Source organism: Trachinotus anak, unplaced genomic scaffold (assembly GCF_046630095.1).
Source record: "Trachinotus anak isolate AG129_WGS33_773 ecotype Australia unplaced genomic scaffold, CSIRO_AGI_Tana_v1 ptg000013l, whole genome shotgun sequence".
In the NCBI taxonomy this organism is placed as follows: domain Eukaryota; kingdom Metazoa; phylum Chordata; class Actinopteri; order Carangiformes; family Carangidae; genus Trachinotus; species Trachinotus anak.
The window spans coordinates 5528178-5672356 of record NW_027273864.1 but is presented as its reverse complement, the minus strand read 5'-3'; the positions used below and the strand labels follow the sequence as shown (position 1 = coordinate 5672356).

Genomic DNA, 144179 nt, shown 5'->3' with positions numbered 1-144179 from the left:
CTAAAATCAGCTGCCATGTTCACAGACTGTACTCAAAAACTACTTGATATTTTGTGGGCACTGATATCTAAATCTTAATCAAACCAATTTAATACACACACACAATCACAGCTCAGAAACAGTTACCATCATATTTTAAATGCCAAACTGTTATATAGTTTAGTTGTATTACAAATACATATTCCTCTTTGCAGTGGGATTTTGTTTCATTTACAGTTTTGCTGTTTTATTCAAAAGTATTGACAAAATTAATAAATGTTATATGTAATCTTTGACAGGCTGTATATATGGTATAATATGTTGCCTTCATTTACATACATTACCATTACATACATGACAATCCTGACCTGTCTATAAGGATTTATTGTTTACATTTAATGCTGTTTTGTGTCCTCACTTGAAATCTTGCTCAATATGGGCGAGCCGCACAGAAAAACATACAATATTAAAAACACCTCCAAGCTATAATTAGCATAGTGGAGTTCCTAATCACAAGTTTAAATGGAATTAGGAAAGTCAGAAAATCAGCTTTTCAGGCATTTTTGGTTTTCACTAGGCAAGCCCCTTGCTGTGGTCCACCATGCTGGATATTGCATATTACACTTAAGACTTAAGTAGTTTCTACTCAACACCAGCAGAAGCACATTCAGTCCTATAAGTGCTTATAAAGGGCTGTAATGTTATTTTTATATCTTGCACTTAAGCCTATATACAGGCTTAAATTACATTAACTCTATCGCATCAAGTGCAACATGCCTGCAAGGGTGAGTTGTGCTGGCCAGGCCAGTGCATCTGCACAAATCCTTTGTCTTCCCGGCCAATCAGTAGCAAATTAAGCATCCTCATAATATTACAGACGCCAGACCAAAGCACTGCGTGGTCACCTGTGTAGCACCCAATGATACAGTCGATTCGACGCTGCGAGGGAAAGGTCATCTAGCCTTTATTAAGATGTGATCCAGGCTTTATCAGGATGGAGAACACTAAAGGCAGGCACGCTGAAAAGACTGAGTTGTTTGCTGGAGCTGGGTGAAAAACCGCACAATAGACACATTCAGTGAAAAGGATGTTGATGGTCAAGGCTGCAGAGGGTGAGAACACATTCCATTTGATGTCGGTAATAAAAATGATATGGTAATGAAGCCTTGATTATATCATAATACTCACTCATTTGTGCGGTCTTTGATTCACTCCACAGCCTCCAGATTATATAACATATAAAGTTTGTGCTGCCCATTAATTTTCTATGACTGAACACCCTGAACTATTGCATCACCGTACCTTTCTGTCTCGCTCAATCAAGGACAAGTCACCGTCTTGAGATGTGAAGTTTCTCTGCTGAAATGACTTTTCTGAAAAGGATGGCAGCTGTTATTATTCTCTGTAAACCTGAGATAGCACATAGGAAACAGGTGCCAGAGAAATTGTCATCTGTAACATGAAGCCACAATAGAGAAGAGAGGCAGAGCATTCTGCTCTGAAACTACTAAACGAAACAATAAAAGACCCTCATTGTTATAAAAACTTCACATGAGCACCATCTGAAAACACACTTCAATAACTTAAGTCGGCATGAAAGCTGAATTATGTTGTAGTGCTGAATGAATTCAAATGAGTGCAGAGCTTCAAGCCTCTCGCCCTACAGCAAGTGCTTATTGCTGCACCGTGGCTATCACTTCCTTTTTAGTGAGGAATGGCTCAAGCCCTTGAGGTGACCACAAACCCATATAAGCTTGTGGTTAAAATGAGTTAAGAGCTCTGGAGGCATACAGTTCACAGAATATGCCATTTAACTTTTTTAACTTTGGTTGTTTGTTGTTCAAGAAGGTTCTAAGAAAGGAAAAGGCACAGCGATCATACTCCCTTTTAATCCTTGACATTTCCTCAAGAAGAAAAAAAAATCTTGTTATATAAAGAACATTTTTCCCATCATAACAAGATACAGTACGTTCATGATATAATGACATATTTTTCTCTTTAAACAAAACAAAAAGTAACTTTTCTCATTAAAATGAAAGTAAACTTTCCTCAGCTTTTTGTCAAGATTACATAAATTGATATGTTGACGTGATATAAAGTTTTGAATATGAGTTAAACCCAAAAAAGGTGGACATCAGAGAAACTGACGGACAGGTTATTTACTTCTTATAATTTAATGATAAATAATAAATAATAAAGCCACCATTTGAAGACTTTGTAAATGTAAAGAATGACTAAAATAGATTGACACTGGAGACTGTCAACACTGACACAGTCTCTCGGTTTCATTTGAACATGGATAGTTTGAAATACTGTGATTTTTTTTAAATTTCTATTCATCTGAACAAATTATATTTCTGTGCTAACGAGTTTTTGTGAAATGTGGTGCTGAAGATATAATTGTAAAGGTGCATTTAGACTGAACACAAAATGAATGTTTGCCTCATGTTATGCAAACAAATTTGACAGCTGGATCATTTTTGAAGTCTGTCTTTCTTTTGCCAACCCTGTCTCCTAGAAACTATATTTATAGGGTGCTTATTTTTTTCATCATGTTGTGCTGACAAATGTAATTGCTGCCCAGACTATGTTCCTAGGCAACTTTTTTGAGGGAATGAGACACCACATTTAGAGCAGGTCAGACTGAGGTTTGCATCCAGAATCCCGTCTGCGTTTACGCTCTGTTTAAGGAGTAAAAATACTTTGATTAAGGTTATGACGAATCATGGTTTGGATGAAATGTTGTTATTGATTTGTTTATCTGTTGTTGCTGTTAATGACATTGTGTCCTGTAATTCAAGGCACTATGTAAAAAATACTCTTTGATTAAGATTTCGTTTAACATGATTTTCCCACAAAACTGAGGTTGGAAGCTCATCTATTCTTACTTCCTCATTGAGAAATCTGGATCAGGCCTTGTGCCTCGCCCACCTCTGTTGCTGCTCACGCTAGGCTGACAGGTGAAACAGCAGAGAGTAGATGGTTAGAGGAGGAAACGTCAGAGAGACTCAGCCACATGTTTGAGGCTCAGTCAGACCCAGACTCAGATCAGGTGTCTGTGGTAACCTGTGGTCTGAGGTATTGGCAACTACAAGACTTATCAGACTGGTTAACTTAGTTCTTTTTTTATGTTGTTTGTTAGCTTGTAACTGGCAGTGGCTGACACAGTGGTAGTAGTTGTGCTAATGCAAACTCTGGCTCTCTGTACTGTCAAGGTTTCAAGTTTATTTTGCCTGCACAAGTTGACAGGATTGGCTCCTTAGGTTATATGCAGTTCACGGTGGAAATACATAGTCATGGTATTGACTGCTTGTTTTGGTCATGATATGTCTTGTGTTATATAAAATATAAAACATAAGGACATGTTAACAAGGTTAAAAACTTGATTTTAATTGGAGGGGGTCCTTAAACACAAATGTAATGCTGTGTAATGCTTTAGTCACCATATGCAGATATTGTATTGTAAGATCATACATTTTGGCAGAAAAAAATGAAGTGAATGAACTGTATTTGAAATGAAAACAGTGGTATAAAAAGAAGTTTGGGAAGCTCTGTGCAAATTCAATATTTTGTTGATGTTTGAAGTGAAAAGAAATAAATACAACCCCTGCAGCAAACACAGCAAAAACCAGACTTTCTTAAAATGTTAATGCCCTTTTACTATTTATTTCATGAACTTAAAAAAATACCCTCAATAACGATGGGCTCCTCTAAGCCAGTTCTAAAAGTAGGGTCCCCCAGGGGTCCTAAAAAGGGGAATAATTTATTTTCACTATATTTCTACGCTAACTAACACAATGACAGAGTGCATTACTATTTTAGTCATGGATTTCAAACACTTTCTGTCATGAAAACATCTAAAAGTAAAAATATTATCAGATGGGGGACCATGGTCTAATATGAGTCACTTTAGGGGTCCTTGACGTGAAAAAGTTTGAAAATCACTGCTCTAAGTAAAATGAACTGGGAATCTGAAAATCCCTTCCAGCTTGAAATTTCTGTGCGAAATGTCATTATTATTTCAATCAGGGCAACTGTGGAGGTTGAGACAAGACCTGGAAGACCAGATAAAACTGCACGTCTGCTCGGCAGAAAACCTCCTGAATGACTGTACAGGAGTTTAGCTGACACAGGAATGCTGGTGTGCTGTTCTGCCAAGTGTGTTTGTTTGTTTATGTGACAGCTCAGCCTTGGACTAATCTTAAAACTTACTTGAAAGACCTTCAACTCGTGCACATTCATCTTCACCCAATTTCCTGCCAGCCAGAAGGCATCTGCTAGCCTCCACTCATATCTTCATATAGCAATCGTTAGCTTCGCGTTCCCACCGTGCACATTTATAAAACATATGTAACCACAACTAAAAATGTTTATTGTTTAATTTTATTTATTTATTTGTTAGATTAAAAACATGTTTTTGTTACACTGAGGAAAATATATTTTCCATAAGTAAAGATACGCTAATTGATGCAATTTTCTTGGTTGATTCCAAAGTCTCACCTACCGATCCCAATTTTCTCTCAAAGAACTATAACTGACAGCTGCACAAACATTTCTCTTAAATGGACAATTCAATTGTATGTTCAGAATGAAAGCAGCAGTATAGCTGGGGAAAGCCGTGGCGAGTTTTAGCCACTTTGCATTTTGCTGCCTCCTTGAAATTGGACCTGTTGTGTGCTGTGACAGTGTTTGAAGTGTGTGATTGAGTTCCTTGTTCCGAATATTTGTAATGTATGTAACACACTTCACACATCATAAACTGTATGGCTGATATGGATAGGGGGAGATCCTCTGTTTTTGTGAAACGTTCTACAATATATTACGTGGCACATTTCACATCTAAAATATGCAAGGTAGTACTCACAAGTGGGAAGTAATGCAGAGAGCTGAGACTTTCCTTTTTTTCAAAGTGTACTACTTATCCATAATCCAGTGTAATGCATATTACTAGGTGACAAGAAAGATAGAAGGGCACAGAGGCTTCATTCAGTGTATAAAACTTGTAACCCTAATTTAATGCGTAATTTGCATTAAATATGCAAGATCTAATTCCAAGTCATGAACCAAACGTCAAGTAGCAGCTGCTGTGCAAGAACAGTGAGGATGCAATTTTAGTGACGGTGTGTAGGATGTGCGTTGTGCAAGCCATGAATGAAAATAATGTGTTTAATAGTGTTTATGTATTTAAGCTCAGTTATGGGAGCTCCAAGCCTCCATGAGGTTTGTGTTCAAGCTCAAAACTCTTAAAGAGATGTGATCTGACCTCGTGGCTCAGGATTGATCCGCGGTAAAAGGATTTTTTAATAGTGATCTCAAATTTGACTGAGTCAGGCCTCGCCACAGTCTGTATCATATTTTCAAAATGACATTGCTGTATTTCTACACATTAATACATATTCTGTTGCTGTTTTATTTCATTATTATTTCAACATTATATTGACTGGCTGATATTTAATGCTTGTGAGTGGCTCAGCCATCGGCATATGCCAAGGAGGGACTCAATCACAGATTTCAGGGGGATATCAGGTTTGCCTTCAATCTTTGTCCTTCTCAGTTCACCAATAATGTCGTCAATCTGTCTGTCTCAAGATGTCCCCTTCTCTTCAGTTTCCATTTGATACTCATCTGACAAACAATGGAGTTAAATTTGCATGGATGATCTCTTAAATTTATTGAAATGTTCTTTCAGTCCTACCCAAGTTCATTCATTTCTAGTTTTGGTAAATCCAAAGCATGATTAAATATTCATATTGTAATGGGAAGCCCGTCATATCAGCAGAGCATGTATGTGGGCTGCTGCTGCTCCCTTGCATCACATTAAGGCAGGTCTTGGGAGTATTTTATAACCATGACAGGGGAACGTAGTGCTACAATAAATCAAATGTGTTGGCCAGTAATTATTGCCTCTGCTCTCTCTCAGGGACCCAGGGATTTCACTCATGAACTTCCTCTCATTGGGCTCTGGAGCACCAGCCCCTGTGTGTTTTGAAAGACAAGTGAGCGGAAAGCTGAATGTCAGTTTAATTGGTGTGTTTGCAGTTCCCGTTGCACGCTCCTCACCAGCTGCAAATTAGTTCTAGGGTGCAAGTCAAGGACAAAGGGCTTGACACATTGATATGTGCGCACAGCCATGATCAGTTACTGTGTGAAGAACATCTGAAAAACACAGAATGCTGCTGTGAAAGAGAACGGCTGCCTAGTGATGCACTGTTAGGATAATCTACTTTTAATGATCCTGAGGTGCATAGTTCTCCATTGCATTGTGGGTCCTGTAGTACAGTATGTACAGTCAGGTACATTATGGAGCCTCTGCTTTAGTAATAATAGACAGTAATTATGCTTCTAATGCTATTTGCATTAATAGTGAATGATGAGAGACAGGCCAAGGGCATCACAGGAAGATGACATTGCTCCAGAGCAGAATCCCTGCTTCGGTGTAACTTGTACAAGTCTCATACCTCAGTCTCTTTGTTCGCTGCAGTGCAATGCAGTGGTGTAGGTGAGCTTTCATGCCCCAGATTATGCCATTGAAAACCGTAGCTGGAAAACCTCATTCAAACATCGATGTGCAGTCTCCAGAAGTCCCCATCTTTGTATATTCTCTTTGTGTTTCCTGGACCTGTGAAACACAGCAAGGTGCAGGAGGCTGCCAATAGGACACGGATTGACTGTGAAACCAAGAGCACGCAAGCTCTGGTAATGTGGGAAAAATCCTGCCCGACTGTGTTGATCTGGATCTGATAATATCCATTGCTATTTTCACCACAGACAAACACTAAGGACCCTATCTTCCACCCGCCGCAAAGCAAAAAGCAAGTATCGCCGCTAGTTTCAGACCCACACGGTTGTTGTTGTTTAAATAGCAAATACACTTGTGCCCATCTGAGCTCCTATGGTTGTCTTGGTCTTAAAATGAGATGTGGACAGGTGCGTTGCTGGTGTATTGCTGTCTTGAGGCAAAGTGATTGTGTGACTGACCAACGAAAACCTGGTCTCAAGTCAGTGGTGCAGTATTTCACAGTGATGATCATCAAGACAGTAATATGCGCCTAGATGGCACAGACACTCCGCCTGTTATGCACAAGCAGAGCGTGCTGAAAATGCGCTTCAGATGTTTGGATAAGTCAGATTAGAACACAGCCTCAGAGGGTCAGAGTGTTGTTTGTGGCATATTTTGTGTTGGACATAAATGAGGCTGTGCAGTGAAATACACCACAGTGTTTCCCATTCATTATCTAGACTAACTTGCCCCTCGGGGTGCACAGATCTGCTGCATGTGTGTGCACTGGGCTCACTGGTCAGTCACAATATTCAATCAACTCGCCACAAATAGCCTCTAATTCTGTGTAAAACACTGCCCTAAATGCACTGGTGCTATGCACTTTGGACTGATAAAGTAGAGCCCAAAAAGTGAAAGAGGACATTTGCCTTAATTTTTAAGTTGTTTCCAAACCCTCTAATCTTCTTATGTGATCACCAGCTGCATAACATGTCCCATGAAGGGGAAATTCAACAGGGGTTCAAGTGTTGATTACTCACAAGGAAATGTGAGATGTGTGTGAATACAGAAAACGTGTGACTGATATGGTGATGGTGACGGTGCTGCAGCTAGCACAACAGAATCCAAGGTAAGGTCAGTTTGCCAATACACTGTGCAAATATTGGCCTTTTGATATTGGAGTGATATCTCTCTTTAATGGAGGCCCTTCACTCACCACACCCCAAACCTACAGTGAAATCCAATTTTCTTGGCACATTTTTGTTATTCACTTCCTTTGTTCATATTGACTGGAAATGTTTTCTGTATATGCATTCCCCATTTAAAGGGGCTATTAGTGAATTTTCTCTGCAGATGAACGTGGTTCCTTGACGGGAGTCGGTGGTGGTGGTTGTTGCTTGATACCGAAAGAACTTTAGCCATTATTGCCTTTATAGTACAAGAGGTAATATTACACCCTCTGAGCAGCAGGGCAGATTGGAGGCTACAGTGTGTCACTATGGGAAAAGTGACCAAACAGGCCAGGGCTAGCTGTTTAGCATGCTAACTTCAGTAGAAGAAAAGACATGATAGAAACAAGAGTTAACATTGGCATTGCTTTTGTTGAGCACAGGAATGAAGTTTAATGCTGAACTTGTAACGTTTCCTCAAGACTGGTATGTAAGTAAACAGCAGTTAATGCTAATGTTGGCTATGTAGGGATAGCACACCTTTCAAATAGCTTTAAAGGAATAAGGTGTCCATGTATAACATGGCAGGATCCTGATTCAGATGAAAATGAGGCTGTTCATGGCCGTGTTCATGGCATAACTGAACTAAAAATTTAAAAAAAAAAGAGCTAACTGCTCAGTAATGCAAAGGGGTTTTGTAAAGTTAAATGATACTTCTCTGTGTGTTTGTTCAATGACCCCTGTCATATTATACAGTCATTTCTTCCATTCTAAACATACCAAAATATTGAGTGGTGCAGCTTTAAGTTGATGTTGGCACAAATGTAACTAATTCAGCTTTGACCATGTTTGTAAGTATGATCAACTTCATTTATATGTGCTATTTTCTCCTGAAGCTGTTCCCTATTTTTTCAGTGTCTTTAACATCTTATTTATTTCATCAGTCATGTTTATTCTCTTATGGGCAACCAAATGAAATCATTCATTAAGTAACGAAGTAAGGAACGTCTCTACAAGGTTTGTATTTATGGTTAATACAGATTGTATTGTTGGATGTAACATGCTTGTTCGTGTTATTATACCAACTGGAGTTCATTGTTTTTATGCACCTCTACATCACAGTTAGGATGTGGTGCTGTTCATGCCTCGGTGAGGCGGCTGTACAGAGCAGTTTGCGGTAACGGCCTCACTGCCTTTTGCATGTCGCCTTGCTCTGATAATTGCGCCTTGCATCGCAATCACTTTGGCCCCACAACCCATCGGCGAGTGACACAGGTTGTTTTTCAAGCTGCTTCTTGGGACAGAGCAGGGCTGTAAATAGTGTAATGTTTCTCTCTCCGGGGAGCACTGAAGCATTGTTGTATTCACTCTTGCAATCTGGGAGCATCACAACACCATTTTTCACTTGGTGAAAAACAAAACAAACGCCTGGCTCTTGTTTTACAGTACTTTTGTCCTGCAACAGGTTAGTCATTTGTGATGTGTCTTCTCCCAAGTAAAGCTGCATTAATTTGTTCTGCTGCAGTTAAACTGAGAATATGAGGTTGGCATGGCTGATTCCAGCTCATTTTATTGAAGTCTGCGATAAATAAGTACCCAAGTGCCACTTTCACCAACCCGTCTGCTCCTCTGGATATACCTCGCTCCCATTGCAGCCATTTAGGGAGGGTAGAAATGTTATTGCTCTGTCAGTTTTATCTCACATTACCTGAGCTGCAGGATGTCAACAGTGGCGCAGAGTCTGGTGCCAGGCCAGTGTTGTGCAGTGCAGCTGCTCTTCTTTGTTCAGTCACACACATTTTTCTAAAAGGCTTGTCTCAATCTGCACTGCATCACTCGTGAAGATATGGTCATATGGTTATAATGTAAACACATTCTGACATGTATTAAATAAAATTCTGCAAGCCAAAACCAGGGGATGCCTTGGCAGGGAGATAGGAAGGGAAAATTCCCTCGATAGACAACGCTAACATTGCCTCAAAGCTGCAAAAAATATTCCGAGGAAGATTTTAAAACTAACATCGGAAATTAAAGACACCAGTATAGAGGAAGATCTCAATAGCTGGCTATGAGCTCCAGCCTGCAGGCTGTGGGAGGATAATTAATGTCAAAACAGTGCAGTGGTACAAACAGAATTCGGCTCTGCTCTCGGCCTGACATGGCTACAACGCACCAGCAGGCTTCAGAGCCCTTCCAGTGTTTCAGTGCAGACACATTCCAGCAGACTGCACTGCAACAAGCCGCCTCTGACTAGCCCTCTAATGAGGTTGGGGACTGTCAACAGCCTTCCTCCATGCTTCTCCAGCCAGCCGGGGTGCTTGCTCCCTACTCACTGCCCTGCACCCTCTGGGCCTGCCACACACTTTACACTGGCTGAACCGATTAATCAAATAAGACCTTCTGCTGCTCGCTTTTACATTTTTTTTTTTTTTTTTTTTAAGATTGTAGCCCTTGAGAAGTGGTGTTGACGGTAGTAATAATTGGGAAACTCTGCTGGGCTTGTTAGCAAGGCTAAAGTAGGGTGGCAAATGTGCTTCCATGCTGTAATTAAATATTTGCAGCAGCAGCAGCAGTAGAAGCAGCAGCAGTGTTTGTCTGTGTGCAGATTATGGACACGTGTTCTTGCATCAAGGCACTTTTTTTTCACAAGGCTGACTGAGCTGTCATTCATGACAGATCACATCCTGCAGCCTCCTAGTTGCCTGTATGCGTAGCATCCAGAGCCAGGCTACTGCATTTTTATTAAATTCCAGTGCATTTTTCTCAGGATGAAGAGAGGACAAAGAAGTTCTTCCTGCATGCTTCAGAAACAGATTTCTTTATAATGACCATTATTATGTAGCTTTTCAGTCCGTGAAGAGTCTTACATTACTTTTTTTAAACACCTGGTGATTTTCCGGGGAAGATTTCATTGGAACCATAAATAATACCTTTATGTATCCTGCAGTAGAAACAGCAGTTTGTGTGTATCAAGCACCACCAACAGCATCTCTAACTGCAGCAACAGAAAAAAAAATCAAGGAAAAAGACAATATGTGGGAATCCCAATTGATCTGTAATTGAAATGCAAAACAGCAGCATAAGAGCAGCTCACTAAATGTGCCACAAATTGTAATAACACAGTGTGTCATACAATAAATGGGGGTTTTGCAGTGTTGCCTTTTGAGTATGTATATTACACACCAAGACATTCATTTAGCCTACTCCCTGTTGGTCATAGGTAAGTCAGTATGGAAGATCGAAAGTGCCAAAATAGAAAAGATTTGGAAAAAATGATAATGCAACAGTTATGTAGCTTTTAGTCTCAAATAGCTGAATGTATTTTATTTTAATTGAGATATGAATTTTCCATGCTACATTAAAATCAAATCAGACTAGGTAATAACACTATAGGTAATAGGAGCTTTTGTCTTGTGTAAATGTTGCCGCAGTGTCTATGCCAAAGTGAAAAGCAATCAACTGTTCAATCACTGCCAAGGGGTGGAACCATGAGTGGGGCTAGAAGACCCCCATTTATTATGTGATACACTGTATTATTATAATTTGTGGCATATTCAGAGACCTGCTCTTCTACTGTTGCTGCTGACACAAGATGATTGTAGTCAGCGTTAAAGCAGTTTCCTGTGACACATTCAAACTGCTTGTTTTTTCCGAACAATAATAAATCTATTCCGTTTACTGCTGCAAGGATCTGTTGATCAACGAATCATCTCAATTCTAATTTTATATACTGTAGGGTAGTTTAATCAATCTCCATATTTTGTATGCAAAACCCCTAAATGCATCAAGAAACTATTGCTGTCAAATAGATGTAGTGGAGTTAAAAGTAGAATATTTCCCTGTAAATTGTAGTGCACAAAGCAGCATACAATGGCAACACACAAGTAAAATACAAGTACCTCAGATTTGTAGTCAAGTACCATACTTGGATAAACATACTTGACCCATGTTTTGTGCTAACACTCACATTTCCACTCTTATTATCCATCTGGTATAAAATAACAATATTACAGGGTCATTATTAGATAGTTTTACTTGAAATCTAATACAACACAACTGCATTATTTTGTCAAAAATGTGAAATATGAATATATGGAATATACACACCTTTTTATTAGTTTTCACTGTATTCTTCCACTGCTGGTTAGATTGTGAGTCACTAAGGAGCTAAGGATCATTTATAAGTGTTTATTGTCAAACATACGATTGGTTTAAACAATTTAATTCTTGCACATACACAATTAATGGCATACAAATAACCAAACTTGTACTTTCGGTTGGGTTAGAATGGCTATTTAAGCAAAATACAAAATACCAGCAAGTATATGCATTAACACTGACACTGAAAGTACAGCATCAATAACTCCTCGAGCAAGTGCTGGATCGTTCACGAACACAGTGTGAGAGTGAGAGGACAGCGCTGACTGCTGCACTGTTCAAACCACTTTGGCAACAAGGGGTGTAAAGAGCAACACGGTCTCTAGGGCTGATACTGGAGCTGGTGTTTTTTTTTATTTTATTTTGAAGAAGCACAACCACACATACAGAAAAAGAACAACAGATCTGCAAACACTGCTGATAGAAGCAAACATGACAAACAGTGTAGTTTCTATCATATACAGTCAGAATGAGCACACAGTGGGTTACACAGGCTACACCAGAATAACATGAAATCTCTTAACTCATCGATTCACGATAGAGCTTTGAATGTTATATTTTGGTACGTTTATTGTAAGAAGAGCTGTCTGTGGCTTGGTTGATAACCTGCATGCTTCAGTCAGCATCAGTCAAAGTGGTCAATATGTGCAGAGGCGTGAATTGCATGTTTGGTCTCTCCCCGCAGAGCGACGGGTGCCAAATTAGGGGGCTGGCAGCAGATGGTGTGGGGTGTGAGATTAGACTGGCACTGACACATGGCAGGAGGCTGTGCTGGTGTGAAGTTGCTCTGGGTGAGAGTGGAGTTCAGAGATCTCCTCCATGGGAATTAGCAGTAGCGTTGAGGAGGAGTAGATTTACATATGTGTCTGTATCACCAGCTCGGCTTCAGACAGTGTTTCTCCAGCACCTCGGGGGAAGAATGTTAAATGCAACATTTTTTTTTCTCTTAAAAGAATCCAAACAGTCAGCACACAGTACTGTATGCTTTTTACGCTTCATTTCTCCCTCTGGACTGAACTGTGTGCCAGAAGTTTATATATAACAGGATGAATTACTAAGTAATCACTGACCAGCCCTACTTTGCATACAGCTGCGCTGGGAAAAATAGACTTCTTTATGTTATTGCTACCATAAAGTAGAATGATACTGCTGCTTGAGTTCACTAATAACAATGCCAGCACATAACTCTTGAAGAAATATGATGTGCTTTATACATACAGGAGCACATTGGAACAACTGTATTTTTACTGGGGCAATTAAGGACAAGAACCTTGCTCAAGGGCATGAATACGAGTGGCTCTTTGGATTCATCTCCCTGGTGTTAAATCACTAGGCTATTGACCCTGTGTAATACCTCCTGCTGACACAGTAGAAAAAGGACTTTAATTATATATTCAAGCGAAAATGATGGGGGAAATAATGGGATACCCCAGTGGCAAGGGGAGCTCAAAGTCAAGAGCAGCTTGAAAAGAATATTAAATTAAAAAACATCACATTTTTTAATGATGAGAGTCCCCTCTAACCCTCTACGGGCAGGTGTTAATAAATTATGATGCTTGATCATTTTCAGGCATTTGACCAGACAGACACAAAGTGATACATCAGGACATCTGCTTGTTAAAAAAACAAACAAAAGACATTTCAACAGTCTGAGTGCACATGAAATGAAATCAGATGGGTTGTGAGGATGCTGGATTTGCAGAGAGACTTGTATCACATGTGTAGGGACAAATACAGCCTGAGGAGGGCGACTGAGACAGCAAAGACGGAAAGTAAAAGGGACGTTTTGTTTAGAAAATGTAATTCTTTATTGTACCAACAGAGGGAAGCACAGCACAACTTTTACAAGCAGACATATAGTTGGGGGTTAAAAGAGGCTGCATTCTGAAATCTGTTTCAATAGATTTGAGTCCATGTATCAGTTGGTGTCAGGGACTTACCACTGAAGAAACATCTGAGGTTATCTTTCCTCCACAATTCCCCTTCAAAATCACAGTATGTTTTAGGGATTAAGATGATGTTTGACAAAGTAGCCTGCTAAACATTAATCCCTTCGCACATCACTGATCTTTGCAGTGATGCAAGGTCACACTGTGACACAAATTATTAGCACAGGGCGAATGTAGATCTACTTATCAAAGCCTGACACTTGTTAGGGCAGCCTATAAACTATTCAACAGACCAGAGAACAACTCGAAGAAGAAAAGCACGGAAAAGATTTAACAAGAGCAAGGGAAAGTCATTTTTTCTGCTTTAAAAATGGAAACCTCCAAGTGTTCAATATTCAGTGAATAAAAACACTAGAAAATAAAGAATCATATGAATACATTCAAATATCAGTTTTATTTCATGTCATTTTTACTTGATTGTAAACACTGTTTTTATTTATACACTTCCTGAAACATCTGTCTTAATTTCACTATTATATTGATCTCAGTGACAGGTTCATGTATTCTATGTCACCTTTCACGACTGTGCTGTCGCTGCCCCCTCACCATCCAGTTCATTACTTCAAATTTAACCTGTTAGCTCCTCTTCGCTACAACAAGAACAACACCAAAGTGATTCCCAGTCAACCAGCTGAGGTTAGCTGCTGCTGTGAGTTCACAGTGCACAGCACGGATGTATGTAGCCTACATGTTGCTGTGCTGTACAACACTGGAAGCTAGAAACCTTTCTGGCTTAAGAAACTTTTCATTTAATTGATTTGGTGCCATCTTTGAGGTCCAGTATTCAGTTGTTATGATACATGGTACACAGGCACAATGACTAAAGCTCTCCCTTTATTTAGCTTAACAGGGCTGCATATACTGCTTATGTAGCTAGCTAACCAGCTAGGTTGGGGTTGTAAGCTCGGGTTATTACTCAGTATCCAAGTGAGGAGAGAACAGCAGCAGCTAACATGAGCTGATTTACCCAGAGTGACTCAATGTGTGAAAGACTCTATGACTCTGATTAGCACCTGAGTGGTGCTTCAAAAAAACAAAAAAAAACTCCTGTAAACCTATCTAGGCCTGTATACAGCAAAAAAAAAAAAAAAAAAAGAAATGTATTGAAACGCTTTAATACATTTGCAGAATGGGAAGACTTTTCATTTTCTGTCCAGACTCCTGCACGTTTTCCAGTTTTGCACATTGCGCACCTGCAAAGCTCAGCAGTGAAATGATCCTGACCAGGTGTTAAGATAGACGCTGAGCTGCTGCTGGGCAGTGCAGGCCAAGGCTGGGGGTCGCACAGCAAGGAGCTAAATAAATGTTTAACAGAGCAGATTAACAAACAGAAACGCTGTGACATGCAGACTGTGTAGAAAGAAGCACACTACTCGATTCCTCTTGCTCAGACCGACCAGATAGCACAGACATAAACTCACATCTCTCCAGAACTATACACAAAGCTTCAAACATGAAATGAATGAGAAAATAAATGAATACAGATAAAAAGAAATATAATTAGCTTAATTTGGAGAGCTTTAAGGGTCTTCTGCCACATTTTAAGTCTAAATATATTCCTCACAAACAAACGCAACCATGTGAGAGGACAAAAAGACAGACAGTGGTCGCCCTAACCAACAGGAGCTAAGACTGGCCCCTCACTTTGATACTGAACACTAAACATAGCTAGCAACAAATAAGTACAAGGAGATGTTAGTTTCTGTGCCTGTGTACTGTGTTACTTTGTAGCAGGTTTGATTAAGAGTTCATGGTTTTATTTACTTTCACATTGTTGTTGCCCTCGCTAGCAGGTGCTAGCTTGCTAAATCTGGTAGCAGTTGTTGAGCTTGCTATCTTAAGAGGCAGGGGGCTGGCTGAGAGGTGACAGAGTAGACTGAATGATGAAAATCATGGGTTATGTAATTTCTTACATTATTTCACAAATTGTTTTGTTCACATATTTTGCACAATTTATTTACATGATGATTTATTTCATTATTGTTCACAGAATCAAACACAGAATCTATTTATCATTCTGAAAATCAAACTCCTACTTTTTGGCCGAAAGAAACATGTAGGTCACAATAAAGCCTTAATTATTCAAAATGTATATGATTTCATTGGAAAAGCCTGCATTGCAATACAAGCATTCTAACTGCTAAGTTTTGCTATCAATATTCATGGTGTGTACTGAAGTGGAAAATAAGTAGACACAAACACAGGTAGGGCCTGGTATTCTATGTGGAGAAGGGCGGAAGAGCTTTTGTGAAGGGGGGACTTCATCAGAGCTTCATGTGAACACAAAGAGGCGAGACAGAAACTCGATTACTGGGAAATGGAAGTCTCCTGTCGTGTCACAGTGACAGTGTGTGTGGGGGCTGTGACTCCGAGATGATACCATCAAAGTCCTCCTTTATTTTGCTTGATGAGGAAGAGATGCCACATCCCCAGAGCTGCCGGAGGGCATGCTGATGTCATCTGCCTGTCAGACACAATGACGGGAAGCCTCGCTGCTGCCGCGAGCCGCCAGTAAATGAATGACTGAATTGAATCGGCTGGTGGATTCATCAGGTCCAACAACGAAACTGGTCAAGGCGCTGATAATGGACAGAGAATACATTTGCATTTTCCCAGATACTCAAGACCTGATGTGTGATACGGTATGATATATCCTGTGCTGATGATAAGCTCTGCGACGCCTTTGGTGAATGCATATTGCTTTTCATTAGTGCTGCTCTGAAGCTGTTTGGAATTCACATTGCAATATCAGGAGCTGCTCTTCTGTGCATCTGGGGTTTGGTTCAGTGGTGGTGTTGCTCACTGCTCGTGCTCCACCCTTGATCCTCGGAGACACAATAGAGCTGCAAGACGGAACAGCAAGCAACTTCTTCAGAGTATTTTTGGAGGCTCATGCAAATCATGCCGGGCTAAGTGTGTGTATGTGTGTGTGCGTGTGTGTCTTTTGAGGACTTTGTTGCACAGACAGATTTATCAGCAGGGCCTTTTGTGACCATCCCCAGCCTCCAGCACCTTTGGCTCCAACACAGGCAGTGGAGACAAACACATGTGGTCTCTCCAGATTATACCTCATTTGAGATCTACAATAGCTGCATTCGAGCTATTAAATGGAGCCCCTGAGTCATAAACCCTCACACTGCTGACAGGTCACAGATGCACGAATTGTTAACTGACCGCTGCTCATTGAAGCAAACCGCGGGATAAGACAACCATGAATGCTTATAACAGTAATTCTCCCTGATAAAAAAAATCCCAACCTCAACTGCTCACCGCTGCCAGACAACATTTTAATGAGATGCAGCCAGATTGCTAATTGACTTCCTGAATTCCATGTAGCCTACATCTCCATGGCAACTAAACCAGCCATCTCTTTTCAAACTCGTAGGAAAAGGAGAAAAGTTTTTTTTTTTTAAAGCCTCCATTCACTCCGCTCTCTTTTCTTCCCTGAATAAAACATTGATGATTACATTTCAACTCTGTACTCACTCCAAACTATTAACTGCTAATGGAATAATGAGGTTTAATCAATGCAACACGCGATTACACAGATTATATCAGTTAGGAGCAGTATTAATGACTGAGATGTACAAGGCAGGCCTGTGAAAGGGAGAGACTGTGAGGTAAGGCCATTAAAAGAGAGACTGTAGTTGGAAGGAGAGGGAGGAGGAGCAGGGCTCGTCTGAGCGTCTGGCTCCCCGCTGACACCAACATGGCCCTCTCTGTTCTCTGTCAAAGTGACATCAACCAGTCCTGAATCACTGCTGCCGGCCTCCTGGCGACGCCTCTGTGAATCCCTCTCCCTCACTGACACACTGACCCCCCGTACGTCAGATCATGTGTCCACATCAGACGGGTAACAAGACCCAGGATGTCTCGTCCTGCTGGAGCAACACAGGAAGTGAGCGTCGCAGGAACAGGCTGTAAATTGCACGAGAACAAGCTGCAGACACCAGCTCCTCCAAACAAACTCTTGATTTGGTCGTGGTTTTGCTGAGCTGGGCTGTTTATAACATGCACACCATTTCCTCTCCTCATGTTGGTTGTTGACTTCAGTGTTAACTTGTCTTTTAAAAATACATAATATATTGCATACAGATATTCTGTGGAGAGTTCCTCAGCCCTGGACACTATTCAATATCAAAAGATAAGCAACTGGGGTTGTGGGAGATTTCCAAGGCTCATATTTATGGTTTTTATATTAAAGGGGCTTTCTAGCAATGTAGTATTGCCTTTGGTGCAAGAGAAACAAACAAAATGAGAGTTGCAGAGGCCAAGATATCCTGTTTTTTTTGTCCTAATATGAGTCAAACTCCAAAAACACTGGGTCCCAAATTTCCCACAGTGCAACTAGTTAAATCTTTCTGTTAAATGCTCTCGTCTTTCAAACTTCAGCTCATAATGCAGGCTTTCTTTTTTGAATTTGTGGTCCCCAAACTACATCATCACCGTCATTAACCCTGATGACATCATCAGGGTTATTCTTATATACTTGACAAATCCCCTACAGAGCCACAGTAGACATTTGTGTTGTTTTTTACCTGTATACATTTCATTACTGGAGAAATGTGGGGAAAAAGTATTTGTCCATGTCCTTTTTTCACAGTGAAAATGGAACTAATCTACTGTAAGCTAAATAAAAAGTGATGCTTTAAAAATAAAAGCTATGCTAAAATTAAAACAAATGAAAGCTATAACAGCAGAATAGACAAATAAACAAATTAAGAGAGACAAGAGACTAAAAATAAATCAAAATCAGGTGTCAAAATTAAATCTCTTTTTACACACTGGGTACTCCTGCTCATTACTAGTAATGTGATTATTAAATACTGTGTAGCTGTGTAGCTCCCTCCATTATTCTGAAATTAAACACAAAAACATGTCTAGATTCACACGTGAACCCTTGATCTGCTGGTGTCGGGGTTCAGAAATGGCAGAGAGACACTGATATGATGTCCTCTAATTGCTAAAGTAATTTTGCCACTGCCTGAAAATGTCACTCGTCGCGCTTTAAAATGTCACGACAACACGGTGATCATTATGTCATATTGTGCAATATCTGATGCAAACGCCTGAATCTCAAGCAGACAGCTGCTTGTGATTACAGACAAAGGAGGAGGAAGTCCTTGAGCAAATATAGAGTGCATTAATGTGTATTTATGCCAGTACGTTTGATATTAACACTTTTTTTATTATCACAGCAGATAATGAGAGATTGCGTGACTTTTCAATCTGACTAATGCTCTAGATATTAACGGGAAAGACACTGAAGCAAATGTGGAGGATTATTTTTATCGATTTCAATTGTTTCTTTTTAATTAGCCCCAGGGCTTAAGTCTTGATTTGATGGAGTTCTGAATCTAAAGTTATTGATTAGTTGGTAGACTCCTTTAAAGCCACTCTGCTGGTTATTACCAATCCCTCCTGCTCCCCTGTGGGGAGCGTTTGCCCCACTACCATACATGTAGCCGCCCCCTCAAAGGGCTCCCAAAGACATTTAATTGAAACAGACAAAATAACACCCCTGTTATCCCGTGGGCCCAATTCTATTACCTGCTTATGCACCTCCCCTGAGAGCGGTGTGCAGCCGCAAACCAAGTGTAATGCCAGTGCATCATTCATACCTTCAGACCTCATCTTGGATTGATCATACAGCCTGCAGGGCCGGTCAGAGCAGCAGAGATGTTTTCCTGTTGCTGCATAACATCTTCCTTATCAGAAAGCCGATGATGTTGTTTGTCCACAGCGTCCATTCATGCAATAATGGATTAATACACAAACATCACAGTGATGTTCCTGGAGATCTGATATGGCCACGCCTGTCGAACTATCTGCCCGAGTACGAGTGGAAAGGCAATTATTTGCATGATCACACAGTCATTGTGTTGCATCCAACCACAGAGAAATTTAATTATCTAATGGAAAATTCTTTCACAGGAGAGGAGGGGTGACTCTGGCCCATGTGTCCTTGCTGCACTGCACAGCATGGTCAGTTGCATTTTCAAGTCTTGAGTATGACAACAAGGTGCTCCACCTGTGAAATTCAGGCTGGGAGACTCTTTGCTTTGCTTGGTGGTTAAATGGTGTTAATGTTTAGTCCACAGCTTTGAAGTGCTCTGCTTCTCCTCTGCTGATTTGTCTTTGATTTCAACTGAAAAGGATAATAGAACTGAGGGCAGATTAAGAGTATGGATGCTGCACTGCAGTTGAATCAATTGTCTCATCCCAGTGGTCAGAAAATGCAACACACAACCACTCACAACAACCGCACATACACACATCAAATGATAACACTCCATCCTTATCAAGGGGTTCAGCAGTGATATTAGTGTAGGAAGAGAGGGAAAGCTTATTCCCCGTTCCCTCTTTTGTTAAATGATTGACGGCTGTTTGGCACCAGTCTCCCATCCCAACTCAAATTTCATATCTGCAATATTTGGATTGCTATGGAAACAGCTTTCATAATGTGAGCCCCCCACACCCCGCCCCCCACACCCCCCCCCCCCCCCCCCCCACACACCCCACCCCTCCTGCTTTCATCCAGACACCACGGTATCTCCCAGCCTTTATTGGGTGAGAGGATGCTCCTTGTCGCTCTCATAAAGACTAAATGATTCCACGAAGGCATATGATGAAGCTCTACTGGCAGAGCGATGTGTTCTCTGGGGAGAGCGCCTACGCACAGAGCAATCTGCCACAGGAAAACGCCCTCTCCCAACCTGCTGCTGATATTAATTACGAATCGAAAAGCTATGGCTGTGCCTCCAGCTTTTCCTGTGTGATGCTGGGAGGGGCTACAAGGAGCCACAGGGAAGGTACAGATGTTGCTTCCACATTCTTATAGTAGAAAATGGGAGAGGCTCTCGCTTTATTCTGATCTCTTTGCTGCAGGTGTACTTGTAAAAGCCGAGCCACTGGAAGAGACTCTGAGCAGAGAGCCTTCATGCAATAAATCACAGCTGCCCTCAGTGATCATACAGCATGTGCTCAGCCAAGGATTCCTCTGTGTCGACTCCCATGATGTATCCCTGCAATATAGCCTACAACATGCTGTAAATAAAAAATGTTGCTCAGACCCTTCATCGAATGTATGACTGTTTCCTGTTGGAGGATCTCTATGTGTGTAACTGTACTATTTTATTCAACACTCGAATGCCTGAAAGGGCAGAAATTATACATTGATAAATTATATTTGCATCTGCATATATAAAAACTACACTGTCAGTATTCTGAAACATCTCCTATGAGGGGCTCAGAAGGATCATCAGATGATTGTGTCCACTATATACCAATAACTAAAGTACACATTTTTGTGTACATTTTTGAGCTAGACTGTATTTAGCCTAGCTTAGCATAAAGATTGGAAGCAGGGGGAAAACATCTACCTACACAAAGTTAAAAATATGCAGCCTCTCTGGCCGGTTTTCAACCAAGATGAGTTCAAATTTTAACACAATTTCCAGTAAAGTGGTGAAAGAAAATTATACAAATGAATGTGCATTTCCATCCACTGCAGTTATGTGAATATTAGGATTTGGGTGCATCGAGATAAACAACTAGTGGCACAAACTGCTTATTGCTCCAAAGACCTACTGTTTCTCCAGTGAAATTGAAGCTCCATTGGATGTTTAAGTCACATGCTTCATGCAGGTCATGATTTATTCAGTCTGTTTCCACTGCACTTCTGTCTTTATTGATTCACTAACCTTTCCACCTCAGCACAGAAATTATAAAATGTTATATTTTGAGCTTTTGTTTTTTTTTTTATTTTAATTTTATGCACCAGTTTCCAGTTAGGCCCTTTGGCAAACTAAAAATTCCACATAACATGTGTCTCTATGCTAAGCTAACATCACTGACAGACATTCTCATCTCATTCCCAGAAAGAAAGAAAATAAGTGTATTTCTCTACATGTTGAGCTTTTCCTTTAGCTGCTTGTGCTTGTTTTACCAAAAGGCTTTTTTCCCGTTTAGACATTTAGACTAGTCAAAGAAGGAAAAGCACAGGTTTTATTAAGAACATGAACCATGGCTCTGTTCTTTTCAAGTGTCAACATGCAGCGACATTAGGAGGACCCTGAAACTGAAGTAGCTAAGTGGTAATCAACTCTTGCTATTTATACTGTTTACACCTCTACTTTTTCTACTGTGACATGTCTTCTGTTAAAAAGGTGTAAAGTTGTGCTAAGCACACTGAGTCATGATGGTTTCAAGACACATTTTGTTTCTCAAAAAATACAGTTTTGCAGGAACCTATTGTCACGCTAACAAAACAGCCTGAAAATGAATAATCATTAGTACTTTTTACAGACTTACCAGAAACCTAAGTGAGATCACATCATCTAATTAACTTTTGGAAAATCTGATTTAGATGCATTTTTTCTTTGTATGCTGATGTGATTGATCAAATAATATGTGCTGCACGTTCATGTCAGTGCAGACGACACACAGTGTATTGGTGGGCCAGCAGCTGTGGGTGAACAACTTGCAGCCCAGAACACACACATTTGATAACACACTCTTTCAGGAGGAGATTTTCTCTCCAGAGGCTCCAGAGCTGACAAGCCACACTTTAATCCACCCTGACAACTTAGCGTTTGTTTACATCTGTGGTGTGCTAGTTTCAGCCTGAGCTGTGTTGTTCTGTTTTCATTTTTATGAAGAAAAGCAGAGAATTTATTTTGCGTATGGAGTTAGTCAGACTAACAGCGCTGCTCCTCTAATGTCATAACTCCTCGCCTTGATGATATTCATGAATATTTTAGATGTGGGGGTCTTGTGTAACATTTACTGTGCGTTTTCCTCTTCGCACAGGGAGAAACTGCTTAAGTGATGCCTTAAAGAGTGCCTGTGTGGCCTGTAATACATATAATGAAACCACCAACTGTGCTACAAGAGGATGGGGGGAGGAGCAAGGAGTTGGAGTTTCACATCAGTGGACCGCCACCGTTACACAAGGTTTAATACCCTTCCTTCCATTGTGATAAGAAACACATGTTAACTCTTTGTTTGTGTAAGTGCAAAATGTCACTGCAAATGCATTTCAGCACACCGGATCATCTCCATCGTCTTCACTTAAAATAAATAGGAGGATAAAAGCATATAAACAACACGTTCCAAATGGGAATGAATGCACATGTTAAATCCTTTGAAACTGCCTTTGAATTCTGCCTTAGATAAATAAAACACCGTGCAGCATTTTTATGGGCTTTTGGCAACACAATCCATCTTAATTTTTGATGAAAGCCTATGGGCTGACTGGTATAGGGTGGCAAACAGCACACAGCCTGCATATTTACTTCCAGCTCATTTATTCTCATTATGCAGCCCTGCAGACGTCAATGAGGGGATTTCTGCCCCACAGTGATATTCCATGATACAGAAGGAGAGAGAGAGAAATGGGGGGGAGAACATCAGGAAAAAACAAGACGGAAGCAAGGCAATTGGGGGGGGGGGGGGGGGGGGGGTGCATTCATTCATACTCTGCCCGTGAACTTTGACACCTTTGACAGAGGTACCCTCTGTTTTCAGACCCCACGTTGACGGCACCACCTCATTCTTCTCCCCCTCGCTCAGTCTCCGTTGGAAATTTCACATTCGCTGTCACATAATGAGGCCCTGCCCTGTCTAGCTGGTGAGTGCCATCATTTCATATCTTGGGTTTTCTCCCCTGCTGTAATTATGGCTTATATGGCCAACAGCATGTCACCTGAATAATGATGCAGTTTGAACATAAAATATTTCTAAAGGAGGGAAAATATCTGTGAGAACTGTCTGTACTGGGTATTCTAAAATATGCATTACAAAAGTGCAGGGCACCCAGCCAGAATATATACATGCATAACAATTGACTGGCATAATATAGATAATTAGGTTTTTTCCAACAATATGGTAAAAGTTCACTGAGTAGAATTCAGTAATTTGTATTTATTTTGCACTACAGCCCCTGAAACTTCATTTAAATCTTAATATTTCTCTGTAGCATTCACTTCCATTAACTGTATCATTACCGATCAAAGCTTAAAGGCACCCTCTTGAGTTTTGGAGTACTGGTGTCACTATGGTGCAGTGTTTTTTTTATGTGGCTCCCTGTGTTGTACCTTCTCCTGCACTTGCACAAGTATGAGCATGTGCAGGCTGGTGTGCAAAACACATTCATGCCAATGGTTTCCCTATTCCGCTGATCTATAGATGGTGCTGATGCCCCCAAAAATATAGAAGAAGGAAGAAGGAAATTAGCCTTTAGTCATTGCCTTTAGTCATTGGTCAGACCTCAAAGATATAGCCACTGAATGTAAACAGAAACTTAGTTTGTTTACAACAAAAACACCACATGGTACCTTTAAGTTTGGAAATAATTATCATAATTATCACTCCCAAAACTCAGCTAACCAGTTCATTTAGGGCAAAGACACAGAGGTTTGATCAGGTTAGATTAAACGTGACCAAACAAGCTAACAGTCATCAGGAATCAGACTCCAGATTCAACCGAACCGTATCCACTTCAAACTTGTGAGTGCAGTAAAAGATAAAAGACAAATATAGATATCTCTCAGATGAAATAACCAAAAGTAAGCAGGAAATTGTACGTTTGTGTGGGACCCTGCAGCTGATCAGAAGCTGATAGGGACCTTTAAGAAAAAAAATTCTAGTATGGTATTCAATATGTAAAAAACAAAGTGAATCAGTTTACATATGATTCCATCTTTTAACCTGGTCCTCTGCAATGTCAGCTGAGAACTGGGCTTTAAACTACTTCATCACATTTACCACGTATGGATAAGACAGTTCCTGCTGAAAAAAGGAAGCAGATGTCCCACTAAATCTAATTGTATTTGATAAGAGCACTCACTGTAACACGGAGCACCTCACAAAGGTATCTCGTTACATTTATTGCTCAGTCAAGCCATTGTATAATCCATTCAGTGTGATTATGATACCCTAAATCAGGTTATTTGGATTCAAGTCAATCTGTTCATTTCCCTTCCCGGTGTAACTGAGAGGTCTTAGTCTTGCTTCTCTGGTGCCATTTGGCTGAGGATGAATCCACTGTGGACAAGTCAGGAAGACAACCTGATTCATAATTTTGTATTCCGTGACTTTGTTACCTTTAGACCTATTGTGACCCCTCCCTGATTAGGTGATCTGCATATGGGAGCCACTTACCGACCTGAGAGAAGCTTCTCCCCTTGTTTTGGGCAGATATTTGCATATTTTTACTAATGTTTGTCTAGCAAACGTTTTAAATTTGACTACTACAATTACATTTTACAGACTTTCTTTCTGGTGGCAGTGGGAGGATTAGCACACTGGGTGGGATTCGTGATCTCAAAATTTCCAACAGCCTTGCATTGTGTGTACTAACATTAAGAACACTAGTGATGGCAAAGAACGCACCAATGAAAGAGTCAAATAAATTACAGTTACTAACGGTGGCCCTGAGAGCTCAACCACTGCAACTCAACAAAACACATGTGAACAGACAGAACACTAGGAAATTCAGCAAACATCTTCATCAATTTGACAACACATATATAAATATACACAGCACAACCGAATACAGACATGCACTGCAAGAACCACATAAGGCTGTGGAAGTGTTTCTTGGGGATTCAAAAAAGTGATGGGACAGACTTGTTGTTCAATACTTTGTGACTTTAGAAGTTAACACTTTTTTGTGTGCCCTGGAAACGCCTTTCTGTATTTGGCTGTGTTGTGAGCATTTGCAGTGCATGTGATTTCAAATTGATGAAGGTGTTTTCTGAATTTGCTTGTGTTTTGTCAATTTGCATGTGTCTTCTTAAGATGCAGCGGTTGAGCTCTCATGGCCGCCGTAGTTGTATACAGTTACCGAGTAGTTTATTTACTCCAACATAGCAGCTTTGGGAGAAAAAAACACGGGTGGACAGGTTTCAGGTCCATACTGAAACCCATCACAGACCACAGCACAAGTGACAGCTCCGACACTGACAGTCAGTCATATATATGAGAGGAGGAGACGGATGTGAGGCAGGAGCTGGACAATATGCTGTATGTGGAGGAGATGCTTTGTGTCCAGCATTTAAAAAAAAACATTTTTAATTTCCGAGTCATAACACCTGCATTCTCTCATTAAATAGAAAATCTTTTGATCTCTTTATCTTGAATCAAGTCACTTTTTATCTATGAAACAAACTGCTGTTCATTATGGTCTGCAGTGAAATTCAAAATGACCCAATGAGTCAGACATTACAGAAAGTGAGCGTCTGAAAATTACTGGCAGTGGTGAGAGGCTCTTTCCACCTCATCGTTTCCAGGTTGGAAATCCACTCCGTTTCTGTCTGTGGCTCTGACTTATTGGATGAATTGATTTCTAGCCGACCTTTACTGGCCGCTCCTCTGATGCAAAGAGTTCTTAATGATCCTGTGCTGTCAGAGGCGCTGGAATCACAGATCCCTACAGAGGCTATTAGTCTACAATACGCGAGCTGCCATTATGATGAAAGGAGGGGAAGCTGTTGATATATGGCAAGTTGACAGGACAATATGAACACCTGTTAATGTAATGCAATCCAATACAACAGCCATGCAGTTAACACAGCATTAGTGAAGCTTCAAATATTCACCTCAGAAGGGTGTGCATTAAACCTCGTGGTCATTTTTGAGGCTGTAATTTTCTATCATAACAATAATGTATGTGTATTACATTACGAGGCATTTTTATTCTTGTTCATTGTTTAAGTGTGTGTGTGTGTTTGCCAAGCTTTTTTCAACTGTTAAGTGTCTTGCTCAGTGGATATCTTTGTCATAACTCTTAAACAATAAATCAAGGGATCTTTATAAAAATATTTAAAGACATGACAGACATGTTTTAAGTTTAAAAGCACTGTGTGTTAAATAATTATGTATATGTGATTTGTTGTCCGTGTTTTGAAACAAAGACGTTCAGTGACATTTTGAAAAATTCTTGTCTAAGCTGCATACTCGTCCTAGATTTGCCTCCACACAAATTATGATGTCACAAAATCCTGCTCTTACAGATTTATTCATCAGCAGATGAATGTGAAAACGTCCTTGGTGTTAAACTCTGCACAGAAATGAACACCTGAGGCGATAGAAGCAAAACAGAGGAGGAGCACTTTAAGTTAAATCAACAAGTATCACTAGATATATAATTATCTGATGTTCTGTTTCATTCTCAAATGTCAGTAGCTATTGTTCTCAATATCCACTATGGTTCAGGTCATACTTACAGACTTTAATCAAAAGCTCTGCAGCACACAGTCATATTTGCATTTTTGTTGAGAACCATCTTTATAGCCTCATGAAATTATGGGCTTGGACAGGAGACTTGAGAAGTTAGGAATCATAATTTTTAAAAAAGTAAGTAATTAGAACCAAGATCAACAAATAAATGAAAAAATCACTACATGCTCCAGTTGGGACACTATACAGTGTCATGTAGCCTGATACACTATAGTCTAGAAGGTAATGAACTCAATCATCTAAAGGACCCAGAGTAAATCTAAATGTCATTTGCTCTCATCCATATTTGAGCAGCAGAGTTTAGTCCTCCCTTCCCCCCCGCCTCCCCCTCCCAGTTAAAGCCGCTCATTGCGGAGCTTGGGAATAATGTCGCTGTCACTGTTTAGGGGGCTGGGGGGCGCTTTAACCCGGTCACAACGTGGGGAAGTTGCGCACGGTTTTTCTACGTTGCCATGGGGTTTTTTGTAAAAACCTATTGACTGCGATAGGGTCCCTTCTTTTCTTTGAGTCTGTCTTTGTGGAGGAGGAGGAAAAAAACCGCTATTACTTTTTTCTTACAGAGGCGGGGAGGTGGAGGAGGGTGCGAGGGGATGGTAGCATCCAGGGGGGGAGGAGGAGGGGGGAGGAGGGGAGGCAGTCCGGTTCAGAGCCACTGCGAGGCGAAGCGGCGTGACAGCCAGAGCTCCCCCTGCCCCCTTCCTCTTCCAGCGGAGGAGAAAATTCAACTTTCTGAACGGCTGCCACGGCACGAGTTGCACCTAAAGGTGAGTTTACACATTTTTTTGTGTTTGAATAACGTGTGTTTAATTTGTTTTCAACACATTACACGTCACGTTTTCTCCCTGTTAAGTGTTGGCAGTTGTTGCACTTGTTGTAATTGTAGCTAGCTGTGATTTGAGCGGCACCTGTACGGACTGTACGCCGCCGCCGCCGCCGCTGCCGCCGCCGCTGCTGCTGCCGCTGCTGCTGCCGCTGCTGCTCACGGCAGGTGGCTGGAAATTAAAATAATGAAGAAAGGTGGGTGGTTGAAGGGGGTGGTGTGGTGATAGCTTCAGTTTTCAGCTTTTCATGAGGGGAATAATAACTAGACTTTCAGTTTAGTCACAAGCAGAGATGAGAGGAGAGGAACCGGTGGAGGGGCTAAGCTAGTTTAACCAGGTTTGCCCACCTGCAGAGGCAGGATATCCCCACTTTTTTATTGTTATTATTATTATTTTTTTTAGTAGAAAATATTACCATGAAGCTTTTAAATTAACTACATGGTGCAAAGATGCAGTGGTATTAGAGATGATAAGCATACACTCATGTCATTCTGAGATTAAAGTTAATTTTTACTTATTCATGTGAGTGCCTGTAATGCCTGATAACAATCACTGGCTGGAGATCACACTGTCACCCTTATTATTTAGCACTGCACTGCCCATCACACAGTAATGATCTCAGCCTGCTTATCACTGCCTCTCATACTGAATACAGAACCGCAGTACTGAATCATACCTTGTCATCCAGTGTGGCTGAGGAGCATTTTTTCATTCTGCATTGGCAGCAGACGCATGCAGTTTATTTTGTGTGGTGTGACAGGCAGAGGGATAGTTGTGTGTAGCAGGAAAAAAAAAAAAAAAGCACGAGCAGACGTCTGTGTAGAAGACCTGCTGATGGTTGAACATCATTTTCTGTGCAGATTTTAATGTTGAGGGACTGCATCTGCCATTTCAGCAGGTTTATTCTTGTACTGTGGAAAAAGGTAAGTGGTGTCATTTTGCACTAAATACAGCCTTGAAAGTCTTTAAAAGGTTGTTTTACACTAGTGAATAAAAAAAAGAGAATTTTTGATTCCCTTTTTCAGGACTGGTGCCTCTGACAAAGCTGGTGCCTCTGACAAAGCTCTAACTGTTCATTTTAGAGAGAGAATTTCTGTTTTGCAGACAAAATAACCTAGGTTTACTTTAATCCCCTTCCACACTTAATGTAATTGCTCTTCATTACATGCATTGCTGTTGCACAAGTGTGAAGCATGCATGGCACAAGATTAGAATGACTGATGAGACTTCAATGAGTGTGATTAAAATCACATTACACTGACATTTTGGGAGATTGGTATTGTGGTTGTTACCTATAGCTTTGTTAATTGATGGGGATTTGGATGGAGCAGTTGTTGCTTGCATGTTTGATGTGTTTGTTGCATTTATAGATCAGATGGCTCTCACGTGGTTAACATAGTGATTCCCTTAATATGAATATTTACAGTGTATGCAAATGTATCACACTCTGCGTGGAAGTGCTGCACATTCAAGTGTTGGTTTTCTCAGTTGTTGTTGTTGTGTGGTGTCTCATTACATATGATGCCTTTGAGGGAATCCCAGGAAACAGAGAAATGTTGCACAGTTTACCCATAATTTAATATTTGTATTCCTTTTGATGCTTTTCTTTCATTGTTCTGAACACTCAGCTTGCCCTATATTGTCTGTAACAAAGTTTGTGGCATATTTTCCAAAAATGAAGAAATGTGGTTCTATTGTAGTAAACACACTCCTTGCTACTAGTTCTGTCAGTGCTTAGTGGCGCTGCTAGTCCTGATACTGATCCTGCTGCTGCTTAATGTTAAACACAAGGACCCTCTGAAGGTCAGACTGCCATTAGTGCATATAATCATCTCAAGCTGCTCTTCAAGAGGAGTAGATCCCATTTATGTTGTCCCCTCCTCATCCCAGCAGGCCGTGCCAAAAGCACGCAGGTTCTCCAGTGATGCCAGAATTATCACAGGTAAGTTGCGTGAATTTAATTTCTAGGCCAAAGACAAGAGCCTGTAATGGCACTTGTCATCACACGTGGTCCCCAGCCTCTCTGTATTCAGGGCAGTGGTGCTTTGTGTCCAGAAGTAGGTCGATTGCTTCTCACCAAACAATTTGAGCCAGAGCCAGTAATTGGACAAGCAAAGTGTCGACCATCTCCCAGCCGGTCCATGTCAGCCAGCCCTCTCACCACTTAATATGCAGCTCCGACCTGACGCATTTCATGGACCTTTTTCATCCTTTTTAATCATTTAGATTGCAAAATGCAGGAAACAGAACATCCTTTGTAGCTGCAGACAGACTCATTCTTCATATGTTAGTGGCTGGCACACAACAAATGTCTCCTCATATGTTGAGAAACACCCAGTTATGGTAACTGTTTGGATCAAACCTCTTCCTGCACATCACAGTGTGGTACCTGGCTGTCTTTGCTGCACACAGATTGAAACTCAGACACACAGATGAGAGATAAAAAACACCTGAGCCTACATCTCGCTGTGTTGTTTTCCTCTTTTGCACGATCATCAAAAACTTGTTTGGAGCCAAGAAGTGCACAGAAGATGTGAAAGATAGTGGCAGGCTGTGATTTTGTCTTTACCTTTGCATACAGGTGTGTGTTTGCAGTGCTGCAGACCTGTTTGTGCTCTTGACACTTGGTGTGTTGCCCTGTTTGCATGAGAGAGGTAGGGGCTGAGAATGGAAAGGAGAAAGGGAGAGACACAGAGAGCCTTTTCATTACAGCAGAGCTGTTTACACCTGGCTTTTAACAGTGCAGACTGAAAGATGTATGCATCAAGATTCAGTGTAGCCTCAAACAAAACCCAAACCTGAATTTACCATATTAGATTTAGAGCGTTTAGTATCTAATATAAATTTTGTCCACTCTAAAATGTTATCTGTGCAGTCAGGAGTAGATGCATCTCTTATCAGCATCAGCAGTGTAATTTTGGCCTATAATTTAGCCTGTTGGATTGAATCAGTATCAGTATCAGATGGCTATTAGAGATTGGAGAAAGCAGCCTGACAACACTGAGCAGGAGTGAAATGCTGTATCAGACTCATCGTCCATTTAAGCTGCCCTATCTAGAATGTGTCGCTGGTGGTGATGCCAAAAAAACTAGTGATCTTTAGGAAGAGTCCGTGTGTATACTGAAGTGTAAACCTAAACTGTGATAGTGACAAACACCGCAGTGATACCTGGTGGTGTTGAGATGTTAAGAGTGTGTGTCCCTGAGTGTCTGGCGGTTGTGGCGGGAAGGTGTGGAGCCTAGCAAGTACCCAGGCCCTAATTGAGGTTCAGCTCAGGCTCCAGCTCTACAAGCAATTACAGCGACGATTCGTGCTCTCTGTGCTGCAGGCAGAGTCGAGAGTGCTGCACCGCCGTCGTACCTGAGCCCCCCTCTTTCATGTTTGTCACCGCTGACAGCCGGAAAAAGCACATTCTAGCCAGCATGCTCTGGAAATGTGTTTGGTTACATGAAATATTCATTTCCTTGCCTGCTCTCCTGGCAATGTGCATATTTATTCACCAGATTTTTTATGATACCTGTGACTGGTTGAGAGGAGAGACAGAGGAGCGTTGGTGATGATTCTTTCCTTGCAGCCTCTGATGGAGCTGGAGGAGGATGTGAAGATAAGAGGTGCTGATCATCAGAATCAAGGTTTATTTCTTATTTAACAGGCCACTGCATCATTGGAGTCACTGGGTGAACGTGATCAATGCATTCTCCCACTGCACGGACAATTAATCAGTAAAGTTAATACTAAAGGACAAACCTGCAGTGAGGTCAATGTTATCTCGTGTGTTCAGTGCTTCGTTTCCCAGCAGGAGGGAGTGAGAGGTCAGTAGCCAACACTGGCAATGTGCTATAGATACGTCCCTGCCTGAGGGTGGAGTTCAGCCCATTGTTGTGCTCATAAATACAACATGTAACCCAGACATATTGTTATTTGCTGCCAGCTGCAGGGATTGTGTGCTTTTGACGTCTTCCATAACGTTTTGTGTTTACATGTCATCATTCAGAAAAAAAAATAAGAATGTCTCCAAGCGACAGCATTTACACACATCTTCCACTTGTTGTGTTTTTATCCTTACCTCCGGGCTCTGTGTGAATGTGTCTTTCATGGGAATTTTCTGTCCTCTATTGGATCCAGCGCAAAGACAGTGATTTGTGCTCAGACTCATCCTCATATGGTTTTAGAATAGTTAATTTTTATGTTTAATTAATCAATTTAGATTATGCTGACATGAAAGCCATAACCAGTAAAGAGAACCAATAAGGGGATGTTTTATGAGAGCAATACTAACCCCACTGCACACTGCTGTCAGCTTCAAACTCATTTTCCAATTGTATTGTCCTGATTCTTGCCTGCGTGCCTGCTCAGATTTATAATGCCACTGTTGAATTACTGGGTACATATCCTCTAAATTCAATGTTTATGTTAAAAACCTTGGCGAAAAGGGCAGCACAACCATAAGATTCACCAAGGAACAACAAACGTGACAGCTTTGCCCCAAAGAGTAAGAAGTTATTGCCTTAAAGTCACAGGGACACAGGGATGATTTCCATTTCAATTGCGGGCTCAATTTGGGATAACTCATGCATACAGAGGTAAAACGAACAAAGAGCATAGGAATAAAAGTGACAAATGTAGAGAATGGAACAGAGGAACGTGGTGTCATTGGCTTTGTGTCCCATGAAGGGTATTGTGTATGGCTGCATGGATAAGGATACAAGGAGACCCTTGGGACATGGAAGTGAAGGGCACCGAGGATGAGGGGAGGACACATGTGACAGGCAGGGGACATAGAGGACATACCGAGAAAGAAGTGAAACATGCCTCATACGATAATGCTAGTAAGGCCGGTACCAATTACTCATCACAAATTCTCATACCTCAAAATGCTTGCTTTGTCCCACCAACAGACCAAAACCCCAAACCCCGTTCAGCCCTTAGCCAGTTACTCCAAGGTATTGAAGGTATGGTATCTCTTAGAGCTTTGGAGCTTTACAAAAGCTACTGGAGAAATTGCAACCTGCAAATATATTTTCTTAGGTGTTTAAGGTGCAGTGTTTCTTTGAGCTTTAGAGCTTTGCATCTTGACTTGATGAATGACTTAGATGTTAATCGATTCTAAAATTGTAGGTGATTAATCTTTTAGTCAGTTGATTAATTGACCAATTGTTAATCCCTATAACATAATTAGCAACTGGGAAGCTGCATGTGTATATAGTCTAGTTTAATTACCTGTAGAGAGAACGCTTCCTTTCTGTGTTCCCATGGCGTCATGGTCATGAAGCCATAATACTCTTCAGGTTTGGACTAAAATGTGTCCATGGCACAAACCTGAGGGAAAAAAAAAAGTATTGAAAGTTAGTATCAAATGCTTGGTCTGATTCTTTGATCAGATATTTCTTAATACAGCTCCATATTTTGCTAGTTTTAGACATTTTATCTTAAGCATACTTTGTCCTAAGACAAATTTGAACACATTTCTGTTTTGTTGACACCACAGATGTCTTTACAAGCTTCCATTAGGTAAACCATCCAAAAGTTGTTAAAGTATTTTAGTATGGACCAAAGTGATGGACCAACAGTGCTGGACATTGTCATCCATACTGCCATGCTGATAGTGCGGTTGAGAAACAAGTAATAAATGTTGTTTTGGTAAATGTACTTAAAGGGTAATGAAAGTCAGACAGCTCACTCTGCTGCCTGGTTACTAAAACCTCATCACGGTTGAAAAACTTCATGACATCACTGGCAAATATAGACTCTTTTTTTCACTTCTCTTTGCATATTCAGAAAATAATCTGTCATTGCCTTAAAAATCAGTGCTTGATCATTTGTATGAGATAATGTGTCCCTTAAATGCTGTAACAGTCTGTGTAGAAGTAGGTGGGTAATATGTGTCTGTGTGGCAGGGTCTGCTGTGAGGGCAGCAGTGCTGTATGTCCAGGGGTGTCCCCTGGGACCTCATTACACTGTGCTGGGCTCCGTTGGGTGCTGTAAGTGGACTGCTGGGAGCCCCAAGCCAGTGCTGCTACATGTATGTTGATTTGCTGTGAACGTGTGAGCAGGGCGCCTTCTCTGCATAGTAAGAGGCTGTTTACTGGCCCAGTGAGGCCGGGAGTCAAGCACAGCTCTATCCTCCAAATGGAAGATTAGAGAGCAGATCAAGCATGATTAGAATGATGAAACAAAGAGCCTGAGCTGCCGAGTGGTCAATTAGCTAAGTGGGCTAACAAACGAGCAAGAAGAATAATTCTTCTTTTGTTTTCTGTTTTAGCGGTTATATTGATTCATTTGTCCCAAATTGTCATTTTTGTTTAACCATAGAGAATGTGCAGACAAACGATGACCTAATGTGGGAATATAAGATTTTATAGACCTTTATTCACACTATAAAACTTTGAATGGAGACAGCCTGGTCCTGCAGCACTGTTCAGTTATTGACCATTAGGTACACCATGCCAGTATTTTGCTGCAGGTACACAGAGATTATGCGTCAGAACTGAGCTATTTTCCTCATAACTAACATTTTCAGCAGTTGTTGAACGTGGTGATAGTTGTTGAAAGCCTTTGCACTTGTCCTTAGAGTCTCCTTCCAAGAGTCAGAACTCAGCATGCCTCTTTCTTAATGTACTCACACCCAGACCGAGCAAATGTTGAGTGAAAGAATCTTGCCAAGCTGGTACGAATCCAAATTAATTCATCAGCTTGGGGGAGCACTGCTCCTCATTTTTACGAGTCTGACCCGCAGACCAGCAGTTATGAACTATAGACCTTTTTAACCTCATTATTTTTATAGCTGCAGATTTTTTTGGGTAGAAAACAAGACTTCTTGCCAGAGCACGTTTTTATGGCCTCATATCAGATTGCAAACAATCTCACCTTGTAACATTTCCTGCGGTTTACAGTGGAATTGTAATGACTATCAGGGGATGGGTTTTCCGTCAAAATGAGACCAGTCATGAAGTCTCATTCTGGTTAGGTAGAGCTATTATTATTCTGAGGCTTAAAGAAAATAGCTTGGTACTAAATTACTAAGCATTTTAGTCACAAATTGACTCACTGGAAAATGCAGCACTTGGGGTAAGCAGGGCAGCGGTAAGGGTAAATACTGTTTAATTGCATTACCTAATCAGTGTAATGCAGCCTTTCCTGAACACAACTACGAGAGTAAGGCTAATTCTGAGTGTAGTGCTCATTATGAAATGCCAACCAGTTTAGCATCTGCTATAATTGGAATTATTTTCCTTTTAGATGGTAGCATGCAAGCACTGTAATGCAGCAGATTGGAACTCGTGGGAGACAGTAGAGTGGATAAATTGCAGTACGGATTTACTTGGATATTTTTTGTAATGTCTCTTTTGTAGTATAATACAAAAAACACAAGGAAGTAAATTATAATTTCCACAGAAAACTCACCCACACTCTTCCTACAGCACTTTGAAAGTTTCTCTTGAAATAGCGTCCACGTCTTTGCTCTTTTACAGAAATACAGCTGCAGGGCCCTTTACTTGGCCTTGATCCCGAGAGTTTGAAAACTGTGTATTTTTGTACATTGAGTGCTGTGTGAACTTTGTGACCAGCGCAGAAAGAAAAATACAGAATATACTGTCTGTAATAACCTAGTACAGTAGATTTAACAACTGAAAAAAGAAAATAAAGATGACATTGTTCTGTCATCCATGATTAACAGGGAAAGAAGAGGTGTTTCAGATTAACCCTGTTGATATGAAGAGGAACAAATACTTTACAGATGAAAATAGTACTCTGCAGCCTTGGTCATTAGTTCTTTTGGTCTGTCTATGTAAATTCATCAATTTACCATCCTCTTATCTAGGGTTGCAATTGTATTACACTACCTAACAAATTGTTTTAGATGGGCTTCACCCATACGTTATACTATACGGCATTGATAAAGAGAACCAACAAATTAGAATAAGACAGAGGGATTTTTCATTTAATTTCATTTCCTCAGCAGAGGAAATGAAATTACATCTGGCTCCCGTGCAGCAGCAGGCATCTGTAGGCCATGGTAAAAATCTGGGTTTTATCTGGTTTGGGTTACAAGTGAACCAATGGAGCCACAATTTTTGAGCTCAGTGAAAAAGTCAGTGTATGAGGAAACCTTACAGCATTTCAGTGTGAGTGCTTTGCCAATTTGAAATGGCTTAAAGGTTTGAGGCGATGGCTTTGAGAAACAAAAACAGATCAATACAGGTGATCCTAGAGGAGTCCTACTTTGATATCCTGGGCTTCAGCCTGGAAATGCTCCCATCAGTCTTCATGTGACATGTGACACAGGCTTCACCCCCCCCCCCCCCCCCCCCCAGTCAGCAGGTGGTCTTCAGTTATATGATTCACCTTCATCACCGCAGCTCCTTGAGACACTGGACTGTATGCAGTTTGTTGTCTTTAACATTGATATTTGCATTTAAATTGACTTCACGCCCCCATGATTTATTTCCTTGCGCGAGTGACAGTTTCGTCGACGGCTTTAACTCTAATACTCTTGCATCTGCCACAAGCATGATAACAGAAGCGGGGTTATTACTCAGTGAAATCGTGGTCTAACTTTGTTTCATAGCGCACTATAACCACACAGCAGCCACTGATGGAACACTTGTGTCTCACAAAGTCTTACAAAACTGCAGATTAAATTCTAGTCAGTCATGTGTGATGGCTCATGAATTAACTGAAGAGACGGCTTTTTCTTCACGTTGGAGAGAAAATTGAACTCAGACTGGCGTTCTTAGGAATTTAGTCAAACTTTATTCCCATTTCTAGGACTGAGGTGAGGACCACACTCTGACAGAGCTGTGTGGCACTCTTTTGGGCCCACATTAAAGAATGACTTGTAATGCGCACTGACATGTTCTCACACATTTTTGCATTTGGTCCAGTGTCAGCAAAATAGGAATTACATCTGTTTAACTTAAAAAATAGATTCATGAATCTGAAGCTCTTTGAAGTTGTGTTGATGTCACCTCTGTGATTTATCCACCTTATAAAAATAGTAGAACAAGAGGCTGCCAGCTCAGCAGGGGTCATAATGATTTAGGAGACCATGGTGGGATGGGATCACGGGAGTGACAGTTTGAAGCAGGATGTTGCACAGATCACCTCAGACAGTGACTATAATTGACACCATTAGCCTTGAGGTCTGTCAGTTCTCTGACAGCCGGTGAATTCACGTGCGCCTCCCTCCACTATAGATAACAAATTCATACCTCCTGTTTTTAAACCATTTTACGCCTCCGTAATTCCCTTCTAACAGCCACTTGCTCCAGCTGAGCCACAGTTTGCACCCTGTGTCATGGATTTGTGATTATCCTTTTCAGAGTGTGAAGTGGGTGAAGCAGTGGCCAACATGCCCTCATGAAATTCAGGTCTGTTTCCCCCAGGGTGCTTGTCTTCTTGTTGAACTGGTGCTATATGGGCCCCTCGGCTCTGCCGTGTGGTGTAACTCACCTGCTGTCGAAACATTTGGATCACATCCCTGAGCACTGAGCTGTCCCCGGGTCCCCGTTTGCCGCCAGACCAAAGTTACAGATGGCTTTGCTTCTTCCTGTGGTTCACTGGTGGAAGAGGTGCAGGGAGTTTGAAGGTTACGAGCAGGTCTTCCTCTGCTCCGTGTCCAATGTCATTACTAACACACAGAGGCCTCTTTAATACTTGAGCCCCCCTTTTTCTTTACCACCTGCAGTGTGATGGGATTTTAGCTGGGGTCAAAAGTGTGCCAGAAGCGCTGCTATTAACCCTGTGTATTGTACCTTTCTATGAAGGGCAGTCCACTGGCAGCCTCTTCTTCTGTTCTTAATAGAACAGACTGCATTCCTTCCAGTGAGCACGGACATAGTCAGCTGCCTCTCAGAGAGCCTTCATGCATGCAGACGGACACTGTTTTCTTCCTATTTACACAACCCACATTTTTCAACCCTGTTTAGACTCAAGCCGCTCCTTGTTGAGTTTGGGTCAGCTATCTCAGTCATGAAGTAAACAACATCCTTCCTCTCATTCGCTGCATGACCGGAGTGTAAAGACCCATTCAAACAGATTGAAAAACAATGAGCCCTCTCCAGCGTGTGTGGGAGTGGTGTCTTAACTTAACAAAGACAGACTGATGCCGTGTTTGTAGGCTGATGGAGTCATGTTAGCATCGCAAGCGAAGAGAGGAGGATTTTCCCAGCATTCACAGCAGTGCTATTTTGATGTGCTGCATCAGGGAGATGTAAATCATTACAGCGACGTTGCTCACACTTCATATGTGGTGGTGTCACTCAAAATGTTACACCTGCAGAGATCTAATTTCTCAACATCTTTTCTTGAAGCTTAACATGAGGTTATGTCATTACTTATTTCACCATATTAGTAAATTGTACACATTGGTACTGGCGGGGGTTGTAGCTATAATCTAAATTTAGTTTTCTAACACAGATGGTAGAACAGCTGTATCAGTCAGAAAAAAGATCAAATAATCTCGCAAGCCTGGACCTTCCTACATCATTCTGTGACTGCGTGCTTACTACCCTGGAGGGAAAGAAACACACTGAATATGTGGTGTGAGTAATGGATATTCATCTCCTCTCTGTGTGGCGATTCATATTGTATATAGCTAGAGGAGCACAATGTTACAAGTTGTGTGTGTGTGTGTATTGCCAGTGAAGTTCATGTCTATCGGTTTATTTTTCTGTGAATTGTGAAACAGGGACCAATGTTGATCAAGTCAACCGTAAACGCAGGTCTAGTTTGGGGAGTCTATTACAATGCTCAGCCTGAAGAGACCTTATAGTGGCCCCCAACAGGAACCAGAGGGGGATTTGTTTTTCTCAATAAGCGGTGAAAATTGTATCAAAATGCCCCCCCCCCCCCCACACACACACACACACACACACACACACACGCATAGTGGCTGAAATATAAGTCTGCATGTGTCCAGTTTCCTGCTGCTGTGTTAAAGCAGGAGGTGGTGCCATTAAAGTGATGGCGCAGCTTTCATCCTCTTCCATGATTAGTAAACAGCTTCCAGGTAGAGGGCTCGGGTTTGCCACTGGATTCCACTGCTTTGATTTGCTTTTGTAGATGCAATTTGTAGATGCTTTTTCTTTGCTTTGGACTTCCACAGCAGTGTGAAGCATTTGCATGTAAGAGAGAGAAAAACTGGTTTGATCTAAGGTGTATGTTTCTACTTCACTGCATCAAAGAGGTGTTGTTCTGAGCCATTTGGTTCCGGTCTTGACCTACTAAATACAACAAGGCTACTATCTACACAAGAGCATGCTGGGGAATCCTTTCCCAGTCTGACCAGAGCCAGAAGCTCTGGTGCCCAGAATGCAGAGCACAGCAAGTCCACAGCCATCATCATTAGAGCTGCACTGCTGTGGACACTAATGGCTGTCCCCGTTCTGCTGCCTCGGCACATTCAGGGCTCATCTGAGACTCTGGGGTGTGAACACATGAATTAATTCAAGAGAGATGGATTCACTGGTCATGTTCCCGCTTTAAAGCGAGATGCAGGACGTGATAACCCTCGTTGCGAGGAGCCACCAAGAGTGCAGTTGTTGCTGCGTCCCCTTTCAACCACCCTTGAATCATCAAAGGAGGCTAATTAAGGAGTTTGTCTTGTTTATCTTCATTGAAAGGCTGGGAAAAGATGGTGTGTTTTTTTACTCGTTTCAATATTGAGAAGGGAGGAACGGGGAGGAGAGACAAACAGTGGTGGCAGTGTTAACTGGGGGGGATGGGCTGGAAAAATTGATGGGCAATGTGTGTGCTGTCCTTGGACTCCTAATTGTGTTTTAAGATTTCAAATAGCCTCATAAGCATCTTCAAATGGAAAATACTCCAGCATCAAAAGGTGTGGCGGTAAATGTCTGTGTGCATATTTCAGCAGAATGAAGATTTATCACCTCTATTTCTCAAGAAAGTGTTAAAAGCAATATTTGAAAATCAATACAGGGTCACGACAAGGCACATTCATCAAGTTTTTTTTATTTCTTCAGTCTTGGTGAAAAGCTTTAGACGAGCATCTTTTTCCAATTACATGCAAAGGCAGACATAGTCTAACCCCGTTTCTGCTGTTTTTTATAGTGGTAGTATAGATTTTCAGCCATCCAAATGAACTCTTTACTGAAGAGCCTGGAGTGATTGTGCATGCCCTTTCCCTGGCTTTAGGCACAATTGTTCCCTCTTCCAAATGTACACTTTACAGATCAATAAGCTTTCACAGTAATTTAACTCTTGTGTGGCCCTGAGAGCCTGTGGTAAATTCACTGTATATCATAGGTAGAATTAAATCAGTGTGGTTCCCTGTTGTCCTCAGCATTGAAAGGCCTGGTTAATTGATGTCATGGCACAAACTGTATGCTTTGTTATGGACTAACATATTTATTTCATTCTGTGTAAGCCACTTTACAGGGTTAGTCAAATAGCATACAGAAAAATAGTACTTGGTTTTCTGCTTGGTTCGGCTGCATTCTTCAGGATTTCGCCCCAGATGGCACTTGATTTATGTGTTTACTTCTGAATCCAGTGTGATTCTGGCAAGTAGGGCGTCATTGATGATGATTAGTCCAGTGGCTGTGCTCTGTCCCTACCTGATACCGATCAATACTCATATTGAGGGAGATCAATCCCTCATATGGAGCAGAGGCTGGGATCCCCAGTGCTGCTTTTTTGGTTGGAGCCTGACCAAAGCTGGGACTGGGACTAATGATTAATGATTTTCAGGCGCAAAATATTCAAAGAACAATATTTCAGCTGGTGTTTCTTTAGTTTTACTTCAGGCAAACAGAGCTAATCTAGAAAGCACTTAAACAAAGTATTTTACATCTAAATGAACAAACTCATTCTTTACGTTTTTGTCCTTAATATGCAGCTCTGCCAACTCACATGTACTCTGATACATCTGTCTTTGTTAAGCCACCTTCTGTCAATAACATCAGCCCTCCAATATGTCAGCCTGGCTCTCATTTTTGGTTTTAATCATATTACCTTTGATTCCTGACCAGTAAGGGCAATGTCATTAGTCTTGTGGAAATGACAAAACCAAAAACACATAATTAGGCATGGTTGCCAAGGTTGTTTAATTGTATAAACTCTGTACATTACAGTTTAAATGCCTCTAAATGTCCTCTGAGAAAATTGTCCTTTGATAGTCTTGCCAAGATACAGATTATTCCAAACATGAAAAAAACGACATAAACTAAATGTGTTGACATGATTTTACAGTTGTCTGTTGCAGAAGTAGACTGTATCTAGTTCACTTGCATTTTGATCAATTCCGTTTTTCAATAACCTCATTCTGGATTAGCAGCAGAGTGCCCGGGCTCTGCTGACAACTGGTGAGAGAAAATCAAAGCTGCCTACTGAGAAGTGTACGCATGTTGCTAAGATGCAGCGTACCGGCCATTGTTCATCATTAGGCACAGCTGAGGGATATGCATTATGGATGAGGTAGTGGTTGCACATGTAACAGGTAAACTGTTTAAGGTTTGGAGATGAAAGCTGGGATGTCAGACAGTGAAGAGCCTGCCTCAGACTGACCACAGAACCTGCTGTGTCCACAGCATGAGATAGAATCAGAGATCAATCAAAGTCTTCGTTAATGGAACCAACATTAGAGAAGGATTCTGCTTGGTCTTTTACCAGCCTCTTCAAAAGCAACGTGGTGGAATCCATGAAGCACTTCTGACTTTATGACATGTTACATCTGTAGGTATGTGCAAAAAAAAAAGGGTGCCAGTTGAAGATTAAATATTTAGGGTATATTAAAGGCAAATGTATTTTCTTCTGGATGTGGTGGATTTGTCCTCTGTCACAGATAGAGAAGGTCATAAATGAAGCACAGTCTGCTTTTATTGACTTGTTTTATTTGATCTGAGCCCCCTTCACTCACACAGTAACCATTTAGTAGGGCAAATAATCTTTAACATATAGTACAGTATTTGTATTCCATGTTTCAAACTTTGACAGGCTCTGGTAGCAAAAACTTTTCAAAAAATATTGTAAAGTTTTTAAAAGACAGGAAAAGGGGGTACATTTTTACTATATACATCTTTTAATCTGTTACATTTTCCATATCTACACACAAATACTAAAATGAAAAGTAAAGTGCACAATTACTGAAGGAAAACAAAACATTTTCTAGGAAAGTCTACTGTCAAATGTTCTCTTCATGCTGTCCCAACTTCAATATGTCCAAAACAGAGCAATTCCTAAACCCTTTAATAGAGTCTTTCAGAGAGGCACAGGAAGAGGAACAAATGCCTCTATTCACTAGCGTCCAAAATGCTAATGCCTCCGGCTCTTAACACGTTTATAAGGGTTCCCATGTCACGACATGGCATACTCTACCCCTAATGGTGGCTGTGACTGTGGACCACATGAAAAAGCCAAAACACATTACGGAACATAAGAAATATGACAACAAGACTAGCTGGTTTCCTGGGGAACAGGGCACCCGCAACCCTATTTTCCCTCTTGAAGATGCACGTAGGAATGTTATGTCACACTGAACATTGAGGTTTCTTTCTTCACAATGACTTGCTTCACTGAAACCTCTGTTTGGATCAGAGCTTCAGCCCTGACATTTAGAATATCTATAAAAAGTTACTGGCGTTATGAGGTTTTGTTACTATAACAGACCACACATCAGTGTAGTCATGAATCTGTAGACCAGTTAAAAGGGAAACAAAGCAATAAAGTGACCAATAGCATAGGTGCTGGCATTGGAACTGTTGGCCAATCAAGTGAGTTGTATTGAATTCTAGTAACCATGTGCTTCCATTATGCAAATGATGGCAACCCAAGGTTCTGTATTGGACAAACTTTCTGCAGGCAAATAAATTAAGGGCAGGCAGGATTTAGTGATTGCTTGGGAAAGTAATTACTCCTTATCTACATGGGTGCTGGAAGGCAGTCTGCAGAGCGAGGCTCCAGCCTCCAGGCCCTTTTGGATTGATGTTATGTCAACTTCTCAAAAGGTATTTCTCGAGTGACATTCTGGTCAACCTGTGGAAACAGTTCAATGTAGTATTGACCAGATTGACGCTTTTAGTCAACATACTGATTAGTCAACAGAGTACAACAAACTTTTCTCTCAACTCTTAATTCCATTTTCAATATGTTATTTCATGATCCACAGTGTACGGCTGCTTCAAACAGCTTTTAGTTGGCAAGACCAACACTTGACTGATAGTATTGAACGATTCGGGGCATGAGGTGGAATCTTGCAAGACTACACTCCCAATAGTGCTATTGATGTTTTGATAGAAAGTACACAGTTGACATCAGTGTAAATGGACTGTGCAACACTAGAACAACAGAGTGACAAGCTGCCATCAATGCCACAGGAGTGATTTACTGAGTAGAAGTGCTTTTCCTGTGTCTCTAACCCCAAGCAATAGCACTTGGAAAAGCAAACCCTTATTACACATACCAGTAAACATCTGTGTATCAAATTCTGTGTTTCCACTATCAGTCACATTCACTCACTTGTGTTTTGCATTTAGTGTCACTGCAATCCGTGGCTCCACGATACCTAAAGTGATATTTGTGACTGATGACCCATGACATGCGTGTGCTGAGTGCGCTGAGCAGCTGGAGAGGAAATGGAGGATGTTACCCAAACTTCCTTGTGCTTTTTTTCCTCTTTTTTTTTTTTTTTACCTTTTCTTTGCATATAAACAGTGCAAGCTGCTTGTTGCCATCCATGTGTTTTTCGTTACAGAACAAAGCAACAGTTCTCGACCTCAGAGGATCATCTTAACCCCAGATCTCCAGTCATTACCGACCAGTAGTTCAGTGTCTTGTATAGAGAATTTACTTAATCATAATTTTTACGATTCAAAATTCATACCCTGTTTTACATATCCAGAATGTGTTGTAAGTAGTGTGACTGCTTCCCACCATGTCTAGAGGCCTCTGGTCAAAGCAACCTTTTTGAGCAGTTTGGTCAGATGTTTGAGCATTGTGCAATGAACAAATGGACTGGTATTGTGCCATGAAAAAAAAGCACCATTCCTTAGTCAGTGGTACATCCTTTTTGATGAACCACCTTTGTTGTCATTGTTCCAGTTCTTTTCTCTTGTAGTACTAATTGTACACTGCGTCTTCACCATTACATCATTGACACAGCTTTCAATCTGTTGACATGTGCATCAAAAGAAGTAATAAGACTGAAGTTGCAGGAACCTTTTAGTCAAACAGACCTCTTCACATTTGTGTTGTTTGCCTTCCGATGGCCTGTTGTGGAGCACACAATGCTGTGTGTTCAATCATCAGTTAACCTTAGTGTCCAGCCACCACGTGGAGTCAGCTATGTGTCTGGATCGCTATCTGCCAACCTGTTACTGGGATCTGTTTCAAACCACAAAACAAATCTATATTGCTCTAGTGTTTGAAGTAGTGTGCATGATTACAATACAGCTCTCCATGGCTGAGTCTATAGATAGGGGTAGAATGCCAGCACAAAGGATTTTTATCTCCATTTTCTTCCTCACCCTGCCCTGTTGTAGGTTTGATTTTATGATCAAACAAATTAGATTTTATTCCACTCGGTGCAGATGCCGGATTGCAGCATAGCAGCTAAATGCTGTTGCTGAGTACTTGAAGATATACTCAGAACCTGAGGACTCCAGTCTCCCTTTTGCTCTAACCGCTTGATACCTCTTGAGACCTGAATTATCTCCCTATTTGCTCATTTGAAACGGAGAGCTTTTTACTGCTTTTACCTCTCAACCTCCCACAGTTTAAGCCTTTACCCAGCATGTAGCAATGGAACTAAGTGCATGTTTTGCTTTGCTTTGGCTGTTTAGCTTGAATGCAAGTTTGACATGAAAACTGCAGACAAGGTCAGTACTCATTAACTTATAATGTGGACACAAATTGTATTGATTGGCCTCCAGGTGGTGCTATAATCGTCTCCACCAAAGCTCAGCCTGCCTGTTTACGGAGCTGTTGCTGCATTCACGCAATGTCGGAGTTTGATTCAGATGTAATAGGTAGTGTTTTAGAGACTCACAGATGAGGCAGGAATCCAAAGTTGTATTTAATTTCTTTGTGGATTTCGTTTTGATTCATGCTCTGCAAAAAGAGAACAAAATTATTGAAGCCAAAACATTGTTTGTAAATTACCTACAATAAAGGCCAACTGTTTAGGGGCTCAAATGATTTATCTCTCATGTTTGTCTCTGCTTCAGAGGCTGAGAAAAAAAGGTTTTAGTGACAGCGTTGCATCAAGTGAATGCTGTAATGTGTTTCACTGTCGCTTTCCTTGCTCAGGTTGTGCACATTGGTCACATGTCAAAAAACATGACGAAATCATGTATACTATAGTGTACTCCATCAATACATACTCTCTCTTTCTCTCTCTTTATATATACACACACACACACACACACACACACACACACACACACACACACACAAAAACACACGTGTATGTCTCATCCAGTCTTAAAGGGAGATGCACACACACACAACATGGTTAAAATGAAAGAACAAGAGGAAGGCAATATACATATACAGTGTATATACATCTCCTCTTGGTGAAGTGGTTTCTCCTGAAGGGGCGGTTCCTATTCAGGCAGCAGTGTTTGTGTTATCCTCCCTGCTTCAGGTGCGATCATGTGACTCCTGGATGATGACTTCTTGACAGTTGGCAGAATGGGAGGAATAGGGAAAACACTCATTATACTGATTTGGGAGTGCTGGAACATTATTCTAGGGTGTTAGCCCTACTGCTAATTGTAGTCACGCCAATTAAAGAGATTAAATTAAATGTTGTGTTCTATATTTGTTGCAGTTTGTTAGCAAGTGAAACCAGATACAACGTGTGAACAGTGTGTATCTCCTATAATATGAGCTGTTAATATTGGCTTTTATTTGAATGTGACTGCCAGCGATGATGCACTTGCAGCCACTCTGTTGCTAATAGGACACTAATGTAATTTCTTTGGATTTTATAGAAAAAAGTTTTACATTTTCTAACAAGGATGTCTGAGGCAGTTATCCACCCCCAACATCTCATCTGAGCTCTCTAATATTGAATAAACAGTACTCAATGTTTTACATATCATTTTTTTAAAAACACTGAGGAGTTAGATAATCTGTGTATGTTCTGAATATTTAAAAGAAGGTGAAAACCACTGTATTATTGTGAAAAAAAAATCCCTGTAGTAGAGAGCTTGTCTTTCTGAGGTTTATTGCAATATCACTTTACATATGCACACAGGGGCCTGGTGCGTGCAGAGATCAGAGGTCTCCACAGCAAAGAGTAAAGAGCTGCTCTCTCAGTCTGTTTTTATACATCATAATGAGAATGTAAAGGGTGAGCTGTCCCACAAAGGTCACAAGTTCATTGCTAAAATGAGCAACGTACTGCTGCCCTGTCTGGCCTGAGGTGTCTGACTCCAGTTCCTGTTTCAGTGGCAAAGATGCAGAGGAAATAAGTCAGAGTTTTGACACATAGCAACAGAGTGTAGCAGTTTAAAATACATTTCCATTACAGTATTATAATGTGTTTGAAATTGTTTTAATGTATGCAATGATAATGTTAGCCATTATGCTAAATGTTACTGGTATAGTTTGTCAAGATTCACAAACTATACCAGTAACATGGTTAATGCGGGTTTTTTTTCCCCACAAATGGCGACAGAACTGTTCCTGCACCTGCAACCTGATGTCATTCCACATGCTGCCGTCTTCTTCTCTTTCAGTTTGATGTCAGACTAGAAAGTTTGTGGGGTTATTATACTGAATGAAAATCAGTTAAAAACTATCTTTATACTATTACACTGGTAGAAAGAATCAGATTTTAAAAAGCAATGGTCAAGCTAAGTCATAAATTGGTGTGATAAGAAATATGTGGGAAAAATACTGCAGTGATTTCTCCTCTATGTGACTTCTAGTACAACAAACAGACCTCCACCCACACACAGAAAACACAAAGTGATATTCTGTCTTCAGGCAGAGCTTTTGATGTTAGCCTGACAAAGGCACCATCTCCAAAAGCCTCTTTCATTGGATTTTTTAATGCCCCATGTGTCCTTTCAAGTTGTGGAAAGATAACTTTCTGGGTGTGCCTCGTGTTTCAGTTTGAAGCAGGCATTTGTTTCATTTGTTCAAGCATCCTTTCAAGTGGCACCAGCTCTTAGAAACACCGAGAGCTCTTGATTCGGTGACACACTCTACATCTGTCAAAGTGGTTTGATGGTGGGTGATATTTCAGCATGCCTACATTGTCCTGTGGTTACATTTCCTTTTTTATGGTTTGTTCCACAGTTCTGTCATTGCACTTCACCATTGGTGCACATGAACAGTAAAACAGTGCATTTTTATGATTGGCTGCTGAGTATAGTACATCTAATAAGGAAACTGTACCTGTTTTGCCCCAGGTCAGCAGGTGCTGCTTTATTCTCCTCCATAAATTTCTCTGCTACCCCATAATTTATTCAGCTGTCCGTGTCGTGCACGAGGTTGCAGGCAAATGTTAGGTTTTGTGCTTCCTCAACAGGGCCCTCCAGACATTGAATTATTTATGAGTGATTGATTTTAAGTTTTTATAAACCACTACTACCCTGAGTCCCAAGTATCCTGTGCTTGATTCTCCTGGAACATATGTAGCATAAAAATATAACAAGACACTGATAAGCACAATCCATCAAGTGAAGCCAGGAGGGATATTTGCATGGTAGTACGGTTTCCTGGTGTACTTAATAGAATTGTGCCTGTGGGCTACTATAGCTGACATGGGCTAATTGGCTATCAAGAGAGGCTCTGAGAATAATAAGGCTACAGAGTTCTCACCAGTGCTAAAGTAAGGACAAGAAAGAAATGCGCGGTACTGTTGTATTGTATTTTTAAAAAAAAAAATTTATGGATACATTTTAAGGTAAATATCGGGGAAACAAGGCTTTCCTATTGTTGCTAAAGCAAAGTAACATGGAGGCAGTGTTGTCAGCCCACACACACACTGAGTTAGATGTGTCAGTGTTCTTTTTATTTGCTCAATGAGGATGAAGTTTGAAAAGTTGTGCAGCCAGCCTATTGACAAGCAGACACAGCCTCGCCCTCAACACCCACAGTCCTCTCCACACACACACACACACACACACACACATCTTTAATTCGTCTCAAATATTGGTCTGCCTCCCCGCCTCTTGCTGTGCGTCCATGTGAGACCGATCCCACCAACATTTTCCACCGCAGGATTAACCGTGTAGCGCGACAGGCTGCTCTGCCTCAGTGCTCCTGAAGGGCTGACCCCGAGATGTGTGTGTGAAAAGGTGGCCAGCAGGGCACTCCTTAAAAGGCTGTTAGATCCTTACTGCTTATTATGAGTGGGCGTGCAACTAAATTATCTTTCTCAGCTTTCCCTTGTCACAGGACTATAGGCGGAAAAAAAGTTATTTTCCGGAAATAATTAATCCTACTTGTTGCCATAATAATGTTGGTAGTGCCTTGAGTGTTTCCAGATGAACCTTTTCTCTGACAGGTGGGCTGCCACTGATGGAGATGATCATCTTCTCATTTAGCTTCCTGCCTGCAGGACTTTTCCATTAAATTACAACTGAGCCGCCCTCTCTGGAGAAGGGGATTTGATTCAGGCTAGAGCGACACTTGTGTGAGCAGGTCTGTCCATATGTGAGCGCATGTGTGTGTGTGCATGTTTGCACACACTGTCTGTGTGCCAATGTGTGTATGCTGATCCCTCCAACCATTTGGAGGGCTGTGTGTCCAGGGTGTATCTCAGAGCAGAGCCAAGCCTGGTTACCATGCCTACACATTTTACTGCGAGACACCGCGTTTATCTTAATGAATTCATTATTCAGGTTTATGTTTGCCTCTGTATTCTTCGTCAGCTGGGTACACACTCTAAATAGCTGCGGAGTAGAGGCCTTTTCCATTGCTAAAAGTGACCAGGGGGAAATAGCTTATTGATTCTTGGGGCAAACATGATTAAATTGAGTTCTAAGTGGACACTTCATCTGAACTTGTCTACAGGAGAGAAGATAAGAAACTATAGGAGCCAGTCGGCTTTTGTCCAGGTTCTGGTCTACTATTTCCTCTTAAATCATTCCCTGCCTCCTATTTCTTAAATAGGCTGGCCGTTTATGTTAAGTGAGGGTTTGAATGAAAGAAATTACTGGAAAGAAATACAGGATTCTGGTAAACATATAAACTTTGTACTCCTTAGTCTCAAAGGTTAGAATTATTTCACTGCACCATATAACATTTAAACTTGAATTAAATGTTCGAAGAGCATGGTTTTACTCACTCAATAAAATGAGTTTTTAATTAAATCAAGAATATCTTACATTTGCCTTGCAAAAGACAGATTGTTCATTGTTTGGAAAAGTCGTGTTTGCTTACCACTATAGGTGTTGTACAGCCAGAGAAGGAACAGACGTTGTTGTGCACATTGTGTTCAGTAGGTGTGCTAATCAGGAGAAGAGCTCCCCTGATCACTGCCATGATCGCTGAGAGCACCATCTGTGACGCTCTGAGGGCCGGCAGTCTGACTGAGAGAGCTGGATAACAGTCTGGTACAGTCTCTCCTGTCCTCACAGTCAGGTCTGCCTTCACAGTCAACTGTTTTCCTGGACTTGAAAGACCTGGAACCACTTAACACTTGTTTGCAAACACTTTTTAAGCCACGCCACTATTACAATATGAAGCATTTTGTGTAGTTCAGATTTGTGACACAGAATGTGTGCAATACACCTCCTTGGATGAAGTTAGAGTTATCTGTTTTCAGATATGGGTTGTTTGATCAGTTTCTTTGTAGTGTGCTGTGCTAAATAAATCAGCTGTCAACACAGATCTGGAAATAATTGAGGGGACCATTAAAGTGCCGTGGATAATGGAGAACCGCACATAAATGTGGGCAATTTCATCGCAGGAACTTTGTCTGTTTTTCATTTGCAGTCACAGGTCATAAACTGCACAAGTCCCAATAATAATTGCAGTAATGGCAATAATGTGCAGGTTCTTGCTGAGTTCAAACAGAGTTGCAACTTGTTTGAGATGGGATTCCTAAACTGTGACCTGAAATAAATGTATAAATACATCATCATGTAGGATGTCGGTGTGAGCAGATCCACAATGCATCAACCCAAAAAAAAACCAACTTTTCATCAATGCCTGAGTGATCAGTATGAAGATCGGGGTACTTGTTACCATGGCAACTCATAAGACAACCATACACAGAAATGCACCGGTGTTCATATTGATTCAGAGAGCAGAGAAGAAAGCACATGGTATCAGCCAAAGGCAGGTTGCCTTCCTTCTCTCTGCCAGTGCCAGGTTAGAGGCTTATTGACTGTTTTCGACAGACTGAGTAACAGACGACTTTTTGGTGAAACGGGCTTCGTGCCCAAAGTTCAATTAAAAGCCTCACACTGTGTGTAGCCAGCATATTTGCCAAATGGTGAGAAAAGTGTAAATCAGTCTTCTTGCTTTCTCAGCGATCTGGTTGTCCTTGAGGAATATTGATGGCTCCTCCTTAACTGGTTTTTTAAAAAAATTCCCTTTAATGCGTCAACATTTGTCTTCACCCGACAGGTTGAAGGAGGTTTTTAAGTATCACGTGAGCACATGCATTAGAAACACACGGCTACATTTTGAGGTTTTAGTGGGGCCATGAACTATGGGTGCGACCACCTCCATTTTTCTTTCTCTAGCTCTCAAAGCAGTCAGTTGGGGGGGGGGGGGCAACACAGCTTTAGGTTTGAATGGGTGCGATATGGTTTGTGCTCCCTTGCCTCTGGGGGCCAGTGGGTCAAGACAGCATTATTTGAATTCCAGTGACACGATGTGGCTGCAGACCTCTATCTTGTAGTGGTCAGATAACACTTCTTGATAGCTGCTTGAGGGAGATAAGAGATACGTTATTAATTAAAGATGTCGTACACATTTTCTGTGAGGGCGCAGTGGATTATCTCATTTAAAATTGAATGTCTGAATGAGTCCTATCCAAGTGAAGTCAGAGTGTGTGCTCAACACTGCATCAGACAGGCAGACGTGACAAACGACACATCAGGTGCCAGTGAAGTGTGATGACAGCAGAATCTAAGCCAGATGAATGTATGAGTTTACTGAGTTACACGATCTGCTTACGCTTTCTCCCCGACTTCCCATATGGCATTTTAACAGTTGGTTCAAAGTGTGAATAAATGTTTGCCTTCTTGCCTCTGTAAGTCATGTCCAAATCAGTGAATCAACTGGGCTGGAAGTGTGAATGAGCCAGAGCAGCAGAGAGAAAGGGGAAGAGGCTTTCCCCGGGGCAGTGCCCAGGACAATGTCAGGTTTGTCTGGCCCGAGTGCGTGAACACTAAGCCTTTCGGAACTGGCAGCCTGCCCCGGTACCTACCCATCTCCCCTGGCTTCCAGAGCTGTCCAGCCCCGGAGCACTAAGCATTTGTGCAAAGTTCATAAGGCTTCCCTCTGTTTGTGTGGCCATAATGGCAGCTCCATCCTGTTGTAGCTCAAAGAGTGCTTATGGGCTCTGAGGGCCTGGCGCTGACGCTGCAGAGGCGTGTGAGTGTTCTCAGTTACTGACTTTGGCTGACTGCTCTCATTATGAAAAGACCAGTGTAACCCCCATCCCCCCACCCACCACCCCCTACTTCCAAATCCCAGCCTTGAATATCACTATTTTCTTCATCATGTTGCCACGTCTGCCTTTTAAACCTAATTTTCTAAATGAAAACCTCAAGCAAGATTAAATGAAAAGCCAGTCCATTCACTGCAGTCTGTTTCTTTGAGTGAAAAAGAATTAAATCAAGCAGCTATATATTCAGTGTAATAGGCAAAAAAAAATGAAATAAAATGTATATATTTAAATTGCCCATAAGAATCTGCTAAATAGCTAAATACATCTATCCAGTCCCATAAAGGTACAACCTCACCTACACACCATTTCCCAACTGTCAGCATTTGTGAGGCCTGAGTGATAACAACCTTGTTATTCGTGGCTGCCAGTCCCGTCGATGCAGCCGCGCCTTCAGTTGGTTTTTTCACCACGGTTACGACCCACATCAGCATAATTCAACCATGACCCTCCTCCCCTCTTTCATTTTCTGCCTTTCTCCCCGTTAAAACCCAGAGTCTCAGACTAGGGTCCACACCATACATCATCCAGACTGGGGGCACTTCCTCCCATCCTCCCATCCCCCCTCCCCTGTGTGTCGTGGGAGAGAGACTGCGTTTTTTTTGTTGGGCTGGTGGAAGGCTCTTATCGACAGTCTCAGCACTCTCAGTGCACTGAGCTTTCCCCTGACATGTCACCCAGCCTCCACTCAAAGTCCATCTATATAGTCGTGGAGCCAGGTCCCTGTTCACCAGTGTGGAACAATCAGGTCCACTTGAATCCAGACGCATACTAGAAAAAAAAAAAAAAACACTGGTTTTTCAACCAAATATCCTTTTCCATAAGGACGATAAAGGAGAGGAGCGCTTCAAAAGCTCAAACAATACTGGACTAATGCTGGGCGACAATCTTCAGCAGAATTAGCAATTAAGGAGATTGTTAGTGGCTGACAGAAGAAGATTTCAGCTGCAGCAAAACTCAACAGATTTTCACACAGCAGGTGATCTGTGCTCCCACCCAGTACACTGCTCATATTTTCCTTTTTTCCCCCTCAATTGATCATTGCATATAAACACTTTTCGTTCAGCCCTCAGGTGCACCAACATCTTTCATGATGCTGAACGGGGAGCGAGATGGGACTTGCATTCCACCACTCTCCTTTGTACACACCCGGTGAATAGCCTTTAGATCGGGCTTTGTGGGAATGATTGTCAGTGGCTTAATGAGCGTCTTTGCCAAGCTGGAGGCTTTGGCAACATATGTGACTACAGTGGCTCCGCTTCTGTCCATCTCCAGCCTGTATGACACGACGCACAACAAGGCTCAGCACTCTCCATTTTGGCAGAAATCTGATTTCACCAAACTCGTGGTTTCCTTCTTCTCTGGATGTTATCACTTGGAAAGAAACAGGTTCTCCTCTCATAGGGACCAAAGCTGAGGGTGAAGTGAAATCCTGTAAGTATTCTGTAGTTTCTGAGGATGGCTGTAAAACTGCTGCAGCACATTTGAGTTAAGTCTTGGTCTTTCCACAAAGAGGAGACACTTTAGATTTTTGTCCTCTAAAAGTAAAAAGGAAAATCACCAGCTTTTGATTTTCCTTTTAAAAATAGTTGAAATCTTGTTTTCTTGCATAGTTTTTTGAGCATGTATCAGTTCTATCATAACAGTTCTTTTGTTAAATAAAAATTTAATATTTTTTTTATTATAGGTGAAAATGCCAACATTTAGTTGTTTGTATCAAGGTCCCTATTAGAGAGTTTTCAACAACTGCAGCTGAATCAGCTCTATGACTAAACAAAGTTGTCCTCAACACTTTGCATCTCCACATAATTGTCACAGAAAAATCTAAAGTTTATATGAATGAAAATGTTTCCTTCATGAGGCTCTGTCCTCATAGTTATTGTGATGTCTGACAAACATCTGAGGATGTTGAAGCTTGATCTGTTGAACATTAATGAACAAGTAATTCATGGGAAAAGTTTAAAAATCCATCTGTGGCATCTGTGTGACTGTGGGATTTTTCCAGCTCGTTAAGGTTTTAATTTTAAGGAGTATGGAAAACACGTTGATATAGTTAGATTTAGTAATAAATCTGAGTGTGCTGTGTATTGACTAAACAGATAAATGAGATTAATGAGATTAGAGCTGTAATGATCAGTCTATTAATGGACAAGTTGATTGCGACTATTTGGATAATCGATTGATCGTGAGTTGTAAGCTTGTAAGTTAGTATGTTTATCAGTAAAATGCCCAAAATTCACTGGTTTCAGCTTCACAAATGTTTGCTGGGTTTTTTTTCTTTTATTACAGTAAAGTAAAAAGTAAATGAGTTTTGATGGTTGATCTGAAAAAATCAGGTTGAGCTGTAGGAAATTGTGATGAGTGAACATTTAAACAATTAATTAGAAAATAATCAACAAATAAATCAATAATGACAACTGTTAGCTGCAGTTTTAAGTGAGATTAGTCATACAGTTCAAAGTAAATACATAAATACACCAGTTGCTGAGTGATCTTTTGTTCCACAGGATGAATCATGGTTTAATTATGTTCTGTGATAACTGGCTGATTGTGTTGTCATGCTTTCAGGCCTCATAGTTTATGAATTTAACCTCAAGGAGCCTTAAAAGTCTGCTGTGATACGTCACAGTATGCCTGGATACTTTCCAGACACTCCCTAAACAAATACAGACTGGATTCACAGTCACTTGAGTTCATTCTGTGTCTTGTTCCTTGCCAAAGCAAATTTACATCAAACTGAGCAGTAACAGGGATGATTTTCAAACGGACCTTGAGGTGCATCACTGTAGACCTCCAGTTAGCTTTATTTAATGATCCATTTACTGTGGAATGGAACTTATGACATTTCTTGCTTTAGATTTTTGAGTGATTATGTGTTAAAAAATATGCCAATAAACATATATGTCATTAACAAGGGAAAAGAATACAGTGTGTGTATAGGACGTTGTACTGCAGCCCCTGTGCCTGTAAGTGAAACCAAACCAATTAGTTTCATTTTTCATCTGGCTTTGATTGGTTTGATGTTAGAAAAGAATCTTAATGATCAATGATGATGAAGAAAGGGAGCTGTGTTTGTTTTAGAGAGTGAAAAAGATGAAAGTATGAAACTTCCCATTTGTTTCTCTTTAATGTGCCTTCGAATATCAAACCCAGAGCCGAGTTCCTTTTCAAATGTGAAAGTTTTTAACTGTGTAGCCTGTGGATGTAACTTTGATCAGCATCGTTTCAAGAATTTGCAAGTTGATGACAGTTTTGCCTTGAAAGCAATTAAAATTATTGCTCGCTGTCCAAAGTTTTATCAGCATTTAAAGGTTGAATGGTGAATTCAGTGACTTATTATGATGCGTTTCTTGTTTTCGTGTCTACAGACTGTGAGAATCTAGTGTAAACACTGAGATTCTGCCTTGTCATATTTGAAAATCTTAAATCTTGAGCGTCTGGTCCTGAACTCATTCCATTCGATTGGTCTCAACACAACCTCATCTCGACCTTATTAAGTGATGGAGAGGCGCAGGAACTGGGCCACACATCCGACAGCTGTGTCAAACAGCTTACCCAGAGTAACACTGTCCAGATGCTTCGCTCTAGCACGACACAGGAAATTCAAATGCTGAATATCAGTCACTGCAGAACCTCTCATTTCACAGGCTGAAATGATGATTTTTTTTTTTTTTTTTTTTAACTGAATGCATATTGGACACCTGAAGGGATTAAATGGATGAAGCAGCAGAGGTTTTTCTGTGAAAATGTGGTTTTGCTGCAGCTCTGTGTGCTGTAGAACATCAGAAATTCTTGGTTGTTGGCAGAAATAAATTGCCTCGGGGTCTGATGGAGGTAAGGATTTGGGATATAAGAGCCATCGATCATGTCTCGCTGTGGCACAGTTCTGTCTGGGGAAATTGCCAGCATCAGTCGGACAAAGTGAACGAGTGTGGAGAGAGGAACGACGTGTTAGTTCACACAAAATAATATTCCAGTCCCCCCAGTCCAGGTTGTGAATTCATCTCTCTGCCGGCTACTCAGCGAGGATCACACGCTAATGTGATTATTGTCCTGGGCAGGGGGGCACTCCTGTGGGACTTCAAAGAGAGCAGATCAGAGGGGGAGTGAAGGAAAGCTGTAAGCTGTGATGCAGACAGGTGCAGTGCACTTTGTGAAACCTTTTCTTTTGCTTTAAACATATTAACAGGTTCAATGTGAGGACTCTGAAAGCAGCTGTTATGTATTTTTATTATCATGTCATGTGACATGCTCTGATGATCACTGTTTCCATGCTGCATATAAATTATTCAACAGACTAGAATTAAAAGTCATAATCCAAAGCAGACATAATGGTTAACTCTGATATGAAGAGACCACTGGAGGTTTTATTTAGTGCAGTCTTCATTCCCATTTCGCTTGAATGTCCACAGCAGAATTTCATATTTTATGGAGACAAACAGTTTTCAGACACACAAAAGAGCAACTTATTAGAGGCTGGAAGAGGCCTTCATGCTCTTTTGTTCATGGAAAAATGCAAAGCTCTTGGAAAAAATTCACATTACTGACAAGAAAAAAAAAACCTCTAGTGGCTGAATTATTATTTTTTAAAATGAACTACATCTTTAGCTGGAAACACGCTGGCTGCGTGGTGTGCGTGTGGCGGCTACAGAACGTCTCAGTTTCCATGTTCATGGGTTAGAGAGAGAGAGACACACTGCCCACTCCTGCGTCTCACGCCTTGTGGCTGCATTGCATGATCTGGAGATCTGGCATCTAAGCGTCTTGTTTCTCAGACGCTTAAACCCTCCACTGTAGTCTGAGCTGAATCTGAAGACGACACAGACATGAAACAAATATAAATATATTTTTAACCATTTTAGCGGCTGCATGTGGAGACAGTGGCATTTTACTGACATTTTCTGTCAAAAATAAATCAGAATTATTTTAGGATGAAAAGAAATCCAACATTGGAGTAGCCTGAAAAGCAGTCATGCGTGTGTGAACTGCAGCCACCATGCATACGCTGCGCAGCCAGCGTGTTCCCAGCGTTACACAGACTTGTTCCAGGGCTGGTCACATTACTATCCTACTGTAGTGCTATGTGCAGTTATATTAGGCTGCAGGGTCACTGCACCATATATGTAGTGCATCCCACTCTCTCCCAGGCGATGAGAGTTCATGTGGGGTCACGGAGGTCGTTCTTCATTAGTTCATAGAGAGCACAGGGGTCAGACCCTGGACAGTTCATCAGTGCAGCCGCTTTATATCTGTCTGCATCTGAGCCCCGAGAGCCTCTCCTCCTCTTTCCTCCATCCTCACCCTCCTCTGTCACTCCTTCGCCCAGCACCAGATCCTGTCTCTGCAGCATGCTAAAGCTCCAGACCTCTGAAATATTAATGGTGTGATAATGGAACTGTCATGCTTTCTGAAGTGCAGTAAAATCGAGCCAAATCTCAATTAGACAAGCATATTATCTAATATTGCTCCCACTTCCTAATCTCATTTAGTGTCTTGTTTCTGTTATGTCTCCCGCCCCTAATATTTTAATAATAGATGAATTACATTGCCGGGCTTGTAGTAGAATACTGAACATGCTTATCATTGCCAAAGGTCAGAGCGCAGTCTAGTTCAAATTCAGAAGAACGGGGAGGGAAAACAAAATCTCTAAACAAAGAGGAAAATTCAGTTCCACATACCAAAAGTTTTACCTCTCACACATGCTTTGTTGTTCACTGCGAGCTAAATGAGCAATTGATTGGACAAAAAAAAGAACAAAATTACGATTTAAAAAACTGCGCGCTCATTACACACATCAGAAGCAGCACAAGTCAATTGGCGCTTAGCGTTAATCAGCTCGGCCGTTGTTTTAATTGTTCTTGAACGATCAAATAGGAATCAGTGTGGAGGCATTATCGGGCGTGTGAGAGGGGAGTGTGGAGCTGCTGTCTTCCCGCTGCAGGTCTTTAACGAAGAGAATATTTTAATCCAGCCTGACAAGACGAGGATCTGCTTAATCCTATTACAGGCTTGCACATTAAACTACAGTAGGCCCACACTTCTCTGCCTGTTGTCTTTGTGTGAGAGAGGAGCAGATGGTGCCAGCTCAAGGGCCTACTGTAGTGAACTTTGAATGCTTTAGCCTGGACCCCCACCCCACCCCCACCCCCATGCCACCACCAAACAACATGTACACAAGTGCGAAAAATGTTCAAGGAAACAACTTGTTGGTGTGTTTTTTTCTTTTCTTTGAATTCGTACTCATACGATCCTCGCAGTGTGTGACACGTTTCATATATTTGCACATTTGTTTATGGGTCACAGTGGAAGTGTGAACGCCGGAGCAGATGGCTGAACTATAGGAGTCGAGAAACAAACAGAACTTGCCAGTTGTATAGTAGTGTGCCAGGATTGTTTCCTTGAGAAAAAAGAAATGAAAACTGCACAGTAATCACACACGCAGGAATCAACAGTGTGAAGAACAGCTGAGAGACTTTGACTTTACGGAAGAAGAGAGGTGAAGTGAGGTTGAGCAGTATACAATAAATGATAAAAACACAGGTTGCCATAGAGAATTTTCTTCATAAGAGAAGTTGAAATATACTGTTAAAAAATTACATTACACATCACATCAAAACGAATTTCTAACCAATCGTGACAAAGTTACAGCTCACAGTTACAAAACCTTACATGTCAATCATGGATAAACAAGGTATGAAGACTTCAGTGGTGAGGTGGTTCTCCGGCAACTTAAAGTCCAGTTTGCAGATTTAGTGGATGGCAGTTTTGTAGTGTCAACAAAAACTGAAAACCTGTGCCAGCAAAGACTGAAAATGCTACAAACTACATTTATCATCTGACACTTCACCATCTCATAAAGCATGCAGACTGCAGGCACATACACTCTCAAGCAGTAGCAATCAGACCCATCCTTGAGACTGAATAGACACATCACACTACAACTGAAATGATTCTTTTTCAAACGTTGACTGTTTCCTGTTCCTCCATTGTGATCATTTGCTGCTTTTGTCTGTTTTACACAACTGTAAACTGTGTATCTTTGGGCTTTTGACTCTGTTGCTTAGACAAAACGAACAATTTGAAGAGGTTATTGTGGACTGTGAGAATTATATCAAGTATTTTTTTCAGATTTTGTACATTAAACGATTAAAAGATTAATTAATTATGAAAATAATTGTCAGTTGCAGCCTTACATAAAATCTGCTTTAGTTCTTTTAATGGCAAAAGACATGCTTCCAGTTAGTGTAATGATCACTTTCATGATTGATTAATTTGCTTTATTCTTCTTATTTTGCTGCTGCTTAATCACTTAGTCCATTAAATGTCCAAAGAAAGTGTAAAAATCTCCATCAGAGCTTCCCACAGCCCAAGATAACGTCTTTGTTTTGTTCCACAGTCCAAATCCCAGATATGCTTAGTTTGCAGTGAAGTACGACAATGAAGAACAGAAATTCTCCTCACCTGAGAAGCTCAGACCAGAGAATGTTTGGATATTTTCTCTTGAAAAATGACTGTAAAAACTAACCAGTGATCAAAATAGTTATTTTTCTATAGTAATTGATTGATAGGTACCATTGCATATGAGGGATTGTAACTGACACAAAACAGACCCAAGATACAAACTACCACATTGTAGGATTTCAGGATTTATACAGGCGAGACTGAATACTCAGGTTTATTTTTTGTATAATTCATAATAATTCATTTATTCTAATAGATTCACTGTTTTCCAATTCATTCAATCAAGTGCTGACTTCACTACAAGGGAATTTAAGGCTTAAGAGATTCAACTCAACACAGTGGATTAATTTACATCGATTGAAAAAGTTCTTGTGGTCCCATTTTTGCCGTCTAAGGTAAAGCTGACAAGATTTATTAAAGCAGGGAGTTTGAAAACCGTCTGAGAAGCTTTTAATTGTGGCAAACACATTAATGCTGATGAGTGAAATTAGGTTACAATGCCTTTGCATCGAATTGGTCCACATTCAGAAGTGATTTTGTCGTGTTTACAAGGAGAAAGTTAGTCAGAGAGCGCTCTACATCTGTCACTCAGAGACAGTACGCAGCGAGATTTTTTCTTGGCCCACATCGCTTCATTTCCCTCCTCGCGCCCCCTCCACGGCGGAGCTTCTGTCCCCTCTGAGTCTTGGCTCGGTAAGGTTAGGGTTCATATTGGCCTTCCCACAGTGAGCAGCTTTTAACCTCCTGCCAGCTCCATCAATCTCAGGCTGGTGTGATCGCCGCTGAAAGGGGCGGGGATTAAGAACAGCCCCGCGGTCTGTAAATCAGGCGAGCTGGAGGGGGGCCCCTCTCGTGTGCATCATATAGGTCCAACACCCTCTGACTTCAGTGTAGACATTGTCAGCAGTTAAGCTCTGAGCGGACCTCCCTCAGCCAGATGGCCGAGTTGGTTCTCAATAAATGTTTAACGAGGGGAGAACAAATTAAATCAAAAGGCAAATGATCAAGCACAGTTTGAACAAAGTGTAATCCATCTAAGGTGTTGTTGGGCTGGTAAAGGATTTTGGCCAGCACAATAGGACAATGAGAACACATTGTCTTGTGGGAATTTTAACCCCCCCCCCCCCCCCCCCCCCCCCCCCTTAACCAGGCCAATCTTACCAACAAAGCACAAGCCAATTAGCACAAAGCCCTTACCTTTTGATTTTAATCTGTGTTTAGTCGCATAAATCACCATGAGTGGGAAAGACTGAAACAAAGGAAAGCCTCAGGCATTTCTTTAGATGACTTATAACTCTGAGACACCAATAAGCCTGAATTGTGATTGAGTCGGGTGGATTGATGTTATGTGTAGCACACGCAGAGTCTCGAACCTGGTTGGTGATGCCGTTGGTGGGCGTGGCAGGGGTCACAAGTTGGTTCATAAAGGTCAATATTGAGTCACAGACTGAGTTAATACCATTATCATGAGGCATGGTTGAAAAGTTCAGAGATCGTGTTCATAGTTCACCCAGTGAATGAAATCGACTCTTTTGTTCTCTGGTCAATTATTCAATTACATCTCTGGAGCTGGAGTTCGACCTCAGTGTTTCCTGTTGAGTTTGTTAAAGGCAGTAAGAAGATTAGGAAAGAGCAAGTGTTGGATCCAAGCACTACTGTGAACACTGGGCTCTTCTCTGCACAGCTGGATGAGGATGCACTAGTTGCCCAAGGGTTGCCCAATCAACACAAATACAGTACTTGTGATTACTGGACTTGCTATCCTCCTCCTTTTTTACTGTACCTACTCTCTCTGATTGTTTTTAGTTATATTGAAGAATATTTCGGCTCGCTCTGACTGTTAACTATGTATGCGATTTGTGCCTCACAACCCTCAGGCAGCAACTTGTGCTGCAATAATAGATAAATTTGTAGTTGCATTGTTAATCTCTTTGAGTCATTGTTATCAGAATCATGCAGGCACTGATCAAAAACAGCAGGATGATTAAATCGGCTGAACAGTGTCTCAACTCTGATGGTAATTTTGATTTTGGTCTTGGCTATGTTTTGGAACAAATGCTTTTTTTTTTCCTTCAGTAATGTTGAACATCTGCCATGAATTCATAAATCCACAGGCTCCTCTATTTGTTTATTTATTTATTTCCATCGTTGCATGGAAATTACACTCTATGCCACACACTTCCACAGACATCAAACTACAAAACAATCTGAGTCCCGTGGGACAGGGACGATAGGAGGCTTTAATGTGAATATTCCTTTGTCACAGCAAAAATTGAACTAGCACAGAACAGAGTCCCTGTTGATGCAAATGAAAATGTGTGGTGTGCCTGGTTATGCCTGGCTGAGCAGAGAGCAATCAGGCTCCCAGTCACGGGGGATTTGTTGTGTTTGGGGTTTGCCTCTCTGTCTGCCAAGCACGTGGGTGGATTCATGGGGCCTTCTCCGTCTGTGCCGCTCTCACAGGTACGGCACCTTCAGCGTGGCAGAGAAATGAACTGAAGACGCGGAGGAGAGTGCTCGTTTCTTGAGGACGTCCTAGATTTACAGTGATTTACAGTGAAACCATGAGGTCGCAGAGGAGGCCGGGAGCAGTCGCCGTGCTGGGCTTGATCACCTGTATTTGTGCCTTTCATACGAACACCGCCATCGACATCCCACTAGAGGGTGAGTTGCTGACTTGTACTGTAGCGCATCACGAATTCACACATGTTCACAAAGGATGCAGGAGGGTACATGTTTGTCTCAGTGACTGCTGTAGTAAAAGGGACAGATTACTCAGATGACTGAAAATATGTTTTCTCATTACTGCTCCACTGTTAAGAGTTTTACCCTTTCTATTGAAGAAGACCTTATTTAAAAAGATTTGTCTTTATATCCAGATAAACAAAGATGTTATTTCTGAAAAGACCACATTGATTTTGAATTTGCAAATTTTAAATAATGTCAGCACCACAAACTAAACGCAGTCCACAGGGTATCTCGGCTAATAAAACAAAAATTATCTGGATAGATGGAGAGATACAGTAGGGTCCGAGTGGGGTCAGACACAGTGGAGTCCGATTCCATTTTTCCTGACCGGTACCAATTTCAGTACCTGAACTCGGCTGATATCAATGGGTTACAAAAAAAATGTTAACAGCTGTATCCTAATACCCCTGTATGGATGTGATTTGACTGCTGTCAAATAACTGAAAGCTGTTGTCTCCTACTACTGCAAGCTGTCATATGCTCTCTGACTATCTCTCCTCTCGTTTCCCCTGTGTTTGCATTGTGCTCTGACTTGAGACGCAGTGATTGGCTGAATAGCATCATGTGAACCAGTGCTGTAAAGGCTAGAAAAGCTGCACTGGTTAAAACAGAGGCACTCTGTCAAAATGTAATGATTTCTCAATAAGTTATAGGTTATAGGTCCAGATAGAACAGCATCTGTTGCCTTTTAGTGACTTTGTTATTATTAGTGACCTTGTTATGCTAGTTACCAGAAATCTATTCTTCTTCACTGCTCTATAACAGTAGTTGCTAGTGGCTGCAGAACACAAGTTCCTGCGTAGGCATAGACTCGTGTACTCACTAATTCCCAGTCCAGTATCTTAGACAGCATTTCCTTTACTAGTAGTGGAATCTGAACAACTCTACAGAACCCTTTTATTTTTTGTAATTTGGGTGAACTAACTCTTTAAATCATTGCTTGTGCACTGTAAAATATTGTAAACTGACTAAATTTTAAGACTTGATATCAAATCAGAAGGCCTCATGTTTATAAGTACTGAAATGAAAAGTAGATATTTAACCAAAGATTACCTGATTCCACTAAATGTTTGTGTGATATGTTGCAGTCTGAGTCCAGGATGAATCAGCTAAATGTTGAGATAATAAACATGTCAAAGGACGAGGATCTGGTGTAAATATATAAACAAGAAGAGCTTGTTTGTGAGGAGTGATGCTCATCTCCAGAGAACCTGTCCTTGGTTTAACTTCAAGTGCTAAATTATTAAGAAGCAAATAAATCACACCATAGAGAACTGTTCCAACCATCGAGCGTTCTGCGAATGGAATAAATACATCTACAGCTATTGTCTTCTTGAATTCAGGTTACTTGTTTCTCTTGTGTTGGATCAGTGTGTGTCCCCGTTTCATTGAGAACACACATCAAACCTCTGCCTCAATAATTCATATAAACATGTCTTAAAGGCTTGATAAAGAACAGATAAAGAACAAGGCATTCTGGGGGCTTAGTGATGTCAGAATATCTTTTTAATTCAGTCTTCTGTAGTGCATTACTAATGTGTGTGTTTGCGTACAGAGAATACTTGTGACGAGACTGTTTCTGTTTTGTTTACCCCCCCCCCCCCCCCCCCCCCCCCCCCCGCGCTGCCGTGGATTGTGTAGTTTTAGGTCATGTAAACAGTAAGTTCACTCTGCCATACTGTCGCTGGTATTAGTGACGTCCTCAGCTCTGTCACTTAATCTCCTGACTCGCTGTAGAGCTTTGCTTGTAGCCATATGTACTGGATCTGATTCTCATGTGTCATCAGTCATGACTCCATAACACTGGTATTTTAGCGTCTCAGACTCATGTCATTTGCTTTTCCTCAACACTTAATCATCAGATAATCACACATACTCCATCCCTCCATCCGTACCACGTCACAGGTCTGTCATCATGAGACCAAATGAAGAGTTGTATACCAAAACAAAAACAATCTCTATATTTATAAAGCTATTTTGAGCAAAGTTATTATTGTCTGATATGTTTTGGGATAGAACTCTGCATATAGCCACATACAGTCATAAACATCATAGTACAGTGGTTTCCAATCTGGAGTCACAGGGTCCCAAAAAAGTTTTTTCTTCTGAAATACTGGACACTTTTACTACTTCAGGCCTCTTAAAATTCTTCAGTTAAGTTACTCTTCACTTGAACTACTCACACAAATGTCCTATAGCTTCGGGAGTCACAAGAAGGCATCGTTTTAAGGAGTCACAGGCCAAACAGGTTGGGAACCACTGCTGTAGTATCATGCTTAATACGATATACTTTGGATAGAGTTTCAGTATTGAGGCCTGTGTTGTATTTTGCACATCTCCATGCTTGCTTGTCTGTTTGTTGCCCAGTTGAGCAGCTGCCCACCATCACAGCTCAGTCGCCCAGCTCCCTCATCGCCTTCCCGTTTGATGAGAGCTTCCCCGTGACGTGCGAAGCCAAAGGGAATCCTGAGCCGGAGTGAGTACCAGGCCTTGCATCACTTCAGATGGGAGGGGGGGAGGATGGAGAGCTTGTTAGCAGCCAAGCAGACACTATTAACAAACAACAACAACAACAACAGTTGGCTATTGAGATGATGTACTGAATTTTGTTGCTGAGTTTGCGCAGCAGCTTTGTAAAATGAGTCTCAGCTGTAGAACTTGACATTTCAATACTGGCTTTCTTTATGTAGATTCAGATGGACAAAGAATGGCCAGGAATTCGACCCCTTTCTAGACCCCTGGCTGATGAAAGAAGAGGATTCTGGGACCTTTGTGATACCCAATAATGGGAACCTTACAGAGTACCAGGGAACCTATCGCTGTTACGCCTCAAACAAACTGGGGACCGCTATATCGAAGGAGATTGAGTTCATTGTGCCCCGTGAGTAACATACATCTGTGAGTGTGTGTGTGTATGTGTGTCAGGTGCTCTGTTACAGTGCTTTCAAAGTGATTCAGGGCCAGCAGTCCTGTATAATGACTGCATCTCTCTATTGTGAGCTTTTCATTGTATTGGACGTGGCAGAAAGTCGTTGAGGCTCCTGAGTGCTCCACCCCTCGCAGCATCTCATCTGTAGCTAAGTATTGGAGAAAGCATCGAGTGTGATCCAGCCTCTCCATCATTTCCTTTGCTACATTTTTCATTTTGTTCCCATGCACAATAAATCCTCAAAAGAAAATCCACTCTACAGGGGACTTTGACTAAATTTGACTGTGCTTCAGCCAGGCTTTTCAGCAGTGGTGACAAGCCACACACAATAGTCACAGTGATGTCTGTTTTGTTTCTGGAGGCCAAGAACTGAAAAAAGAAAAAAAAAAATCCTATAGAATTCAAACTTCTAAATGATACAGAGCTTAGGAAACACAAGGCACATCACAGAATTCAAGAATGATATTACTGCCATCTGCTGGAGAGGACGAGCACTGCACAGTTTATTTCCTTCACCCTGGTCTGACCTCGTCTGCTCACTGTAGGTTTTGTCTTTAACCTAGATGTTCCAAAGTTTCCTAAAGAAACACTCGAGCCTGTCGTGGTGGAGGAGGGCCAGCCTTTCACTTTGAAGTGTGACCCACCTAAGGGAATACCACCTCTGCAGATCTACTGGATGACTATCAGTAAGTGATACCTTCTATTGATAATAAATTAATAATGGTGTATGTGCAATTTGTTTGAAAATACAAATTTCAACACCTTTTATTCTCATCCATCATATTCTGTATTTAGTTATATTGAGACAGCAAAATATTTTAAGCTTCCTAAAAAAATTCTTCTCCTAACCTTCTGAACTGACTGATCCCTTAAATCTCAAACTCTGCTGTGCAGACAAACGTTGGTCAGACTCTTAGACCAGGCTCAGGTCTTAATTTTCTTTTGTTTCGTTGAAGAGGTGATACAGAATATTTTGCCTGTGTGATCATGCCAGAAGAATAAGATGATTTTCCAAGCACTTAACAGGTGTTGTGAAATAAGTATTTGCATGCTTTACATAATTCAAAGTACAAAACAATAATGTTAAATCCTTCAAAGTAAAAGTTTTAACCTTGGTAAAAGTACACACAAAGACTTATCACCAAAACGAACTGAAAGTATCAAAGTAAAAGTCCTGGTTCTGCTTCTGTTCCCTATGATTGACACATTATTATATGTGACATCATTAGACTTATACCGATGTATAAAAAGCTTTAGTATGTATGTTATTATGGTGTTAAAATGGGGAAATGCTGATCTGTCTAAACTGATCCTGTGTCTGTGCTCAGATCTTCAGCACATAGAACAGGATGAGAGAGTTTCTATGGGCTTGAGCGGAGATCTTTACTTCTCTCACGCGGAGGAGAAGGACAGCAGAAGAGACTACTGCTGCTTCGCCGCCTTCCCGAGAATACGCACCATCGTTCAGAAGACTGCCATGTCTGTCATCATCAAGACAAGTAGGTGTCACTTCAGCTCCTTTGTCTTCGCTCAAGTGCTGTTTTCCTCTCAAACCAGCATGATGCAAACTTTGATTTGTTTTGAGAGGGCTGATCATTTCCGACACGTTCATTGATGTCCACACTCATAGCAACACTTCAAAAGCCATCCAAGTGTCACGCCGTCTTGTTTGTGCATCCTCTTGGATTTATGTTTTGATTTTGATCTCGGTGATGTTTGTCATGATGCATCCATGTTGTCCTCATGTTCATTGTATTTTTGTCTCATCCGCCTCCATTTCAGAAAAAAGTGACATGAGTCCTGAAATGGGTAAGTTTTCAGAGTAAAACACCCCTGTATTGTGCAGCATCTGTAAAGAGCTGTGTGCATAATGCAGGTGTGTCAGTATCAATGTATAAATATATTTAAGTGTAGCCTTTAGAGAACTGCATTACATCTCTGATGTGCATCACACTGTCTAACTCTCTGCTGTACCTCCTTAGCTAATGCAATCCTGGAGAGAAGGCCCTCTCTTCTGACGCCCTCTGGTGTCAGATCAGAGACAAAGCTGGTCAAAGGAGAAGACTTGAAACTGGAGTGTATTGCTGAGGGATAGTAAGTAACACTACCTTTTTCAATAACTTCATTCTCTTATACTTCTGAGGAATTTAACTCCAAAAATAAACTAAGACTATTTTTGAACTGACATGAATGTAAAACTGATTTTAAACCTTTTTTTTTTCAGTGGAGTAGAGACGAGATTTACTGTCTCATAGACAAATGTAAAATACGTACATATACTGAATTTCCATACATGACATATGTTAAATTATATATGAAACCTATTAGAAATCCAAACAGTTTCATATATTGTCATAAATTGGATTGGATTGGATTGGATTGGCTTAATTGTCACTGTAACAGTACAAGTACAATTGCAGCGAAATTACAACAATCACCCCGTCAACACATAACATAACAGGATGACTGTAGCAAAAAAAGGGGGGGGGGGAAGGGGGAGAAACATGTGGAGAGGAGAGGAGAAAAAAAAGAAATAAACCCAAACTATACTCCGGGGGGGTACAGTGTGGATTTGATAAAAAAAACCTCGGCAACATAAGCATATATAAGCACATTTTACAACATATCGACGCAAACAACTTGCTCCAGGGGAGGGGGGAGGGGGGGAGGAGGTGGTTCCAGTACAGACAGGCAGCCAGCCTTAGCCGCTGCCATTAAGGCGCCACCATCGGACCCCGCCCGCTGCACTGTCTAGCCCATACAAATATCTTTGTTTATGTACGTATGCTTATAGGCACATGTACATAAATATATATCCATCACAAAGCCTCTCAATAGATGTTGATGTTATAGACACTAGGGTCCAAAAGTCTGAAACCTCTTTTCCAGAGTGGGAAGATAGAAATGTTTAGAATAATAAGAAAAACATAAATAAACATATAGAATTTTATATGTATGTTGGATTAGTAAAATAAATCTATATAAATTAAATTTATATTGTTAACATAAATTCGTGCAACATGTTATACCATATAAAAATTCACCATATAGCTAGTTTTAATAAATGTACATACATACATACAAATTTTTCTATGTTTTTTGTGTCATAAATGTATATCTTCATATATCAAGAGGATGTATATATGTGATAATAATACAGCATCACTATTCATGTAGGGACATATATGGCATATATTACACTTCTGTATGGGGTATTTAGTTTAAATATGGCTTATCACCTGATTGAATGTCATATCCTGTCATGTATAGGTCATATCTAACTTTTTCCCCTTTCTTTTAGCCCAACTCCACAGGTTGAGTGGGTGAAGATTGGTCATCACCTTCCTGTTAAAGCAAAACTGGAGAATCATGGGAAATTGCTGATTGTACCAACAGTTGAACAGGAAGACAGCGGGAAGTACATGTGCAAGGCAAAGAACACATTAGGGGAAGTCGTCCATTACTTCACAGTGACAGTGGAAGGTAACTACTGCATGCAGTGGAGTTACAGCACTGCTGCCACAGCCAGCATGTTTGAAATGGTTTAATATTTGCCATCTGAATAATGAACGGGTCCTTCACAAACGTCTCGAGCAGAATCATTGTGGGTGCTCTAATAATACAGCATTTGATGATCCTTTAAAAGGAGTGAGATTAAGTGCTGGGAGAAAAGTAATGAATACAACATGAATACAACAATGTAAAGAATACTCCATAAATTATATGATTTATGACATTATCAGATAGTTTTCATTTTGGGGGCTTTTCTCTGATCTTTGCTTTTTTTGTGAAATATTGGACAATTTGACTTCTTTGTGCCTCAAACAGAGACACCTTTAAAGATGTGTAAAGGGGGAAATGGCTCTTTTTGTGCCATCGCTAACAACTAACCGACATCTGAAATCTGAGCAGACACTGCCTTTTTTGTAAGGAGCCAAGTCCAAAATATTAGAAACCACTTTTTTAATAATTTAATCTTTAACAATTCAAAGTATTTTAATGTGTAGTAACTGTTGCAGTCAAACAAATGTAGTGGAGTAAGAAGTACAATACTTCCCTCTGGAATCTATATATATAAAGACAAAAAAACATATAAAAACATAAAAACAAATACTCAAGGAAAATATATAAAAATTGTACTTAAGTACAGTAGCAACTTGATATGACAGTGTATGTTATATACGTTAAAATACAGGCCATTTATCTCAGACTTAACTCGTTAAATGCTCTGGTTTAGGACAAATGACCAAAGTCACCATCTAAGATAAATGTACATAGCTACTTTCCACCACTGGCTAAGTTTAGAGTACATTGTTTATGCATTGCAGCTTTATAAGAGGATGGTCTGTAAGTAAAAAGAGAGAGGCTACCATAGTTACAGTATAGACACGTCATTATGATTATTTGGTGAGAAATAACACATCTAACACAACAACCTGAAGATGACCCAGCTAGGTGTGAAACACTGTTTCCTACCAGGAGTAAACTAGGAGTCATTGTGCAGGTGTTTTTTCCTCAGATATCCTGTAAATAACCAAATAATCTTCTCCCTTGAAGTTTTTCTATGGATCCCTGTCGTACTCTGTGTTGGACACTGTGTCAGTCTGTCATTCTGGAGGTGTATAACTTATAAACACAATAATTCCAAAACAATGTACAGTAGAAACCTACACACTATGCCTATGATGTGCCAACAATGAGTCTGGTGAGGCAGTAGGCAGCTGAGGTGCCTCTGTGTGTCTGTCATGTGCAGACCTGTAAACGTAGCTTTTATTCTAACAGGGCTCTTATATTGAATAACATATATGGCACAGCTGTTCGTGTGATTTTTTCCTGTCTTTGTAAATGCTTATTGTCTTTCTTCAACTGACACAACAACAGTTTGATAACATCAGGCTGACTGTGTGTTCCCAGAGCCTCCAGAGTGGGTGTTTGAGCCTGAGAGTCAGCTGAGCATGATCGGCTCAGAGGTGCTCATCAAGTGCTCCGCCAGCGGGACCCCTCAGCCGACTATAACATGGAGGGTGAACGGCATACCTCTGCAGGGTCAGTCTCACAAACTCAGCTTGTTATGTAGTGCTAGCTGATCTTGACGTTTAGTTTTTCTGTCTTAATACAACACAATCCACTGAAACGCTGCTGGAAAAATCCTCAGCTCTCAAAAACTCTGGATTCTTTAAATTGAATTCCACCCAGTGAGATACAGACGTTACACGTAAGAGCCAAACAACCTGTGTCACCATGACGCCACTCATGATGAAAATTGTAAAGGTGCAGGTTTTATGTCAGTCAGAGGGTAGAGGCCAAAATGTGGAAAACACAACTACAGTTTGCTTGACTTTATTTGCTGTGCATCGTACATAAAACATGTTCTATAAGAAGCAGTCCTGGCTCACTGGATGAGGGCAGTGGGTCCCAACATGTGGGTCACAACCCCTATACGTGGCCACAAGACAGTTCTAAAGGGTTAGAAAATAAAAAAGCAGATACTTTTACTTCACCAAATTACTATATATGTCACTTTTCTTTTGTTATTTTCTTGATATTAATTTGTTAATTTTACCCCAAAATGTTATTTATATAAAAAAAGAGTCAATCTTGTAACTCTTTCAAACTGGTCACAATTGTAAAAATATGTTAATGATGTTGCAAGTAGACATCACCTAAAGCAGTGGTTTTGAAAGTGGGGTCCGAGGACCCCCGGGGGTCCTTGAGGGGGTTCCTGGGGGTCCCCAGCAAAAAGGGGAATAATTTAATTTCACTATAATTCCGTCCATAAGTAAGACAATGACAGAATGTATGAGGTTGAATGTAAAAGGTTTGAGAACCACAGTCTTTAAGCTAAACAGTTTGGAAACCAGTTGGGTGAGAGCTGCTATGTTTAAATCCTGAACCAAATACGAATTAAATGTTTAATTAAACCTAGTGTATGGAGTATTAACTACAGCAACTTTCATTTCTGTCATTATGACTGTGAGCAGAGCAAAATACTCCAGTGCAATGTTTATGTTCATGCACTTAATGATGCACAGCATCCACACAGTGCAGATCGTTCTGGAAAAACACAGACCGATCAATCAATTTCTACAGCATAAGTGAAGAAAAGTGAAGTGAAAACACCCCCTTTCCACAGTCTGCTGCATAGCAACAACTCTTAACTGGTGCCACACTGTACAGTGATGTGTGTGATGAGGAGACATGCAGGAGTGAGGAGAGGACTGGACATTGGGGAGTGCGGTGAAGAGGTGGGTCTTAGCCTAAGAATAGGGGGAAACTCTGCAGTCCTGTTTGACAAGAGAAGATGATTCCACCACATGAGCAATAGGACGGAGAAAAATAAGTTTGTGGGAGAGCAATGATGAAGTGGTTTAAGTGAAGGTAGTGTCAGTCGAGCAGCAGAAGCCAAGTGTACAGTACAGTCACAGTCTGTTATGGAGTTGTTGTTCTGTAAGACAGTGGGTAATGTGGCAGAGCTTAGAAAACTTCAGTTGCAGATTTCAGTCCAGTTACCTGTTTATATATTTATTACCTGTATTTATTGTAAATGCAGTGTTGCAGCATGAATGTTGTCTTTATTGAATGTTTATCTGATTGATCGCAGATGTCCCGGCAGCCAACAGGAGGACGTTTGACAACACCATAGTTTTGCATAACGCCAAAGTGTCTGACAGTGCAGTGTATCAGTGTGAGGCCTCCAACAGACATGGAACGCTTCTGTCCAATGCAAACATCATGATTATGAGTAAGTACGACAGCATGTTGTTCTGTGAGCCACAGTTTTCATCAACTCCACTTCACTGTCATGATTTTATCAACTAAGTGAAAACACAATGAAAGATTTGCAGTGAAAAGCATTTGTTTCAGTGTTTGTGAGTAAGTGCAGTGAGTCCTTGGGAGATGTGTCAAACTCGAGAGCCAGCACTGATGTAGGTATGTGCCCATAAAGCGGCGAGGAGCCCAGGGAAGGAGAGCTGTCTACAAGCTGCACTCCTTCATTCAGACTAGCGGCTCTCCCTGTGGAGCAACAAGCACCATTCCCTGACATTTATATGCTAACAAGTTCTCCCCTCAATTCCATACTGATTTCAGTGCCATTGGACAAACATGTGCTGCTTTACAAGTCCAGATAAAAAAAAAAACAAAAAGACAGAATGCTGCTTTCGGTTGCTCTGCACAAAAACGTGGGGAGTTTGTTCTTGGTGACACAGGAGTTAATAAAGCTGGACAGTCTCTGAATGCTAAGTCCCAGCTGCTGTCTCTGTAAACAATTAGGGGAGACAGACCATTTTAATGGGAGGCTGTGGCTACAACTGATAAGGTGCACACGCTCGGCTAGTTTATTATTCCACTGTTTCTTTTTTTTTTCTTCTTTGATTTCATTTTCACGTTTACACATTTCTGACAACCTGACAGCTTTCACACGTAGGAGCCTACAATTAATGCACAATAAAGGAAACAGTCTTGTCACCTCATTTAACCCACGATTATCTGCCTCATTCTGCTGCTGTTTTATCTTGTTTGAAAACGGCCAAAATCAAAACTTGATCGCTCTCTCTCTCTTTTTTTTTTTTTTGTTGTTTTTTGGCTCAAAAAGCTCCTGAAAGCACAGCAGTCACGGGCCACACCTTGTTCCATCTCCAGTGCACGAACTGCTCTGCTAACAACCTTTGATTGATGATTAGATTCTGCTGCTGGTCTTTGCAGATCTGCCGCCCATGATTTTGACCAAAGAGGGGGAGGACTACTCTGCTGTGGAGGGCAGGGGAGTGATGATGCACTGCAAGGTCTTCAGCTCTCCTCCTTCCACCATCACCTGGTAAGCGTACATGCTGTTCATGTCTCCTGCCCACCAGCAGAGAGCAGTAGATCTCAACCACTCGATGCATACAGTCCTGTTTCTGTATCAACGGTCTGCTCTGTCAGTAAAACATGCCAGTTACCCAAACACTTATGTTCTATTCAGCAACTTTTCGTCTTTGCTGCTGCAGTGTGGTGTTTATCCATTTAGACTGCAGCTCTGTTCATATTTAATTTGACCTAAGAGAACTTTGAGACTTTAATGGGTTTTTTTTTTTTTTTTTTCTAAATGTTTCCCAGGAGCAAAGACGACTCCTCTGACCCTGTGGAGGGGCCGAGGTTTACCGTTCACGACAACGGCTCGCTGGAGATCTACAGCGTAGAGAAAGACGACATGGGACAATACACGTGTTTAGCTAAAAACACAGAGGGAACGTCTGCCATTGACACCATGCTTTATGTGAAAGGTAAACAGTTGTATGTTTGACAGTGTTTGCAGTTTCTCACAGTCCTTGAGTTGTAAGTAATTCGGTCTTGCCTATGGAAGATCCCACTAGAATAGCGGTGGCCCCGGAGGACCAGCAGATCTTAATAGGTACCACGGCCCAGCTCTCATGCCTGGCAGAGTACGACGAGTCCTTCAGCAACGACTTTGAGCTCCTGTGGGAGAAAGATGATGTGGAGATAGCCCTCAACTACACTGAGAATTCAAGGTAGGATACTGAATTTTATTTATTTTTTTCTTTTGCAGCGTTGCAGACTCAGTCACAGATGGGAAGTTGTTTTACTTTTCAGTTTCATCAGTCAATATTGTGTCTCCATCTTTCTGTCTACAGATACTTAGTGGAGGATGGTTTTCTTCAGATTATCAATGTCAGCCACAGGGACCAGGGTGTGTACACATGTGTGGCAAGAACTCCTGTGGACCAAAACATGGCCTCAGCGTGGCTCATGGTGTTAGGTGAGCTAACATTTGAACAGTATTTCTGTTCCTGAGCCAGAGGATCAGAGACCCCTGGTGCCGTATTAATGCATAACACCTCCATGCACGGATCAATATGTCAGGAAGCCAAAGCAGAGCATGAACATGCAGACCGTAGCTTTATTAGTGCAGTGCTGAGTCTGACAGTTGCTCCTTTCAAGACACTGTCGACATCTTATAGAAATACTGGAAGCCCACACAGCAATGCAGGTTGTTCCACGTCCCCGGACTCTCAGGATGATTTGATTGAACATTTACTACTTTAGCCTTTAGCCATAGACTGATGTGCCTGTGATTTGTGATTTTTTGTTGTGATGGTTTTCAGACGTGCCGGATGCACCTGAGAACTTGATGCTATCTGAACACAAGGGCAAAAGTGTGAAGCTGAAATGGATCCCTGGGGATGATCACAACAGCTCCACCACAGGTACAAGGACAATCTGTGTGTGCAGGAGTCAGTATATGTAGTGCCCTGCATACTAAAGTACTGAGTGCATGATGCAATGAATGGTATTATTATGATATACGCATATTGTACATCATTCTGCATGTAAATAGATTTGTTGGATACCATCTCTTTACAATGTGAATGTATTATTGATGAATTCTGATTACGATTAGTGATTCAGGAGTTTCCTGCACAGCTGGTGGTCAGATAAGAAAGAACCACAGCAGTGAGCGAACACTCTGATCGTCTTTCTACCTGTCCACAGAGTTTATCATCACGTACGAGGAAACCCAGTGGGAGCCAGGAAACTGGAAGGAGCTGCTCCGGGTACCAGGGAACCACAACTCGGCCATCCTCAAACTCCACGGTCACGTTGACTACCGTTTCCGGGTGTCTGGAGTCAATGCTGTGGGGAAGGGTCCCCCCAGTGAGCCGACAGAGAGATACAAAACCCCCCCAGCAGGTCTGAGACGTCTTCCTTTCGTTGTTTATTACGCTTTCTGATAAGGTCCAGGCCACTTGAGCTGCCAGCACTGTTGCTCTGTGAACTTTAAAACACTCTGCTACATAATTGATTCCACTCTTGTTGAAAATCTTTTCTCTTGTGTGCCTATTTCACTGGAGATTTCTTCCACTATGCCAACAAAATCTATATTCCTTCTTTCTGCAGCCCCTGACAAGAACCCAGAAAATATCAAAATCGAAGGTCATTTGCCACATGAAATGGATATCAACTGGGAGGTAAGGCAAAGACTTTGGTCTCTCTGTTATCCTCTTTCTGCAAATTCCGTAACGTGCTCCACCTTTACTTAGTGAATCATCACATCTACTACAGTTTTTGCATCTCAAAGAATTTCTTTAAGAGAACAGAGATGAAGTTTTATTAATGTTTCATAGGCAATTACCAATAGCAATTTAAGAAATAGGAATGTCCCACTTTTGATATTTGATTCTGTGGTTCAGATCTTTAGAAAAGCCATTTCCTGCGATCACTGGGAAAGAGTTCTCATTGAAAGCTGCTCCTTTCTGTGATTAGACAGAGAAAGGAGGGCTATGAAAAGGAGAATTTTCTTTTAATGTGTACAGTAATATATTAAGCTTTATTGCAGAAAGATGAATCTCTCCTTCACTTATTATCTGCTTGCCCTGTCATGGTAACATAACCCCCGAGTCCTGAATTCATGAGCTCTCCCACTGTTAATGATTTGCTTTTGTGGAAAATGGTATCTCATTCTATTTCTCACGGTCTGACTTCTGTGAAGAGATAAATCTTTTCATCTACGATGATGTACGCAGCCCTGTATCAAAGAAAAGACTCGCTGCTAGACCAGGTCAATTGTTCCATTGTTTATTAGATAGCAGGATAAAACACTGCCAGTGTTCCAAGCACAGTTCACTGGCCTGGCTTGTCATTTTAATCCCACAGAGGCAGTGACACTGAGCAGTGAAATACAAGAAGCATCTTATGCAACTGTGAAAGTCTGCATGAAACCCTTCACACCATTGTTCGTCCTTTTTATGCCTCTGCGTCGGCAACAGCCATGGCCAGAGGCGTTACGTTCTCGGGCTATCTGATGGGCCCATTCTCGTGAGCGGGATATCTCAGTAAAGCTTTGAGGGAATTTCTTCAAATTTGGTATAAACAGACTAATTAGAGACTGATTCGATTTTTGTTTGGCAAAGGTCAAAGTTCACGTTCTTGTGAATGCAATGTATCAGGAGCACACAGAGAGAATTTCATTACATTTGGCACAAACATACACTTGGATTCAAGGATGAACAGATTAGATTTTGATGGGCAAAGGTCAAAGGTTTAGGTCACTGTGACCTCACAAAACACGTTTTTGGTCATAACTTAAGAATTAATGCGCTAATTATGACACAGTTAAACACAAATGTCTAATATGATAAAGTGATGAAGTTATGGTCAAAAGTCAACTTCACTGTGATGTCATGATGTTCTGTGAAAACACCTCTGCCCATTGTTCAGCGCTGTAACTCAGGAACAGATTGTTACCATATTGAACTGTGAGGCAGTAATTCTAGTCTTATTTTGCTTCCTTTTGCCTCCATCATTCAGCCCTTGTTACCAATTGAGCACAATGGCCCTGGTCTGGAGTATAAGGTTAGCTACAGAAGACAGGACTTGGAGGAGGACTGGAAGGAACACATGGTTAAGAGACACTCATTTGTGGTGAAGAACACGCCCACCTTTGTTCCCTATGAGATCAAGATCCAAGCCAAGAACCATCAGGGCTGGGGCCCCGAGCCCAAGATAGTGACTGGCTACTCAGGAGAGGACTGTGAGTAGACGACATGTAATTCTGTTTAGAGCTGCACTGGTTCATATTTTTTATCTTGTCTGTTGTTGAAAAGTTGAATAAGCATAAAACAAATCCTCACTCAGTTTAACACTGTCAAGGATTTTTCTGCTACACCCTGGCCTGGTCTGGTGTGACCAGTAGCTCACGGTGCTTAATGTTAGCAAACGAGCTGTGTAATTGTGCACACTTTGTGTAGAGTTGCACTATGTTGTCACAGACAAACATTTCATTATGCTGTAATTACGACTTGTCACCACAGTGGCAGCTGTTTATATAAGTTTACTCCCCATCTGCTATATGTGTAAATAAGAAAACGTTTGCCATATTATCGTCAGCCATAACAACATCGTAAGGCTATCATATGTCAAAGGTTATGTTATTATGTTTGCCCCAGAACAACTATGATATCAGTACTGTAGCTTTGAAAGTGCAATGTTGCTCTTTAGACATAGATTAAAATGAAGTTGACAAAAGACACACTAAAAGTTGCTTGTAAAAACCTGTCAACAGTTTTCTCAATTAATTTCTGATGAGAAAACGAGAAAGTTAGACCCATGAACCTTTGTTTTCTTTTTGCTGTTTTCAGTGGAAATAGATTTGAGATTGTCCTGGTGGTAAAACTGATTATATATCTGGATAAACTTAAATGGCTTTTGGGTATTAGAAGATAGAATTGCACAAACTTCGCATTCACTTCTTGTTTCCATTAGGAACTGCCAAAGTGCAAAGTCACCACTGTTGGTTTAGAATATGTGATTTTATGGAGAATGATGTAATTTGATTAAAAAATGTTTTTTCCTCTGCTTGACTCTTGCATTTTCAGCTGCAGTTTTCAGGTGTACTTTGTGAAATGATTTATTTTTAAGCTTTGTTTTGTAATATTTGCGAATGAATTAACCCTGTAATGCCTGACCCCAGAAATAATGGACAGAAAATTCTGATTTCTTGAATCTGGAACCTTTATTTAAAAAAATTACAAAAAATTATTTGCATATAGGTTTTTCCAAATTTTATACACGATTTTACTACATACTAAAATGCAAAAAAATATGTAATTATAACTTGCTTCAACAGATTAAGTGTTCATGTTAGAATATTACAAAAAAATTCAAAGAAAATGTCACTGGAAAATCGTAAAAATCGCAATTTTCTTTACCTTGATCCAGTGAGTTGGGAACTATCTGAAGGTGGATTGTACCATGTACTGTGTTTGAATTGTTGTAGTGATAAAGGTATCCACCAGGGGTTGGAAGACAAGTATCAGATTGCATACAAGAGGGTTTTGAGTGAAGCTTTTACCATAAGGTGATGCAATAGGTCTCAGAAATGCTTGTATCAAATTTGATGCATTTGGCATTATAGGGTTAAATGTTTAGGACTTTGGGTTTCACTTTGAGATTCCAGATTGTGCTCTGTGGAAGTTACAGATGCAGTTTTTACAAAGGTTCGCTCTATTTCCTGTGTTTAGCTTTCTTCTGGACTTGTCCCCAGGAGGTCACCTCAGGTCATGACATGTCTCACTGTTGTGTCCCTGCTCAAATGTGGTGTTAGAAATTGCAGTATTTACCCCCTTTAGCTTCATTGGTTTTAGGCAAAATCTTTTATTGACTAATTGAGTGATTGATTGATTAGTCCCCAATAGGTGTTCCTGTAAATAGGTGATCCCTAGTGATTTAGTTTTTTTTTAAACTTTTGTTCATTTCTGCTACTGCTGTAATATTAAATATGTTTGAGTTATTTTCAGGATCATTGTTGTCAGTCTTGCCTCACTGCTCTGTGTTCCCTGACTTAACTTTCTGTTTACTGTAGATTGTAATGTGTGTTTGCCTTTGCAGTTCCCTCTGCTGCGCCTGATGATGTAGCTGTGGAGGTGATGAACAGCTCTGTGGTCAAGGTTAGCTGGACGCGTGTACACAAGGACAAGCTACATGGACATCTGGGAGGCTACAGGGTAATACTTTAAAAACAGACCTTTGCTTTTAGACACAGTTTAAACGCAATGGCTCTGACCTTGCTCTGAATATTTGCTCCTCTCACCCCACTCTGTCTCCTTTACTTGGCCAGCTCGCACCACCACCAAAAAAAACCCCGAAACAAAACAATAATTTATTCAGCATCCTTTCACACATACAGTGAGCTACATGGTGTACAGAGTTTGATCTCTCCGCTGAGGATGGCTCGGTGTGTCTCTCTCCTGATGTAGATAAACTGGTGGCGTCTGCGCCGTCTGGTGGACTCGAAGAAAAGCCATGGAGACAAACACACGCTGACGTTCCCCGGGGACCGGAACCACACCACGATACCAGGACTAACGCCCTTCTCCGAGTACAGCCTCATTGTCATGACCTTCAACGGGCGGGGAAATGGCCCCGGCAGCCATCCCGTCAACTTCAAAACCCCAGAGGGAGGTAGGATTGTGGAAAAACAGCATGAAGCGTATTGATTCACAACTACTGAAGGGAAAATCTAATAATAGCCAAAAGGAAACTGGGTTGGCGAATTCAACTACTTACTGTGTATTACCTTCTTTGCCCCCACAGTCCCGGAAAAAAATCCTGTTTTCAGGGTCACAGATGTACAGAAGCACACTGTCTCCCTGGTCTGGGCCCCACCGTTGGAGCCTAATGGGATTCTCACCGGGTACCTCCTCGAGTATCAGCTCAGTACGTATCCCTACGCCTCATGCTTATACTTAACTCAGATATAATGACGATGCCCTCATCTTGCCACCGAGGGATATTGTTTTTTCCCCTGTGTTTAATTGTGCTTACATCTCTGTTTCTTTCCAGCGTGTGCCCAAATAAGAAAAAAGAAATTAAGTACACAAAAACACACCAGCTGTATTTTTCAGTCTGGCAAGACTGAATGAATTTTAGAGATCTGAATAGCTTTGCTGTTTAAAATGCACAGCCTCTACCTCCATATAATATACAGCCAAGTATATGCAGTACTTCTGGAGTCTATGGGTAATAGAAAGGAGGTCTATCTTAGACTCGCTGGTGATTGTCTAACCCATGATCCTCAGCATGGGAGGGAAAATCATTGTGTTGCTCTAATAGGGCCCAGGTCATAGTGAGGTCAGAGTATGTGTATAGGAAACATGTCAGGATGATGTCTGCTGGCCTGTGTGTCACAGCTATGGCTCAGCTACTGCTGACCAAGGCCACTGTGTCACCGTCTGTTAAGGTCCAGTCTTAGTAACCTCATACTGTCCGCAGGGGACATCTTCGCCATAGCTCACAGTCTCAGGGGATGCCGTCACTGAACACGTCCCATGTGTGCACACACTTTGCTATCCTTAAACAAAAGTCACAAGGAAGCTAATGACTAACTTCTAACAGCGTCTCAGTGCCGCATTTCCCAGCTAATTGAGTTTGACTTGGCGGTTGCACAAGAGGGCCAAGTGTCACACAGTATTTCAGGAGAGGACGTTTTCATTGTGCCACAGCAATAAGCTGATGGACTCTTTGAAATGTGACTTTTTTTGAAGTCCCCTTGAAGGAAGTCATGTGCAAAATGTTGAGTATCATAGTATCATCAGTGGCACAAGTGGAAGCTCAAGCTGCAGCGCGGCTGTTTGAGGGCTACGCCCACCTTTACAGCAGCCTTTAACAGCTTCACATTTCACAGGTTTCACTGTTCTAACATTGTGTAATGCACTGAGCGTGCAGTAACACCTGGGTGTTTTAAATGACTTCAGCTAAACTGCTTTGAAGTGGCACCTATTTGATTAGAGCACTTTACTCTTACACAAGCCATTTTTTGCTTTGTGGCGTAAAAGTTTTCACTTCTACTCCAAGTGTATTTTAAAACTGAATGCTGAAGAATTTATGTGAAGAGTCTTGCACTATGTGCTATTGTGTCTTCATGCAGACAGATCTTTCTGAACACATTAGACCATTGTACTATATATTAGAGTTACTCTAAAGTAAAGTTACCATGAGTGGCCCAAGTGATGTTTGCACTGCACTGATCTGAAACCCAAGTGGGAGTTCAAAGCGACCTTGGCTCCAGTTAATTCTGCTTTCTTGCCATTTGGGCTAAACTCACACTCTGTTCAGTGCTGCTGAGCCTCGGTCTGTTTCACACTACACAAGGCCAACCATATTTAGCCCAGCAGGCTGAAGAATATTTGGAAATACTGTTGTCTGAAGTCAGTGTAAGAGCCAAAGTGTACGGCCCTCAGCCAGTCCAGTCTGTAAGATCATGTGCATGGTCTGTCAGGCTTGAGTGTTTGTGGTTAAGTGAAACAGTAGAAACATGATGTTTGTGGCGTCTTCTCTGCACCAGGCTCGATTGCATAATTTACCAAAAGATGGATCCTTCTCATTCCTAGAGACACAACAGAAAATTCTGATGTCAGATAACAGTGGGTGGTGTCCAGGCAAAAAGAGAAGCTGTCCAATACATTCTTGTCATTGTTTGCTACCAGGGACTTGCAGCATCTCTTTCACAGCAAAGGTCACCGCAACACCTGGTGTGTTTGTTTTTGTTACTAAGAACATAAATGCCACCCCCTAACCTCCTGGCCTGCTTTATGTAGTGAAAAATGAGAGATCCTGTCACAACGTAGAAAGAGTGCAGACAATGAAAACAACAACAACAACAACTTAAAGACATTCTAATTGTAAATGTGCAGGACAAGTGCTTGTTTGTTGAATGCACATAACATTTTAAAGCCAAAAAAGCAAATAACAAGTTGTCTTTTGCCTGTGCCAAAGAAAGCAAATCAAAATGATGATTGACGTGCTTTATTTGGCTCTGCTGAAATGTCTTGTCAGTTGGATGTACAGTATTTTGAAACGTTTTTGTCTTTGATATAGTGCAAGCTGAAAGTTAAACTTCTATGTGTGTGACAAAGTAGAGGAATCACTCAGTCACAAGTAAATAATAATGAACAGCCTTCCTGTTGATGCTTTAGACTTTCATCCACAAATGAATCTAATTATTACTCATAAAAACACATTCCAACACAAATAATGGACAACAGACTTGGTGTAAGGGGTGAAAACCTTATGGTGTCATTTATTTTATAATTTGATAACTTTACAAAAAAATAATGGGATGAAAATTGGAAATTACACAATAAGTTCTTATTGGTTTACAGTATCATTGTTAGTGGGGAACAGAATACCAGGATAAGACAGGAACTTTCCATATGACACTTACATTAATGTCAAAACAGTGGGGAAATAGCTGAACAGCATCCCATCATATCATAATATTATCAAACAATAAAGCAGCCAAATACATGAGAAATTTCACCTGAGCTAATGGCAGCTGTAAAATAACATTGTCACTCGTTCACCTATTTTTACTCTATTTACAACACAATCTAGTCAAAGGTATGTGTTATGATAGGAGCTGTCAAAATCGTCTTATATGCCCAGGGGGTGAGTGAAGTGGGGTCACTTCCTAATTCCTAATTCTAAATTTTAGACCTTTTTTTTTTTTTTTTTTTAAGTGTCAAGAAGTACTTGATTTTCTGCAGAAAAAGTAAATTCACTTTTGCAATGAACACTGGGAAAAGGGACCATGATCAGCAGATAGTGTAGTAAAGTAAAAAAAAATTGACCACCACACACTGAGAAGACTTGACGGTGACTTTTATTGAGAATGAACAATGCATTTCTCCTGTGGCTTCTTCAGGTTCGCTCTGTAGAATTAAGGTGTGATAAATGCATACACATTGGTTACGCTATCAATTGTCACTGTCTTCATCTTGTCATTTTCCAAGAAACATGACAATAATATTACTCATTATCAAAAATCACAGCATTGTTAATATTACCTAGAGTTACAGAGGTACAGTTATAGACGTAGAAGAACATCAGGCTTTTGTCGGCATTCACATCCGAGTCAAATGACTCACCCGTGTGAAACGTGCTAATTTTTGCTGCCCTGTAACTGCATGTGATGACATTGTGTCTGTCCTCTCAGGCAAAGTTGGCTGGAAGTGTAAAAGGAGTCAAATGCATTTTAAGCATTTAGCCATGTTGAAATCTACTTATACCAGCTAATTTTGGTGTAAAAATGAGTGTAAAAAGGGTATTAGATGGTAGTAGTACGTGTTATATGTGGTGTGTGAAACAAAACAGTACCAAAAGTGACAATACAATATCATCAGGAGTTAGAATTGGAAGAAAACAGTGTAAGTACGGGCCATATGGACCGTAAAATGTTGCTTGGTTTGCCTCCTTTTGTTGTAAATTGTGTAATGTAAATGCTCTGTTACTTCCTGTACCTCTTTTACATACTGGCGGGCTTGTATGATGATGTACCCCAACTGTAATCTACAGCATTAACACCTTTTTCTGTGATTTTTTTGAAATCTAGTCAACGACACAGAGGAGATGGAGCCGCTGCAGACAGTGGACATCAGCAATCCTGACGTCACCCAGTGGATCCTGCGCGACTTGGAGCCCATGAGCAAATACAGGTTCTATCTGCGTTCCTGCACCACTGTGGGCTGCGGGCCTGTTGTCACCGACGAGTGCACTACCACCCTAGAAACAAGTGAGTAATTGGAGGGTCCAGAAAGCAAACGACTGGGCGGTGTGTGTCTGGACAGGCTTGTGGGTGTCTGAATGGGTGAGTGAGCATGTTCAGAGCACAGACGAGCTTTGAGGTGCAGAATTGGCTCGGCACAAATTCAGGCTAAGCGAGCTGGGTGACAAAGCCATTTCACGATTTCAAAATGGCATTGAACTAGCAGAATATGATATATGCTTGGGCAGCCAAGCTTTTCATATCTCCATGTAAGTAATTTTTGTGGATAAACAATTTCATATGGGTGTAGTGGAGGTTTTCATTTGTCACTGTCATGAGAGAGCAAGTGCTTATTGATTGGACAGAGAGCGCAAGCTATGAAACAATCAGCTAAGAAAGAAAATTGCTTTTAGCAGGAGGGAAACTGAAGGTTTTGGTAGTGAATTGTGTAATCATGAAGGAGATGGTGGGTAAGTAATCATAATGAGCAAGCTCGTAGCATGTAATTTTTTTCCTTTCAATTACATATCATTTGTTGAGGACTGCACCGGACACACTTCAACTGGCCCGAGCTCAAGCCAAGCTTCTGTGAGATTGCAGGCAGCGGTATATGAGTGATTGGACAGGAAATGAAACAGCAAGCTGTATGTTCCGGGTTTCACCTCAGTGTCATTAAAACGGACCACAGCAACAGATACTGTTGCCATAAATAATAGGGCGACACCCTGAAGAAATTCAGTGTGTCATTTAAGTTGTGTCATGCAAAAGCAAAACTTAAATGTTCAAACACACCGCAGTTGCTAAATATGCCAGTGATTACTTAGTGCTGTGGAAGAATCAGAGAAAGAAACTTAATTGGCTCTTAGGGGTTGTTTATTTGCATGCTGTAAAGCTAGCACAAATGATTACAGGGAGAATGGCTCAATTTTTATGTACTGAATTGCAGTTTTGTAGAGCTGTTACATGTGTGTGTGGGAGTCTCTTAAGATTCAAGCATTAAAAGTTTTTTTTGGTAACTCTGCTGTCAACAATATCTCTCACTCTCACACCAGTAAAAAGTGCACTGCTTCAGCATTACCTTTGATCAAACAGTGTGTATTGTAAATGTGTGTGAATGTCTAAACGTCTGCTTAGCAATGCAATGCTTGTCCCCTCTGTCTTTTTCTTTCTTTCTTTTTGTTTTTCTTTTTTTTTCTTTCCCGCAGCTTCCACTTTGGCTTCCACTGTTGGCCTCAGTATGTAGATCTGTGTTTATGTAGAAACTGTGGCATGTCATACCTGCACACACAATCTCAAACTGCTTCCCAGTTTCTGAATGTGTATGCTGGTGCGACATGTTTCACAGTCACAGTAGTATTAGGTAGTAAGTGCATGGTTGGATGTAGAAATGTGGACTGGGGTGGATGCTATAAGCCTGAATAAATCATGGTTTTGGGTCTCAAGCAGTTGAACACATTTTATTTTTCCTGTACAGAATTAAAAAGTGCAAAACACTGTGCTCCTCTGCAGATAATTGACCTTGTCTGCTGTTTGCCCTTGCCATCAGCAGAGAGCACTCTGATGCCTCCTTTCATTAGAAAAATGTCAACTTCTTCTTAGATAAAGTTTGTGGCTTTCTCGCTAATAGCAATGGTAATGAGTAACCTAATTATAAATTCATATTAATCTTGGCTCATTAGTGACTGTAAACGAATATTGACTTTTATCCTAGCAACAGCAGACTCAGTGCAACATGTCTACTAACTCAAGCTGAGGAAATAAATGATGCTTTAAGAGCCAAACCCAGGAAGAAGATCAGACGCGCCACACATCTATCCTTCTTCCATTTAATGATGTACAAAAAGAAAATTAAGTCCCTGTTAAGAGGCAAATTAAAAATCCCATCTCAGCTGTGTATAAACAAATGTAAGAGGATTTTTTTTTTTGTAGATTATGTTTTACCGTAGACATATAGTTATTAATCTTAGAGTTTAGCTGAAAATAGCATGCGTGCTAACAGTAGAGCGTAGCGCCCCTCCCCCCGGGGGCCTCTATCTCAATCGGTAACGTCTGTCTTTCTTTTCAGGCAAGTCAGCTTCCCCCTCACCTCCAAGCACTCCAAAGTCCCCAGTGACCAAACCCACTCGTTCCACCATAGGTAGAGCTGCAGCACATTCTCACACAAGCTTCAGACCAGAGACAAACAAAAGCTGTGAAGTACACGTGAAACAATAGAAGCCAAATGCATGTTTATAATTTGTCCGAACATTTCTGCAGTGACATGACAGCACGTACACTCCCCGGCTGTTGGCTCAAAGTAAACTGACATCACAAAAGCAAAGATGCAAAGTACCTCTGTATTGTGAAGGCTAATTAGCTACTTCACTTATTTTTCTGTGATAGTTTTAAGTTGTTTCCCGTGGCAACAAGAGCCGGGATGCAAGGCAGCAGCTCCATTTTATTGTTTGTTATATGACAAGTGCATGCTAATGAAAAAGCTGGTTTTAATTTCTCTGCTGCACCACAGGGAAATCTAGGATACTAGATCTGTCCCGATCCGCCAGTGGAGCTGTAGAGTGCAGTTGCTTGAAGGGGACAAATATGTCGAATTGTCAGTGATTGATTTGTTGGGCCCCAGTCCCCCTGTACACGGCAGCGTATTGACCCAACAGTCACCTGACATTTCCATGAAATCTTCAAGTGGGTAAACAGCAACACAGCTCTGGGACGAGAATCTGTCCCAGGGCAGCATCTGAGCTGAGAGCTAGGAGAAACGTCCTCCTAGGCCGTGCCGGGGACGTGTGAGCTCACACTGGGAGGGTGATATTTACAGGACACTGAGATAAGTGGATAAGTGGAGGCTGTTGAAAGCTCCTATATCAGAATATTTTCTGGTCTCTCCCTATAAAAAAAAGAAATCCTCCTGACTTTGAAGGGGCGTCTTCCAGGGCATCAGCGTCCTGCTGGGTGAGCAGCTGCTTTCTGCAGCATTTAATAGCAAGCCGAGGAGCGTGGTGACAAAACACAGCAGCCAGCCTTGAGATATTTTTAGTTCAGGGGCCTTTGTCAGTTGAAGTCATCATGCACTTCCAATAATTGGAATTACCATAGTTGCAGACTAATCCATCAACATTAGTCAGAGAGTGTCATTTGCAGTGGTTGGGGCGGGCAGCACAGACACAGGTGTCCTTGTGTGCTGAATTATCACCTGAGCAAATAATGCACCTGAGCTGGAGACACAGCAGAAGATTTGCATGTTTGCCATGGGGAAATGAAGTGGATTGTGCTTTGTTGACTAGCTTAGACAGCTGCTGTCAAATCATACTTTTCCCATACTAATGATGCACATCATTCACTACATTATTAGATTCTTCTGTGGAGTATCAAAAGGCCACATTACACGTCTCAGTTAGACGAAGCTTTGAATTTCCTTCAAAGAAACATCAAAACATGAATATTACAGCCCATGAATAACGTATACATCAAATAAAGATAACCAGGACTGCAGTATATTTATCACTGAGGACACTCAGTTCATGTTCTATGTGTTGTGGACAGAAGCGATTTTGATTATAATTAATAATTTATATACCTTCTAATAATTAGTTATTCAACAAGCAAAAATGCCTCTGGTTCCATTTTCCATTAAATGTGAGGATTGATGTGAATTTTTTCTATTTTAAATACATTGTAAATAAAATGTATTTTGGTTTTAGGCAAAATGAGAAATTTAAAGACATGATATTTCAACAAAGAAAGTATTATTTATTTGCAGTCCAACTAGAAATTTTATAATTTTTAATTTTGTTTAAGGAAAAAATGATTAAGCTAAAGGTGTTTGGTGTTTGATGTGTAGCATGCCAATGTGGAGACGGCATTAATTATGTGGGGGGAAAAAAATTAAAAGAAATATAATTTAGCATAAATAAAAAGAGAAAATATTGGAAATCTAAATGTTTTTTAAGTCTTTCTTGGACAAGTAAAAATTTGTGGAGAATTTCTAAATCCTGGCTACAGGATTAAGTATAACAAACACACTAGTGTTGGACATATCTTTCTGTAATATAACAGTACAGTTATATAAGAACATGCAGAAATAATCACATAGTTTTGATTGTGAATCCATTTAAGATTTCAGTTGCTGTTCATTTAAGCTCTTCAGGCTCCACCCATGAATCCATTTCCATATCCACATTCCTCTTGTCACGTCTGCTGTTGAGAGATTCACCCAGTGTCCCACTCTTTCAGATGTAATTGATGTGTCCTTACAATAGTGTTAGGAAACAGAAGAGCACGCTCATAGAAGGTGAAGAGCAGCATCCTTCATTGCATAATGATAACGCTCCTAACCGCTCCATGATGGCCTCGACCTTCTTTGTCCTTTACTAATCCCTCCTCACTGTTTCTCTCCTTTTCCCATCTTCTCTCATTTCTCCATCAGTATCAGCCCTGTCGAATGTTAGCTCAGCTGTTAGCGACAGCTTCGCAAATATCAGCTGGATATCTGGAGGAGAGCACTCGGAGTTTTATATTGCGTATATGAACAACCGTAAGCTCACATTCCCTTCTCTTCCTGTTAGTTTCTGGAAGCTGTTAGAGTGAGTGAAGTAGATTCTGTAGGTGAAACGTTCGCTGTGTTGTGTGTGAAATGGTCCTTCATGTCTTTTTCATTCATATCTCCACTAGATTACACTAGTTCTGTGTCCTCATGAGTACTAACCCACACTGATCATTCACCCTCTGCACAGGTGAGGGTTACTGGAAGATTTCAGAGGCCTTAAACACCTCTAAGACTTTCCACATCATTGACGGGCTTGAACCTGGGACTGAGTACACTGTGCGCCTTATCCCCAACAGAAGGGTTGAGAATTCTAGTATATTTGAAGGTGTTTTCATGACCAGGTCCACAGGTGAGGAGGGAAACCGCAGTAGCTGAAATTAAAACAAAAAAACCCCCTAGAATTACCGCCTCGTGGTTGTATGTTTCCACCATTCAGACTAGTTTCAGATCACATCCCTGTTTTAGTCATATATTAACCATTTGTGTGAAACGTTGTCATCATTGCTGTGTGAGGTCTTGAGTAAGGGCTAAAAAGTGTTTGTGAGGTCACACTGACTTTGACCTTTGACCTTTGACCACCAAAATCTAATCAGTTCTTTCTTTAGTCCAAGAGAATGTTTGTACCAAATTTGAAGAAGTTCCTTCAAGGCATTACTGAGATATTGTGTTCACAAGGCCAAAATCATGTTTTTGTTAGGTCACCATAACCTTGACCTTTGACCTTCAGTCACCAAGATCTAATCAGTTTATCTTTGAGTCCAAGTGAATGTTTGTGCAAAAAAGGGGAAGAAGTTCCATCCAGGCGTTACTGAGACATTGTGTCCATGAGACTGGGCTGGACAGATGGACAGGCTGAAAACAACATGCCTCCGGCTCTGGCTGTCGGTGTGGAGGCATAAAAAGAGAAGCTGCATAACTGATTCACCTCCCACTGAACAGAGCACAGGTGCACCAGCGCATCTCTGAGCGGCGACTCACGCCGCAGTGCGTGGTCTTTCGTGATGTCACTAGGATTTAGACTCGCTGAGAGGAATTACATTTGTACAGCGTCTTTTACTTGATTAATTAGACAAGCAGGATTAGCTGTTTAATATTAATTTTGGATCGTTTCCATCAACGGCGCACCCTGCCACCTTCTGCCTTTGCATCAGATAGGTTTTGTCGATGTAAACATTCAATCAAGTGTCCCGATGAAAAGGCCAAGGCATGTCAAAGTCATTGGGTATTGTTCCCCTCAGGTCTGGCCAGCATCCACGGAGGAATATCCACCCAGGGCTGGTTTATCGGCCTGATGTGTGCCATCGCTCTCCTCACACTCATTGTGTTGATCGCCTGCTTTGTCAACAGAAATAAAGGAGGAAAATATTCCGGTAGGTGCTCATTCACAAGCACACACACACTTCACCTTGCTTGAATACTAATTGCCATTATATTTCCATTTCGCTGTTTGTTGACAGAAGAGAAATTATCAATCATCCTTGAAGCTACTGCAGGAATATGTAAGCTGATAGGTTGTTTTTTTTTCCAAGCCTCAAAATTATTTTAATGCAAATTTATACATAAAATAGCCTCATGTATTGATAGGAAAATGAGCAAATGCACTGTATGTCCAGCATTTGAATGTTGCATTATTTAGACACGCAGCTTTTTCCAGCAGCAATCCAAACAAAGTGCAGCGCCCAGCGAGAGAAAATGCAAATGCTGCACACAGGGTGGCTGCGCGGGGAGCAATGACATAAGCTCTGTGGTGTCCCAGTGTTATCCCTCCTGCTGGGGACATGAGAGTCCTTATCAGCTTTATTATTCACAGCTAATGGCCATCAGGTTGTCGTCTGGGCAGCGATCGCTTCACTCGTCAGCAGAAAAAGAGCGAGGCGCAGCTCTGTCCTTTGTTTTCTCATTAAGTTCTCATTATCGCCCGTAGCTCCAACAAGCTTTTCTTTCATTTGCCTGAGACGTGTTTTTTTTTTTTTTTTTTTTCTGTTACACTACATATAGGTAACATTGTTATCATGAATGTAAGATTTATATATAAAAATAACATTTATTTAAAATGCTTCACACTACAAAAAGCTGTTTTCTAGATAGAATTACATTTATATTAAAAAAAAAAATGTTCAGTTTAAATTAAAATTTTGCATTCTCTTCTTCACCTTGCATTGGACTTTCATCCAGTGAATAAGAGCAGGGAATAAGGGACTGAGAATCAAACAACGTTACGAGTCAGGGGACACAGTGATCTTCATTGGCAGGAGTCTACTGAGAAAAATCACTGATATCTTCTCTTCATTTTGTGAGCAGTAAAAGAGAAAGAAGACCTTCACCCAGACGTGGAGTCCCAGGGCATGAATGACGACACATTTTGCGAGTACAGGTAAGCATAACCCTCAGAGCGCTATTTCACCACCTCACTGCAATTTATGCGCAACAGTGTGTGAATTTCTTCTTCTTCTGCTGGCGGTCGTTTCCACCTTCTTCTCTCAGTAATTGTCTATTCCTTTCTCCTTTGTGCTGAAAAGACATCCCAGCATGCACCAGGTTCATGTGGAGCCTCACACTTCTTCTGGTCAAGGCATTTGATGGACTGAGTAACTGGAATGTATGTGATAAACAGCAGTAGCATCCCTGAGCTGTTTACACATTGGTGTTGTCGGATTGTTAGTTTCCCTCTATAGGCCATTGTGATCTTAGATACTGTGTTGTGTTGGTGTTAGTTGTGATAGATGTGTACATCATAGAGGGAGCAGAGGCACTGTTCAGATGCTGCCATTTTCTGTCCTTATGGAGCTAAACACAGGCTGCCCAGCACGCAGCAGGAGGCTAAAACCAATCAGTGTAATTGAAAGCAGCTCATCTCCAGGGCAGTAATATCTGGGCACGTTTCATTAATCCTTTAGTGGTCCAGTTCATATCAGTCCACTGCAGTGCGAGTCCCTTCTAATTCCCCAATCAGTGGGATCTGCACAACACAAATGCTGATATGATGAAGCTAAAAGTGGCTCAGTGTGACAGGGTTTATAGTTTGTCATGTTGACCCTTGGTGCTAGTTGCTCCCGCTGATCTTAAATCTGTCACTGAGTGTGAGTGTTGAGCACCTCCTAAGTTGTTCGCAGTGACTACGAGCTACTACCATTTGTGAGGAAACAGTGTCAGGCTACTGTGGGTTGTTGCCAGTGGCAACACAACAAAACATTCAGCCGTGCTGTTGGCTCTGAGCTAACCCCTCGCTAAGGCTGTAGCATGAAGGGTAAAAACAACAACCCTCTCCCAGTCACAGGCACAGTGCGATGTCACACAACTAACATTGCTGAGCTGACATGCTCACTGACGCCCTCACAGTCTTCATTTAGAATGAGTGGGAAATATCCTTTTGTGCTTAACGTGTTTTGGTCATTTTGTAATATGAAGCACGGTGTCATGTTCAGTCAGTATTTGTCAGTTGGTTCAGTTAGCTACACAACATGTTGCACCTATCAGTTACTGGATGTAGACCGTTATTAAGAACTAATTACTGGAAGTAGTCTGTGTGTTCAGTTTGTTATTTACCTCGTGACTGGTGTCACAGCGGTGCCACGCAGCAGAGAGGAGTCAGGGATCTATACCGTTCTCTGTCCTCTGATGTTCGCAACAGCGTGGCGAGGGCTCGGCCGTGTTTAAATGTAGTGAGGTGTCCATCTGCTCTTAGTTGTCACTCGTTATAATTTAGTTACAATTTTACAAGAAGTGGCACAGCTGACTCTTGACTGACGCTCAAAGGCTGTTTTGAGAAAGTTAGTTACTTATAAACTGAATCAAATAACAATACACACTATTTAAGAGGCCCACAGTTAAAATGCAGTTAAATTACAGAGCCACAGCATGTGCAGCCTCAACATCAGTACTCAGTAGTCATCACTTTGTCAAATGCATTGATGCATGTGTAGCATAGCGATTAACATTGTCTCAACATATGCATCTGTGAGATTATTTCCCATTGGTCAGCCAGAGGTAAACACTAACGCCAGACACACAGGCTCATCGTACGGGCAGTGATTGCTGAAGCCTGCACACCCGTCCTCTCCAATAAGCCATAGAGTGAAGCCATGAGTGAAATGAGGTGATTCTGAATCCACTGTGCCTCTCTTGCAGTGACAACGACGAGAAGCCACTGAAGGGCAGCCAACACTCGCTGAGCAGAGAGATCAAAGCGGGGGACAGCAGGGACAGTCTGGTGGACTACGGCGACGAGGACGTTCAGTTCAACGAGGACGGCTCTTTTATTGGCGAGTATGCGGGGCGAAAGGAGAAGAGGGTGTCTGCCGAGATCAAAGCCACCGTTCAGACCCCGGCATGAGGAGTGGAACAGCCATCCATCCTCCCCTGGACACCGTTTTCATTAAACCTGCTGGGAGGAACAAACGAAACAGGAAACAGACATTATCCATACCGAGCACAAGTTTTGTGTCAAATGTAATGCGTCATTGCCAACTGCACACTGCCATTCTCATTTTATGAAGCTCTGTTTTGTCAAGTTGCAACAGAATGACCATTACTAAATACTGTGTATATATAGTGTATATTCTATGTGTGGAGTGTCTTTTTTTTTTTTTTTTTTATAATTATTATTACGCAAAACATTTAGAGGGCTTGGATTTTCTTTCTTCTCTGTCCATTACTTCAGCTGCAGTGCTGTTTGTACAAATGTTAGGAATATTTCACTCCCGTTGCACATGGTTACATGCAGCTTTGCCTCTGATGTCATCTTGTAGCAGACCACACGAGTGGGGATATCAAGCTGATATTTTTCAATCGGAGCAAATATTACTGACCTTTTATATTTGAAATGGATTCATTAAATATGATGTAAGATGTGTATAAAGGTTGCTTATTAACTTATTTTTCTCAGTGGTTTTATACCTGACAAAATAACAAGGAAATTTACATATCATTTCATATCGTAAACATTGATTATTGACCCGTAAGTCTCCCTGTGATACTAGATGAAAATATAATTTAGTTGTTATGCCTTGTTTATGATCATTTAGAGCCACTGGACAGTGTAAATTACAAAGCTCAGACTGTGCGTACTGCTGTTCCAGATTTGTAATCAATGTAATCCATTACAGGTTACACTATTTTCTTGATTATACAGTAATAAGAACTTGTAGTGTAAATCAGTAATTCACATTTTATCAAAACACCTTGAATTTGAGGCTACAAGTGCAATTACAATTTATTCCAGTCTATTGATAAATAATTTTATAATACTACAAGCTGTCAGGAGCTTCTCTCAAATTTACCCCCTAAAAAAGGTTTTAGTTTTACAAGTAGACACACAAGCGTCCTAGGAATTGGTTGACATTTTGGTAAATACACTTATTTGCTTTATTCTGGAGAGTTAGATGAGAAGATTGATACCACTCTTGTGTCTGCACAGTAAATATGAAAGCGCACCCAGCAGTCGGTTAGCTTAGCTTAGAGTTATGGCCAAAAACATGTTTAGTGAGGCCACAGTGACTTTGACTTTTGACCTTTGACCACCAAACTCTATAGGAAAGAAATAGCCCCTGTAAAACAGCGAAGTCTTGTTTGCACACTCCAGTTTTTATACAGGCTAAACAAATAAAATAATGACATGATAATTAGTGAGCTTTAATGGTGGCGGTAGGTGGATTTTGATATTTCAATACAGGACCAGTTGAGCTGTATCCAGATAAGCTAAGCTAACAGGCTGCTAGCTGTTGCAAGAAAGCACTTTAGCATATTTCCCAAGAAGTCAAACTATGCCTTTAAAGGGGATAGTCCAGTGATTTAGTATTGCGCCTCTAGCATGTTTGACCACTTATGTGGAAACATACTTTAAAAAAAGATTGTAGCAGCAGAAGCCCAGATATCCTGACTTTTAGCCCCCAGCATGGACCAGGCTCCAAAAAAACTGCATCCTGCATTTCCCATAATTCCACTTGACAGCTTCTGTTACCAGAAACTTAGGATTCTTTCTAACTCCAGTCCCTGGGATTGTAAAGCAGACAAATTTATAGTCTGAACTGAAGTGATTTTAATGTGTGAAGTTGATGGAGTGCCCCTTTAAGAAGAAAGTGCATGGTACCTGAAATGAATTTTTGTGATCTGGTTGCATATCTGACATCCACCAACCCTGATGATACAATATTCTGTAGACACCAGTCTTAACACTTACTTTCAATATACTGCCATTCAAAACTCAATCAATATGCTGTTCGGGATTAACACTAGAAGAACCACGATCGGAACAATGTTTTGTAAAACTTTTCAGCCATTGCATGGTAAGAATGTCAAATGGTGTTTTTTGATGTCATTAAATTGCTTTACTTTCCTACATTCTGGCCATGGTCTGACTGCCTGTTTGGTCTCAGCCATCAGTGACGGAGTATTATTAATGTTCTCGATACCTACCTGGATACCCCACAGATAAATACACCCCCGACTAAATCTCTGCCTTTATCTCCAGTCAGCTGTAAAATATGAGAGGTAGAGAAAGCAGCACCTGGGGAAACATCCTCGTTCACTCTGAATAAAATGGCAGATGTTTGACAGATTGTTCCCATTTGCAGTGTGACTTTAACAAACGTTGCGCCAGGGTCAAGTCTCTGTCTGAGTCGAGCGTCTTGTTTGATTACTTTGGCTGCGGGAGAGAATCATGAGAAATCAAAAGAGTGGGCTCAGACAGGCGCTGGATCAAGGAGCCGGAGCTGTAATCATGTCTGATGGTTGATAGTAGGAAGTGGAGAGTGTCACTGTGAGGGTTCTCACTGCGTGCGTGGGTCACATCTGCCTCAAATACTCTCTCATCACTCAGCCAGGTTTGCTTTAGCTGGTGCAGTTAGAGGCTTCAGCTTTCATGTATGACCTTCAGGTGTTGAAAATGGACCCTCTGATGGCCGCACTGGAGATCGTCTACAATGTGAGCAGCTGCATTTGTCTCCACACATGCAATCAGTGTTTGGGGATGATACTTACAGAGGATAATTCTCCAACATAATTATTGCTCCTCTCTGACACGCGCAGCTAGAGAAACACACATTAAAGCTTTTCAGAGAAATAGCAGAAGACAACATGATTTTAAACATCTAACAGCACATAGTTAAAGGATTTGTCTGTCTTACAGAAACACAACACTCATTAAACCACCCATTAAAAGAGTTTCTCATCAATGCAATAATTTGTTCTGTTCCAATGACTGTATATAAAGATGGACGACATGACAACTCCCCAAAAGCACAGCCAAAATATCCCGGTGTCTAACTGCAGTATAGGTCATAAACCCCGCCCATGTTAGTGTATGGGACATGGTCCAAATATAAATCAGCGTACACATAGAATAATTTTCCCCCAAAGATGGTTTCTGTAATAGACTGTACATATGTAGCCCTGTTTGTTCCTCATCCTCATCCTTAGGTGGGGTCGTAGCTGTTGACTCGCGGTTTTAACGACTTCTTGCAATCATCATTCACTCACAGATATTTAAAAAGGCTGGATGGGACGCGTCAACTCAATGTATCATTTCAAATTTGTTGCCGATGTGGCTGAGGTTCAGACCTCTTTGGCCTGGCACACACAACATAAGAATTTGAGATTTCTTTCTGTCTGAATCTGCACTGATTTGTTCATAAAAGTCCTTCAAAAGTTCATGTGAACTGGCTTCAGCAGTACGAGCAGCTGTGTTGTTTGCATCGGTGGCACTAGACACCAGACACACGCCGGATGCTGCCATAGATCACAGCTCTTTTTTAGGCGGTTTTTGCAAACAGCTTTTTGTTGTAATATGGCTACCCTACACTATAACTGTGTTATGACAGAGGATGAAGTGAAAAGTGAAGGAAAACATTCATAGGGCCAATTAATACAAAAACATATTGCAAAAACAGGAACACAACAGGCACACTCCCACTGATCCAGTCGGTGTATCTGTTGTGTTAAACAGCTGATGAAGAGTTGGTACATTGGCTGTTTCAGGCAAATAAACACAAACAGTCCAGCTGTCAAATATGTGCCGGTGATAAGAGCTGAACATTTTTTTTTCTGTCTGAAAATTCTGACTCCTTCCAAGTAATGATCAGCTATGTTCTACATGCATTGAATTATTCAGCCAAACTAGAAACGGTTTCAAGGGGCTAGGGTGCCTTGGAGCTAGCCTGCTAGCATTCCTGGATACAGGTAAGTTAATATGTAGTAATGAGCAAAGTTCAGATTGAACACAAGGATGAAAATGGAGATGTTCTGTTTTGCCAGTGGAACTCCTGAGATTCCTCCTGAGGAGATTTGAGAGGCTTTAGGTTTCGCTCACACAAGAAGCCGCGCAGCTCTTCAGGTTCGCAGACAGCACACCTCACATGCAGAGGTACGGTAAACACTTTGTGAGTGTTCACACCCTGCAAAGCTTGTCAAGGACTGTGGAAAGTTGTACCACATTAAGTTTTCAGGAGTAGGGGCAAGAAGGGACATTTCAGATGCCTGGCTTAAAGTGATGAGTAAAAAAAAAAAAATCCCCAAAACATTCAGCATTCACCACCCCTCCTGTTAAAAGGTGGCAGTTAAATGTTGGTTTGTAGATAGAAAACTGGCTACTCTGGAGTCACATCAGTTACAGTACAACATATTCTAGCAGTGACACGTTTTCACAGAGGAGAAAGAAGCAAACATAAACACAGAATTTTAAACTGTTACTGCGGCATAATTCACTTCTCCTTGTCCATCTGTAGGCACAGCAGGTCCCATACACTCATGCACACAACCATTTATTGCCTCTGTTCATAGCATTAGCTTTCTTGATTGTATCCACTTTTTTCTGTCTTTTTTCAATTTAATGTTACAGTACACTGTGTACAAACTGTGCTACATAAATTAGCTTTACCTTTGTTTACCAGCAGTAAACACAAACCTTTCAATGCAATGGAAGGTGAGTGTAAGAGAAAAAATATATTGGTTGGAACGTCTGTTGTTGATTAACACATTTATATCAATTTTAAATGCATTTACATTCACGTAGTTTGTTTTGGTTTTTTTTATAAGGCAGTTTTTTTTACCTGCCTGCTCTCTGTTCTCATGTTACTGACTGGCCTTGTTAAAGCGCCCATTTTTCATATTCTACACTAAGAAGATATATTTGTGGTTTTAAGAACCAAAAATCATCTCAGTATAGTTTTAGATCTCCTCTCTCGGGCTTCTCCCTTGAGCTCTAGCAACAACAGGTCATTGAGCCAATCGCATGAGAGGCCCTTAGTCTCTCTTCTGATTGGCTGACTGTTTTCTGAGTGATAAAATAAAAATATAGCAGATTTCAGGTAAACACTCAGAGAAACCAAATCCTGCGAGGTTGGATGGTGGGTCCAGGTGGGTGGGGCTTGGGGCATGGCTGAGAGCGGTGACTGCTTTGTTGTGACATCACACAGTTCCAGAAGTCCTGACGGCTGGTTTTAAGGCTCAGTTTCTGAATACAGGCTGTGTGCATTTCTCTGTGGACTGAGCGCTTTGATACTTTCACTGTATTAACAATAATGATGATAATATTCTTTTTTGCACAAATGTGGAAATTTGCCTTTGGCTTCACCGTCTGGTTAAAACACAGGCGGGCAGCCAATGCTAGGTGTAATTCAAATGTATACTATGTGTTTTTCTCTATAATGTGCTCATATCATGTAGGATTTAGTGTAAAAATGAATGGAGAAAACTTAGCTGTCTGCTGGTAATAACAAGTGGGTATCTTTTGTTGAACACCATCACAGGCAGCAAAGATTGCAAGATTCATCTTTATAAAAAGTCAGATATATTCACACTTATTAATCAACTCTCCTCACTCATGTGAGCATGTGTCACCTCTGATATGGTGGAAATTCAAGTACATGTATTATACATGTGAGTTTGTGTGACTCACAAACAATAAACACAATTATAAAATTAGCACAACATGCACAGAACAGATAGCAATAACAGACATGATTTCAGTGTGAATGATGCTTATGAGTTCAACAAAGTTATTGCATTTGGTAAAAGGACTTTCTGTAAAAGTTGCAATATGGGATCTTTAATACAAGCACCTGAGCAACTCTTAAAACTGTGATTAAAGTAAACCTGACAAGTTGTTTCTGCTCGTATTTAAAGGTTTTCTTTATTATTTAACAAGCAATGAGCCAGTTGGAAGATGCAGCTCTGAGTACATGAAGTGAAGCTGTTATGAGCTGAGCCACGCACAGTCGAGCAGCCGTCTACCACTCTCACTTTGCTTCAGCATTAGCGCGAGTTAATAATCCATGTATTTAAAAAAAATCCCTGATACAAAATAGTAACAGCCTTGGTGCAATAATGAGTCTTTGATGCTCATAACTTCCCCTGCCCTTATTATCATAGCATTTAGCTTTATGTGTGCACTGACCCAGTAGATATGAAAGACCTTGCTATTATACTGGAGTTGCACATGTTACATCAGGTGTTTTTCAACCTGGGCTTCTTTTCTTCTTTAAATTTCAGATCTGAAGAATCATTGTTGCAAGACATTTCTAGTGTCTTTTTGCATTAGACAACAAAATACTCCTTAGACAAAACAGCAAGAATACTCAAAAAGAAGAAATGTGTTTGTTGGATTAAATATTCACAGGGAAACTGGAAGTGTATTTTTTCAGCACCTGCATCACATGCTCCTAAATAATTGTTGTTTGTTTTTGTGTTTTCCTGTCCTTTACTATGTCTAATAAAAAAAAACTGATATGACATATATGAAATTCCCATAGTGAAATATGTATATGTACACAAAAACAAATAATATGATATCTAAATGATGAATTTTTATATGGTATGACATGTAAACATATATGTTAACAAGTAACAACAAACAAGTTTATTAAAACAACATACATATGACAATTCTTATATATATTTTTCTTATTTATTTCTCAATAATTTTAAACACGTCCATCTTCTCACTCTAGGAAAGCGGTCTCAGACTTTCAGACCCTACTGTACATGATATCAACATATATTGACAGGCTTTGTAATGGATATATGTCACATATGTCCACAATCAGGAGTTCATCATCAACAAGTGATCTTATCTTATCTTAGCATAAAATCTGGAAGCAGGGGGAAACAAACATTTCTAAAGCTCAGCCATTAAGGTTTAATTTCTACACAGATAAAAGAGTAAAAAGACAATTTATAATAATATAATAACTTTTATTTATATAGCACATTTTCACATGGTACAATTCAAACCTGGCACCCTCAACAGCAGCAAGACATCTGGGTGCAGTGCACACTCAGTGCACCTGGCCGTGGTTCACCAAGAAGAAGCTACACTGCAAACTAAAATTGTCAGTTTTATGTGTTCATGCTCGGCTTAAAGAAAGTTATATAACATATTAATTAGTGAGCTTCACAAGTGCTGGTAGGTAATTTTTTTCCACTTCAGACAGAGCAAGGCTAGCTGCTTCCTGTTGTTTCCGATCTTTATGCTAAGCTAGGCTAAAACCTACCCCCAGCTCCATACTTAACACACAGAAATGATCCTGATATTGAGCTTGACTCTGAATTAAGCTTCGCTGGTGGGGTGCCCTCTGTTGACTGACTGCCACTGTGTGATATTATGGTGGAACAGACATGGTTTTCGATTAAATTCTCAATGCTAATTTTACAATAGTCTCCTTTGTGGGAAATGAAATAAACAAACAAACAAAAGTAATAAACAAATAAGACATGTTTTATATGACATCCTTAGCAGCAGATACGGTTGTTTGTCTGATCAACTGAAGCAGTGATCGTGCCTTTGAGTGAGCATCTGAAGCTGTACCTGCTCATTGTTTTTTTATTTACAAGCCATGAGGTACCAGGAGAACCTTGGGTATCATGACTTATGTGAATGTCACACACACACACACACACACACACACACACAGGCCCATTGTGTTGTGTGTATTGGATCACAAGGGTCACATAATTAATTTGACAATGATGTATTCAGGTAAACTCTAATGTGACACCCCTGGAGCAGCATAGAGGTGAGCGGATTTGCCTGTAATGTGAAAGCCACATTGTAAAGTTGCATGTATTCAACCAGTGTTTCATGCATTAACTCCTACATATCATCCAGTGACCCCAGTCCATTACAACGGCAATGTCAAAGACTTCAAAAATGCTCCATTGTGTGTCTGCACCTCTAATGGAATTCACAGCAGGCAATAGAAGAGAGCCTTTCTGTGGCCCTCGCCATTTGTTGGGCGATGAATAAAAGAGAGGGAAGGTCAATGACTGGAAGCACAAGGTGGACTTTTAAGGGATCCAGTGACGTGAGAGAGCCTTTCCTCTGACAAAGCACTCCAACAATACTTCATTTAAATCAGAGTCGCTAATAATACAGGTCTCAAATGAATGTCAGAAGGTCCTGGACTGGCAAAAAAAAAAAAAAATAGCTGCATTAAGTAGAGAGGAGAAATGGACTCCCTCCCCTGCCATATAAATTTCTCCCCATGTTGCCAAAAAATGCGGTAAGGCCAACATCACAAAAGCAAAGGAAACCAGTGGATCCAATTATCATTTCACAGAGTGACAGAAGGACTGCACGCTGTTGCCTCGTGCCAGATGACTTCATGCTCCTCGATGAAACAGGGGATATTACAGTCTGTTGTCTTCAATAGACAGAAATGTAAAGGCCCCTACATCAGAAATTATAAGCGGAAATTAAAGTAGGGGATGTGTGGTCCATCCAGTCAGGTGATGAGAAATCCTGCATTACAGTGGCAGTGAGGGCTGTACGCTCTAAAGCACCAATTCATTTGGAGCGCTGCAGAATTTCCAGTTCTGGCACAGGCCTGTGACTCTTTCAAAGCGCTCAGGCATCTGGGACATCTGAGGGACTGATTTCAACTTATCGCGTCTCCAGAGCTGTCAGCAACTCACTTTGTATGAGAACTTCATTCATCAACACATTTTTCCCTGAGCAGCAACTTTTGAAAAAAAAAAAAAAAGGTGGAAAGAAATTTTTTTTTTATAAAGACTTGTCCTTCTTTGGCATGTTGAATATACATGTGGCATTGAGGAACATCTGTGGAACTAAATCATGGACTGGCGCCCGTCAGGCTCCTTATTTCTCAGGTGAGGGGTAACACCATTGTTCTCTAGAGATGTCAGTTTCCTCCTAAAAAGTGACAAATAGCACTGAGTATCTACTTCATTTGCATACTGTGTGGTTTCATCTGTTTCATCATTTCATAGTTTAGAAGACTGTTTAAGAAGAGAGATGTATTTGTCTATGAACACTGGATGACACTTCACTTAAAAGTTTCCTTAATTTCTTAGGATGTTACCTGGCAAGACTGATTGTAAGTTGATTGTCGTAATATGGAAAATATCAATTTCACTTATAGAAAAGCAAGTAAATGTCAACTGATTATTCATTTTTCGTAACTTATTCTGTAAACTCTTAGGTTTGTGTTTGTGCCGTTATTTGGAAGTTAACCTGTTAAACACTGATTCTGTTTTTCTTCTATGAACGGGACCAAACTGAACAGTTCTTGTCCAGAAACAATTTGGTAGGGACAGAGCGTGACTTAAAAGTTAAAAGTTACACAATGTAGGGTGGCCCTCCAGTGTAAAGAAGTCAGGAGGAGGCAGAAGTGCTGCTGGCAAAGCCCAACCAGGTCATAGAAAAACTAGAATTACTGACTCACAGTTGTCCGCCTCTGCCAACCAGTCAATTTGCAGCAAATATGGTCACAATCTATTTCTGAGTTACAGCATAGAATAATGGCCAGAGACGTTTTTGCTGAACATTATCACAACACACTTCATTATTTTATTCTATTAGATGTTTGTGTTAAATTGTGTCGAGTATGTATTTGTGAGGTATGGCCAAAAACTTGTTTGTGATGTCACAGTGACCTTTCACCTTTGACCACCAAACTCTAATCAGTTCACCATTGAGTCCAAGTGAATGCTTGTGCCAAATTTGAAGATGTTCCCTCAAGGCATCACTGAGATATTGCATTCATGAGAATGGGGTGGACGGATGGACAACCCAAAAACATAATGTCTCGGGCTCTGGCTGTCGCCAGTCCAGAGGTCTAACCAGACAAAGGGCACACAAAACTTATTGATTCATTTTACTTTTATTTTACATACTGTACAAAATGTATTTCATATCTATGCAGTAATAAACTGTTTTTCTGTTGGAGAAATAACTGGGCCGTGAAAACAGCTAAACAATCCTTTATTTGACACTTCTTCAGCCAACAAATACGCATCCAACCAACAACTGAAAATCAAATAAAATCTGTCAATTTCTTGAAAGGCTATTAAATAATAGTAGTATTAAGAAAAATGTCATTTGATTCTAGAAAATAACTGAAACAATTGGAAGCAAGATGAATTTATCTCTTCATGTGGAGATAAGAAAAGAAAATGATCAGGACTCAACAGTACTGGAAATTGACAATACATAAGATGAAGATTTATGCAGTGCAGGGTAAAAAAAACTATGCAATGAATAATCAATGTAGTCTTGTTATCCTGTGGCTGACAAAACACAGAGAAATATAGTCATTACACTTCCCCAAATTTAATTAAAACACATTTAATCATATTCTGTATATTTTCTTAAGAAATCATTGAAATAAAACAGGTTATACACAGCTCTTTCTTCTTCACTGTCACAGTCTGCTTTTGAGACAGTTGTTTAGAGCTCATCTAAACAGGCACTGAAATATACACTTCTTCAGATGAGGAGCAGTTTTAACATTCAAGCATTTACACAGAATTTATTGTATGATACTTGAGCGCTGACTTCCTTGTGACCCTATTGAGAGGCAGTTGCGAGGGTAATGATGATTACACAGCAATGTCAACTGTCTGGGCACAGCCCTTGATGTTGTGTCATCCAAACTCTCAGGCAACACGGCGCTTTCTTTCTGGGGAGGTGATAATTTACTGGAGAAATGTGGGAAGCCTGGAGTGCAAGAACATCCTCTCAGTATTTGTGAGAGAGCCAGCACCGACTGACATATCTAGCACAGACAGATGCTGAATGTGGGCTCAGCTGCCACTGATTTGGGAATGTAGGCTATGGGGGAACACATGGCGGGGCAAAGGTAGCAGGAGACCCAGGGGAGGCAGGCAGATGGGCCTCTGTTAGACAACTCAGAGAGCTCCTCTTCTCCCTGGACGCAGCCCAACACTGCCAGGTCGGAGAGTGAAGCGTCGGCCTCTTCAGTTCCAGGTGGCTCCGTGTTTGACCTCACCTCTCCACTCATCTGCAGCCACGTGTTCATGCCTCGTTCTGCACTGCTCTCACCAACAAACAAAAAAAAAAAGAATCCCTCTGATAGACACCAACATTAGCATTAGCATTGCAGTTCTTGCCACCTGAAGTCCAATACTCATTGTCCTGGTAGCTCCATATTGATCTAAACCAGCTGCTAAATGTTTGACTTGGTTCATCAGCTAGTTGCTAATGTCTGTCTGCTGTTTAGTAGGTCGTGCACTGGGCTTTTTAGAAACCAAAACTATGAGCTTAAAAAAAGCTAAAGGCTCTGAGCTGTTATATATGGTTGGTGTTACGTTTCCAATATTTATTTGACATTTTTTGACATTGTCCTTCACTGGTTCCCAGCAGACATATTGCAAATATAAAAAGCCTATATTCTCTAAATATAAAACAGGAAGTGATGCAATAAAATACAAACTGGGTACTTCCTTTTAGCAATGTTGGACATCACTGACTAAAAACAACTAACAGAGTTAACATGTTGACAAAAAATAATAATAAGAAGAAGAATTACACATGCAGTGTTAAGTGTCACCGCTGAAAGGATTAACCTGCCATGAAATGTGGTAGTGAAATCATAAAAACACTGTTGCAGCACTTATTACATATAATGGGTTGATTAGTGGATAATTACTGAAAGTCAAAAGTTCAAATGGTGATTAAATCCCATAAAGCTCCTCCACAGTGAATGCTCCCCATCTGTGCGCAATGTGAACTGATATACAGGGTAAAAGGGTAATCCAGGAATTGCCCCGAGCTTGTATTCAATAACAATGCAATTTCAGAGCTGCTTGTATTATTTATTGAAGTGCTGTTGAGGGCACTGAACAAATTTTCTTTATTGTCCAAATGGCTCCTTGCAAATCCAACTTCATTGTATTTGGGTTTGACAATTATTACCCTAGATACAATGTCCTTTGCAAAGGACAAATAGACTTCTCAATGTAAGTTTGCGGTGATACATATGTTAATATACCAGCTCTGTTGTCATAAGCTTTTCAGGGAATTAGCTGTTCAATTTACAGGACATCTGGGGACGTGTGATGCAGATAGCCTGATTAGAGTATGTGGGGTTTTGATGCAAACATTAGCAGCGCTCCTTCAAATAAAGTTTTATATCAGTGCTGCAAGGAATCCTGGGAAACATTCATGGTTTAATGATATTCCACCTGTGCTAGATTTTATTTTCAAAGATGTGCAAGAAGAGGAGGAAAAATCCCTCTTTGCTAAAAGTCAAAATGATGCATCAGATGTGCAGGCTAATCCAGGGCCAAATACTGATGCTCAAATAAATAGAAACACAGTCTTACGCTAATTGAGCATGAAATCAATCCAATGTCTTCTCCAATGCATGTGGTCAGCACACCTGGTTTCTGGTTAAATGTTTCCCCATCAGATAAATATGGCTTATAGTTTTAATTTCACTAATGTATGCTACCCTGCAAAAACTGCTGTAGTGTAATCAATCAGACAAAGCCTCTTTCTAACACTCTGTTTGGAGTGAGGCAAGGTGTGTCCCCTGGGCCCCGGGCCCAGCTCAGGGTAAGACTAATGACTCTCTGGCCTGAGTGGACTCAGCCTCAGTATGGCCCCTCCCCACCGGCTCCCAGCTGCGGCAGTGTTGACACGAAGGTTCCTCCGCTCTGATCCAATCAGGTGAGGACTTGTGTTATCTGCCGCTAGTTCACCTCTACCGCCGACTTCCTGCACAGGCAGCCTCACTGGGAGATGGGGGGAAGGGGGGAGTGGGGTGATGGGCTTCAGAGGCTGGAACATGTATTTCAAAGATTTGGTCCACATTTTTCACACCAGTTACTGTGGGATAAGCTCTGAGCCGATCCTCTCAGAGTTGGAGGGCACTTTGAAATACCCTCCAACTCTGAGAGGATCAGCCTCGGTGCACTACAGTCATAGTAATTTTGACTCTGATGACTCTGACCTTCAGGAGGGAAAGAGAGCAGATAAAACAGCAAGCAGAGAAATAATAAACAAGATTTTATTTAGGCTGAAACATACCTTAAACAAACCAGCCATCATAAATCTGCAGAGAACTGAAGGCAGCAAATTCACTTCAGGTGAGATCTTTGGTTGTCAAAATTCACTTTCTGTCCTTTCCTCTCTCTATTTGAGCGTCCTCTCAAACTACAATGTCCTCAGGCAGTGGCACCTTTTCCACCTGACATTAGCATGCCGCTGCGGCTACATAGTTCATGTCTGGCATACATATTAAAATTCTATTTCTTTCTCCCTCACCAAAAATTTGTTATGCATGGATCTCCTCCAATATCTAGAACCATTCTGCCAAAGCCGACGGCACGTCGGTCGTCACAACTGCATGCTGAGCATATAAGCATTGTTTAAAATCACATAACTTTATATAACTTTCTTCTAAAAAAGATGCCAAGCTTTTATACAGATACCAAAAATAAATCACGCTCTATGGGGAGAAATTTCAATAAGACAACTAGTACATTTTCATTTGATGTAATAAAGTATTTTGGGTTTTGATATTAATTCAGTGTCATCATAGCACATCTTCACTTGCATGCTGGGAGCTGGAGGAAGCTCCTGCAGTGCACTGAGGGTGTTTCCTCACCTGTGCCAGTTTGGTGTCTTGGTGATTTGCCCTGCATCCCAGTGGGAGGATCAGCTCCATCTGCAGCCTCTAACAGGAAGAATGTTGTCACTGTCAAGCCACAATTATGCACGGCAGATCCGCTGGTAAACGTTGTGCTACCAGCACCAGACTATTGCAGAAGCTCTGCATCAAATTTGTCATTTTGACCAATTATTCCATAGTTTCTGCTGCGAATCAACAGGTTCTGGCTCGCTTAAAACCTCTTTTTCCTCTATTAATTTCCTCAGGACCGTCCATGTCTTTCTCCTCCCCCCTGTGGTATCCATCCAAAACACCAGGTAACCGCAGCAACAGCTGTGCCCTCCATCTTCTTTTTAACAAGTCTGGTCAAAGCAACACCTGGAGCTCTGCATTTTTGGCTGGACCACAACAGCAGGGCCCGCCCTATAACCTGGAACGTCCCTGACTGAGTGACTGAGTGATGATATTTCCACCACTAGTCAGCTGAGTTGGAGTTTGTAGTACAAACAGGTTCTGTTAGGGGGTGCTCACAGTCTGCAGTGTTCCTAACTTAGCACAGTGGTGCTCGATTTAGAGACTTTTCAAACAGACTGGGTATAAACCTGGTACATGACCGGACCGTGTATGGATGCCGACCAGGGGATTAGGGCTAAGCCTTTTGTTACAGGCAGTCTACTGTGCCGCTCTGGTTTCCCAGCTGCTCTGGAACTGCAGGAAAGCGGAGGAGCGACAAGGAGGAGGAGAGACAAATTAAGAAAGATAGTCTCACCTGGCAGAGTGTTTGCCTTTTGGGCTTAGTCCTTGCCGTGGCGGCTTGGGTTCGACTCCGACCTGCAGCCCTTTGGTGTGTGTCTTTCTCTCTTCCCAGTTTTCCCGTCTCTCACTATGACTGTAATAAAGACAAAAGCCTGAAAGAATAACTTAAAAAAATGAAAGACAGTCTGTCTCTTCTAACTTTCTCTCTGAGTGATCATTTCATAAGTAAAGACAGCTGAAATCACAGCTCAGACTTTGTCTTTAATCCATGTGTTCATGCTTCAAATCAGGATTCTCCATGAGCAGTCAAACCATGCTAGGTTTTGACCTTGTCTTGTTAATTACAACAAAATAGGATATGTAACTACGATCACCAACAAGATGTGATAGAGACTGTTCAGGTTATGTTTCATAGTGGTGAGGATCACGTTGATGTCACAAATTGAAGATTATCAGATTGCCATTCCCCATGTAAAACACATCTTCTCCAAATCTAGGCTGACCATTAGAATTAATTTCACAAATAAAAAAACCTTCACCACATTTTTAATTCTACTTTCACTACATATGGCAGTACAGTGATAGAAAACTTGTGTATTCCTTAAATTGTTGTACATCTAAAATATGACCAGATCCTCTCCTAAATCCTGAAACTAGAGGAAGAGATTCCAATTGAACGAGCAACACAAAGACCATAACAGGTTTTTTTTATTCATTTATTGAGAAAAATGGTCAAACATCACAGGTAGGTAATAAAACATTCTTTTTGTTATTTGGTTGAAGCAACCTTGCAGTTTGAAAGCAGGGGTTCAGGAACACATGCTTCACAGCTGCCTAATGTTGAATTAATCTACATGCACCTCAACACACCGGATTCCCTTTGTGTGGCCTGGAGCTCAGTTGCATTGCATTTATTTTTGTTCTGCAGCCACACATGGGGTTGATTTTTACACTGACTCTGAGTGAGTCTGACTTTACTATACAGTGGACATCCAAAAACTTCCATCAACGCTTCAGAAGGAGGCATAATACGCCAGCAGAGCCAGAGGGGAGATTATTTTCAGGAATGACGACCTCCTTGACATTGACCTCGTCTACATGGGAGGAGATGAAAGAAGCTAACAGGTGACGCTTATCTGATGTTGGAGCAGATTATCTGATTTCAGTGTCTAACTGACCGGAACCCTGCTGCTGCTCTTCTTCTTCTGCACATCTCACATATCTTAACCTGATCTCAGTCCATAAATCAATCTGAGGTTTTGTGTTTATTTTTGTGTCTTGATAATGTTCAAGCAAATGTAAAAGGTTAATCCATACAAATGTAGCCCAAACTTGACTGATGACAGAGGACACAGTCTGATCAGAGCATGATTATATTACTTATGTGATGGGAACAGCAATATTAGGAATATGAATTGTTTTTTTATGCATGCCACAAGACAAAATAATATTACAGCGTCTGTTTTTATTTTTGTGAAAATCAAACAAAACACTTTTCTCCAAGAAGGATGAAGTTCCATCTCATTGATAAGGTAATGATGTATACCATGGGTCAGGCAGGGAGAGGCAATAATGATGATAGTCATTTAACATATTTACTGGCGTATACTGGATTACCATCTGCAATTTTATGGTTGATTTAGAATCACTTTATCCTCTACTTTATAGCAGAGATTTCACAATCGAATGTGCATCAGCCGTCCTTTTATCATCTCATGTTTGCTGAGCCAGCAACGGGCGGTTTATTGCCACGGAGCATTTCATTAGGTCCCAATAGATATGCTTTTTATCTCAGTCTGTTTCCAGAGACTTGTTGACCAGTTGTCATTGACACCGAGCCCTCGCCTGCACGGGGCACACGTCTTGTCAAGAGTTAGTTACTGGTATGAGCGATGATGAACTAAAACATGAATAATGCCACCCACATTCACAACACAAGCTTTTGTTGTGAATGTGGTGAGCAGACTATAACACCCAAGGACAGTATGTGATCAGAACATAATACAGTAATTTATACTGGATCAAGGATGAGAGGGGCCAGAGAATTTGGCTAAACTAAACTTTGAAAATCCAAGCAGACACATAGGAGCTACTTTTGAGCAGAATTTTTTTTGACACACAGTGTGTGTTTTGTTGGAAAAAATTCACCTGCCTTAACATGATATGCCAACAAGAGTCTATGCCATTCCTTCCCAACCTTGAGTGGAGTCACCTTTCAATTCTTCCTGTTGCTAACCAGCTGTCCACTTTGATACTCCAGTTTTTGCCATAGATATAATCTTTTATCAGACTGGGACCGATGATGATGGCAAACAACTATACAATGTGGCTCTTGTGATTTGCTTATCACAATGATAGGCATTAATACAAAAAAAAGTGTCCACAAAGTTTACATGTTTCTCTTTTTTCTTTTTTTAACCAAAATTGTACTGTCTTGTAAAGGATTGTTGGCCCACTTGCAACACAATTGAGTCCCACTGAAAAAAAACAAACAAACAAACAAAAAAAAACAAATATGTGTGTGAGTGTGAAGTCCATCTTTAAATGAATATTTTTTTATAGATTTAATTTTTTATGGATTTGTTAGGAAAGTCAGACAGTATAAGAAACACAGGTTGGTTTAGGTCTTTTCATGAGAATTGTTGTCAATAAGAAAAATAGACTCATCCTTTATGATTATGTTGGTGTTGATGTTTACACTTTAAAACCTCACTGTGCCCCAATCTGACATATTATTATGAAATTTCTCATCTAGTCGCCTTTGACAACAATCATGTTGATTATCATTGATGTGCAATGGCTGTCGTCTCCAGTAACATACTGTAGGGTATCACACAAAGAAGAATCTGACCGGCGGGCTGTGAAGTTGTGGCACTCTGCCAACTTCACACCTTTCCCACCTGTCGAGTTGTGAGCTAAGCGGTGTGCACTGTGGTTGTCTTTAAAATTAACAAAAAATAAATCAGAGCCAGCAGATGGGAAGCAGGACCTGTGTTTACCCAGATGGCACTAGAACTGACAAAAGGGCAAAGGACTTCAGCAGTGACTAATACTATGTTTGCTATGAGATAAAGAATTTGTACTTGAGGAAATTTGTTTTTTCTTTATCCCCGGCTTCGGAACGGAGCATACTGCAGTCTCTCCAAAGTAAACATTATAATTAGGAAGCCAAATATCATTCAGGCTTACTAACATCTAAAAAGGTGATGCCAGCACTGTCACAGAAACACAACAGCAACACAAACTCACTATATCCACAATATCACACTCTGCAATTCATTGTGCCCGCTGGGAGAAGCTGCCATTCTCCTGCTGAATTTAGACCCTCATCTGTGATCCTGGTAATTTATTTTTTTACTCAGCCACTTGGTGAAAATTGAGTATCGGATTTACGGCTGTTACTCAGGAAAGATAAATGCTGACAACAAGCATCAGACAACAAGCTTCTTTGTCCAGAATTACTGCTTTTCCTTTCTAAGACTGATACGACTGTGGCAGCGAAACTGAACATGTAGGAGTGCTGCTGGCACATTTAGCTGATACATGAAGCCATTACCAGGCTTTCCAACGTCAGAGTTATATTTAAAACAATGCTGGTCCCAGAACAAAAGAAATTCAAGCTCCATTCCATCAATACCAGGATGGATCAAGTGCACAGGAATCAAACTTCAATGTTCTTTAATAATCTTTAAGGTTTCTGACTTTCTGACAGGAGAAAAGAGAGTGAGCAGAAACTGGCACACCATCAGGAGGGGCAATCCAGTACCTGTTTGGAGCACCTAAGGGGAAAAGGAGCCACTGATGGCCCCTCATATTGGCACATTTTGCAATTACAACTATAAACCCACTTAAACTTAAAGACACTACACAGTGCACCGCTGCTGCCCCAAACCTCTCCTTTAGGCTGGGAACGCACTGGCTCTGCTGTGTGTGTGTGGTGGTTTTTATTCAGTGTCCATGTAAATGTGTTAGAGCAGAAACAATGCATGAGACGTGTGTCGAGAGATTCTGTGTCCACAGCAAAAACAGACATATGATATAAATCAAATGAAATAAAGACAGTACTGCCAGATGCAATCCAATTGTCTCCTGTGAATCCCTTGTGTGTGTTAAAGCATTTTGAATCCGGACTCCGCCACTAACAACAACAACTCTGTTACATAATGTAAATACACTGAATTGTTACTGGTGGCAGAACTGGTGAAACAGGGTTTCATATGATGAAAATTAAGGGTTATACCTTCAACATGCACTGTAAAAGGCTGTGTAATTTCAGCAGTATTGCGTCAAAGATGAGGAAGGGGCTTACTGATGTACTGATGTCTTTCATCTCGGTGCCGGGAAATCCAAGTCTAATAAATATGCTCAGATTGTCGTTGCTACCTATTTTATGTGTCCACGGGCAGAATTTCCCTGTGGAGATCTCCATCTGTAGTATTCTGATTGGATTTTAGCCACAATATTATATCCTGAAAATGATGCTGTCCCACCCTCGCCCGGCTAACATTAGAGGAGTTAGGGAAAATGAGGAACATATGATTCAAAGTCTGATCCGGAGGCTAAACAGCAGGATCCACCGATAGAACCCTCTCTGAGATAGGCAGGAAGTCTGTCCGGCGGACAGCTAGTCTGTCTGCTAGCAGTCATTAACTGCTAGCAAGTCACGAATGTGACAGAATATAATAATGCGTATCACAGTGCAGCAGAGGATAATGCCTTGGCCTGTTCCAGGTCTGAATTCCTGGGAGATGTGTTTCCCACAATTACACAATTCTATTTGCTTCTGTTTTGGATCCAGTTTGCACTTTTTGCAGGTGGAAAAGCTTCTATGCATGAAATGAGAAATCCACAAGGGTAAGTAGGGCAAATATTATTTACCTTTGCTCTTACAGAGGATAATTGGTGTCAGTTATAGGCCTACGTGGGCCTGTTTTATGCTCTTTTATTTTCTCTTGGCCTTATTATTATTATTTGTATTATTATTATTTGTATTTCTTTTATGCAGGTTTATCATTCAGTGTCCCATCTTTATGAACTGTACCCTTACTCCTGTATCACAAAACCCCCTTCTGCTATTATTAAGGTATCCTGCCCTATTCTTTCTCACAGTGTCCCATCCTGTCCTGCCCTCCATAGTGATTGTTTTTGTATTTTGTATTGTAAAAATAGAGTAATTGATAAAGCTGGTGGTCAGAGGATGAGTTTGGTCCTATGCTTGCTCGGTTCATTGTGCTTTAAATTGTTCTGTCCTGTTTCCACAGATTTTTTCTTGTGCACTCTGCAACTGTGTGATCACATGTGTACCCTGGTGAGTGGAAGAATGCAAGATGCTTGAAAAATCCCGGACACTGTTCTTGATTATACACCTCGCCGGATCAAAGTTTAGTTTGTACTGTAAGGACCTATTTCTCTGTGTGTCAGCAGGAGATAAAGGCACTGAGAAACCACCGGGCATCAGCTTTTAGGACGCAAGTGCTACACTGGGTTTCATAAAATGAAGGCTGTACATTCTCAATTTGCAAATAAGGCCCTGGAATATTAGAAGCATTTGGTGATTAAACAAAACACTTTCATTTGGTGTATGCAGCACTTCCTCCAGTCATCCCAGGAATTCATTAATAGTGTGATGTTCGTGGGAAAATACACTGGATTCACTTTTGCCCTAGATATGATCGATCTGGGTTCTTCAATGTATCCCCAGATTTACTCTCAACCTGCCTCATCATGCATCACACTCTGCCCCAAGACAAGAACTACATGACACAAGATGTTTGTATTTTGAATGTGACTATTATTGTTTTTTTGGCTGTTTTGAACAGGTCAGTTGTATTCCCCCAGATAAGACTGTGCCTGTAATATCTGCAACTTTAAAGCTGCATTAATCAATATGTTTTCATGAACAGCGACTATTGATGCATCCGCAGGCAGGAGACGAGCATGATTCCTGGAAAAGCTATTCTCCAAACAGGTTGCATGGGCAAGACCATAGCTGATAATGTGTACAGATGGTACAACTAAAATGATGGTTTTGCTTTTATCTTTTATCTTTTACAGAATTGTGATTTTTAAAGCTGCACCAGATAATATCAATAAGGATCAATCGTTCAGATCATTTTTGTATAATGTGAGGGGAAGGAAGTGAAGGGTGTAGCTTGTAGTCCAACCAGCAGAAAATCACAGCTCCCTTCTGAAATCCCCCAGAGCTCTACAGAGCTTTTTAGCACCTTTCAGCTTATTGTTTTGGTTTGAAGCCTTGTAACTTTACAGTTTATTGTTTCCTCAAGAGCTGTCTTAGAGCCAAACAGAGCTAGAGGTTTCCTAACAGTTAGTCATACCAAGTGGCCAAAAAACAAACAAAAAATAATAAGAAAAAAAACAACTTATGCAGCTTTAAAATTCCTTACATGTAAAGAGAAGCCAAGCATAATATTGGTTAGCCATTACACTGCAGTACACATGGTAGCTTTTAATCAACTAGCATATTATGTGAGTTACTTGCTAGTTTGGCCAAATAATTTGCTATTTTTCTGTTTTTATTGAATTTGTTTTAAAAAAAAAAAAGGCGTAATTTCAGAATAGCTTCAGGACTCAACACTGTCTGTACTGAATTATTCACATTAAAGAGGCTCTTATCTTTGGGTACTGAAAGCCTTGATTTCTTATATTTCTCAATTTCTCAACAGCATGGAGACAAGGGTTAAAAAAAATAAAGTACATTGTGTAATCTTGTGGCTGCATTGCAGTATGGTCTATTAGGGTGATGCTGTCTGCGAGGAAAGTTCTATTTCTGCCCTTTAAATTGGGCAGACACTGCAGGGATTCATCTGACGGCGTTCTCTGTGATATTACCTGCAGTGTGTCGACATCATTTTGTGTATTTAAAAAAAATACAGTCATGTAACCACTGGCACCTTTAAATAGAGATCAAATGTCAGGTGGGACTTACAGTGTGCTTTTGGACAAGAGCCAAAAGAGCTTTTGTCTGTTGGAAGATTACAGGTGGACTAAACCTCCTGTCACTCTCCAACACATGTCCATTTGTGCTTATTGTATGGCCAGTTGTCTCTGTACTAGCACTATTGTTCCTGGTTTTGTTCTTCATGTTGCAACATATTTTCTCAAACAAGTCAGTCAGACTCCAGCCCGGACTAAAACTGAGCCGTATCAGTGTCTTGCCACATTGTTTAAATTACAATTCGAGGGAAAAATCATCACTTCGCAATTTTATGTCTGGTATTTTTGAAGATAATGATACTGTTACAAATAACATAAGTAGGTCTCATTTAAATGATAATTTTGTGTCTGTGTGTTTTTCCATGCATACAGAGAGCTGGGACAGAAATGTGGGTCATACGAAATTAGGCATTTAAATGACAAAGGACGCTCACACAGGGACAACGCAACAGCTATATTCAGTTTTGTCTAATTGAAGTCAAAAGTCTTTCATCAGCTTTCGATTTGATGAATGAGAGAGCAGCTTGGGCTGTGTGCTCTACTGTATGCCGATGCGCCAACAGTGTGACAAATAGCTGTGGGCCCGGTGACTACAAAGCACAGTAAACAGAGCCGGAGCTGCCACCGCTTCACACAGCCCAGCTTTCCACAGGGCTTCCTCACACATCATTCATCTTCTTCATGGCTTGATGAAACTGTAGAGAACGCACAATAAGGATGGTGTAATAGTCCATACTGTGTATGCAGGAAGACACAGTTGACTTTTTTTTTTTGCCTCCTCTCTGAAATACAGCTCTCGTGCACAGCAGCTTGGATCAATACAGAGGGGGTCATATTATATAATATTGTAGGTTTTAAGAGAATTAACAGTTATGGGGAACCATTAATTAAAATGTCTCCCAAACACTGGATTAGCCAACATATATGTTTTAGCTGTTGCTGGCATTTATTTGATTTAGGTGTTGTTCTTGTCTTTATATAAATTAATTAGATTAGATTGACTATTTATGTTTTTATGATTAAAATTACTTTATGTAACTTTTTCCAACATTTCTTTCGCTGAAATACGTTCTTTATGTGGAGAGGTGCTGTGACCTGGACTCATTTCCTGGCATGGGTGCATTTTGACCTTGTTTTATACATCTATTAAAGGTTCTGTAAATGAGATTTTATACAATAACAGCAACAAAACAACTATTTTCTTTGTATAGATACAGTATAATGGCATCATGAGCAGAGAACTAAGTCACACCCCCTTTGTGTGTGTTTTCATCTGAGTTTCTCTGTTCTCTGGTTTGGTAGCTGGTCTGGCAGCATGTGCATGTAAGTGCACGTACACGCGCATGTTTATGCATGTGAGTCCCTCCTGTTAAAGCCTTTATAAACACACAGAGACTGTCCACACACAAGATGGCACAGTGCAGTACACAGTGTTCAGAGTGACCTTAGAATTTCCTCTACTGAAGAAACCTTCAGTGGAGCCTCTGAGAAAGAAAAAGATAAGACCAGAGCACAGGCGGTTCAAGTCCCGGTCAGCAGATGGAGAGTGAAACAACATCTATGTATATGGTATTTTGTGATGTTGATGATATTGTTAATTAGAATGTCAATATGATGCCAATATAATGCTGTTCCACAATATATTCAACATAGTGCCATAACAAACTGTGGGACAGCCTTATCTCCTTTCCTTTCTCTAAGGATGGTCCAGTGTAGCTAAAGGAGATAAGATAGGAAGCACTGAAGCTCCTTTCCTCAGCACTCAGAATTCGACTAGCTCTTACCATGGCTCCACTCAGATACTTTTCCACTCAGTCAGGAACCTTCCAAAGCAAAAAAAAAAAAGACCTTTGGACCATCGCCTGTTATTCCCTGCAGAAGCTTTTAACTCTCCTGTGCTCAACTTCAAATTCTCTGAATGGAATTAAAAGAACAATTTGACATAGGTGGGTTTGTATTGTGTATTGTTACACATATGTCTGGTGCTGCTTAGTGTGTACTTGAGAAGTTCTGTGAAAGTGGTAAATAATAAGTGGTCAGTAATAAAACGACAAAAAAGAAAATCACTGAGAGATGGATTCTAATATCTTTGCCCTCTTATAGTGCTCTCTCTTGTACCTGTTTTTTTCATGTTTGTTCTAGCAAGCAGTCTGACAAACTTGGACAAACACACTTATAAGCACACCATGAATAAATCTGACTCGACCGCAATCATTGTTGCTAAGCAACAGGTTCTCAGAAGACCTCCACATTGTATGTCTCGTCAACGAGTCAAACAGGCAGAAGTTTGACTGAAGCAAACCATGTAATACAAAAACAAACACGGAAATAAGGGAAGTGTTGTGTTTTCTCCTCCAAAGCTGCTCTCCAAATGAAACACTCACCAGGAGGCTTAAGTCAACTCAGTTAGTAACACAGATGCTGTCTATTCCCTTCAACATGGTCACCAGCGTGGGGAGCACCGAACCCTCTGTGAAGCCAATTTCGAAATGGAGAGCTGTGATTCCAGCTCAGGCTCCTGCCCAATGGGTGAGATGGCCTGATTGCTGCTCCTCACACACTCAACAAAGCCCGTGCTTTAGAAACAAGGTTTTTCACGCTTTTTGATTTTGCAGCTTACATTTTAGTGTCTCTGTACTTTTAGAGTGGACTCAACTGAATTGTGTCTGACATACAAAACACAACTCATCAAATCTAATGACATGTGGCATATCTCTGCGACAATAAAACATAATTATTTCCATAATTGCATCGTTGCTTAAAGACGAGGCATAAAACAAAAATATTACTTTTATAAAATGCCTATTAACTGGGTTTGTTCACCAGATAATCACTACCTGCAGGTTGAATGAAATGAGGTTAATTACAAGGCCACTGGAGACTGGGAGTAGAATAAAATAACTGAACTTGAGAGAAGTCAGGATGCATTGTGCAAGCTGTGGATAACACAAAGTTGACTAACTCTGGACAAGTACTAAGTTGATAAATTTGGTGGATGGTTGTGTTTTTTTGTCTGAATTCAGAGCTTCAAAGGGACAAAAATGACATAGCAGCTCACCAACGTCTCAACGTCTGTCTCTGGCTGCCTCTGAGAGGCCGCTCTTTCCTTGTCTTTCAACAGGTCCTTGTGCCTGAAGGACAAGGTCAGTTGTTTGTCCTTCGCAAGTGACAGATACGACCATTTTTGCTTCATCCGAGAACTTGTCAGGAAGTCGGTGAGATTTGGAAACCCTTCACCCCACACCTTTCTCACATCAGGTTAGGGGGTCTGCATATAACAATGTTCATGTTCTTGTCCAAAACGAACAGTCAGACATTAACACGCACTACATATTGTGATTGGTCAGCTGCTGAGGTGAGAAGGGACCAGGGTTTGAACTTCAAGCTCTTTTTTTCCCAGTTTACTATGAATAAGAGCAGCAACGAGTAGATGATTCATTTGTTAGTCAATCAACAGAAAATGAATTATCAATTCATATCATTTTTTGTGCATTTTTTAAGAAGGAACACCAAAATTCTCCGATTCCAGCTTCTGAAATGTGGATATTTTCAGCTTTCCTTAGTCCTATTTTAAAGTAAAATGAATATTTCTATATATTCCCCTCATTTTCTGACATTTTTTGGACAAATTACTTATCAAGAATCATCATGATCAAGAAAATAATTGTCACATTAATCAAATTGAAAAAAAATCATCCCTTCAAGCTAGTAACTATGAATGTCCTCCAGGAGAAACTGGAAATATGCATGTGCCTTTATTACTGCATTTAAATGAAATAACATCATGATTGGACAACACGTTATACAAACTCCTTTTTCTCTAGCACGGGCCGGCTAATAAAGAAAGGCTTTAGGTAAATATTGTCAACGTCAACACGTCATCTCTCCTGTTAGAGGACAGTGTGGACGTCTTACCTTTCCTTACCCTTAAAGTGATATTTCAGGTTCTTTGACCTGGGGTTGTGTGAGGTGGTCATGCATAGGCAGTGTTATTACCTGCTATAGATTCAGATCAGTGCGCTGCCAGGAGGAGAGGCAGCAAAGAACATGTCACACTTGCAGAGCAATGAGCTGCTGTACACAGGGTCAGCAGAAAAAAGTGTTTTAGCTACTTTAAAAAGACGACCCCCTAAAACAATCCAATATCTGTTTAAATGTATGCTTCATTTAGAATATTTTCAGTGCTTCATCTTTCTGTCAAAACAAAGTGGAGCTAAGCTCTTTCAGATTCACTCAGCTGATTAGTGAGTGCTTCAGGTGTGCTTGTGCGTAGAAATACGGTAGTTAAGCGATTGAGAGAAATGTAGTACTAAAGGAAAGTGCTGTTTTAATGGGAAAATAAAGCACCGAAAATATTCTAACTGAAGCGTACATTTCAACGTATACTGGATTGTTGCGGTTGGCGTCTTATGTATCTAAACATGACCATAAAAACGTCCTTAATTAGAAGGTCAAGAGATAATTGAGACCACAAAGAGTTTGGCGTGGTTGATGTCCCACCTCCTTCCAAAAGCAACACTGGTTTCTTTTAACCATAACTTTTTCCAACCTGTAGTTTTAGTTGCCTAAACCCTAAAGTGTCATTTTCTCTAAGTTTAACCAAGTGGTTTAACCTAAACCTCACAACATGTGGGACGAACATTTCAGTGTCCAGTGTTAAAGCCCTGTCCTTTATTTATATCCAGCTGTCCACCACTGCCTTATACTCTGTTGGCCATACACACAATGTTTGCCTAACCTTTAGCACACCATAATTGCCATGGACGGATACTGAATTCAAACACATTTAAAGATGTTAGCACTGGATGTACATCATTTGGGTTATTGATTGTTAGGATTATCCAAAACTGATGCTCTTGTCAGGGTTGAAATGAACACAATTAATTCAAGGCGCCGACTTGTACCATCATAATTAATTATAAACATGCTGCATCTCTTTTGCAGAGCAGGGTTTCATTCATTTCATTCGTAACATTTTACAACTGAATGTAGCGACACAGCTAATGTTATAGCATCCTTCATGTTGGATTCTCTAGTTCTAAGTTCCCTCAAACATCGGCTCCGTCAAGTGAGACACTGTAAATCTTACACAGAAATCCTTTGTGATATATAAATAAGAGATATTAGGAGGAACATGAATTCACTATGGATAGCTTAAAGAAGAGTTAAAAGACACCATTCCTGAGGACAAAATGTCTGAATAAACAATGCTTTGGAGTGAGCAAGTCTACTTTTTTCAGAGCAAGAGTGCTCGGCTTCCCCACAGTGTCATTTTTCATTTTTCTTATCTTCTGCACCTTGAAGGCTGCCACAGAGGAGAAGTTTGCGGCGCGGCGCTCCAGGAAGGCTTCAGTGGTCTCCTGAGAAAAAAGTCTTCGTTTAGTATTGAACAGTCCAGTAACCATGCCTTTGAGCTGTGTCTGAGGCCTCTTCCTCCTCTCTGAAAACTCCAATTGTGAGTTTAGAGTTGTGGACGAAACGTTAGAACATTTTCTCAGAATCTCTGCGGATATCAGTGCTTTTTTCTCAACAGAGTCTGGGCTTCAAATTGCTTGCCCACAAATGTCATGAAATTGAAATTCTCCAGGATCTGTTGACAGTCGATTTGAGGGGAAAAATGAGGAAGAGAAACATTCGTCAGGGCTGCTCACTGTTTTTATGCAACTGACACTGGGGAAATGGGAAACGCCTTATTTGCTGTGGGGTGGGATTTAGCTTTTGCTGACAATTTTCACAGTCTTGCGTTCTGCACATTTAAGTGAGCCTGAACCACTTGATAAAAGCAGAAAAAGCCATTGCCACTGTCATCTGTAAAATGGGATTTGTGATATATAGGCAGCTATTTCTTATCCAGTGTCTCTTAACTTCCAGTGTGTGCAACAACACAGCCTGTGTCACAGCCCTGTGAACTCCATATACCCACATGGCTTTATCCTGTGAAAGCTGTACGTTTTTCCAGATCATCTCTGACAGTTTCTATCAAGAGTGTATGTATAATGCAGCTTTTATATTTCGGTTGTGTCTGCTGAAAAGCCCCAGTGGCTGTCTGCATTTGAATGTGTCATCTCTGACCCTCTTTCAGATGGCAGAGGGTAAAGGACAGTTGAGGATCAAAAGCAGTTACCCGGAACACACACTGAGCCTGTTCTTCGTCCGCTCTTCGTGGAGGAAATGTATTTTTAACTTGTCTTTTATAAGAAAGGACACGTGAAGGGTGCAGCGCATCGTCAGATCTTTTCATGAACCCATTTCTTTGAAGGAGAGTAGGCAGTTTGTGCACCTTCAGTTGAAATAATCACCTGAATTATACAAATAACCTATTTTGTTTTTTTTTTCTTCCAGAAAAGATGTCAGACTTTTGGAACAAATACAAAAGCTTCGGTGCTAAATCCAGCAGTGCGTGGCCCCTGGGCGGATGTGTCAGACCGTCCATTCAGCACTCACGAAACCTGAACATCACCGACCTTGACTCCATTCGGCATTACTCATCACTCATGATGTCAGCCAGGAATGTTTCGTGATGAAGTCCCTGGTGGTCGGTGGGGTCTCTGCTACTGTGTCAGTCACACATTCATTCACTCCCTGTAGATTCTCAAATATCTTGAACATAATCTTGTAATCCTTGTAGCAGCAGTGTTATCAATAGGGTTAATTTCAACTATAGGCTATATCAAATATGCATTTGTTTTTGAACTGTGATGGACAGTGTCCTTCTCACTCTTTAAATTGGGTGACAGCCCATTTTTAAAAGCTGCACTGATCAATATTTTCATAATTTCTGTAATAGATAAAATAACAATACATAATGTGAAACAGATCGCTCATAATGAAGAACCCACCTGCGAATTACCGGCCAACTCCCCTCAGCTTTACAGAACATGACAGCTTCTCTCAGTTGACTGGATGGTTTTATGGCCTGAAACTTAATGTTTTGGTTCACTCTCATAAACCTCATGTACAGCCACAGCAGGCAGCTGTTCAGAAAAAAGAGAATGACCACTTTGTGGTTGTATGCCTCTGCCAAGCAGTCCAGTTGTGGTTAATTACAGCATGGATTTTTGAGTTATGGCCGAAAACCGTAAACTGTATATCAACATGGATGTGGCCTCTGTAAAGTCACCCATGGGTTTTCTAAAGGGTGGTTTTTAAGCTCAGAGTGGGCTGCTACAACATTTCCATCTTGGCAGTGCATGACTCCCAGCTGATCCAAGACTGGGCAAAGAGGTGGGGCATGTGTGGAGACTTCTGTGAACGCCATTTTGTGGCACCCTAAAGTGGCCATTCAAGGAACTGCAGTTTGCAGCACTTGACTTCATTCTTCATCCCCAGATTTTGCCACTTGCCATAAACTTGTTTTATGTGGTCACTGTGACCTTGACCTTTGACCTTTGAACACCAAATTCTCATCAGTTCACACTTCAGGTTAATGTTTGTACCAACTTTGACGAAATACCCTTAAGCCAAGATATTGCGTTCACGAGAATGGGATAGAAATGTTGCCGAGGTGGGGTGGGGGTGGGGGGACTGTTGTGGCTGGAATCTGTTGGAGGCTGTTGCGGTCAAACAATTTAAGAGCAAAATAATGTGATCAACTACAAGACTGGAGCATTTTGTTTGTGGTGGGAAACATTGGCATGGCAGCAAACAAACGGATAAAGCCTGCTGGGGTCAAATCAGAACGTCAGGTACTGACCACAAGCACTGACCACAGACCCAATCCTCACAATCCTGTGTGGCACAGTTATAAGTGTGGTCTGCCTGTAATCCAGCAGCCCCATTTAAGTATTGAAATGTGCATTACCAGAGACTGTTTATAATCATCTGGATTATAACCACAGATATCCATAGAGTACATCAGCTGCATGGTTTTATCTGTTCCCGCTGATTCTCCTGCACAATAACCAGAGCCAGAGAGAAAGTGAAGGGTCTTGACATTAAGTGAGTGTCTGTAATGAGTAAACTATTACTTATGTGTCATTTTTCCTGAAACTATTCATTTGTTTGATGGCTTTTTTAAAATTCTTTTCATGGCGCCAGCTCACTTTGACACTGGTATAATTACTGTAAATTACTAAACTTTTTTTTTTTTAAATAGTTAAGATGCTCTTGTCTTTTCAGCTAGCCTGAAAATGCATTTATAAAATATATGTATGAAAATTAGTCATCTTAAATATCAGATACTAAGTGGGAATGATCGGTGGTATGACAGATGCCATTGCAAGACTCCTGAAGATTCAAGGTCTCTGAAGATAAATTAACAAGTTTATGAGTCAAGAAATGAGTGACTAATGTCTATGATTGTCTTTATCGCTTGTTATCAAATTGTCATTAGATAACTCTAATCCCCAACAGCACTATTATGTCTGGCATATTCAAATTTCAACTATAACAGGCAGTTTCACACCTATGGCACCACATGGGCCCTATACATGACTACATACAAGTCAGTTGTATTTCTTTTCGGGATTTGTGTCATTGAAAGTGTCAAATCCACACTTTCAGTGGTGGTGGCAGCACTTTAAGCCACCTGGGACATGGTTTTGAAATTTCTCAAAGAGCAGTTTTTAGCTCCTGTTGTGCGCACAGGGACTGACTGTCAAAACATACCACTTCCTATCACATCATGTAGACTGAATTCTTGCACATGGCATGACAAACTCATGTAGTCGTATAACCGATTCGTACAGAAAAGTCAGTAGAAGAGGTGGAATTCTGTGTTAAAGGTTTTGAATGCATTTCCATTGCATCATGAAAGTGATAAAAATGGTGGAATGAGATCTTTTAAAAATCACAGTAGTGATTTGATGTCAAAAAAATGCCTGAGGTTTTGCTCAGACTGCTGCTGCTGCTGTTCTTTTTCTTTGTTAGCAAGCCTCCTGGTCTGGAAGTGTTGGCGAACTGTTGGTGCAGCGAAAAATTAATGGCTGACACAAGCCTGAACTGAGCTGAACTAATAATGTGCATAATTCCAGTTTATTACAACTTATTCTTATATTCGTAGTTTTGCCCACTGTTTCAGTTGGTCCTGACAGCATTGTAGTCATTATAGTAATTGCTTTCTGGTCAACAATATGAAGTCTGACCAGGCAACAGTCAGGATGTAAACAAGCTGTGTGTGTGGTGGTGGGGGATCTATGGTCTAACCACCAGAAAATGTTGGCAATAATCCCTCATAGCACAGGAAAACTGTGCATGAACAACTAAGGTAATACCGTGTTTAAATGATAATTATGATATTATTCATAAATACAAACAGCTAAGAGAGAAAAACTGCTCTCCAAAGGTGTCATTCGGAGAAATCCCATGAAATTCTGACAGCTCCCTTTCATCCATTTGGTGAAATTAAAAGCCACCATCAATGGAAATTACATCCAAATCAAACAAAATATCAACACTAATAACAGATCTACTACGACTACTGCCATTAAAAATAAGCTGTTCTGTGAGTTCAGCGAACTGCAACACATGTGTGACATGATGATTACACTCAACTTATTCTAGTTTTCTGGGGGGACTGCAAAGTTACAGTGGGGGCTAACCATCCTGGAATAAAAACGTGTCCCAGTGTCAGAATAACAGGTTTTTCTGTTCTTCCTGTTGTGCTGACAGACTAACGCCACGAAATGACAGTGGAGGTAATACATTTACATCATTTTCACTTTCAATTAAGTCAGCTAACATTGGGCTTTGTTTAAACCTGCAATAATCAACACAATCATGCAAACAAACAAACAAACAAAAAAACAGTAGGTCTACTTGTGCAACCTTCATCTTTCCTGTGTAAATTCCCACTGTGGAGAATCACTGAGACATTTTATATGTCTCTGTTTATAAAGTTATATTAGGATTGTGTTAAAGTGACAGTTATTTGACGTGAGGTTGTGTGAGGTACTTATCTATAGTCGGTCTATTACCTGGAGTAGATTCAGATCAGTGCGCTCTCAGTTTAGAGAAGCAGCAGGAGCAACGCACAGAAGCTGAGTGATGTGCTGCTGTGGACGGGGGCCGTCTGCAAAAAAGTGTTTTAACCACTTTATGTGTCCGCTGAAAAAGACCAATATCAGTTGACACAGTGCACGCTTTATTTTGAATATTTTTTTCACCGCTTTATCTTGCCGTCACATAGCCCTTCCCTTTTGGACATTTTCTCAGCCATTGAACTACTGTATCCCTACGCACAAGCACAACAACGCTTCGCTCTTTCTGACTTAAACAGCTGATATGTGGTGTAATACAGGGTGCGCCGAGATGTGCGTGTCAACTTCTCTAAACTGGGAGGGTGCCAAGCGGAATCTACTACAGGTAATATACTGACTATGTGTAAGTGGTTCTCACAACCCCACATCAAATAACCCAAACTATCACTTTAATGTGTGTGTAGCTTTGTCTTTGTGAATTGTTTTTAACGCTAATGTACCAACCAGGAGGAGGACTCCTAATTTTGTTGTATTTTGCACAGTAAGGTTTTCAATTCTATTTCTATTCTATGATCAACCTGCAGTGTTTTTTTGCAGCAGAAACAAGCTGCACACACACACATACAACATATGATTACCTGATTTTATGTGGCGAACTTGCACATTAGTGAACAGTATTTACACATCCAGCTCTCACAGAGCAACACTATCATTCTTCTGGGGCTGTATCTCTGACCACCTTGCTAATGTAAGTCCAGTATTCACTGTCTTGTTCCAACGCTCCACTATGTTCACCAGCTGCTCACTATACTGTGTCTGTCTGCAGTTTGGTTCTGGGCAGCTACAGTGTAGTTTGTCACTGAAAACAGCTCAGGAGAGACGTGCAGAGCGAAAGCACACAGATAAGCAATGAGCTGAAACGCACTATGAAGCTCTGCAAAGTGGAAGACAGCTGCCGATTCAGATGACAGTTCTCTTTAGGAGAGGTGTAAAACTGTTTTGCTGTTGACTGCTTTCACTTTGTCATATAATACACTGTTATAAAAATATTGATTAGCTGGTGTAACCTCTATGATTGTCTTTGTGTTTCCTGCGTAGCTGCGAGATCTCAGCTATGAATTTGAATAACAGTGTTTTCATAATCAAAGAAAAAAAAATACATGTTGCACTGACCAGATATAATTACACTTCAGACTCCAGTGCATAATTGTGAAATCACACAGGATTTTAGTTTCTGTAAGATAATGTTTATGTGTTTATATTAACTGAAGTTTTCCATGAAATGCCCATGCACATCGCAGGTATAGGTAGGATGGGTCATTTCTGTCATGAAGAAGAAAACAGCCTCATCTCCTCCACAGTTCGTGGGTGTTTCTGTTTGCCAGAGCAGCTGATTGCCTGATTCCATCTTTACAATCACATTGACAAACGTCAATGGTCATGAAGGCAGAGCGAACAGAGCACCAAGTAGCGAGCATTTCAATAAACACTTTTAAAGCATCATTAGCACCCTCATTACACAACACATAACATGGTCAAGCCACAGCTCAGTTTAATTAGTATGATGGACCTTCATGTCAGTGTCAGCTCAGCATGTGTAGTGCAGCACATGAACTCAAAATGCAGTGAACACTCGCTGTTCAAAACAATCCTTATCATGGCCAAACAATGCTGCAATACCCTTCTATTTTGTCACAGTTCATCCATCAGAGTGCAACAGTGTTCATTTACGGGACGGCAAGAAGCTGAGCCCAAGGTGAGTTCTCACAGTTTAAGGCAGTTTGACCCTAAACAATGATTTGTGGCTGCCACATGGGCCACCATTTTCCCTCCTCACCCCCTGCTTTGTTTGGAGGCCTTGGTCTGGTGAGCAGTGGCTGGAGGTGGTGACAGCAGGAGTAGTGGGCCACTTGGCCATGATGGGAATTAATGAGACTTCCATGGGTAATTCAATTACAAAGCTGCATAGCAGGGAAAGTCAGAAAGGAGGATTACCAGGTATATGCCTCACTTCCGCAGAGAAGATCGGGGACGCACCTGCACTGCAACCCGACGACTGACACTTTCAACAAAGCCAGCGCAGACTGAAGCACGGCAGCTGGGCGATCTCATTTGCGGTGTCTGGGACTCCCACTACTCCCAGTGGCGTCAGGTTCATGGCAAGAAAAGACATCTGCCAGGCTGTCTGTTCAATCTCCTGCGGGGTTTCACTGAAGAGACAAGTACAGTCTGCAGGGAAAAAAAATAATATTGTTACACATAATCAATTACCATCAGAGATTTTGAGGAGTCAAATTGTTAATCTTTAGTAATGTTCATCTAAACTAAATTGTTCTGAAAACAAGCATCTGCTAAACATCTAAAATGTAAATTTGTCGCCAATATTATGTATCATTACACATGGAGACACACTGTATGATGAATGAGTGTGTGCAGAAACAATGGCCATGACCTTTACGTATTGCATCATCAACGTATTAATAATGCATTCTGCAGCACTTTGCACGGTGCCATTACTATGTTTCATATTGTGAGTCGAGGAACAGCAACAGTTCGTTCTCCTGCTTTTGCTTGCCAGCTTTGTCTGTCAACCAGACCTTAAGGGCCTGTTTAAAAATTAATGAGCAGTGCTTACACTGTAAATAACTGCTGGTAATGCACCGTGGGTTATTTGAAATGTAAAACCTACTGTCATGCTTTGATTATCTATGTATCTGCCCTGAGCATGGATCCGAGCACGGAAGCAGTGTTCCGTGCAGTCTGGTTGCTGGCTGACTTATTAAGGCTTGCTGTCACTTGTGCACATGTTCAACGAGTTCCCTTGAGTTGAGAAGCAATGGGGTTAGTGCTGCAGCATTTTGAGGGCACTTCATGTATATACATATTGCAATGTAGTCCTGAAGAGGTAATTATTTTTCGGACTCTAAGGATTTACTGGAGACGCACTGCACTGTAGAAAGTATGTCACAGGGGTAGAGTGTTCCTAAGGAAGCTCAAACACCCATTCTTTAATTTCACAGAAAACATTATGTCTACGTTCATTCATTCGTCTTGGAGTACTAATACAGGAAAAGCTTTATCCAGACACATTTTCAGCAGAGAACTACATTCAGGGGGCAGACAAATAGCTCCAGGACTCTGCCATCAATCAGTGTGTCAGTCCTCATTAGTTTTCTTCTGGATGTACCCTCCGACACACCCAACCTTGTGTCTTTGTAATTGTGTGTCTAGCTGCTGATACCAGGCTCCTGCCCAGTGAATAATTAATTTGGGTAAATTGTGCTGTTGTGATTTGGATTCCTACTGTACTAGTCTCATGGTCACCCTTACTCTATATCGGACTGGAAGTCTATTTTCTGCCCCATATCAATTTTTCATACGCAGCCATTTGTCCTTAGGGGATGAATGTCATCTCAACACTGGATACTGAGTTTTCACCTGTCCCTGCGGCATTCCACTGACATTTCCTGAACACTGAACGACATGAGGGAAAAGACTTGGTTATACTTACTCCATTCTTACTTAAAAACGTGCCCTACTTCTATTAGACATATTCCTGTTGCTTTGAACAATCAGGCTGCTTCGAGTTCACAGTAATATTTCACCCACACCGCATAACAATCTCCGTTTTTTTTGTTTTCATTACTTTCCATCCAGATGAGACATTTCACCAGCGGCAACAATTGACCCTATGCAGAGCAACATGAATGAGTTTCAGTGGCACCTGATTATCAACCTGTTTGATGAGCCTGGGCTCTGCCTCCCACCCAGTTTAGAAAAAATCGAGTGAGGTTTGCTCCAGATGGTCATGCCCTTTAGAAGTCTCTCTCTTCCCTGCAACAGAGCGAGCTGGCTCTAACTCCCCAGACTGAGCACTGGGATCAGTCCAGGCGGCTGCTGTTAATGAGCCTCGGTGTTCCCTCCTCTGTCATGCTGGGGTTTCTGGCTCATCTTATACCTTGCCTCTGTTTTATCTGCCCGTGTTTCTGCATGGGATCAGACAGGGGGAGTTGAGAGGCAGGTTGGCCCCATGAAACCAGCAGCTTCAGTCTGCCCGATGCATGTTACAGCAGCGGCTGACATCCTAACCCAATTGTGTCTACACAGAGCGCTCTTTGAAAGTTCCAGTAGTTCATCTGAAGAGCAGCCAGTCTGCAAATTATGTTTAAAATATGCACACTACAAAATATTCTTGCTGACATAATGTACACAATATCATTGTTGTGCAATTCATGAACATTCAGGACATGATTACTGTTGATCCTCTCCAAACTACAACAAATCTATTTTCTTTTCTACCTATTACACAAAGTGTTTTTCTTCTACTTGCTTTTATGTCTAAAAGGAGATTATTTGATAATAAATTCATATAATCTGATTAAATTCAGACTGTTGGAATGAAAATCTTATGTAGAATTGACACACATAACTGAATGTTAATTACCACTAATAGTACTGTCAATGTAATTATAAACAATTAAGTCCTTATGAAGAATTATAGGATCATGTTGATTTTTCTGATAGAATATATTTGTGTTTGCCGAGAAATGACACATTCCTGGAGAAATTGTTTTCAGTCTTCATAAAATAATTCTGGTAAATAATTAGTTCTATCACCACACCACACTAACATCTTAAAACTGACATAGCTAACATGTAAATAGTTGACAATTTACCCATTCAGCAGACATAGAGCAACATCAGCTCTTATTTAGCGTCATGTATTCCTGCCACCCAACAAATATAAGTCCAATATTCATTCTTCTTTTAGCTCTAGTTTGGTCTCCAGCACAGTGGGTTTATCAGATTTCATTGAAAAGCGCTGCCTGCTGCTGCTGGTTGATGAGAGCTGCGAGACTGAACCAAAACAGGAAAATTGCAGGTCGGACCAAAAAGTTTAAGGACTCTAATTGCTTTGAGGATTTGAGGGAACCTCAGGTCAGGCAGTGATTCTTCTCAAGTGTCCTTTCCCTTTAACATTACACATAGTCATTTGATCCGTGGTTAATAAAAAAATATTGATTAGCACAGCATTAAAGTTCAACACTGACATTAACACCACCATCAATATTCATATAAAGCTGAAGCCTTGCCTACACATCCTCGTCTTTGAGCTTCTTTACCACAAACTGTCTCCCCATGTTGTAGCCACAGGTTGTCTGTGCCTACATTGATAAACTGGGTTTGATATACAACTGGGGACACTTTTGCCTCTCTCTGGGTTCTTTATCCTGTTATCACCTTTATGATTAATGTTTATGTCAGAGCACTAAATTAGGTGTTCCCGTAAGCTAGTGATGAATACTGGGGATCAAATAGGCACCCTTGTTCTTGTGTGTGTAAGGATTGCTTCCTTTTTCTGTGGCCATCTATTGTTGTTACATATTGATCATATTATTGTAGGGGCGTCCTAGCATCTGAAATTGCACATCTCCTGGCGTTTACTGTCCAAGAACATACATGGACATTTCAGTGTGCTTCTCCGTAGCACAGAATGGTTAAGCCTATAGACTAATATTGCACCCTAGGCTATCTACCTACAGCCTATGTGGGTAGGTAGTTCATGCCAAAATAGTTGTTATTCAGTCTTAAAAGTCCATAATTGGTAATGATGTTGGCTTTTGGAGTATTAACACTGTTAAATTTTAGCATTTTTGACTTCCCACCAGAGGGGAGATGCTTTGTACTAAACAATAATTTAACAACATTCTGAAACATATAAACATTTAAAAGCAGAATTTTCTTCTCTGTGGTTGGGAACTGTGTTCAGAGAATATAGTTAAAATGGAGCATGAGGGGGATATCAAAGCAGGAGTACATTTTGTTCAATTTTAGCAATTCATGTATGTCTCCCTTGAGATAAAATGTAATTTACTGTGGTACCCGCATCGCCATCATACGGTCAGAACGCATTCCAATGAACCTCAGCTGTACATTGTTTTGAGCATTTATTAGCAAATCTTAGCATGCAAACACACGCAACTAAGATGGTACATTATCTGCTTACAACACAGCATCGTTCTGAGCACGCTAACATGCTGGAGTTCACATTTAGTTTTTCTTTTCTTTTTTAGAGGCAGGAGAACAAGTACAAATTCCTTGGATAAAAAAACAAAACATGATTAAACTATATCAAATGTGCCAAAAAAAAAGAAAATATTGAATAACAAGCCGTACAAAATCAAGAGATCAGATTCCACGTAGAGTATGGAAAATTATTTTTCATTCATAGAAAGATTAGATAGATTAGATAGATTATAGGAAAGTACCAAAGCGTCAATGTGATAGCATAAAGTAGTAAAGTTATAATGTATAATTACAGAGGTGTTATTATTGTGGACAATTTATCCTATCATAAGAAAACAGGACATTTTTGAACAAGTGGGAAGACAATATTTACGGTAATTATTCCACTCAGAGTTAGCTGTAAACACAAGGGCTTGCTTCATTATTGACTTAGAGACTGTGCAGGAAAAGAAAAAAAAGCCACACTGAATGTCTCAATTAGGAGAAAGATACCATAGACATTTTTAAATGGAGAGAGTAATTGAAATGTATACATATAAAAATAAACTGCAGCCAATGTCGCTGTCCTCTTATAATTAAGAGTTTCATACATTGTACAATGGTGAGTTGTGAAAGGACAGCCAAGAACAATTCTGCATAGTCTATTATAAACTATATAAAGAGGAAGAGGATTCGTTTTGGTTGCAGCCTGATATACAACATCAGCACAATCCAACATTGGTGAGATGAGCATGTAAAGCTTCTTTTTGAATAAGAAGCAGTTTCTGGAACAATAAAGGACACAATACAATTTATCGCAATATAATAAATATGGCATTTAAATGAGAGTGCATAGTCCAGCCATAGGACAAGGTATTTGGTGTGTTCAACTCTTTGCAGAGGCGTACAATCAAGACAGGCAATGACGCATGAAGACACTTTAGAGTTGGATTTAATGCTTTGGTGAGTGCCAAAAATCATGGTGCGAGATTTAGTTTTATTATGAAATAATTTATCTGCTGAAAACCAGTGCTATAGAGTATTAAAATCAGATGACAAAGCTGACTCAAGGTGTATTAAATTAATTTTAGATGTGTGTCATCTGCGTAAAGCTGAATACAACATTCAGAACAAATCAAGGGAAGGTCATAAATAAAAATGGAAAAAAGAAATTGAGGCGCCCCCTGTTGTTCTAGTAATACATCAGATTTGCTTCCTTGTATGACAACACATTGTTGTCTGTTACAAAGATAAGATGAAACAAAGTAAGGCATTAAATCACACACCAACTGAGTAAAGTTTATCTAAAAGAAAGAAGTGATTGACCAGATCAAAAGCCTTGAAAATAGCACAAGAAAAAGAAAATATCACTGGTAAGTTTTAACAAAGCAGTAGTTGTGGAATGATTTGAATGAAAGCCAGAATAATAAGGTGATAAGACAGTGTACTCATTGAGATAATATGACAATTGATCATAAAATAGTTTTTCAAATACTTTCGCTGTAGAAGAGATGATTGAAACTGCTCTACAGTATATTTATTGGGTTCAAGTACAATGCCCAAAGGAGTGACATGTTAACATTTCCATATGAAGACATGCTGAAATATTCACAAAGAGGGTGGAGGAGAATGTGGGACAATAATCTGAGAAATTTGGTTTTACTGCACCCAGGACCACTTCTGACATTTAGATCCTTAATGGCATATTACACCTCAACACTTGTTATTGTCCTGAAAGAGAAGGAGCAGCAGGAGAAGAATCAGGCAGAACAAACCAAGACAAAGTGCTGATTGAATGCATGAGTGACCAAATTTTATTCCAAACTTGTTTTGGACTTTTAAATTCAGCAGCAAGATGTTCCTTATAATAACTGGATTTGGCATTTGTAGCGATAGTTTTGCTGATATTTCTCAACTGTCTGTACTTTCACAGTCAGCAGGATCCTTGGACTTTCGAAATGCGGCCCATGCATTATCTCTCTGCCTGGAAATACTCACAAGGTCACGAGTTACCCAGGGAAGATGCCTCTCTTTGACTTTGGTAGGTTTTAAGGGAGCATGTTCATCTATAACTTCAGTGAATTCAGAATATAAAAAGTCCCAAGCATCAAACTTTTGGCATCAGTCGATACCTGAAATAAAGTCTTTAATAAATTGATTGATTTACATTTTCTTATTTTGTCTGATTCTAATTAATTTTGTTAGCAATTTCCTTTTCCAGATACATTACACAACCACATGATGACTGAGACAGTCAGACATGACCCCTGCTTTTAAAAATCTGTTTCAGTGTGAGACCATTATCCAGTCACGCAGAGACTGAAGTGTAGATGTAACATGAGTGGGCTCACTAATTAACTGAGCTTGAACTTCACATTTCCAAATGTATTTTTTCTCTTTGCTAGAAGATGTAACATTCAAGTTCTTACTGGAGTACAATTAGCAGAATTGAATTAGCAGAAGAACTCATACAGTTAAAGGTTTCAGTGGGTGCAGAGGAACATCTATTAATGTTTCCAGTTGTTATGTACTAATTTCTCATGCAGTGTAACCTTCACAAAAATATACTCAAAAAGTAAAGGCTCAACATCAGGGATAATTAACTCAGATTAGAAGACAAGCGTGAGGCTACACCACCACCCCCAGTGCCTCTCTGTGACTCTGTCTAAGGCGTAGTTTGTAAGTTTGATTTCATTGTTTGATATTCTGTTGGTGAGCCAAGTTTCTGATAAAGTAATAACATTGGATTTGTACTGTTCAACCCACAGTCAAAATAAATCAGTTTTTGGCAGAAAGCTTCTGATATTCAAATGAATTATTTTGGTTCCTTTAACACCAACACTGTCCACTTTGACACACAAGTTTAAAGGTGACTATCACTGAACAAATGTAGTGAGGCAGACTCAGAGAAAGAAGTTCTGAGGCAAAAGATACCAAATATGCAATTATATACAGCTAGATACACAGACAGGGCACACACACAGTATAGTGTACAAAGGAAAAATAACCAATTGTGAGGTAGGCTGTGCTCTTTTGCCTGAAAATAAATAAATAAATGAATAAAGAATATTTGTGTTATCTTACAGCGGGATGCCAAAATAATATAACATTTTCCCATTTTCCTGAGCCTGTAGAGAAAATACATGAGCAACAGTTTCGTGCAACAGTTTATACCGACTTCTTTATTTTTATTTTATTTTTTAACTGAGTAACATCTTTGTATAAGCCTGAAAGAAATGTGAGTATGCCTGAATACAGTCTCACAGCAGCTGGCTTGGCCGTAGATGTCTTGCAGACATGTGTAGGTTACAAAAAGCAGAGAGCATTTTGACAATGGTGGCAGGTTCTTTGACCTGCTCCTCTAGATTCATCCACAGAGCTTACTTGAAAGCTCGAGGGCTCAAATGTGTGACCTCCACTTCCATCACAAAAACCTACTTTGCCCAATTTGGCATTAGACTTATTAACCACATGATTATCATTACACATAAATCAATCTATTATAGGTTTAAAATCCACTCAGCAGTTCTCAGGAGTGATTGCTAAGGACAGCCTCCGATGCAAATCAAAGGGACAATTGATACTGCTGGCAAATAACAGTCCACTCAGTAAAATTTAGAATCCATTAAAAAAATCAGCATAACAATTATTGCACATTTGGAGCAGTAACATGCCATGTGAGTTCAAGGTTACATGAAATTGTTTCGAGTTGTTACTAATTGTTTTTCTCCTGAGGCAGATTGTCTCAGTGCCTGACCACAGCAGCTCCGTCACCTGTTGTGTTTAATGGAGATGCAGTAGGTGGGGGGTAGGGGGAGGTGGGCAGACTAAGGCTTTGCTGAGGAGGTGCACTCATCCTCTCCCAGTGTGGTCTTTGACTGGCTACAGATGCCTCACTGATACTCCAGAGATGGCTGGTCAGATGAGACAGCAGAGACGCTGTCACAAGGAGAGCTTTCCATAAGATATATATATATGTGTGTGTGTGTGTGTGTGTGTGTGTGTGTGTGTGGGTGTGTGTATACTGCAAACACCCACAAAGGTGGGGACTGCAAACTGTGTCCCACTTGACACTGACTCTACTGGCGTGGTTCACATCAAACAGGATGTGAATATAAATGTACAGTACATATATGTAGCATTCACTGTATGTAGAACTAGAAAATGGAGATAAAAGCACATATATTTTGAGTTTATTTTGACTTAATGTTCCAGCAAACTGAAATTTTCTGCAAAGAATTACTCTTCTGAGCTTTTTCTATTCAATATGATAAACAGCTTAATGTAAACACAAGCTATCTGGCCAAACGACAGTTGAATTATTTATGTTTTTCTAATAACTCTCACAATAAAGCCCACAATAAAATCATGTTTAGTCATTTGCACATATTTGTCACAAATTCACAAAGCTAGCAGCACTATATGCACAGAGTAAACATTTCAAATACTTAATGAATGATTTCAACATTTCTGGTCCCAGACACGAGAGCCGACTACTCCAGAAAACAGAATATCTACTGTTCACCACCATGTCTTCTGTGGTCAGATAAAAGTGGGTCAAAAATCCTTGTTTGCTCCCTTCCTTCAAACATGAAAACCCCTCTCCCTGAAGAGACAGTTAGAGAGAAACCTGTGTTGCCTCAGCAAGCAAATAAAAGAATCTGAGATATAATAAGACAGAAGTGTGACTTAAGGCAATAGCAGAGGCCACCACAGACACATTACCCAGAGTCTCCTGATTAAAGCTGCAACAGCCATAATAATATGACAAATGGTTATAGGATTTCATACAATCAGAGTCATTATGTTCCTTTGCAGTTGCACATCTGTTTATAGAAAAAAAGTATGCATGTGATCATCTTTAAATGTAGCTTTTATTTGTGGGGGAGGTCGAGTAAAGGCTCAGAACAGCTTGAAGTTTAAGTATGAGCATGCTCTGTCTCCATGGGTTTCATCTACCAGAAAAAGAAAGGCTCTCCTCGGGTCCCCTGTGAAGCAATTTGTTGAGGCAGCACATAAATTACAAAGCCAGGCTTGGGTGCCACTTATTACAGACAGATCAGATCCTGATTGAAAGTTCAGGATATAAAAAGCATCTCCGATTTGTCTGATCTTTCCTCTGAAATGTTACTGAACCTGAGTGGGACGAAACGCTATGAATCATTAAATTAGCCAGTGTGTGCAGCATGTTGCACTCTTTGGCTGGCTGTATGCACCTCATCGGTGACTTCAGAAGGGAAGAGTTGAGTAATATCATGTAGGGTCTGCAAAGTCTGGAACAGCCACAGGCAAATATCTATTCTCACATAAAGTAGGTGGATTTTACAGCAAAAGAAAGATGCTGCATTACCCTAATAGTATCAATCGATTGTGCATTACTGCTGACTGACAACAAGTCCTTCAACCTGAACAACCATAGAGGTAATTTGTTCCAATGTTCTGACATGACCCATAAGAGTGTCTCTGGAAATAGTGCCCCTTGTCATGGTCACAATAATAAACACACAGAATGTACCGAGAGCAGCGTACCAGCCCTTCTTAGCCATGGTTACAGTAATAAACGGTCATGACTTGGTTAGGTTTGGGTAAAGATCATGGCTTGGATTAAAATAAGTACTTCCTTAAGATTGATTATTTATAATCTTTGTTGTCATGGTTACAGCAATAACAACACGGTTTGTGGAACGTTCATGGATAAAAGAAACAACATGAACTGCTAGTTTCAGACTGGAATCAATCCTTTGTGAAATTCCTGTGTTTTGTTTCTCTCAACTTCCTCCTACCGGGGAAGACTTCTTCCTCTGCTTCTGTCATAATTACTATGGCCACTAGATGTCAACTAACAACAAAACATAACTATGGGACATAATAACCTACTGCACAAACGACCTATGGGCTCGTTTATTTACAGGACAGTCTCTATACTCATGTTGTATCTCATGTTTTCTACTTATACAAATAGAAAACCATACACTGTGATTTAACAAGAAGCTGTATGGAGTTAATTACTAACCATCAATAACTTAGCTAGCGTAACTCCCCAGCTATACACTCATCTACCCAGACTGCACCCTGGAGGTCCTGTCCTCACAGTGAGGCTACAGGGAGGCTACAGGGCGCGGGGCACACTTTCCCGCTCTGCTTTAATGACTTTTTTTTTCTTTAAAAAGCGCCTGGTGACAAATCTACTTTATGGACAAACCTTTGCTACTTTCCATAGAAGAGAGTTGCCAGTATCGCCCCATGAGCCAGAGGCACACCTCTGTTCAGTTCAGGTGGAGCAGGCCTATTCCTCCTCTGATAACATTTATTAAACATATATTGCTAACTTTACATATATATATATATATATATATATATATATTCAAACTGTATTTTGTTGACCTAATTGCTGACATTGAATGCTATCTGTTTATATGTTACTGATGTCTCCAGCATTGATTCATTTCTTGGCCACTTGGGGGCAGCACAACAAATTGTCGCTGTCAGCCGTTAAGTGCTCGTGCTGAAGGTAATGTTTTTGTGAAGGTGATGCACAGTAGATTGATTGGAGCTTTGTTTGCTGTCTGCAGTGGCTGGAGACAATGCAGGATGAGGTAAGAGTAAATCAAAACAGCAAAGTTTAAATGAAAGTATTGATCAGTGCAGCTTTAAAGATGTTTTTGATGAGAAAACCTCTTAGTAGGTAGTATAGTGATTGTGCATTTTTTTTTTTAAATAGATAAAGATAGATGCAATAAATCATTAACAACACTTGCTTGACATTTTGCTGTGATTATAAAATGATTTTTTTAGTGTGGAGTAAATGAGAATATCTCTGAGTTGGGATCAGATAATCACAAAGTACAACAGATGTTCAGTGACAAACCAAAAGAGCACAAAGCAGCAGGACTTTTGTACTGTATTGAAGACTAAAATGCTATAAATTATAATTACAAATCTGCGGTGGAGTGTACACAGTGAGTCTGCACTTCACATATATTCTGTTTTCATCACACAATAATCAAATAAATTACATTTTGGATTGTGGAACCCTTCTTTGTAATGGAGTGCTGAGAAAAATAAAATGGTGTAAGCTTGTGTTGTGGTTGTAACATTGAAGTGGTTGAGAGAACAGGTCTTTGCTTTTCATGTTTTCAATTTAACCCTTGCTGAATGAATGTGATTATGCAAATGACAACAGGACATCAAAAGACAGCCGTCTCATTTTCTCTTCACTGTCAATCAATGAGATTTGGTTGAAATTCAGGACTAAACCATCCTCTATGTCATAAGACCAGCACGCATTTAATCAAAAGGTGGGTCTTTGTTTGGAATATAATAGGTCTTGGCCACTGCTGGAAGAAAAGCTGACAGTGAGTGTGTCTGTCTCACACACATATACAGCATAAACTGTGCACACATAAATACAGACATAAGCACTAGTGTGTCTGGACCTCTGAGTGTTTGGCTCAGTGGCACTAGTCAGCACCAGTATGTTTTCGTTTTATAGCACATTGACACCAAACGTGAATGTGCCATAAGAGAAATGATTTGAACTCTGTTTAGTCCATCAGATTGATTCATTTCAGTGGATGCCAACAGTGATGTCTGAACTCATGTAATAGCAAATAACAAGACTGAGTAAGTAAGTATGGTGCAGTTTGTTAAATGTGAGAACTTTAATGTATCTGCTAGAAACTGGAAAACAAACTAGTCTGACACAAGCTACATTTATATAATGTGAAATGATTTAGCCTAATACGATTTGGATTTCACTGGCAATGTTAGTCCATGAAGTGCACAAGCATCCAGTGACTTGTTCAAGGACTCTGACACTATAGAGCAGGGTTTGTATGGTTAGGTTCATCCAAATTATTCCTAGCCAAATGAGATCTTGTGTGAATTATGGGCTTAGCTTCCAGTTATTTCAACCAAGAGTTAGCTGTTTGCTACAGGCGTCTTCCCTTTTCTTAGAGATTTGGAGGAAATACATGATGAGGGAACACAGCCTGTCACGCCTTAAACACTCATTCCACTGTTTACTACGACTTGACCAAGTGATGTTGGATAACATACAGTAGTATATTTACCTACTATTGTGGTCAGATGGTGAATTTATTGTAAGTTCATAATATATAACTGTTCTCCTAAGGAAATGTGTTCTCTGTTAATTTCTTTTGGATGTAATATTTTATGGTTATCCATTGATGTACGGTTCGAGCAGGCTGCCAGCTGTTGTTGTGTAATATAGTGGTTACACCGCCAAGACTTCACCAAATGTATCTCAATCTATTGTTCTATTTACATTTGGACTGAGCTGGAGGTGCATGGAGGACGGTGATGTGAGACTGTTGTGTAAAGCTGAGGGAAAATATGCACATAAATTGTTGAATGTGCTTGTGTACATACTTTTGCGAAGATACCTGTCAATATTTTAACAAGATGGTGCGATTTTGAAGCTGTTGGTGTTGCTGACCCTTATTTGTATTTGTGGCACAGGCCAGAGATCACGTGTCCTGAAGTGTATAGTGTTCAGCGCATAGACTGTATAGTGCGATCTCCAGGGTTCCCAATGTGGAGTTAAGGAAACTGCTGTGAAATGTGTCTGTAAAAATTGTACATTCAACATTTCACTGGAAAAGCATTCTTTTGTTTTCTTTGTGTTATGTTTCTTTGTATAACCAGAGCCCCTGATGTATTTTTTTGACATATTTGTCTGTTTTTCTGTAATGTTTTTGTTGCCATATACCCACATTTTGCCAGGACAAGGGGATTAGAGCAATTAAGCAATAGGTTCCATCCACTGTTCAAAATACTCCTTTCAAATCCGTGTTGTCGGTGACAATAAAGTGCTGCAGGAACCACAGTAATTCTGTGTGGAAACTAACTTCCTGGGCTACACTACGTTGATTCTGTTGCGATGGTGAGTAAGCAAAGATTTTGTTGGTATTAGGCAGATGATGGCAGATGATGGCAAATGATGGCAGATGATGGCAGATGATGGCAGATGATGGCATCAAAATAAATCTGCAGTCATTTCCTTAGGGTTTTGCCTTTATAAGGTCTCAACTCTATGCCGACCTGAAAAAATAAATTGTAGCAAAGAAAGACAAATGCATTGTGTTATGTTATGCAAAAGAAAATCTGATATTGTTGCTCAAGTTGCTGGATACCAGACTTTGTCTAATTAACAAGTTACTTCTGTGATGTTTTTCCAACAGCTGGTTTGCTTTCATTTTGACCTGGTGAAGACAATAAAATATCTCACTAAAAAATGAACTTCTTCTCCTCGATTTGGACCAAATGAAACCTTCTGTTTCTCTTCCTCTGTTAAGCAAGAAAACTGCACCTGCTTCTTTGGAAATGATAACTGACAGGCAATGACAAACACTGAGTTTAAAAGTCACTTTCTCACCCAAGTGATTGAATCCATCTAATATTACTGAGCTCTGCAACACTTGCCCAGGTTGTTCAATATCAGGAAGTTCATAATGTAACACTTGGTGTCCCACCGGATTAGGCAGTAATTACATGAAATGAATACTTTAATTATGTAGACGCTTCTGATAAGTGCATATTTGCCCTTGGTGTAGTTTGTATTCCTGGATCCTGAGCACATTCTCCACAGATCATGAAACTGAAATCTACCCTTGCCACTTCCTTTCTATTTTTGGGGCGTGGAATTTCACAAGGGAGTTGACTTTATTGATAATGATGTGCACACTGCAGGCGTACCCTCCTCTGGGATTTGTCCTTACATGAATGGCCCCTGGAGTTATTATCCGTAATGATAATGACTTCTCTCTCTTTCTGCTGCCTTACTGGCCAAGGTCCTCAAAACGAGGCCAGAAACCAAATCCTTCCGTTTTATTGTCTGGACAAAGAGAAAGCCCCCGCAAAATATGTCACATCTCAGCTTTTTATCATTTTTCTCATCATGCTGGTGCTCGCATAATCTTCCTAATGCACTGTGAAGAGTTGGACAGGACTGCTACATTTTCATTAAGACTTGCACAAAAAGATATTCTGAGTTAACTATTAGTGTGAACGTGGAAGTTACCAAACCAGGAAGAGCTTGTTACTGAGCTGGAACAACCAAACAAATTCCAATGATGATATTTAAGCAATGCACTCCATCCTCTTGTAATCGCTCATACAAAGATATTAGCAGTTGTTTAAAATTCAGAGCTCATATTTTTTTATGTTAACACAGGGATTCAAGGGCATCTTCTTCTCTTTCAGTTCTTGTGCATTTTTAATTACCTTAAGTGCTTTCAATGCACTTGGTTATGTCTTTGATTCTAACTGAAGTTGTTTTTTTGTCAGAAATTGTTTCCTTGCCCAGAACTCAATTTAAAAAATAGGTGAGGCTCAAAGTCACAACCTCCTTAAATAAAAGAGGGATACAAATAAATGAATCAAATTTGAACAGAGGGCAGGGAACTCTGAGTGTCATGACACCCATGGATGAGGTGCAGCACCCTAATTTTGATATGGGTCCAGAGATGAAGGATTTTCAGACACAATAAAGTCAAAGATTTATCTGATTAAAAGAAAAAAGGGCTGGAATATAACTTTTTTTAAATTTTCAATATTTTTGTGACAAAAATATTCCAGCATGTCAAATATTCCTCAAAAAATGTATATATCCATTAAATTTTTTTATTCACATGTCAAGAAAATAATGTCAGAAACTCCTGTATGTATTTATTTGTTACTGTGATGCTTATTATTTACTGATGTATACCTGTACACCTTCTTAATTGTGATTTTACATTTTACACAAGACAGTTTTATATTTGATACAAGTAAAAGTCTGTATTTTTAGCTCATAAAATTAGTTTTAGTTTGTTTTACATAACATTTACACTTTGATTCCAATTATGTGAAAGAACAGCTGCTATTACAATACATTTTACTTGACTTTATAGCTAGCTATTAGCTTGCAGGCTAAGATTATGAGTGAACTTTTGCTGTGAAGTGGCTGAAATTGATATTTTTACATATCAAATATCAGTGTAACAGTGTGATTAGGGGTCACTCGTAGAGATGAACCTGCAGCTCCCCTCAGCTTCACTGAGATTTTACAGGATCAGTTCACTCTATTCGAAGCAGTTTTCAGCAAGCAACCCCTAAAAACCCCACTCCTGTTCAGCACCGGACAACACAAACATACAGCTGGCGACTAACTAGTGAAAGTAGTGGAGCAATAAGCAGCTAAACAGCCAGATATTTAGTTGGTAGAGGCCAAAAACTGAGATGAAAACGAGTGAGTCTTGAACTTCCATTTGACAGGTGGGTTGAAACTTCTCATAATGTTGCTCTGTAACTACGTGCTGTGTAAATAATGTGTCTGCCAACAAGTTAACCCAGACTTAAAAAGTGATAAAATTGCAGTGTTGTGTTTACAGCTTGTTTCTGCTCAAATAATTGTAATGAGCAAAACTATGAAAATAGTGTATGTTGAGGATATTATTATTATTTAAAAAAAAAAATCTATTTAGATCTAATTCTAATCCTAATGCTGGTAATTTTTGGCCGACCTATGGAGGAGTGTGTGCTCCTGCAGCTACAGGTTAAAATGCATAAAATTGTGTATATTTAATGATTCATACCATGTGATAGGCTGCATAGTCCTGTCTGTTTTATGACTTGTACAATATCTTTCATTCAAATATTACTGAATCACTGCTTATATTCCAGAACACTTCTCAGAGAAAACAGGCCACAAATGATAGGCTGCACATGCATAGAAATTGAATGTTGAATGTTGAATGAGATGCCATGGTGATGAGAAGGAAACTGTCGGGGTTAGTTTGATATAAGGGGGGAGTGGTCTGAATCGCGCTGTCCTTTATTGAAAAAAAAAAAGGACAGACTCACTTTGGAGTTCACTGCTGGGACGCCTGGCAGCCCTTTCATCCACGGTGCAGATTGTGTGGCTCGGCGCCCTGCCCGACAGCCTTTCTCCCCTTCCCGCTGCTTACTGTCACGTCTCCTCTGCTGAACAGGTAAGGCATCAGTCTAAGTTATTGTGCCACGCAATAGTGTGCGATCTTTGCAGAGTTCAGTGTGTATCCTGCCTGCCTGCCTGCGCGTTGCAGCGCTCAGAAAATTCAATACCTTTTCTTTTGTCACGCGTTTGCACAGGTACCGTGTAACTGTATCGGGTGGGGGGGGGGGGGTGGGGGGGGGTGATTCCCTATGATGCGCTTTATACCTGCATATATATATATATATATATATATATATATATATATATATATATATATATCCCCGGTTCTAATCATTTTAAAGAAAGTTAAGTCTCAGCAGCCAACAGTGTTTTCCGTACAGGAGTGAGACATCGTGATCCATTTGCGCATCCCATCAGGCTGCAGCGCACGGCGTGGTGGAGAGAGGTGACCGTTAATGAGAGCGGCAAGATTTAGTCCGTTTTCAAGATGCAAGTGTGGTGTGTACACATGTGCTGAGGACAGTGGGGAAGGTAGAGGTGAAGCGCGCTGTTTCCCGTCTTTCTTTCCACATTCCGTTACTATGTAGATGGCTGAAGCGCAGGAGGCACCAGCAGCGGGAGATCAGACACTGTGAACAGAGGTTTTCTTACGCCGATTTTTATCCTGAATTATTCTGATAGCCTATTATCCCCGCATGTGATTTTGCGAAGTACAGTGAGAAATATGGGAGAAATAACACGTTTCTGTCCGCTAAGCATGCACATTACAGGCGGACTACAGCCTCAGACGTGGGAAATACTCATTTAAAATGAGTTTGTGATAAAGACATTGACAATAAGTGCTATAAAAGCTTATCTTTATACGGTGAGAGGATCGTGCCCACCTACAGTATTTCATCTAGTGGCTGTGTGTGTGTGTGTGTGTGTGTGTGTGTGTCTTGGATGTGCTTCCAGTTCTCTGGTGTTTATTTCATATTCGAAGTGCTGTAACCAGTAAGTACCTCGCCTCTCTTTTCAAATGTCTTAAGCCATTCAGGTTATTTGTTTTTGTGCTGATGTACAAGGGTCATTAAAAGGAAAATTACCCCCTTACACACACTCTCACACCCACGCACTCACCCACCCCTTTCCCACCCACAAAGGTACTACAGCATAATAAATATTCCATTAGCCATTTTCATTCAGATACAATACCCCCCAAATTGTATTCAATGATCACACTTCTCTGTCACTTAGTCTAGTGGAATGATGATTAATATGCCACTTTGTGGCTTAATTTCTAAGCACCGACTTAATAAATCTGCCACATTCATGTAGCCCCATCGATTACTCTCAGGAGGGACATCTAGAGAATACATAAGGGCCCCTTCAGTGCCAAATAATGACAGAGGTGAACAGACTTCGGCCACAAGGTTCCCTTTTTTCCCTAATCACAAAACTGAGACAATGCAGTGCATAAATGGTTCACATCAATACAGTTTTATTCACCAGGACAGCAGTGTAGTCTGAATACAATACAGCTGATACACCGATATAAAGTTCCATCCACCTTCTACCATTTGCATTCTCAGTGCCTCCAAAATAAAGACATGCACAATGTTTCCCAATTTGGCATCAAGGAACTTCCAGGTGTTCTTCAGTGTGATTGTGGGGAACTGGAACAAGATAAGGACTCATTTAATCCACCATTATTTTATTTAGCAAAGTGAATACAATGATAAACTGTGTAAAATTACAAATTTAAATGATTTTAATAATGCAAATCCAAATGAATAGCTCTGACACTCAGGGATCAGAGCAATTAAAACTCATTGTTTAGACTGTTGAGTACTGTATTTATTTTGGAGGAAGAAACAAAGGCGCTCAGTACATATCAGTGTATTTGTGCACATTTCAGAGCAGAAAGCTTGTGTTTTTTTGGGGGTTATCACCTCATGTTGCCTGAGTACTCTGGGTTTTCGCTCGCTGAGCAGGTAGGTAGTGCGGGCTGAAGGCTAATCTTCACAGGGGTGATAGAGATAACAGTGATGTATGGAGCGGATGGGGTGGTTTAACACCCAGAGCTGACTGTTGTCTAGCGGGGTCAGGTCTGTGATACCGGAGTACTGCTTCAGCCAGCTCCTCTCATGCCTGGGATTTGGCAGTCTTAATAGCTGCAGGTGGATACAAGCAGAGGCAGCCTCTGTATTCACAGCCTGCAGATGCCTTGATGAATGCTGTGCTTTAGCTCCAGCATCTGTCAGTCGCTTCTGCTTTCCAAGTAAAATGCCTTCCTGGCCAGCAGCCGCACAGACAACCAGTTTATACTGTGACATGGTTATAACGCTTTTTACAGTGAAAGTGATGTCTGTGTTATTCCTATAGGAGACACTGTATGGGTAAATTTTCTCGTTGGCACCACCACACCTCTACATTGGTATGAGGTGATAGCAGGACCACCTTGTAAATGTGGAATTTATGCTCTTGCATGTATATAAAAAGCATCTGCACAGTGGGAGCATTGAAATTCCCGACACACTAGGCCTGGACAACATGGTCAAAAGTGAGTGCCACAAGATTATTAAAGCTGCACTAGTCAAGATTTTTATACTAACATTTTATCAAATAACTTTGTGCAACATGGAAGTGGTCACGCCTAGTGTTAAACCCGTAGAGAATTATCACCCGACTCTGCATTGATAGATTTGCACAGAGATTTTTAGCATCTTTTAGCTAGTCATTTTTGTTTGCCTGTGTAGAAATTCTGCTTTTATTAATCCAGAAAAAAACACTGTGAGAAAACCACTGTATGCTAACTGCCCAGCACCGAACAGCAAAGAGACAGTTAGCGATGAGCTTGTGAATGTTTAATCTGTGCCAATTTAGCAGCTATAGAGCCAGATATCTTTTCTGAGACGTTGGAGGAGACCAAAGCAGAGCTAAAAGGACAGTGAATATTACACTTACATTTTCAAGATAGCCACAAGCACAAATCCTAAATGAATGCCAATGTTACTCCATGTCTGCTGGATGTCTAAACTGGCATTGCTTGCTAGCCATACTTTATAAGGTATATACATATAATAATATGTAGCCTAAATCTTGCTTTTAGCTAGTTCTGCTGCCTCCAAGTGACAAATAATCAATTAATATAGCTTTAATTATCTTCATCTGATACAAATACATATCACAATGTGGCAAATGCAAAATAGATGTAAAGTAATGAAATTAATGTTTACTGTCATGAACTGTGCAAAACCAGGCTATTACTAACTCATTTAGTTTGTTGTTCATTCAATGCAATGTCTAATATGATATGACCAAATCATCATGACGTAATCACACTGAAAATCATGTATGTTAGTGTATATTATGTATTGTCGAATAATCTGCTGACACCAAATGTAATTATCAACCAGTTATCTTTGGTAACATTTCCTAACAAATTATGTCATATTGGCAGTTTCTTTGGGCTAATTTCTTATATTTTGAAATTTCTGAATCTTTAGGTTCATTTTGTAGCAACATCTGACTGTTTCGGTGACATACTGTAGCCAGGAGGAAGGACTGGACAGAGACGTATCGATCAAATTGACCTGATCACACCTGTGAGGCCCCACAGGCTCTGGGT

At 40.6% G+C, this 144179-nt stretch overlaps 1 protein-coding gene across 6 annotated transcripts; it reads left to right on the top strand.

Annotated features, from left to right (window-relative positions):
• Positions 1–27632: 27632 nt before the first annotated feature.
• Positions 27633–93470, top strand: chl1b (cell adhesion molecule L1-like b). Of its 6 annotated transcripts, none has more exons than XM_071494483.1 (29): positions 27633–27760; positions 61338–61538; positions 63264–63281; positions 63990–64098; positions 64313–64503; positions 65115–65237; positions 65880–66050; positions 66334–66360; positions 66534–66645; positions 67853–68034; positions 69466–69597; positions 71153–71293; positions 72256–72367; positions 72649–72815; positions 72896–73061; positions 73185–73309; positions 73656–73757; positions 74044–74241; positions 74449–74519; positions 75859–76081; positions 77938–78053; positions 78306–78510; positions 78643–78765; positions 82439–82618; positions 83797–83826; positions 84657–84728; positions 88370–88501; positions 89433–89505; positions 91260–93470. In XM_071494483.1, the coding sequence occupies exons 2-29, from the start codon at positions 61439–61441 to the stop codon at positions 91462–91464; spliced, it is 3606 nt and encodes a 1201-aa protein (XP_071350584.1). In that variant the 5' UTR covers positions 27633–27760; positions 61338–61438; the 3' UTR covers positions 91465–93470. The 6 variants fall into 6 exon arrangements, with proteins under 6 accessions (XP_071350584.1, XP_071350586.1, XP_071350587.1 ...); XM_071494484.1 differs by lacking the exon at positions 27633–27760 and adding an exon at positions 51748–52847; XM_071494485.1 differs by lacking the exon at positions 63264–63281.
• Positions 93471–144179: the final 50709 nt, after the last annotated feature.

Coding starts and splice junctions, on each gene's coding strand:
- chl1b (XM_071494483.1), top strand. CDS start 61,439: ATGAGGTCGCAGAGGAGGCCGGGAGCAGTCGCCGTGCTGGGCTTGATC. Junction 68,035..69,465: donor CTTCACAGTGACAGTGGAAG/GTAACTACTGCA, acceptor GTGTGTTCCCAG/AGCCTCCAGAGTGGGTGTTT. Junction 89,506..91,259: donor GACACATTTTGCGAGTACAG/GTAAGCATAACC, acceptor CCTCTCTTGCAG/TGACAACGACGAGAAGCCAC.